Source organism: Parambassis ranga, chromosome 9, assembly GCF_900634625.1.
Source record: "Parambassis ranga chromosome 9, fParRan2.1, whole genome shotgun sequence".
NCBI lineage: Eukaryota > Metazoa > Chordata > Actinopteri > Ambassidae > Parambassis > Parambassis ranga.
This window is the reverse complement of record NC_041030.1, coordinates 21,683,340-21,827,518: the sequence shown is the minus strand read 5'-3', so window position 1 is coordinate 21,827,518 and position 144,179 is coordinate 21,683,340. Positions and strand designations below refer to the sequence as shown.

The 144,179-nt window shown below is 45.0% G+C and overlaps 4 protein-coding genes across 4 annotated transcripts in view; 1 reads left to right on the top strand and 3 right to left on the bottom strand.

The window, feature by feature from the left end:
• cfap299 (cilia and flagella associated protein 299) overlaps positions 1 to 35,016 on the bottom strand; it is a 51,079-nt gene extending 16,063 nt beyond the window's left edge. The window contains exons 1-3 of the mRNA XM_028414769.1: positions 34,903 to 35,016; positions 33,150 to 33,301; positions 22,868 to 22,958 (exon numbers count right to left, since the gene is read on the bottom strand). Coding sequence (XP_028270570.1) covers positions 22,868 to 22,958; positions 33,150 to 33,301; positions 34,903 to 35,010 — 351 coding nt within the window. The 5' untranslated portion in view covers positions 35,011 to 35,016. The remainder of the gene's footprint in view (positions 1 to 22,867; positions 22,959 to 33,149; positions 33,302 to 34,902) is intronic.
• Positions 35,017 to 39,448: 4,432 nt separating this feature from the next.
• fgf5 (fibroblast growth factor 5) lies at positions 39,449 to 46,097 on the bottom strand. Its single transcript, XM_028414966.1, has 3 exons — positions 45,887 to 46,097; positions 43,589 to 43,692; positions 39,449 to 39,820 (listed from the first exon to the last, which is right to left on the bottom strand). Exons 1-3 carry the CDS (start codon positions 46,095 to 46,097, stop codon positions 39,449 to 39,451), a joined length of 687 nt encoding a protein of 228 aa, XP_028270767.1.
• A 9,595-nt stretch (positions 46,098 to 55,692) lies between these two features.
• prdm8b (PR domain containing 8b) lies at positions 55,693 to 60,623 on the bottom strand. The gene is made up of 4 exons (XM_028414624.1): positions 60,299 to 60,623; positions 58,170 to 58,394; positions 57,608 to 57,839; positions 55,693 to 57,484 (listed from the first exon to the last, which is right to left on the bottom strand). The coding sequence occupies exons 2-4, from the start codon at positions 58,386 to 58,388 to the stop codon at positions 56,235 to 56,237; spliced, it is 1,701 nt and encodes a 566-aa protein (XP_028270425.1). The 5' UTR covers positions 58,389 to 58,394; positions 60,299 to 60,623; the 3' UTR covers positions 55,693 to 56,234.
• Positions 60,624 to 83,034: 22,411 nt separating this feature from the next.
• antxr2a (ANTXR cell adhesion molecule 2a) lies at positions 83,035 to 139,221 on the top strand. The gene is made up of 17 exons (XM_028414693.1): positions 83,035 to 83,513; positions 87,233 to 87,304; positions 89,798 to 89,869; positions 89,971 to 90,052; positions 90,141 to 90,245; positions 90,346 to 90,414; positions 91,257 to 91,337; positions 93,681 to 93,741; positions 93,991 to 94,086; positions 95,424 to 95,493; positions 101,392 to 101,470; positions 101,802 to 101,897; positions 106,285 to 106,335; positions 107,051 to 107,140; positions 108,807 to 108,977; positions 109,133 to 109,213; positions 136,892 to 139,221. The coding sequence occupies exons 1-17, from the start codon at positions 83,335 to 83,337 to the stop codon at positions 136,928 to 136,930; spliced, it is 1,494 nt and encodes a 497-aa protein (XP_028270494.1). The 5' UTR covers positions 83,035 to 83,334; the 3' UTR covers positions 136,931 to 139,221.
• Positions 139,222 to 144,179: the final 4,958 nt, after the last annotated feature.

The following is a 144,179-nucleotide window of genomic DNA, read 5'->3' as shown; positions in this document are numbered from 1 at the left end:
TGATGGTTTAGATAACAGACGATGACAATGCATGGGAAGAACTCCAAACACCGGACACACTCAGGTGTGAAGAGGTTGTTTTGTCTGCCTTCACAGAGATGAAAAGTCTGCTTTTCTTCTCAGGGTGGCTCTTTTTGTGTCTTGTTTACTGTCAGCGTGAATGAGTCGCACTTGTTGGCCTACAGTAACGCAGTAAGAGGATCCTCGCAGAATACCTCTGCTAGTGATATCACATTTGTATAACTGTCAGGACACGGGCCATCTGTGGATCCCTTTACTAAAAAGGCATGAGATAACTAGCACACCAGAGCGCAGAAGAAAAGAGGGCTCCTTTCTCTCCATCTCTGAAATGCTTAAAACAGATGCTATCAGGTTCACAGCTGGCTGAAGGCCTGAGCCATATACCCTATCTGCTGGCTCCTGTCCTCCTGCAGGCAGCGTGGAAAAGACATCATCAGGCGAAGCAGACCAGAGCCATTTGGGCAGTGCTGATAAAATACAGGTTAAATTGGCCTTTTGTGTATAAATCCAGAGGCAGTCAGTAGGACAAGAACATTCATTTAAACATATCTGGGCCTCTGAAATGTCATCATGCTTTTTTTTGTCTAACATAAAACACCTGACAGAAAACACTACATACAAACATTTTATTTTAGTAACTGGCCTTTGACGGGCGGGCCGGTTTCCATTTCACTCGCTGGGAGCAGAACAAACGAGTCAGACTTCTGTTATTTGCTGAAAACAAGAAACACGAGTTTCCAGCCCCCCCCCCCCCCCCCCCCCCCCCCCCCCCTCTGAGCTGGAGCTGGGGGACCTCCACCTTACACCTTCGAAAACAAGTGGAGGCCTTACGTCACCTGCCAGCAATTACAGAGAACAGGTGCTGTGACCTCACAGGGCAGCCAGTGAGAGGCCCCTCTTTATGGCAAACATCAGCCTGCTGAGTGCCTGAGAAACAGAGCGCTGCACAGGGAGAGATTCTCTCTGATACTGGCTGTTCTCCTTGCTTAAAATCTTTATTTAATGTGTAGACTTGAAATTTGGCCTCAGGATAAAGAGTTAAATAAATTGAAAAGAACAGTAGTATCCTTAAAATCTATAATCCAGGAAACACTACAAAGCATCTTAAATCCTAGTGGGCTAACCCACCCTTAAAAAAATTCAATATATGAACATGCTTATGCGTTTAGAGACAAACGGTGAAACTTGAACACTGTTGACAGTCGTAATTATTGAGGTCTGTGAAAACCGTGGAGGGATCCCCTGCCTCTTCACACACAGATGTGAATTACTCCACTAACCTTTGGCTAATCTTTCAAAGCCCCGCGGCTGAAAGAGAGGGATTTACAAATTCAGGTCAAACAGAAGCTGACAGCAGGCTGACACGTACTGTGCCCCTCCTTTGTGCTTTGACAATGTCCTACAGGTGGGGACACAATGGCCGCACCACCTGACATCCTGTGACATGAGGAGTGTGTGTGTGTGGATGTGGGTGTGTGTGCGACACAGTACCTTTATAGTTATATATTCTATAAATCACAATAGAACACAAAGTTAATTTATGCCCTTACTTTATGCATTGAGTAGTGCTTTGTTTTAGTTAATTCTGGTGGCCATCTTTTATCATAAATCACGACCCTGTGTACAACACTTGTCTGCTTGTCCTCTAATTGTCCCTGAAACCAGCGACCTGTCCGCTGGCCTCTGTGGCCTCCTCTTCCCCCATCCTCCAGCCCTCTCAGATCCTGGGAACAATCCCACAGTGTCAGGGAGCTGTGCAGGTGTCTTGTGGTGTCAGCTGCCATACTGTTTATTATTGGTGGGCTGCACTTTAGGAGGAATCCCAGGCCATCACTAACAACTGTGTAAATTTGTCGGGGCAAGGAAAACATGGCCGGTGCTACAGGAATGTTTTTTAGGTGGGAACTCTGTTTCTGGCAGGCTGTCTCATTCCTGGATATTCCTTGAGAAGTATGTGTGTATGTTTCAGAGGTTGCAGGGAGGGTGTTAGGAGTACGAGGGCGGGGGGGGGGGGGCTTCGCACAGCCAGCTTGTGTAATAGATGCAACGGTAGAAACCATATGTCCTGAGGTGTGTTATATCCATTGGCATCTACCTGCAGGACATGTGATCCAGAGCCAGAGTTCACTGACTGAAATCTCTAAATATCACACACACACACAGTTACTGTACTGTGGAGCGTGTTGGAGTGCGCCTCTCAGACACCAGAGCAGGGTTTGTGAGCTGCCTCCACAGTGAGTCACCATAATCTCTTCGAGCACCCTTTAACCTCTCATCACATCCCTCTGCAAACCCTCCTCCCAGAACTCTCTCCTCGCTGATGTCAATTTAAAGTCCAAAATGAAGTGTGATATATCTATATGTTTCAGAGATCAAGCAGAAGCAGCAGCAGTTTTCATTTCTGTCACTGACTGAGCCTCATGTCACCTTAACAACTTAAAAAAAACAACAACAAAAAAAAAATATTTTGAGTTTATTGCAGCTTCTTGTTGGTCTGATTGAGTGTGCATGCAATAAGGACGGAAATAATCAGAAGACATTTCTTTTCCTTTCGTTTATAATTACAGGGTGTGTCACAGACAGATGTCTTGGCATCGGGCACAAAAATGCACAAGTGAACTGTTTAAAAGGACTTCTAGCTCTGCTCTGTGGTTTCATGTTATATCTGTAGTCTGCATAAAGGAGGTTGGTCGGGCCACACAAAAAGGTGAAAGTTACTTCTTTTTAAATTCCCTGAAATGTACCGGATTGGAAGATTCATGGTTAAATTTCCTCCAATCCTTTAATGTTGTCCTCAGCTTTCTGGAAACACCACGTGCGTGCTTCTGCAGATATTACATAAAGCATGTATTAGTGGATTTAGATCTTTTTGTTTCTCATTAGGTAATAATACGGTATGTTTGTTACATGGGCAGGTAGAGATGTTAGAATATAAGGCTGGTGGGGGTCTCTCTGCATCCATAAACAGACTGCGAGGGTGTTTGTGCAAGAGTCGGAATAAATAAATCCAGAAGCAGGTGTCCTCCTATTGCGCTTTCTGAACACCCAACGGTGGACAGCTACGCCCAGTGAGGTTAGCCATGAGGGCAGAACAACTGCGGCCAAATACCAAAGGGGAAGCGGCTCAGTCAATCAGTAAGGGAGGCAAGGCAGCTAGCTCAACCCTTGGCTGCGTTGGCCTCTGTCTTTTTTGGAGAACCCGCCAGTAAAGCCATCACCACAAAATAAGTGGCTTGAACCCACACACTTTAAATTACAGGGCACTCGAAATCAGAAAATGCTATGCTGCTTTTCGCAATTGATGTTTTAGAAATTCTATTAAAACCTCCTTAGTTTGGCCCATGCTGCAGCGCAGCTTTACTGTGTTTTTTTTCTGTGACTGCATCAGTTCACACTGGCTGGACAAACTGGAGAATTTTCATTGTCCTCAGAAGCCATTCAACAACAAGCCAGCGTGCTGCAGGCTGACCGAAAAAAAGCAGCAGCACAGTTTCTGAGCTGGAGGTTGCGATTGTCTTTGGAAGACATGTTGGATGTGCCTCCTCAACTGTGGAGCTCACAGAGGTAGTCACACCATGCTTTTAGTGTAACGGTGCCAAAGCAACTTCCTGCTGCAGAGATAGGAGCATGAAAACATGACCTGCACCAGTCTTCTTAAAGCTACTCTGTCTTTTTACACCCAGTGTACAGCTGATTTTTGCACAAAAAAAGTCAAGTAATGCTTTACTTCCTCTCTTTTTCAATCAACTAATGTGTAATATAACTTACAAGTGAAATGCAGGCGACTGAAAAGCAGAAGGAAAAGTTGATGTGCATCAGTAGACCGTCTGCTGTGCAGCTGCATCATGATGAAGTTAAATATATTCTCTGTAAACCCACTTGATTCATAATTATTATAGTGTCGGAAATACAATGGTAAACTGTTGTTATTGTTATACACTATTGTAAACTACAAACGGTCTGATATACTTAGCAGGTGGCAGACAATTTCCTGGTCCCCACCACTGCAGCTGATAAAGGCCTTTTCCCCATATGGAGAATAAGCTGTCAGGCTGACAGGTGGCATCACTTACAGCGCTCGGTGCAGAGTCCTGTAACAGAAAAGGGGTAAAGTTTCTGCTCCCTCTAGGAGAAAAAAAAATCCTGCCCCTGCAGTAAATTAGTCGCATGCCTGAATTCAGGGAGGAATTACGGGTTGAGAATAGCAGGCGGGTCTGGCACATGTGGTCACAACACAAATCAGTCAAACGCCATCTCAGCTACGGATTTCAGACACCAAAGCGACCAAGCAAGGCATATCTTTTCCCTCCCCTCCACTCCTACAATCATTTCCCACATTCCACTGGCTTTTAAATTACCAGTGGGAAGAAGAATACAAGTTTAGCCTAAAATATATGTGAAAGCGGAGCAGCCGAGCTGCTTGTCCACTTGTAAGTTTGTGAAAGCTTGTCTAAAAAATAAAAAAACTGGATCATGTGTCATTAACTTTGTGGGCACTTCAATCCTCTTTTGCTGCATTTCCTGTCTTGTTTAGTCTTTTATTTTCATGTCTTGGGGCTAAACTTGGTTTGTGCGGCACATTGCTACAACGTGCAGGCCCCACAGATGTTTTAGGAACTGCACAATTTTGCTCGCATGACAAAGAAAACTAAAAAGAGACCAATATTTTGATGCCTTTTGAGTTTCTGTGGCACATGCAATTCTGATTAGGTTTCATAAAAGGACAACAAGTCAGTTCAAGCCTGGACTCCCTCACCACATGCCGTCTTAGGTGCAGAAAATCCTCCTGGATTGTACAAACCAAAAGCCGTTTTGCAAACTTGGGTCTTTTCTGTTTTCTGGGATTCTTTGGGAAAACAGTTTTATTTTGAGATCCCCCTCCCTGTTAAAACAAGACCTGTATCACCTGCACAAAAGACTGCAGGGCATAAACTGTGGTGTACCGCCACTAACACAGCACTTTCAAAGCTTATTGTGTGGAATAATTCTGCACTTAATGCATGATATGTTTTCCTTAAGCAATGTATCTGGCAGACAAATTTCTATATCAATGTTGATCACAGAATATATCCTTAATTATTAAGTACTGTCCCCTGCTCTCTGTAGGTGAACATATGATTGTATGATTGAAACGGTACCTTAAAGATGAACACACCAAAACAGTAAAGAGCTAACTCGGAGAGATCTGCTTGTGCAGGTGTGTGAAACTAGTAACAGCTTGCGATATTTGTAAAGCAAGCATTTATCAAGATCTGAGTCCTTGAGAATTTGTTCATGAACGCCTGGCATTAAAGCCCTGAGGTTTTCTCGTCTTTGTTTTTCAGTGGGGAGCCGCTCAGAACATAAGCTGCTGTGTTTTCTTGGGGGGGAACAAAGGCCAGACCTTCAGGTAACTGTAGCTGCGCCGAGGATTACACTTCTCATACATCTGCGTGAGGACAGGGCACGCAAACAGCCATGGCATCACGGTGGCACAAGTTTCTCTTGGTGGGTCACCTTAAAGACACTTCATTATAATGTGGTTTAAATTATTGTTACCCACAGGGAAGGTATGCAAAGATTGCACAGCGCCCATCTAAAGTGGGCACGAACACGGCTGCCACAAACAACTTTATTTTTGAGTGCACTCCCTTCCTGTTATTTGAGACGGATGTTTTAACAGATTTTTGAGTGCAGGCGAATACATGTTAGATTGGTCAGCAGTGCCCCAGCTCACAAAGTTACTACTTTAAGGCCACCGTGACCACATGACGATGTAGTAAACAAATACCAGTCTTCCACTCTTAACACAAGAGTCACCCGCACATTCTACACCGGTGACTGCTCTCTGATGATTTCCGTCTTCCACTGAAGTTTAACATAACATGCTTTGTGTTTCAGTCCATCCATGTGACCTGACCGAGCGCTGCACAGGTGCTACACCTGTCTAACATCCCTCTGCTGCTCCCATACTCCACTCCAGCTTCACAAATTAAAAGCAAAGACCTGACTAATGCAAAGCAAACAGGCCCGCTGCTTTGATGTGTGGCACTGATGTCCTGCCAGCTCTGCTCTGATCCAGTCAGTACGGGAGGTAATGTCCACAGTCTCAAACGCCATCTCAAGAGGTGTGTAAAAAAGGGCTGTTTGTATGAGGAACAGCTAATATGTAAGTATGAAGTCTATGAGACTCCGACGCTAACACAGGTGTAAATCTTCACCTGGTCGGCTCAGGTGTGGAAATCAGAAGGCAGCAGAACAAAAAAAATAATAATAAGAGGAGGGAGTTGTCCTCTGAACTACCTCTATGAAAACACACTCGCCAGAAAGCCCCTGAGACATAATTATTTTCCTTCCTTCTTTGTCTTGGACACCATTGGGTTGTGTTTTTGTCAGATGAAGTGAGACTAAGGGGTTTGCTGTCTTTATTCCCACGTTTTTTACTGACTACATGTCTTTGCTGCCCTCCAACTGTGGAGTAGACATCCACTCATAAAAAGTCTGTGCTCCATGAGTTAAAGTACATTTAAAGCACAGGCGGGATTATAGAAGAAGACATTTAAACATGACTTAGGGTTATTCTTTCTTTCTTTCTTAAACTTATACCAGATTATTACAGGTACATATTTATTATCGACAAACTGCTGAGTGTTTGTTTCTGTCGGACCTGAATGCTGCTGGTGCAGCTTAAGGCCACATAACTCAAAACCATGACCAACCACATAAAGCTGTAAAAATTACTGAATCTCAGAGTCATTTCCTCAACATCTTGCATCCTCTGATACAGGAAGCCACATAGTAACTGCTTAGAAAGGTTCATCTTGATACTGTTTACCACAGTTCACACAGCCAGCTGTAACTCTGATTCACATGTGAGGCTACAGTTCAGGTTCTGTCTGAAACAAGAAGGATTCAGTGCTTTTCTGTGTCATCTCCAGGTCAACAACAGGGGCTTTCAGGGCAATCATTGAACATGTTCATGTATTTGTAAAACATAAGGTATCATTTGAAACTGATGATGGTGGACAAAGCTCACAGTAGGGTGTTCTCACTCAGGCACAAGGTCAGTGTCTAAAAGCACATGGTATGAAGCAGGAGGCAACGATTTTCTGTCAGTTTCTGTGGCTGGTATAGACACCATGAGCCTGTGGCAGTCAGTCAGGCGCTTTTAGCCAGCAGGCTGTGCTGTAGAAAGAGCAGGAGTTGTAACATTGGTGACCGGGATGATGCCTTTTCTAAAACTACCCATGTAATTTAAACATGGAGTTCGCATTTTAAAACAGCAGAAAAAAAGCAAAAGTAAAGAGTGAGTAAAAATGAAACTTGTCGTGGAATTCGCTGCAGTCTATGAGTGACCCCTAGCAACAACCTTCAACGAATAAATGCCTGTGTGAGGAGACAGAGTGTGAGAATCTGTTGCTCACACACAGTGTAATGAGATTTGTGTCGACTAATATCTTTAAATGAAGCATAGGACTGGATGCGGGAAGTAAGAGGGGCGAGCAAAGCATTTAAATTAGTAGAAATGCGTACGTGCAATGTTTCACCCACTGCTAACTGACACCAACATACACAGTCTCCACTCCACTTACTTCTCATGGTGTAGCCTTAGCTGTCAATCCTTTTGAGAAAAAAAACAGACTTCAAAGGCGATGGGTGGGGCACAATTTCCTCCTAAAATGTTTGGAGATTAGTCTGATCTCCGCAAGTCTACCAAAACGTGATTTGCAAACATGAAACAATTACCTTCTTGATCAAAGCGAGTATGCCATGCATTATTACAGATTGTCTTCTGAGACGTTTCAGCGTTTTACGTCTCCTGAAATGTTAACATTTGTGGTGTGCGTCTGTCACAGCAGGCTTCTCTTTGAGGGTTTGAAGTGAACAAGCACTTTTCTAATTGTCAGCTCTTGCTCCCACTGCACATTAATCTGGGCAGTGCAGCCAGGGATTAGCTCCAAGCAGAGGGGAAGTCCCTGCCTGTTGATCTCACGTGAACCACACACACACACACACACACACACACACATCTGAATGTGCCTATGCTTGTGAGCATATGGTAAATGCATAATACAAACACACACACATTCACATACTGTACACACACACGCACTGATTCCAGTCCACAAGCTAATGAGAAACGGCTTGTCTAACCACTCATTGCATGTGACATGATGGAGTTCCACTGTATTAAGTCTGCTAACATTTAGGAATATAACTGAGTGAGGCCAGGAACCACCAGTGAGCTGAAGGCGGCAGGGTGGCCCTGTGGTTACAGCAACCACCTTGTAACTGAAAGGTCACAGGCATGATGTCTGCAATGGCCCATGTGTCCATCAAATTAAACTGAGTCCAGGGCCTTTTATTCACAGTAACAGGCCCTACCTCTCAGCTGAACGCCAAATGTGCAAATGATATGCTTCAGTCAGGATTTGCCTACAGCCTTTATGGTACGACCGAAGCTTAAAAATACATTGGTCAGCACTTCTGCTCTTCACATGAAATATACTTTAAACTATAGCGCTAGGTCTGCAACACATCACTGCCTGTACAAGGTGAGTTTGGTTTAGGTCGAGCCAACTACAGGCTGACCTGCTGTAGGCACAGCTTGAAGAACTGATGCATTCAGCATGTAGCTAAACGCTGTGTCCAGCTGCACACAGTAACCTTGTGCATTCTCTCCATAAAACAATCCCCCATGTTAGTTTGTTTTAATCCTACAAACCTAATTAGATCATTTTTCAGGTAAATGTAAATTTCCATCATTGTAGAATCGACTGGATGATTACACAGGTGCACTGAGACCAAAGAGTCTGCCCTTTGCTCTCTGCCCCTCTTTATACTTGATCACCATCATTTTATGTCTGTTTTAAAAGCCTTAGGATGACTTTTCACCACTGCTCTCATTAACATACAAAACATGAAATAAGAACTCTGTTTGAGCTTTTGCAGCTGTATAAAGAACTGCGTGCCTATGAACTGAAACTAACCGCGCTAATAGCCCTGCTCATGGCATAATGATGAGCTGTTCCATGATTATTGTTTACCCTGCTTAAAATAACTTATAAAACAGGTGCAGCATTATCAGCGTCTTATATTTGCGGACACATTCCCGGGCAGACAAAGCCGCAGGTGTAAGGCTTTGAAAGGGAAAGTGTACATAGCACAATCAGTTCTTAAGACAGACAAATGACTGCTGGGCCACTGGCTGGGCAGAGCTCAGGGAACATGTTTGCTCTAAATTCAATTACTATTGTTCCTGGATTTAGCACAAAAAGTGTTTGCTAAAGGTAGATTCCAAAAGAGCGTTATTACATTGATTATGAGAGCGTGGCAGCGTAACACTTCAGGGTCAGTTTTCCTGGGACTCTTGAGCACCAGCAGCTTTAAATGCTAACGTTTGCAGGCATGCCCTGTAATTACACCGAATTTCTTCTTAGACAAACTATTTGAAGAAGCAGAATGAGGTGAGTGTATGGCCAAACCTGCTGCAGAGGGTCAGAGCAGAAAACTGCTCAAACAGGTCTCCATCCATCTTCCCTTTAAAAATGTGGTGAGGTTTTATTGGTGGCTAAATGCAGATAATAATTTAGGTGGTCAAACACTAACAAATGAAAGACCTGCAGGAGATTGATTTCCAGTCTGGTAATTAAAGGTTTAGCTGACAGAAATAAACACTGCAAAGGAAGGTTATGATTAGGCCTTTGAATGTGTAGATAGGCTTCAGGACAGAAGAGACTATGTTTAGAAATCTGCATGTGGTAATATAAGAGATATGCCCATATGGTCCTGGAACATAGCATCACAATGGTAGGACCTCCAGAGGTCTCCTGCTGAGCTGTCATATAGTTTGAAGATGATCCGATTTAACATATTCAAATTTAACATATTGCTATTTTGCAAGACTCTTTCTACTTGGTAATGGTCCTTAAAACAGCATTAAGCTACAGAAAACCATCAACAGGCTAACAAGGCAAACATGTGTCCTGGTAGCAAAGACACAATATCCCAAAGCCTCAGTTTCAGCTAATCTCCAAGTATGCTGAGTGTCCTTTTGTGGGGAACAATGAGGGTGTGTGGTGGGAAGAGGAGGAAATCTTACACATACCAAGCAGGCCATGCAAAATTAACTGAAGTGTGTTTTTAAGAGTGGGAGGGTCCCAAAATAAATCTTGAAAGACCTGACTATCATGCTCCTTGTCTGACTCTTATCCAACTTTATCCGCGCACACAACTAGAGGTTAATTCTTTTGACCTGAGACAAAGTCTTTCCACATTATTAGGCATTTCTGCCGCTGACAGAAGCTTTCAAAGCCTGTTCGTTACAGACCAAACATGTCAGAGAAAGTACCAAGAATGCCAACCATCTCAATCAGGCAGCAGTCTCCTGTTTGGTGCTCAAGATGAGTGAACTGTGAACAGGGCTGTGAAAAGCAATCAGAGGTTCTGCAGAGTTATAACCACCAGACCACAGGAACAGAAAGACTATTATTCAATAACAGACAGTTTCCAGTGCGAGTACAGGAATGCATTTCCCACAGTTTCCTTGCTTTACAATAACAAACCGATATGTGTTGAGAAACTAACTGACAGTCCATCTATATGTTGGTATGACCAATACAATAGAACAGTAAGGTTCTGAGTATGAATAATAGAAGACGATATTTTTCGCTTGCTTATGATCAGTGTGGTCATTTTCTATTAGATAGTTTGTCTTCTGCTGCTGGAGTAGAGTCCCTTGGAACATCTGGGGGTTTGACGCCTTGCTCAAGGGCACCTTGGTGCTAATTAAAAGATGCCCTTGAGCACTGGCCATTCAAAACCCCATCATGCCGATCTTTTTCAGCCTTTTTAACTGCTGATCTGACGCTCAACAGTGAATGTTTCGGCTATGACTGTATAGTTATACCTCTGCACCTTTGAGTATGAGTGCGTGTGTGTGCGTGTGTGTGCACGTGCATGTGTTTGTGAGGAATTTGTGTTTATTTAGAGAAGCTCTGGGCGAAGGTTAAAACGTTACATGCCTGGATGAGCACACTCTTAACAGAGGCTTAAGTTTCAGCGAAAACATTTCCGCAGCATTGTCCGGCTCAGAACCAAAACCAATCAATGTTTGGAAATTGATATGGCTTGTTTATCTCATGAATAGTAAACGCGGACATGAAAGCAGTCAATGTAAACATGTAACGCAAACGTAACCCCACCGCTGAAGTTTCAGAAAAGAGCCAGAAAAAGAAAATGTGAACAGATGTGGATTACTGTTTAGTTCTGTGTGGTTTTATATCAGGGTAATATATCAAATTTTGTTATTGTACTTGGGACGGTGTGTTTTTTAAACAATACTATCATATTTACATAAATGTTTTAACATTATTAGGCAGTGATTTAGTCTTCATTTTGTCATTTTTCAGCGTGCACGGCCGTACATCATCCTGCCAGGTGAACCATGCCACATTAGAGGCCTGAGGAGGGCAAGGACACAGTACAGAGGTCTATCCTTCATGTGACACATGTGCTTTACCTTCTTTTTGTTCTGTTACATTCAAGCATTAAAACTACTTGGTCAGGTTTAAGGAAAGACGATGTCAGGGTTTTAGCCTGAGCCAGGGCTTTTATTTCGTAGTTTTGTTGTGTTTGCGTTTGTTCTAACTGATTCTGGTTTTATTTTGAAGTCACTGATCTCCCTCTCGTTTCAGGTGTCTTGTCTTCCCCTTCCTCGTGTGCTCCCTCCTCCCCCCGGTGATTACCTGTGTGATCGTGAGTGTTTTTTGGTACCTTGTACCATGCTGTGTTTTGTTTTTGGTGATTGCCTTGTGAACCATCCACTGTCCAAATAAAGCACCTTGTTTGACACACTACTGCCTGCTGGCCAGCCCTTGTGTCCGCCATTAAACAACACCTGACAGACGATGCTTTCATTTAACGCAGACCACCTTTACTAACTTCGCTAACATGTTAGAACAACAAGCGCTCTTATAATGCAATGTCAGATTGCTGGGAAGACATTATAGCATTATGTAGTATATAAGTATTCTTCCATTCTCATTATTGTATAACAAAAGCATCAACACCATTGTGTAGTAGCTGACTCTCAAGTTCTCCCAGATTTGAGAGACAAACTCGGCACTCAGCAGGCATCATGGTCCCTTCAGCTAGCATGGCTAAAGACAACAGGGTGATATGCGACAGAATTCTACCAAACAGCCTCCACCTGTGAACCCTATAAGACGGCTGCACTGCTACACTACATTGTGACACAAAACAGAGCCGCTGCACTCCTTGTAATTTGAAAGTTATTTTACAAACCATTATCGTAAATTTCTCTTTGCGAGCTCCCTCTTTAGTATCAGTTTATGATCCGTCAGTTGTTCCTGGAGGGGGGGAGTGGCAGCTCAATGTGTCATGGGAAAGAAAACATGCCCTCTGTGGCTGGCCTGTTTAAGGTTTCCTTCCAAAAGGTTACTGTCTTGCTTTAATACCAACATCACAGGCTGGTCTGACCCCGAGCTAGTCGCAAACAGGAAGTCTCTGCTAATCCTGGTCTTCCCTAATGACGCAGAGGAATTCTCAATATTCCCATTGTCTTCCTGGCGGCACTTCCTCTAAGTCTTCGACTGCATTGTTTGGCTTCACCTTTTTTCAAGAACTAGATCCTTGAAAGTCCATATTCAGTCTTACTGTGGTGGGAAGCTGACAGCGGTTATGATGCTGATTATTGCATTGCACCAAACACATGCTGCATTTAAAAAGATGGCATTGTGTTGCAGGTTGCCCACTGATAAAAATCCATCAGTCAGAGATTATTGATGGAGAATCAACCTGTTTGATAACAGTCTGTGCAGACAGAGAGCTGTGACACTGCCTGGTGTGCACTGAATGCTGATGCACAGATTACAGCCCGGTCTGTCATGGGTATGGTCCAGTCCAGCTCAGCTCCTATCAGCATTATTCCAAAGCACTCAGGCATGGCATCTGCCAAGAGGCCTGCTGCAGGGTTTGGCCTCATCACCAGGAACACATCCAAGTCAAATATTGTTGCCCTCGCACATTGTGGGGCAGCACCCTGTCACAGCTCCTCTTTAACCAGGAGGTGATGTTTATGACAGCGCTTGGAAAATTAATGGCACTGTTTCCATAAAGAGGAAGAAAAAAAAAACCCGTGGGAGGTACTCACTACATACCACACACACACACACTCACAAACCTAGGATATGAGAAGGGAAGGCGGGGTCAGGGCGTTTGGGTTCTTCTTTTTCTACATCTCAAGTTGACCAGCGAGTTATCAGAGATATGTCCGACACTGTGCGGCACGAAGGCGGGATCAAAGTAGATGACATTAGCCAGCACAGCCTTCAGAGGAAGAAGATAAATGTACAGAGCAAAGTCTTTATCAAAGGCTTGCCTGTTTTAGGATCCTGATTAAAGCTTGGAGAGCTCCCCCTCCCCCTATCCCAGTGGAAATAGGTGTTCAAACATGATTCTGTTTTAGTTGGCCTGCAGCTCTGCTGAGAAGCTCCCCCTTGGGCTTGCCATGAGACTGCTGCAATCGCCGGCTGTCACACTGCAGCACAAGGAATTCACAGTGTTTTTACTGTGTTTTTCAAAGCATGAAATGCACTTCAGTTCAGCCCCGCAAGAGGAAAAGAATAATAGAGACTGTGATTTCGTTTGATCTCTTCTTTCTGTGGCTCTGAAATAACTACAAAAAGGGAGCTTGTGGTTTAAGACAACACTAACATTGTCCAAAGCAATAAGAGTAAGGCTACATGTCTGGTAGTGCAAACATGTTTATCTTTTTTCACCCTCTTCCTGCTGGCTGACATCAGACTAGTTTCTGCTAAGAAGAGATGAGCAGATTTGTTTTTTTGTCATAGGGGATAAGATAAGAATGAGGGGATATCCAAATGACAACCAGGCCACCACTGGGATATCAGCTAGGCCAGATGGAGGCTGGAAATACAGTGCTGATAAATAAAGTCAGACTGGAAGTGCTGTAAGGGCACAGAGTGAGAGGACTGGGTGGGAAGTACAGAGCAGCCCTCAACTGGCTGCGGTTTGGAGGTTTATCTACCGTACCAGCCACTTTGGTAGGTAACTAAAGGAAATAGTCAAAGCAGCAGGTGAGTTCTGGCCAGCCACTGTGGAAACTGTGGTCAAATGTTAGTTTGGATTTGTGTGTGTGTGTGTGTGTGATGTCGAGTGGAGACACAAAAATGTGCTGCTCTAAGCTCCTGTAATAAACAGTATTATTTAGCAATTTGTTAGACTAGTGGTTTCTGTGCTGGACTAAGGGGAACAGTTAGTGATATATTCTTTGGCTTTGCTGATGATATGTGTTAGTTTCTTTAGGCAGATGTTCCTTTTTTCATTTGTTCACTCTCGTGCTAAAGTTCTTCCTGCATTTATTCCAACATGTGACTGCAGGAATTAGATGCATATGCTGGCATGTTATTGACACAGCTCACCAAGGTGACACAGGCCTGCTTTCCCTGAGAACCACACCTATACAGCCTGTGTGGGTCAGCACAGAGTTAAGAAACAAATATTGCCAAATCAGCAGAGAGTATTGCCAAACATGACCACAAACTTTAAAGCTGCGAGCCTTCATTTTTTAATTCCACTTATTACCGACCAATATGTACTAAAGTCTAAAAGCTACTTCATGGTTCTGCATTGACTGACACACATGATGGTTTATTATAGGCAACCATTACACTAGTCATCCAGGCACTTTCGATACAACTACTTCACTACTTTATACTTTTCAACACATGACAGGTCTCTCATCCATCCATCCCTTAACTGTCACACAGCTTAAAAATTAGCCCAGCGTCACCATTAAAACACCAGGTTCACAAAGCAACTCAAACAAGCAATGGGAAAATGATGCACCATTCACCACCAACCTGGTAATGTAGGCTTTGGTGAACATATATTAGTCCTGAGGTCTGCTGACATCAGCTTGACACCCAGGTGAGCCTTTCCATCCAGTGTAGCTGTAACCATGAGTCATTGTTGGGGCAGGTGATTATTCACTGAATGTGCCATTTATTTGTGAGGATGCACTGACTATATAAATACAGCCATAGCTGCACGTTGTATCTCACAGGAGCTTTGCATTGCTGCACATCAGCACCAATGGTCAGAGAGGTTTATCTTCCTCACTGCTTTCCTGTCTGTTGCTGCTGCTGCTGAAGTGAAAAAGCTATAACATGACCAGTTTCCCAGGTTTCATATGAAGTGTTTCATATAGTCTATCTAACGTCACAAACAGGTCTTTAGAGCTTGCTATCTGCTGCTAGATAAATAGGTTACATATTGCTTTTCTGACAAATATGGGCGTGGACATTTTTACTCTTGTTTGTCTTCCAGCAACGACCATTAAAGCAAATACTTTTATCAGTTTCAACACCTTCATGTGGAATATAGCAGCTTTAAGTGTCTGATAAATTAATTTACTTTTTTATTATCAGCATTCATTCTTTGTTACACAGTGTAATGACAGTGATGTTGTTTTCTTGCCTTTTTTTTGTTCACTCTTCAGCTGATGTTACTCTAAAGGTTTGAAATATTCAGGTAGCTCAATTGAAACTGATTTAAAAACCCTCATATTTGTTAACAGACTCAGACCATCTGTATTTCTTCCTGGCCAGAACCTCATACACGTGTTAATATGTATTACAATGACATGAAAATATGCAGAGAATTTGGCCTGTCTACATTTTAGAAGCTTGAAAGTTAAACCATGAGCTCAAATCTTTGGCATTTCAGTGGGCCTGTGTGTGGAGAACAGAGAGAAATGCTGACATTGACCTGATGAGAAACTGTCCGTCAACAGCAGCTGGTCTCTCAGGATACGAATCAAAAACAAAAACTCCTGGATTTGCTCTTGGATGGCAGGGCGGGTTGAGAATGTTACTGGGACAAAGACCAGAGGGAGAGAAGGTGCAGCGGCTAGCGCCTGCAGCGGACGCCTCTGGAAGACATGTGCACTGCACTAAGAAGGAGAGATGCTGTCCAGTATTTACTCAGGTGGAATAATACACAGCCAAAGCAGTCCAGTGTGTAGTGATAACACAAAGAAGACTCTGAAGAATGTGCTCCATATGTTGCTGAGAGCGGATAGGCATTAGCTTAATTCCCAGATTGGGTATCAATGTTTTGACCATACATGGATTCCTTCACCACTGGCAGGACCTCCTTATTAGTCAAATTGATTATCCAGAGACTCTTATTTAACACTTCAGGGAGCAGAATGATCAGCAGAGCTGCAGAATATGATTCAAGGGTCACTTTAGGTTTAGGTTAGATTTTGGGAGCCAGTCATGCATTCTTATGTGCTGGGAGCTCAGATTACAGAAGAGTGACAGCTGATGGGCACAGACACCATCTTCTTTAAAACACTCAGTTCAAAAGGGAGCAGATCCAGAGATTCTACGTCAGTTAAGTAAATACATTCTCGTTCTCTGGAAACAGTTAGTGACAAATTGTTTAAAGAATCAGGTCCACACAAACACACACACGCTGCACCTGTAGGTGCACAGGCTGAGAGTAACCCCTGGCTCCCCTCCCTGATAGGCTGACAGGAGGCCAGGAAGAACCTGGAATGGTCTATGGTCACTATTGTGGAGGAAAATCCAAAGGGAGGATGTAAAAATGATGGGAAGCAGAAGAAATGTAAACAATATCCTGCTGCACTGACTGCCATGTATCTTGGTGTTATTGTGTAAGTGTGTCTTTGAATGAATTAGCAGAGTGAGGGCAGAGTGAGGTGGTTCTGTGCATTTTATCTACTGCTGTTGATTTGAAGAGTGTAGCAGGTTTATTATAGGACTTACTACACAAAGTGTTGATGTTGAGCCTGAGGAGTCAGAGAAACACCGCCTGTACACGGCAGGTGCACATTCCTCCGCGGACAAGCCAGGGACCTTTAGGTAGTATTTAACACAGATGTTCTTCCCTCCTCAACATAAAACAAGCTCATGCACCCTGTGTCTTCCTAATGCACGGACAGGAGTCAGAGTAAAACCATGCCAAGGGTCATGAGCTGATGAATGTGCAAATTAAAGGAATGAAAAAGATAATAAGGCTGTAAATTATGATGGATCACAGCGATGACTCAATGCACAAGATAATAAAAGCTGTATACATCAGGAAGCCTGTGACACTGATGTTTTAAAGGAACATATTCAGGCCAAACTAAACACTGTTTCTGGGCCTCATGATGAGGCCTTCTGCCGCATCCAGACTTAGAGAAGCTAGATTTATAGGTCTATGTTGAATCTACACAGAGAGATTTATCTATCACTGTACTGAGATGTCAGAGTGATGGCAGCCATGATGCACACGTCCAGTCAGGATGTGCCTTTGTTGCTATCTTTTAGTCTGTTCTTCATTAATCAGCCTTCCAAATACATCTGTGTCACAAAGGAAAGCTGTTAGGGATGAACAGCAACTGTATTTTCTTCTGACACACAGATGGCCTCCTACAGGTTAGACTTCCTCTGTCACCAAGTAGACAGCTTAGATGATTTCCCATCTTGCTGGTGGAGCTGAAGGTCTGGGTGGTTGGGTTAATCCCCCTCCTCAGCTGGTTGGCTATGTGGCTAAGTGGACCTTTAAGTCTTGCAGTCTTCAGCCTCAGATGTCACCAGGTTGTGTCATGCGGTACTAACACACAGGTGTAGGTTTCATAAAGAGAAAAAAATCCTGAATTTCCCCTCTGGGATTAATAAAGTATCTATCAAATCAACCCGATGGAGGGTTTAATGATGATGGTCCATAACGCCTTAGTAAATCTACTAAATGCAAGACGTGTAAAAAAGAAGAAGAAGAAGAAGATCCTGAGCGATTAGATGAAGTGTATCCGTTTTCATTTGCTCTGAAAGTGGTCCAGGGGCCACATTTTTGGGGGTGATGTCTATGGACAATAGCAGCTGTTCACAGGAGGGAGGGGCTCAGAAGAAATCATTACAGGGGGGCTCATCCAGGCTTAAAACAGAGAGGCGAGCACTGGATGGATCTGGTACATTATGTGATGTGTTATTTGATGGGTAAACAAACCTTTCATCCACCCTGAAACTGCTTCCAAACGGCCCGCAGCATGTTCTCACTGGATTTGGCTTTTGTAACTTAACCGACTAATTATGCTTTCATTCAGGAAAATACTTCCTGTCAAAGCTCTGCTATTGATAGCGCCCACAAACCCTGTTAAAATCAGAGTGCCACTTATTTGAAGTTCAAATTGTACATGAAGGTGGATTAATCTTTTCTTCTCCTTTTCTCTCTATATCCCTCTGTGGCAGATTCGGAGAGACATTGAGAGACAGGGCACAGCTGCCATGTTGGCTCCACACACTAACATAACACATAGTGCTTTGGCTATCCATTTTCTTTTTATAGACTAAGACACAAGCCATGAAATCTATGTCTTGTAATCAGCCAAGAGTAATATACTGCACTTCACAGCTAAATGTTCCTAAAGACCTTCAACTGTGTGAAACAGCAGCACAAACATTACAGTCCAAAGCCCAGGAAAAAAGCAGACAAAAAAACAAGTATATGAAATAAACAACAATCATTTTTTTGCATCAACTCGTGGAGCTAAAAAAGAAAAAAGATGCTGATTCTTCTCCAGGCAAAAAGTCCTTTTTGTTCTTTTGATAGATGGCTGCAAACCGTTGAGGCCCGATCTCCACCTCTCCACAACTCTGTGACACCATTCAAGTCAAGGTCATATGATAGCCCTGCAGGACTGTCCTTTCTAAAGGCTGTCCACCTTGGTCCTGCTGCTTTGAAATCAAACTTGCCATTGTTATTTTTACTGCCCATGACAGGGACAAAGGGACCAGGCAGCCGGGACACACACACGGCTTGAAATGCAATAGGGCTGGGAATTCCTCTTTAATTTCAATGCTATACTTGATCTCTGGGCTGCATGACTGACCACCTTATTATCTATAGCGACAGGAGCTTATCAATACAGAACTCGCTGGGTCCACAGACCAAAGACAAACACTTCCTTTATGCAGGATGTCCCCTCTGGGCATGAGACACGCTGCACGGGCCAACCAGCTAAATTCCAAACTGAGAGGGTGGGAGCCTGAAAATCATTTGTTAAGTCAGATGAAGTGGGTTTTATTTGAGCTGGTTCGCTCCTTTTAGAGGGGAGTTTTACTCTCTCTTATGTATTTCATATTTTCTTTTAACAGCAATTTACTGAAACTCAGTCTTTTTTTTACATAATGTTAGAAACCAGGTCATGATTTCTGGAATGAAAGATGACTAGTTAGTTTTTAAACAATGTGTTTTTGTGTATTTAATGTTTTCTAATCTACATTATGTGTGTTTAGAACCCGGTGTCAAACAAATCACTGCTTCACTTAAACTGTGTCCTTATTAAGGAACGTTTATGTGATGTGTTGCAACTCGGTACTGACACCATCCAAGCCTCTCGACAAACAGCTGAAAACAAACAGGTGGGTGCAGGGTGGGTGGTGCACACCTCACCTTCTGTTTCAGATGTGAGCCTCCCAACAATGGACACCCTCAGGCATCCTGTGCAGGTGTGACCTGGATTTGATAAAAACCTTAACTTCTTACCCAGTGCAAATAAAGCCAACGCTGCCCAGGTGCAGCCTTTGTTTGTGTGTGACTTTTGGCAGCGAAGCAGCTTTCGCAACACGGCCCTGGGAAGTTAAAGCACAATAAAGGCAAGGCACTGAAAGCTTAACAAGTTCATCTGATCAGAGAGATAGCAGAGGGCTCGCTTTTACACCCAGTGTTCATGAGAAAGTAAAGGAGAAATTAAATAGTTGTAAATATCCAGAATGCAAAGCAGACAGCTGTCTTTCCCTGTCAAAAAATAAAAACAAGCAAAGAACGGGAGGTCTGCAGGGACGGCACACGATGGGAACGTAAGGTTCGTCCATCAGGATTCATGGCTGCGATCAGTGCTTAGTAACAGCATTGGGGCAGGGCAGAGGAGACAGAATAACCTGACAAGTGCATTAACTGACAGGTGTAATTTCAACCTGACTTGAAAGACTGGGGGGTGACATGAAAGGAGGACAAAGCAGGGACCCCTCTGATGAATGAGACGGAGGATGACAATGAATATGCCATCCATTCACAGGAAAAGCAATAACTCAGCTTTAAGTATTCTCTCGTCCTCCTTCATTGTGCAGTTAAAATAGATGATTTTCTGCATTCTTACAGCCCTTCACAACATCTTCAAGATTAATGAAGTAACTGTCTGCAAGGTTTATGACGATAATTCAACTCTAAAATCAGATCAACTTGTGTGTGACTGAATGATTTGTTAAAGATATTTATATTTGTGTTATTGTTACAATTTTTCCAAGAAAGAAGCCTGGCTGATGCATTTTGATGATATAATGAATTAAAAAAACTGCGATGTGCAAACATAAAGCAATAACAGAAAGCATGTGAAGGACACGGGCTGCTTTGCATTAAAGTGCAGTGAACATGTGCAGAGATGAGAACCTGGAATGTGTTAGCAGGGCTGGTCTGCAGGTCTGAGGAGCGTGGCAGATAGGAGCTTAAGTTGTTCAGAAAGCTCACACTGAACAGTGTGAGAGATACTTTACAATGCTGGGTGGTCTTACTATCGAACCTTATCGAAGGTAAACACGGGTAATGTGACACTTTCATGAGGAGGATTTTAAGAGAAACGGAGAAGAAATCCAAACTGTGTCCAGCTTCTTCATCCTGCTTTACTGTTGGGGACTTTTTGTAGCATTTTTTCCTTAAAAATTAACATCTGTGGCAATGCACACCAGCAAATAATTTAAAAGCTACTAAAATAAAACGTACAACATGAATATATAGTATGTATAGAAAACAGATGTTTCACTATGTGTCCACACATGTGCAAATGTTGTCTGGAATACATCTGTCTAATGTAAATATACCAATGAGGTCAAGCCTCGTCAAACTGTATTAAGATTACCTGTTACGTAAACAGTTTCAAAGAGAAGAAGTATTAAGCGCACAAATGTGGGTTCAATTTTAAACAGAACGGGGTTCAAAGGAAAATAAACATCTTCCCAATCCAATTTTTCAGCAGAGGAAGTTCTTAACGGATCAAAAGTAAGAAGAGGTGGGAAAATATCACGTCGGCAAAACAACGCTTGTGATGCACAATGTGATATTTTGCTTGTTTTTATTATGGATTTTCTTTTCTGAATACAGGATGAGAGATATTCGTTATTCGCCGGAAGCTCATCTGAAAGAAAAAGCAGCCGTAAATGGCTGAAAGAAAGAAGGGTCGGGCAGTGTTTACACAGTGAACATCCAGTGGGAACATTTTTGGTGTTACTACTTCTGCTTCCCTCTGTGCACTTCATGTGATCTCATAATTGCAAAGCCCACAGGGGAAGGTAGATGGAGGTCAAACAAAACTCCTTTTTGTACTCCAGCATCTTGAAAGTGAATCATTTGAAGTCCATCAACGCTAACACTCCCTGCAGGACAACACAGAGGAGCCCTCAAATGGCACACATTCCATTTAGCAGGCATTAAGACGGAGAATTGTGTTAAAAGAAATGTTTGCAGTGAAAACAGTCAGAGGTTAAAATCTTCCCCTCGTGCGTCCAGGTTTAATTAAGCATGCAGGTTTTGCCCTCAGTTTTAAATACATCCTTGAGCTCAATAAACAGCTGAGCTTGACTTCACACAGGACAGATGTGTGAGTATGCTGGATGTGTCCATGTGTCTCTTAAAGATAATTTAATTCCTGTAGTTGGGCAGCGGCCTCTGAAAAAAGAGGCATTTTCTGACAATTCTCTGGCAGAGTAGCTCAGACTTGGAAGTGTGGACTTTCATTCCAAACTGCTTCCCACTCTGCTGCAAGCTGCCCCAGAGTGTGCTGGAGGTCACGGTCTGGCGAAGCCAAACAGACACTCTCTACTCATCAGCTGCACCTGGAGATTCTGTCCATGAATACAATACAATCTGTGACGAGGCCGGTGAGAAGCCCATCTGCCCAGTCAAGGAGAGCACCAACACAGCTCTGAGTGGAGAGCGAGGACCAGACGTCTATGTTCTTCATGCATCTATAAACACCAGCTGTTTCAAACTGCATCCAACGATAATTCATGTTGTGTAAATGAACTACAGAACAGCCAGAGCACCACTGAACAGCCTTTGGTCGCCTTGCTGCCTGAGAGATGGAACACTCATACTTATCCATCACCTCCCACAACTCTGAGAGCTTCGTGTTGCTGTCTACACACATCTTATGATTCTTCCCTCACCTGAAAACATTAATGTCTGATTTTCAACACCTGATAATCACCTTTGTGGTGAGGCCACTGAGAAGTACCAACCCCAGCATGCTAAAGGATGAAGGCTTGGAAACAATCCCTAAGTGGTTTCACTTACTGCATGTGTTAGGTATTTGTTATTAGTTTGGGATACAAGAAACATCAACAGATGCTCATTAAATAGTTTGCTTTGGGAGACCCTGACAGCTCACCTGGTAGAGCTGGTGTGACATAAACCACACTCACTACTCATATGAAGGCATAAACAGCCAAAAAGTAGCTCTGCCTTTACTGTAGGTATTTATTCACACTCAAATTCAGACTGCCCTCAGTCTTTGAGGTAAAACTAGGAGAAGCTAGCTGGAGTTTTTCTGAACAGGCTTTTTGTGAATAGGAGAGGGGTAGGCTGCTGGATCTCCTGGTTATTGGGGGAGGGACTGTGGAGAGGTGGGGTGGGGTGGGGGGGCATTTCCACTGAACTTGACACAGTATGGATTTTGTTCCCATCCTAATGGAATTGCAGAAATATTTGAGGGGAATCCCATTACGTAGCAATTGGAGTGCTGTAATAATGTACTCACAGTCATTTTCCCACTGCGGTTGGCCTCCTCTCGCGCTGCCAGGGCTCTCAGGAAGCTATCTCCGAATTCTTTTCCTGCACTTGCCAGTGTCCTGGAAAAGACAACACTCAAACGGTTTGAAATGTTTCTCTTAACCTGAAAAAAGTCACATGGAGTCTTAAAGGCTCTTTATGGAGGCTTTTCACCCTGTAGCTACAAGGGTTCTGTAACATCTCTGCTCCAACATTTAATGCATTACACTTAAAAAAGTTTTCTCTAGTATGTCAGAACAGAGCAGCCGAGCTCAGATCACTCCCAAATACCGACAGAAATTCTCATAAATATTGCTGATAAGAGTTTTTCCTCTAAGATGAATCCACGAAGTACAAATATGTGTGAGCACATCACAGCTGCCCTTCTTTAATTTCAGCATCAATCACATCAGAGTTTTAATGACTTTTATATAATACTGTGGCAGCCTTTCACACTTAGGCCGGCCCGTTGCCATGGAAACGTTTTTTTTTTTTTTTTTTTTTTTTTTTTGGCGCACACTGAATGTATCCGCACCTGAAAAAACACTGGCACTAATATTTGAACAGTTAACGCCGCGGTACGAGCAACAGAACCCTGGCATGCGTCCAGAACCGAGTGTGCAAAACATTCATCAGGTCCGCAGCGAGTTAACATCCTGCAGGCAGTAAACAGGTCGTTGGTGACCTCTCAGATGTGGTGTAAGAATGCAGAAGAAGAAAGACTGTAAAAACATGTAGAAAGGCCATAAATTCAACAAAAACTGCAGCACAGGGGAACAAAGAGAGCGCAGTGTTTCAGCCGACGTCCTCCAATCTGCAGCAATAAGTTGACATGTTTCACATGCTTTCGGCTATTTTATGAATTTTATCTATAAAATATTTACAATTCTAAAAACCTTTTAGAAAGCTTGCTTGACAGTTTTTTTAAAACTCACTTCTGTGGACACACTTGCTTCATATCAAACACTGTATGAGCTTCATACTCAGACCATCGTAGTCACTGTGAGAGGAAGTAATGATCCTAAGCGTCCCTGCAAACACCTGTGAGTTTGTTACACATCTGTGTCTTTCATCTTGAATCCAGCTCTGTGTGCTTGGCTGTCCAAACAGCAGACAGGTTCACTCAGATTCTACAGTAACGGCTCCTTAAATCCACTTTCCATTCCCACAGCACTTTAAAAAGCCACAACAAGCAGACACAAACAGCCAGCCTCTGCTCTTAGCCGTCCCTAACATCACAGTGAAAGAGAACAGGATCTGAATGTTTAAATTTGCTAGAATTTGAAGGAGGATTGTAATTTATACGAGTCGTTTGGCCCGTGCCCCATAATGAAAGTCTTAGCGGAATCACACAGCGGTAAAAGTGCAGGCACAGCACATACTTGGAGGCTAGAACCTCACTTCATCTTCTGAGTGAGTGAAGGATTGCTGCTGGGTCATGGGGGCCGAGGCCCCAAAGTAAACACAGGTGTTGAGGAGGCAAGTGACTGGGGTTACCCCGTCCAGTAGCTGAAGCAACACACACAGTCATGGAGAGGGGATAATACATGGGCCGCTGCTGAAGTTTGAGTTTCCCGTCAATTAACAAATTTCTTATCAAGCCTCATTTAGGACGGATAACAAGAATTTCACCATTAAATGATGGTTATTAGTGGCTAATGACTCGGTATTAAGCTCCCTGTGAACAGCCCTGCAGTTTTAAAGTGTCTTGTTTTTGGACTGTGGTCAGACAGGTGGGCTATGGAATCAGTAGAAAAGACGTGAGGGGGGGAGTTGAGCAGTCCTCATCTGGCGTGTTACAAAAAAACATCTGTCTATGAGCACCTGTCCTGCAAATATGAAATACTGTACATGCTGATTCAAGAACACAAAATTACTTCTAATGAAACAGTTGATATAAAAAAGAAAAGGCAGAGCTCAGTGAAAACACTAAGACAAGAAAAAACAGAATTCCAAATAAGATAAGACATGATAAGCCAGGTCTGAAGGTGCTAACAGGACATTATCTGACAGAACAACATGAGTATTCGTTACCATGTGACTGCGTCTTTACCAGATGACATGAAGGTGTTCGTGTTGGTTTAAGGTATGACCCCGCACCGGCACAAATTGACTAACTGACTTTGATCAGACTTTGATCCACTGGATAGCGCAGTGGTTAGCGTCTTATACCCCGTTCACACTGGGGAAAAAAATGTGGCTTAAGCAGGATTCTGCCGCATCCAGATCAATCCAGATGTGTTTTTTTTCTGAGTGTGAACACCTCGAATCCGGCTGTATCCAGTTTGATTTCAATCTGGCTAGATCCACCCACGGTCTAGCCGGATTGGCTCAAATGTGGCTCAGGTGCGAATGCAAATGTGGCGAGCGAATCCGGCTAGCGACATGCTACTTCCGGTTTACGGGGCGCGACACGGGACAAAAAACCGCACGACGCATGCGCACACGCGGTCCTACCGCGGCGTGAACGGACTCTGTATATTACGAGGTGCCACCTAGTGGTTTGGAGGACCGCAAACATGCTGGATGAAGCCGGATTGAGTGCTAGCCAGATTTAAAAATAGGTCTGAACGCATCCAGCTTAAAGGCTGTCTGGGCTCAATCCTACTCTAGCTGGAATGACTTTCTCCAGTGTGAACGGGGCCTTAGTCTTGTCCCCTTGAATGTCCCCTTGGGGATCATTAAAGTATCTAAATGGCCTTCATCTGAGGACGAGGTTTGGTTGTTATAGTTTGAAATTTGGTGGGAAGAAACTGAATATTGATTTTTTGAGGGATGATAAATGTCAGTAAATTGTATCACAGGATGCACTCATAAGAAATCACTCTGAATACCTTGTTGCCAAACATATTGTACAAGTGCAACAACACCTGCCATCAACTCTTTCAGTCATGTGACAGGTTTTAAGTCTCACACAAACACAAATGGAAGTAAGATCATTTCATGTGTCCTTTGGGTCGTCAGGAAACGTACAAAGTAGAGTTTATGTAAGGCTTTGTCCTCCTCCCTTGGGGGTGAACAGCTGGTACTGCACAGCGACTCTCTTCCAACTGTGTTTACACATGTATAAACACACAGCTACAGTGCATACCAAAAACCAGAGGCCTCCATCATGGGCCACGGGCCTCCTGACCTCATCTTTTAAACTATATATCCTCAGTGATATCCACACTACGAACCACATCAGGCGTGATCTGTCTCCATTTTTTGATTTTTTTTGTCTTGCTTGTCCATGTACTGTTTTATATGTGCCAGCTGTTAATGTATCTAGTACTAACTGTATTAACATGTGTCTCCCTGGTAACTAAAATGTCACTCGGGAGCTCAGAGGAAGAAATGCGCCTACTACTGACGACTGTACAGAATTACACTCTGCTGTCGCCCGGACACCAAACTTTAGTGCAATTTCACCACACTTCCCGAAAAAATGTGATCAGTTTCTGGAGCGTCCTGGTTCCGTGTGTGTCTGCATTAGTAAGAAAAGCTGCGTGTGTAATTAATGAAATGTCATTAAAAACGCATTTTGGGAATTCCTTCTTAATCTGGAGTCTTCATTTTGCAAATAAATATTCAGGCAGCGGGGCGGACGTGGTGTTTTCTGATGGGCAGCAGATGGTGTGCTTAATAATTTTATTCTGAAGGCGGATTAACAGATTGAAGCTTTCATTAGCCTGCAGCTTTCGTCGGTGCTGCAGATGGGAACATTCAATAATACAGTGATTTCTTTAAGAAACAACACACACTGTAGCAGAATATTTTTCCTCAGAGTGCTTGGGAAAATGAATCTTATGGAAAATATTATTTTGGGCTGGTGGACGTCGAGGGAAATTCCACACAGCATGACAATTTACTTTATTTTGGGCTTTTTATAAAATCCTCTGTCACCTCTGATTACAATGAGCGGGATGTATCAGTTACACATGTGCTACATGTGATATTCTACCTGAGTTCTCTTTGTGTACCGTGGCCACATTGGCTTTGGGGGGGGGGTTGTATTTCTCCTGCCTAAGAAGTGCATGTTATCCAGCCTGGATCCGAGGAATCACTGTCAATTCTTTCAGACAGACAATGAGATGTATTCAATTTGGATTCATTCATTTTAATGGTAACTCTGACGTATTGATCTGTGCAGAGCTACAGAAATCTTTTTGGAAATGAAAATCTACTGTGATGTAGGTCGTATAATGACAGAAGCGATCTCATCCCTGAATCTGTCCTGCACATGTCAGCACTGTGTGGTTTCCTCCTCATCAGTTTATTAGCTTACATTGTAATCCAGAGTAACACATATGAAATCATTTAAAACGTATTTTTCAACCAATTTCAGCTGCTGATTAGTGAAGAATTTCCTCAGCAACAACATTCTTACTGTTTGAATTGAACTTTATTGTCCAAAGGGGGTGTAGCTCTGGGCAGCCTTAGAGGCCATTTAATTAAAACTACAAAGAAGAAGGAGATGACATTGATGCCTTACAGCCTGCCAGCCTGATCAGACGTTTAGACCACTTCCCCCTCACCATCAGGGGTGCTATGATATAAACCAATGGTTGTGGCAAAAGCAAGATTTTTGCTACAATGATCGAACATCAGAATGAGAGACACAAAGGTGAAAAATACCATCTTCTCGTATTTCAATGACTCTAAAGCTTAATTTGTATCTCTGCACAGATCATACATACATGAACAACTGAAGAAATGAATGCATGTAAATTCAAGCTGTGAAAACAGGACGTAATCAGTGTGCTATCACACCACACCTTCACAGAGTGAGGTGCAGTTGAAAGCTATCAGGACGACGGTGAGTGTGGATTGTTTTGTCAAAACAGTCACAATATTATTTTGGCATCTTGCATGAAGCCAGTGAGTGGAGACAGATGTTCCATTAATCAAGTCAGTAACATGAAATATGGAAAGACTTTTAAACTGTGGGATCACGAACACGTGAAATGACAGTTTTGTTATATATTATCTGTAGCATCAGCTGGTGCAAAGTGGCATAAATATATATATATATATATATATATATATATACTGTATATATATTCTGCTCTGCTGCACGGTGGGATGTGGTGGCAAGCTTAAGCCTGGCAGGATGTGTGTCTCTGGACAGCGCTCCAAATTTACACACCCGTCCAAAATCACAAAGTGCAAGGAAGGCAATTGGCTTGACAGCACATGTAATAGAGCCTGCAAAACCTCGTCGCCCAAGGGCCCTGGCCGGAGAAGCAGTCGTGGAGAGTGGCGGGGGTTTGGCTGGCTAAAAATGAGCCTGGGATCAGCTTTGTGAGGCTTCTCATGTCAGTCACATCCACAATCTTATTTTTGCTAAGCATCTGGAGGTTGGATCCGCAGTGAAATGTATTCACTGTGCGTGTTCGTGGCACTGGTTTTACTTGGCACCACAAGCGATAGCTCACTTTTAATATAGAGTAGAGAGTCAGAGAGCGAAGAATTCTTGAGGCGGACTGTAAAAAAAAAAAAAAAAAAATGCAGCAGCACAATGGACAATGAGCATGGCTGTGGTTTGGACTGTGGGGAGATCGCGGGGAGCCTGATGGAAACCTCGCAGGACCGCCATGAGCACGCGAGGTCAGGACATATGCTGACATGGACTTCTGGGCCGGAGCCAGAGCCAGAGGGAGGAAGCAGAGGCCTCACGTCTGCTCAGCACTGCACCCCTGCTCCTTTTGTTTGTCTCTGACTCTGTATCAAATGTTATTCTTGCCTCAGATAAGATGAAAGATCTTAAATATGGATGTGTCTTTGTTTGCATTGAACAGAACACAATTTCCAACATCTGGCAGGGTGAGAGGTTTTATTAGGAATATTTAGAAAATAAAAAAAATGTAAGTTATGTGTTCTTCTGGAAAGCTTAACAAATCCTGCTGTTTTACCAACGTGAACCTGGATCCAAAATTGAAACCAGCTATCAGAACCCAACACTTCTGAGATTATTTGTTGCTTCTGACTACTCATTCGGCCTCCCCCTAACCAAACAACCGCACAACTGACTAAGCATCCCATTCATCTGAGTTTCCTCTTTCAATCACGTATTGAATTTCACTTATGACTGATGAGAGCACCAGGTCTTTTGTTTGGTCTTTTTGTGATGTGCTGGCAGAGCCCCCCCCCCCCTTCTGCCCCCACCACTTTCACAGACAAGCTGTCAGGAGGTGCATGTTGTCCTTAAAAATGAGACAGGGCAACAACAGGGCAACATCTGATTAGCATTCACTGCACTATCTCCACTCCCTCGGTATTTTATTACCACAGGTGCAGGGGCATTCATTGATCAGATGCACGCTATACAGGCGAGGTTAGCCCTTAATTGAAAACAGCTCTATTTATACACCTGCAGGCACTAAAGGTCTCCAAGAGAGCACTGGGAGGCTGAAAAGAAGAGAGAGGCAGGAAAAAAACACAGAGCAGTGACAGAGCGGTGAAAAAAGACATGCCTTGGGAGAGATAGGTTAAAGCCTACAGAGAAGGCAAAGAGCATTCCCAGCACAGCATGGTGGCCCAGGGCCTTGGGAGGGGAAGTATACAGGTGCAAAACTCTTTAAGGAGGAGCTCAAGATTATAATTCAACAGAAAGAAGCGCAAATCAATGCAAATGTAAACGTGTGGCTGTTATTCACATCTGTTTTTTTTTTCTTTACGAGCTGAAGAGACGACTACATTTAGTTTGTTTACCATGTTGGAGCCATTTTCAGAACATCGTGCTGATTGTGTGCAGCCACATTGCAGGTGGTACTTTGCATCCTGGGGCCCATGTTTTCACAATGTGACCATAACAGTAGGTCAGGGGGTCAGTGTGGTGGAAGTCCAATCAGAAAACCACAGAGGAAAGAGAGACTTTGACAGTTAGACAGAGAGGGGCCCGAGCGCGCAGCTTTTCTGATGGGAACAGTCTGTAAATACTGCATGTCCAGTTTTTTTTTTGTTATGTCAGAGGGTTTTTTTTTCACAAGACGTGAAAAAATCCAAGTGTGGGAAAGCTGTTAATTACTTCAAAAAGCATATATCGCCTACAGGTTGTTGGCACTGAAGCATTAATTCAAACAGCAGGTGAAAATGTCCAGAAAAAGACTCAAAGATGGCCGATGTATCAGATGATTATTTAGGATTAAATTTAATACAAAAAAATTAACGTTCATGTGCTACGAGCTATCACTTACGTAGAGCAGGATCACATCCAATATAAAGTGTTTTCTTTTTGAAATAACATAATTACCTTGGAGAGGATTAAAAAAACACTGGCTGCCGCCCGGCCGGCTCAGAATAACATGCTGTAAAAGTGATGTCTTTCCCAGCAATGAACATTTATTAACAGAGCGTTTCTTCTGTCTAAGCTAAGAACTCTGAGTGACAATAAAGTGGAGTCCAGAGAGAATCATTTAGGGACTACTGTTTTCATCATTACAAAAAAAAAGAACCATTAAAATAATCAGGGCAGAAAAACATTATGATTATGTGGTTATCATAGCACCTGACAGACAGGGGGATATATTAGGCAGCAGCTTGTCAGTTTGTGTATTTTCTACAGACATGTGTAGCACCTCCTAACCCCTCCAAAGTCTGCTTGTGGTTCACCTTGCAGCTGACTACAGCTGGAGTGAAGCCACTTTTAAGAATCTCCCTCTGTCTGGATGTTGTCAGTGTGAGGTATCTGATTCTGTATTCCAAACACTGTTGGGACTTCACAAACAGGATCGCTGCCTTTGAAAAACATAGATGTAGATCTTGGAACCGGAACAGAATGATGTGTATATAACATCCCAACGATCCCGTACAACATTTCCCTGGATCCTGTTGGGACAAGATGAAAGGCTTTGTGGCCTAATATCACTGTAACTGCAGGTGTGGAGGCTCCCATTTCACCAGTGTCACTGATGTTCACAGACATTTTGAGGAGGAGTGTGTGTCTGTGTGTGTCTGTGTGTGTGTGTGTGTGTGTGTGTGTGTGTGTGTGTGTGTGTCAGGAGGGGGGAGCAACAGTGAGACATCTGCACGTTTGGATAAGCATCTGAGGGTTCAATCAAACTCAACACCTAGCAGGTAAATGTTTGGATACTCCGAAACCATGGGCATGTATAGTGTATTTTTGTGTGTGTGTCTGTGTGTGTGTGTGTTGGCGTGTCATCAAAGAAGATACCATAAGCCTGTTGGCTTGATCAAGATGAGAACAATATCTGTGTGATCACTTTGCACAGGAGGGGCAGTCTGAACAGGACTCAGGTTGTGTCATTTGCTGTTTACATTAAAACCCTTGAATTTAGACCAAGCGGCAACCTTCGGGGCTCAAAGTTGAAGCCCATGCGGAAGTGTCAAAACTTGTAATTCACGCTGCAACAGCTGGGGGCTGGCTCCAGAAGCGAGTAATTTCCCATAGACTCCCATGTTAAAATGGCCGACTTCACAGCAGAAAAAAACATGTTTACGGCCTGGTACAAAAAACCACTCTGGTCTCAGATGATAGGTTCTCTTCTAGTGTAGGAGGGGTGAATTTTTTTACAACTCACTCGTTTCAATGGTATTCGGACTTAAAATTACGCATAATTATGGGCGTTGCCGCTTGAGTGACAGACAGTTGACGTATCACAACGTGAGTTTCCTGCTCCCACGATCGCCCGCCCCCCTAAACCCCGCTCGTGCTCCCCCTTTTTGTCCATATTTGGAGTTTTGGCGGACGTGACGGCTCTTCAGAAACAAACGGGTGACGTCACAGAAGCTCTGTCCATAGTTTTTACTGTCAATGATTTAGACAGATGGACCTGATCATATTTATCTTTTCTTTTGTAAAATGCATCTGCAAAGGATAAAATAAGCTGCTCAAGCTGCTACTGTGCTGGACACACAACTATGAAACAATTCATTTGATGGCCTGTCATGAGTTGAGATTAGCAGAGATTATATTTTCCAGCAGATTGCTCACTCAGAAATCTGGGAAAGGAAGACTGATCTGAAATCATGCTATTAAACACAAAGCTGAGACAGAAAGTCTAGTGAAATGAGTGTTAAGGACCAGTTTTCAGACAGAACAACCTGACTATTTACCTGTTAGGGGATGAACGAGGGTGAAGGTAGTCTGATAGAGTTCAGCCGAAGTCACTTAGGGGCAGAAATCGATGCCAAAAGATGGTGCCAATTCTTTTCAGGCAGCAAATGATATAGTAGAATTGAGTTGTAACCATGGCAACTGAGACCCAACCTTGAGAACAAGACATTGCTATTTTTTTTATCTGATTATTATATAATTATCATAGCCAGGACAGTTCACAATAGCAATTGTGCAAGGAACTACCAAGTGACCCACTGTCGGCAACCTGAGTTAACATGTTCTGACAGAGCAAGAGTGAACAGACACTGGACCGGAGCTGACCTTATAGAGTGGGTTCTCATTCTCATCATACAGAACAGTTTCTGTAGAGGAACGGATTCTCACAGAGCTCCCAGAAGTCTGAGAGGTAACCCGAATAAATCTTTTCTTCACTATCACGGTTTATAATCCTCCGAGCACATTCAGACTGATTAAACTACCAGGAACAGCTCAATTTAATTTTCAAAAACCAACACGGTCATTTAGAACGTGACCGGCAGTTGGTGTACAGTTGGAGACAAAATCATTAGCCCCCTTCTCAAAATTGTAATTATTCAAATGTGCTGTTGAACAGAGCAAAGAAAACATTTTCACTTTAGTAGGCGACTTCCCATGAGAAGAACTGCTCAAAAGTAACAACACAACCTAAAGACTACCAGTCAGTATTATGACGCCCCCTAAGAACTGTCCTCTGTGTTTAGCCATAGTACAAATCACTGTTATCAATGATCCTATGTAGTCTTTGTTTTAACCCTGTGAGTGACCCTGTAAGCATTTGATTTGTACTTAGAGGTCACCAGAGGTCTCTTCTAACCACCTCCAGGAGAACAAAGTGAACGTTAGTGACTGGCCTGCACAAAGACCTGACCTAAATCTGACTGAAAGTCTGTGCAGTGGCCCAAAGACCAGGGTTCACATTAGGAGACCATCAGGTATGGAAAAGGTTCAACAAAGGAGCAACTCAAACATTTTCTATTATTATCAAGGAGGCTCACTTTGTTTTATTATTTTAAATTTTGGGGTAAAATAATGGAAGCTTTATAAATAGTATGTTTGGAAATAAAAACATGTCAGAATGTGGGATATATACTAGTTCAATAAATGTACATGTGTCTGTCCCCTTCAGTAATACAGGGAACACCTTGGATATCATGGTAAGACATTCACTCACCTCGCCGGGTTCCTCTTGTAGTCCAGACTTCTCTTTGCAGCCTCTGCAGCCTGTGCAGCGTCTGCAGCTGCTTTCTTCTCCTCAAATTCCTCCCTGCTCAGGACTGGGCCCTTCTGGCCATGCTCCACCAGCTTACGGGCAAAATCCCTCTTCTGCAAAAAAAAAAAAAGACACCAAAAGAAGGAACCAGCGGTGGTTGTGGAGGGGGCAGTCAGTGCCCGGAGAGTTTGGGAAGCAACAAAAACAGGTGAAATCTAAATTTTGATGAACTATATTTCACTGGCCTGCCCACAGTGTGGAACTGATGACCTGCTGAGTAACACCCCAAGCTTGACTTTTATGAGATATTCATGTTCAGCATGGTGAGTGAGCATGTGTGCCTGCAGGGATTACTAGCTACATTATTCCAATCCCTGTTTGCAGACCTGCCCTCATTAAAGCCAAGCCATAAAATCATCATCTACAAACCAAATCTTGCTGTCAAATCCTGTGGCTTGTCAGATCAAAGCTTCTGCCACATGTCCTCTTACCCAGAATCCCAGCAGTCGGGTCTGCGTGCGCACCCAAGAGGAAAAGTTATATTTTCCTTCATCTTTGATGTGGCTCACCAGAAATGAGTCTCAGACCTTCGCCAGTCCTAAAATTGGCCTGAAAATCATTGTCTTCATTTTTATAGCTCACTCACTAAGTCTATTTGAATTTGAGTTGACACACCAGGATGAAGACTAAACACACCAGAGTGGTCAGTCACCTGTGTTGTAACATAATGTGTGAAAAATGAGTGTATGATTAGCTCATTTATCAGAGCTCTGGCACTATCAGCATGACCTCACAGGTTAGATGACCGGGTCGACTGTGTCAGGTCAGATATGTGCGGTTCTCTCTCTCTCTCTCTGTGTGGACACAGGTGTTCAAACAAAGTGGCTGCAGCAGCAGCACACACACACAAATCATTAGCAAGAGTGCCATCTGCTGGACAAAGGCACGAACGTCACACATGTGTGCTCACATAATTTAAAGAAAATAGTCTGTGCTACAACTAATGGACATTTTAAATTCTGCTGGTGTCTGTGTGTTTTCTGGTCATGTGACACTTGCAGGATTGCGTGCAGGGAAAACCTGAAACGTGTTCTGTGCATACTGTGAAATAACCATCAGGGTACTTTTGTGACATATTATGTATTGGGATATACTTTATTTATTTTTCTGGCATGCAAAATGGCTTTAAACTGTGGACATGCAGTATGCAAAGCGGTACAAAATGTGCCAGGTCTGTCCCCTCAACAGCACTTTTGTTGTGCTATGGATTTTAAATAAATAAAGTATTTTCTATTTGTTGTGTTGTTTTAAGCTGGAATTTGTTGAGCTTCCCCACTTATTGTACTGATTTATGTCTTCTGTCAAATACAGGGTATTTAGCTGCTTGGTTAATCTCATGGTGTAAATCTGTGTTTGACCGCCACCTAGCGGGCGAGCACTGACACTACACAAACATAACGGTTCCTCACAGTAAAGGTTCAGACGGTTTTAATACAAGAAAAAAGTGCAACTAAAAGCAAGAGACCGCACAATTTAACCGACGCCATTTTAGAAAAACAGCCCGCTGACGATAGACGGACTCCATTAAATCAAAAGTCCGTGGATTTCAGGTGAAACATGTGATTGAACAGATGTTCAATACAGTTTAGTAAACAGTAAACAAAGTAAACAGAGTTTACAGAGTTTGTGAGGTGTTGGCGGCAGGCGGACTTACCTTCAGGTAAAACAAATCCACCGGAGTCAGTTTGGAGTCCAGATAATCCTCGTAGGATCCATAGTTTGATAAACAACTGTCAAAACCACCAGCCGCGAATCCCGCCATCGTCTCCCTGTGTTGTGCGTACGTGCTGCTATAGCAACCGCCTTTACTGAGGCCTTACCAAGGCGGTTGCTATAGCAGCACGTACGGCGGCCTTACCTGTGTTGCGACACGTGACAGGAAGCGGAAAGAAGTCATGCCTCTGGAATTTAAAAAAATTATGTTTCACAGGCCTCCGGCGTCCAGTGAGGATCCGCACGTCCCGTCTCTGCAGTCCGCAGCAGCAGCAGCAGCAGGTAGGCCTGTGCCCGTGTGCTGGTGTTCAGTGGAGGGTTTGTGAGCCTCCATCTTGTTGTTGTGTTGAATTTTTAACATGTTGTCAAAGTTTTTATTTGTTTGTTTGTCAGTGGAGAGGACTTCGAGGGGAGCTTCCTGCAGAAAAACCCAGCTTTCGGGTCATCTTTGGAGCAAACTGTTTGTGAAACATCTTGTCGGTTATGGCGGCTCCATGAGGCTTGGTAGCAGGTGCGTCCGTTTCTTCTGAATCATCTTTTTTTATCTCATTTTTTTAATTACCCAGTTGATATAATACCTGCAGTGTGCCCTGTTACACCGTATGTCTGCTGAATTTATTTAAGCTCTGCACTTTGGGACTAAACCTGGAATAATGTATGAGGCGACAGTTGTCCAGTCCCATGATGTCAGTCCCTACATCCTGGCAGATCCTCGCTCGCTGGCTTCCTGGCTGCCTGTAAAACACAGAATAAAACGTTCAGCTGGAATGTTTGCAGAAATAAACTGCGACTCTTGGCTGTCGTTATCACTTGTTATTATCATTTTGTTTAATTCTGTCGTCTGGCATGACTTTTAATAGCTGCGCAGTGATGTCTGTGGAAAGTGAGGTAATGATCAGACTGTGCTGGTCCTGTCGCTTAACGGCCAATGGGACAAAAGGAAGTGGGGGGCGGCGAGGCCGGTGGGCAGAGATGTTAGCTGGTTGAGGAGGGAACCTGCTGCTGCCTCAGATATAATTTAAATACAGACTGTCACGCAAGCTTCCTTCTTTCCTAGAAATAAAACCCCAATTAATAATTGAATAACTTTATGAATAAAACATATGTAACTTCTGATGTTCTTATTCTGTGTTAAACAGTTGTTTTCTCTGAATAGAAACATTTCTGAGCCACTGGGCTCTGACTTTGTGCTTCTGTTGCAGCTTAGATTCTTGTTTGGAACTGTAATGAGTCTTCAGTCATTGTAGCCCCCATGACAAAAAAACAGAAGACACAGTCGGCCCAAGTTTCTCTTCCTATGGCCTCTCCATGCCATCTCTGATACAAGCTGTATTTTGGATACTTTTAGTGATTTTCTTCAGGCAGTGTGGTTCTCAGGAAGTTCCTAACCTTCCTAACCATCTCAGGGTTCTTGCAGGGTCTTAAAAACTTTAAATTTAAGGCCTTAAAAAGTCTTAAAATGACCAGATTTTCCCACAAAGGTCTTAAATTTAATCTCGTCAAGTCTTAATTTTTAGTTTTTTGCTTTTGTTCATTCTTGAGAAGTGTTGGCCGCATCCAATCAGAGTAAAACGCCGCAATCAGAAGCTGCTTTTGCATTGTCTCTCTTCCGGTCCGTTGTTGGAATATGGCGCTACAAATCCAGCGATAACTGCTGGTCAGTTTGCCGCCATGTTTGAGACGTCTGCGTGTTCAGTCACTTCGCCTTCTTGTGGTAGAAAACGCAGGGAAGTGTGGCTTGGCTTGATGACAGCGATTTTCGCAGCTGGTTGCAAGCGGTTCCCAGCAAGCTCGCTGTAAACCTTGCAAGAGGACCATCCAGTTAGGGACCATGGGTGTGAAAGCGCTTGAGTCTCACTCTAAGGTGGACAAACACCAGCTTGCTGTAAGAAGCCTTCAGCGGGCTCAAGCTACCACCCAGTTTTGTATACCATAAAAAGTATAAAGTTTCCTTCACAATGGTCTTTAAAAGGTCTTAAATTTAACTTACTAAAACCTGCAAGAACCCTGATCTATAATGTGTAAGTGTCAGCATGGGTTCAAGGGCCTTCACGGTCATGTGTTGTTTTTTTTAAGAATATATATTTTTATAGAGAATGTAGGTCATACTTTTGTACTGCTGTGATGCAGTTTAAATGTAGTTTTTTGATATTGTACTGTCAGGAGTCACAGTGAGACACTGTTTTAGTGAAATTATTTATTTATATATGTAAATTATGCCCATCACTATTAGGCAAATAATTATGATTTCATTTGAATAAAATGTAATAGTAGTAATAATCATCATTTAAAAAATAATATGTTAGGGAACATGACAAAGGTTAAATAATAAAATAAAGTGTAGTTAATATCCTGACCTTTGACCTCCTTGTACCTCCTCTTTTGTGTGAAAATGTTTTATGAGGTCATCTGTTGACTCGTCGGTGGAGGAGTAATCAGCGCCCTTCCTGTTTTAGACCAAAGTAAAAACTGTCATGACCTCAGAGGACTTGGAGAACATCAGCCAACACAGACCTGTCAGCACACACACACACACACACACACACACACACACACACACACACACACACACACACACACACCTGTCTTTCATTAGTCGAACCACTGATCCTGGACCCTTTCTGGGACAGACCGGTGGCCTCTGTGGGATTTCATGGAGATAAATGATCCTCAAATATTTCAAAATGTCTCGATTTAATCTGGATGCAATGCAATTAATCATTCATTAAAAAGAAGTAGTCTATATGAACACTCGTATGTGCAACATAATACATATGAATATTTATTTTCCAATAACCTTTTTACATAAAAACTCTTCATACATATGTTTTATATAAAAAAAGAAATCTGGTACAAAAAATATTTCTTTGGGATGTGTATGAGGACTGATGACAACACAGATCATAGGAAGAGTTCGTCCTGTAAGGGCCTGTGTCAGCTGCAAACATGGAGATGGTGAAAGATGCTTCGTTCATTTGCTACATGCTTTTTTCCAAACACACACACACACACTTAAACCAACGTTTACCAGCAATTTTCAGCCAAATGGTTTGTTTGCGTCTTTTAAGACAAGCAGTGACTCCATCTGTTCAACCTGAGACCTGAAGCTCTGCTGTGCTCACCTACATGTTTAAAATGTTGCCTGTCATGTGTTAAACTCAGGCTTTAGCAGTGGAGTATGTCCACAGTAAGGTCCTACAGATTTCATTTGTAAGTCTCTCGGGCAGGTTGTCCGGTGCTCTCCTTCCCCCGAGACGTTCCACGGCTGTTTGTCATCCGATACACCTTCAGCTTCCCCAAAACAAGCCGCCGCCGCTCGCTCTCTCTCTGCGTCTTTATCCCCGTGGTGACGGCGGTGTGTGTGTGTGTGTGTGTGTGCTCCATCTGGGTGGAATGCCATGAGGTCGTGACTCTGGGTTTTTTTCAGGGAGACAGCCGGTGGCTAAAATGATACTTATGATGGGCAGTTTTTCTTGTTGAGCCCTCACAGCTGTCCAGGAGGTAGAAGAGGGGAGGGGGGCGTCCATGTTTTCTTGATTGATTATCACAACAGGGCAGTTGCTTCATGTGTATGTTTACACACGATGTTTTATAAAAACAGGCTCACATTGTGCATCAGGGAAGGAATTTGTTATAGAACCCTTTAGTGATTGTTTGAAGTCCATGAACACGTCGGTTTGTCTGTTAGAGGAGTGTGAGGTGCAGCACTGGAAAAGTCCTGCTTCCTTTCTCATTGTTACTGCCGTTAAAAATGTGTCATGTTAGACACAAGCTGTTGCAGACGACTTGAAGTGTAAAGATCTCGACAGTAAAAATATTATTGAAATCGAGGCTGCAGGATCAGAAAAAAAGACCTGAACCCTCCAGATGTCCTGTTTGACATCACGGTTGCTGGTTCATGAGTGAGGAAGCACTTCCATATCATCACACGTCAGACATAAATGTGATGTTAGCAGCTTAAATTATATAGAGGCAAAATTTGAAATATTAGAAATCATTTAGTTTGCCAGTTACCATGGTTACGACTTCCGCTCCTCCTTCAACATTGTTCGCGCTTGCTGCAGGCTCGTGGTTCTCTACGACAGCCGCTCCCACACTGACGCCAACATGCTACCTTGTTCTTCATTCCAGTGCCAATTTCAGGCCCTGTCCATGTATCATTATGGGATACAGTGGGACTGAGGCCGGCCTGGCCGAGCAGGCTGCATGGAGGGTGGGGAGACCAGGTTCATTCTAATCAAGCTGCTTTAACATCATCAAAGTTTCCATTGAAGTTATAGATTTCAGTTTTAATAGAGTCCAGTAGACAAATCATAACGCACAACAGGACAGAGCAGCGTTGGCTCCGGAGGAAAGAGGGCTCACAGCATGAAGAACTCTGTTGCTGTACCTGCAGCCCTCTGAGGTTTGTCTCACACTTCGTAGATACCCGGAATGCTCTGAATGAGATAAGTGACAGTGGGTAGGTCCGCTGAGCGTCTCTGAATCTATCCAAACCTGTATTTGGGCCAGTATTTGACTTGTGTGCGCCTGGGTGCTGTCCCTGCTGGGACGTGAGCCTTCGCTGGGGGAGATTTGAGGGGTGGCGGCGGCGGTGGTTTCCTCCTTTCTTTGCTCCTGTCTGCGATGGTGAAGCCTCGCTCGCCCCTGTCGAGCAGGCTGACCCTGGGCAGGAAGTGTGTGGAGACGTGCTGAGACTTGACCCGTGGACTGGAGCCCATTTTGGCTTTGCCTCTCTTGTTGAGGGCCACGAACCACTCCCGACCAGTCCTGTGGTTTCTGTGGATTACTGAGGCGTAGGTGTTGTAGCTGTTCTCCTGGAAACGTTCCCTGAACTTACAGTCGTCTGTGAACCATTCCTACAAAAGAAGGACACACAATTAACTGATGATTTAGGATGCACTGATGGATGACAAACCTGTAAATCAGTTTTTTTTATTTGTGATTTTTTTTATTCTCCGGGTACTCCGGCTTCCTCCCACCTTCTAAAGACGTGCTTGTTGGGTTAAAACCCTCCTAAAACGGAGCTGTCGCTGGCGACAGAAATTGACATGCGCTGTAAAACTACCGTAGCTCTGGTTGTGTTCGCACTATTGAAAAAATCTCAACCAATTCTGAAAGCTGAGAAACGGCTCTTTTGATCGCTACTACAATCATTATGGTAATGAGCTTTTGAAAGTGATATTGTGATAAGAAAACCAGGTCAAATTAATACAAAGAACATTTTCTGACAGAATCATTTAAAAAAAAAAGGCGAACTGTTATAATTATAGTAGTGAAAGGGTTCATTGGTTGGTCGTAGGTGTGAGTGTGAATGGTTCTTTATCTGTCTGTCGATGTTGCCCTGCGATGGACTGGCCACCTGTCCAGGGTCTGCCCTGCCGCTCACCCGTAGATAGCTGAGATAGGCCCTCTGTGACCCTGTACTACAGGACACAGCAGGTTCAGACAGATGGTTTGGGACTCATGGACAGGTGCTTTAAAAAGAATACTTGATGTTTGATAGATCTGTGAAGCAGCATTTGACAAATCTGTTTTAATTTGAGAAAAACAAATTCGGGAAATAAGCTGTTTCCCGATAAGCACTCTGAAACTGTAAAAAACTGTCGTCTGTCAGTCACCATTTATCATGGTCAACTTCCAATCAGATCAGCAAAGTCCCAAAAGTAGAAGCACAACAAACCGCTGAGGATCTTTAAGTTAGCAAGCAGCGGTTAGCATGTAGCTGTGGGAAAATATGTGGATTTTAAAGGTGCTGCCTGGACAATGTGGAAAGTGATCAGACAAACTCTGTGAGAGCTCAGGAACAGACATGCTCATATTCATCGAATGTTCCCGTCTTCTGCCTAAAAATACTTTGGGTGGGAAAGTCTGACATGTACCCAGGGATGCCTGCTTCCTGGCTGCATTATGACTTCCTTGTATAACCTCCTGCCATTCTGAAATAAAACAAACTGTTCTGCTTTGCTGAAGAGTGCAGCATAGCAGAAAATGATGCCATTACAGCATTCGGTAAACATGCCAGTCACAGGAGAGAGAGCGCCGTGGCCGCAGCAGAGTTTCACTTATTCAAAGTGACCGTCTGTTCCTTTTGGCTGTTGTTTTTAAAGATGATTAGAGGATTGTGCTGAACTCCAGAGTCAGTGCTACGGGTGGGTTAAAATGATTTCACATTTGAGCAACATACCAGCTCTGGTACCAGTCAGGGAATTAGACGTTTGGAAACAAATCCACTGGAGCATGTATGAATGTATTCTCTCTCTCTCTCTCTCTCTCAAACACACACACACACATATGTGCACACAAGCATGCATACCAGGAAGGAGCTTTGGCCCCTGCTGTGCTTCATAGGATTTAATAGCTGCAGTCAGATTCCAGAGATCTTATTGTTAAAATCATAATGCTTGTACAGCTGTTTAACCTGCTCTTGCCCTGCGACATTGGTCACACTCTTTTAAAGGGACCTTTCCCATGATCTCTGGGCCCTTCATGCCTTTATTATAACAAGCTCTTTTTTATTTCAGCATTAGCTACAATCGGCTGATGCTAAAGTTTAGTGACTGATTTCAGACAAAACTAAACTGTAAACGTGTATGTCTGCTGTAAAGTTGGACATTTTAACATGGCGGTCTTTTGGAGCCAGTTCCTAGGGGCCGCTGGGGGCTTGTGATGTTGACCTTATTTCTCTTCCCAGAGGGCTGCTGCTGGATTTATACCTAAAGCATTGTTTTTCCTACCAAACCTTCCTACATAGTTTTGATGATTGAAAACAAAATCAATGTGATATCATGAATGGTCACAAAGGCCACATGACAGCCCACCGTTCCCCCTCCACATTTGTCAGCTATATGTAAGGGGAGACTGGTTTGATGAGCTAGTATCTGCAGGAGTCCACATCAGTTAGACTCTCAGACACCGTTCTGCAAACACAGACGACCCTTTACTCTTTTAAAAAAAATGAACGTTAGCAATAGCTTGCAGAGCCTGTGAAAACATCTAAACAGTAAATATGACCGGTGACTCAACACAGCCAGGTTCTGGAGTCAGCTGGCACCCTGCTGTGAGGCCTGAGCCTGGCTGATGGTTTACCTCCAGCATCACGGCGGTTAAACCGCAGAGAGCAGCTGGAGACACAGATTGGAGTTTTAGTTGCACAAATATTTCTCTGAGGCAGAGCTGCTGAAAATGCTGCTGAGTGAGATAACAAACCTAAATGTGTTGAATGTTTGACCTGCGTTGTGTAGCAAATATACTCAGTGTATGAGATGACAGTGCTGGGTAATCGTCCGCCCTGGTCAGTATTTTCTCTGAGGGTTTCGTCTTTGTATGGTCTGAGCTGCTGCTGAGTCACTGGATGCTCTGATAGAGCATGTAGACTGTAGACTGGGGAAGGCATGATGGACCTTTGAGTCCTGCAGGAGGAGTGGATGTGGAATAATGGACTTTCATTTCTGACAGTGAGGATCAGATGGGTCAGATGAGATCAGACTGCAGACATTTTGGACAACAAATCCATCTGAGTCACACCAGGGCGATGAACAGAGAAGTTCCTGAACTGAAGGGCTCAGGTCTGTGGTCTGTGGTCTGAGGCGAGGCCCTGCAGTGAACTCTCACTCTTTGTCACTTTTCCCAGCCTGGTCTGTGTTGGTTTAAAATTCTTGTTTGGGATGCGCATTGACCTTAGAAGTTTGTCCTCTGCGGCTGTATTAGCTGAAATCAATCTTCTGGTGGACAGCACACTCACGGCTGTGGCTGAGAATTAAATATGAGGGAGAGCGCCATGGCTCCCCGCTGACATGGTTTCATGAAACAAAAGCGGGAGCTGAGGCGGCATAAATCGCCGGCGCTCAGCGTGATCAGTGACGGCAGCTCGCAGACTGTCCGGCTGTCTGATTGTTGTTTACCCAACATATTGATTTTCACTTCTCTGTATATTATCAGACGTCCCAGACTGGACTTAATCTGCTCTTCCCATTAACACATGCTAATAGGGAGCCGCTTCTGTCTGCACGCTTGCCAAGCCTCCTGTGGATGACTCGTCGGCTGCTGGATGCTGGCTGACCGCACGGCCCGCTGACAGCAGCCAGGCCAAGCTGCTGTGGGCAGATTTGGGCTTATTGTGTGTTTGGGGGGATTTGAAAGTCTTGGAAACTGTGGCTAAAGATTACAGCAGTGTGCCATGACACGCTGATGTCAGATTTAGGGGTTTTTGTCATGCAGCAGATGCAAAGCTGCACAAACTAATGAATAAAAACAAAAATAGCTGCACTGTGTAGGATTTCCATGCAGTAACACATGTAAGTGTTCTCATCAGCAGAGAATATGTTATATGTTCAGGAATCAGAGGCTGCAAGAAGTCCGTTTTTTGGAACTTTGTATGACACATACACACACCATACACTGTCACCACAACTAAGCATTTCACAGATAGTTGTTGTGAAAGTGTGTGGAGGCTAAACTGGAGCGTCGACTTTATAAGGAAGTAACATGTCAGAGTGTAGCTGATAGATTTTGGGGTTCTTCTTCATTTCCAGTGAGCTCAGAGCAGCTTTAGCTGCATGATTGGACAATATTCCAGCGGACAGTTTGGCAGTACGTATGTGCTGAGTGAGGTGCAGGATACTCACGGTGGCGTGCAGCCTTCCTCTTTTATTCATGGCCAGGAATCTGTTGCTGTAGACCCCTTTGATACCGATGACCCCCTGAGAAACCGCAAACAGCTCCAGGACACCTGGGAGGACAGAAACAGCAGGTTCTAATGATTGATGGCGGACACAATGTATTTTTACTCCTTTCCCATGTCCTGCCAGTCTTCTGCAGTCTGGATGATCTTTGCGGCCTCATCAGCTCGGTGCTTCACTTGCATATAGCATATCGAACTAAAAATCCATCCAGATGTGGCAGTGGTCCACTTTTTGCCAATAAAAACCAGACTTAAGTTGCATTAAGTGTAACTTTAACAGAAGTGCGCTCCCTCTTAGATGAGTCAGATGAGCTGCTTTGTAACGTCTGCTCTCCGGTTAAAGAATCTTCATATTACAAATGTAAGACGCCCAGTCTCCTGCTCGTCTGCTTCGCTGTCATGCAGGATTCAAAACCACATGGCTGCCGCACTGAAATCCCTGTAACCTGACAACTCCTCCAAAGGGGACCATGAAATGGAGGCACAAGTGCACTTTCATGGTGAGCTTTGGCTGATTGGACCTCGGATGAGCAATGGTGGCAATGAGGGATCAGAGAGTGTGGATTTAGTTTTTGGGGGATGAGAACTGACCTCGCATAAATGAGGGCAGAAACTTTTTAAATAAAATGCAGCAGCTGACTTTTTATCAGTGGTGGAGGACGGACTGAAGCTTGGTACTTAAGTAAAAGTACAAATAACCAGTAAAATATATACTCAAGTAAAAGTAGAAGTGCTGCATCAACAATCCTACTTAAGTAAAAGTCTTAAGTACTTTTAAATGTACTTAAAGTATTCAAAGTAAAAGTACTCACACACTGAATATATATGATTGATTTCCATTGCAAAGGATCTGAACAGGTTAAAATAATCAAAGAAATCATCTCAAAGTAAAATGGAGCATGTGTAGTTAATGTCCATGTTCAGTCCAGAAGCAGCTGTGGACAGGTCTGTGTGTCATGAGGCAGGCTGTGGGCATCAAGTGAACAGAGAGGCTGCTGATAACAAACAGGCATTCAGCATGTTTACTGTGTCAGTGTTCCTGCTGTAGATTCATGTTATGATTCATGTTCATCAGACATTCATGGATGGACCTGTGTTAGCAGACAGCAGCTAACTAGTTAGCTCACTGAGCCAGAGCACCGGCATCATGACTGAGGCTCATTATAGAAACACAGCTGGCAGCGTGACACCACCTCCATGCAGAGTCTGACCTCACATCAGTCCAGCTCAGCTGTATGAACACAACTGTATTCATAAATGTACTTGTAACTACAGACATTTTAACATTTGTAGTGGAGTAGAAAGTACAGGTAACCGCTGCAACATGTAATGGAGTAAAAGTATAAAGTATGCAGTGTTATTTTTACTTAAGTAAAGTATAAATACATACAAACTTACTTAAGTACAGTAACCAAGTACAAATACTTAGTTACATTCCACCACTGCTTTTTAATTATATGAATTATCTATTTGTAAAACATTCCTGGTGGCAGCTGAGTGCTAATATTCAGTTGTGGTTAAGAGAAAGCATGTGTCGTTTTCTTACTAACATCTTCTTACTTATTGTTAAATAAGTAAATATTAAACTTTTGATTATTGTGTACCACATATTGATGGCCTCTGAAGACTTGTATCTGTGGATCAATGTGGCTTCTGTCTGGTTTTAATTCCAGAATTCTTAAATCATGTTTCCACAGATCCGGTGTTTATGGGTTAAGGGTTAAAACCTATTCTTCCTGTTTTTCCCCCATTATTCAGCCTAAAGTCATCTCATTGATTCAAAGTGTTGAAAGCTAAGCCTGCACTCGTAATGTTTAAGCTGGATATTTTTTGCTGTGTATGGAGTAAGGAATTGTTGTGATGCCAGTCGTGCAGATTTGCAATCCAACACATCCTGGTGTGTCAGTGCTGCACCTGTTACTTCCACAAATAGTCTACCTGCCAACATCCTGGAGAGACACAAACAAGGCTCGTCAAGCAGATGCCTGCTCAGATATTTCACGGGGTCAGGCAGCCTAAGTTTAGGAGCGCGCTCCGCGGTAAATCAGCATTGTTGTAACTTTTAGCAGGGATGGCATTCAGAGCAGATATTGCTGTTAACAGAATTGAGATTAAGCGGAGCAAATGGAGGAATGAGGATCCAAGTGCGCATTCTCAGCGGGACGCACAGGATCCATCTGCGCGTCACACGTTTATAATTTAGCAGTGAGGCTGCACCGGGAGACCGGACTGAAGGACTTACTCAGCTGGTTGGGCTCATGGCTGCCGTTGACTCTGCCGTCGGGATGAATCTGGAGGTGGAAGCCGATGCCAACCCTACAGTAGAGCCTGCAAGTCCTGCGTCCCGAGCGGATCCCTTCCTCCAGAAGTTGACGCTCCAAAGAGACGTGCTCTGCTCCGGCGGCGGCGTAAATCAAGTGAGCGAAGGTCAGAAGGTAAAGAGGAACATTCATTCTTCCAAAGAGGAGACACTCGCTAGGACACTTCTAGCATTTTGTGTCGCTCCTTAGGTCTGGGCACCAGTAACTGTGCGCGCACACACATGCAGCGCTCCTGGGCATTAGCCCGGCTGCAGTAGCTGGAGCAGTTCTGCTGGCACGGGGATATTTATAACGCCAATGATCTCACTACTCGATGCATGCCTGAGCTCTAAAGGACGCTCTTTCATCCAGATTTTGTCGCCGAGATGCCACTCCTGCTGAGCACCGACCCACAGCAGCGGGGCGTGAGGGAAACGCGACTGACACCGCACATTTTCCAAGGAATGGTCCGCGCCAGGACGCACTGAGCGCGGCATTTTACGCACAGGGAGCCAACATGTTAACAGACCAAGGGCGCGATTATATTTTGTGTAAAAGGACCAGAACAACGTGTCGTATGACTCCGCTTGTCTCCATTCAAGAAGGAGTCAGCCCAAAGCTGTGAAGGCAGCAGAGAAGACGGAGGAGACGGAGATCCTCAGGTGGTGCCGCAGAGTTTGAGCAGTGGATCACAGGGAGGCTCAGACAGCAGTATTTATAGGCTTTGGTCCACCTTATCATCTGATGCGTCCACACGCCGGCAGGACAAGCGCCTGTCAAGCTGACTAATGAATTCAGAGAAGTGCGCCGTGGCACTGAGACACAGTGGATTACTGATTACTAATAAACACACAAACATAATTTAAACCCCAGTCTGCATTCAGATATTTACTGTCCAGAGAAACAGCCTGCTGCTGTCTGCTGGGTTAGCAGTTAACCCTTCAACAGCCACATACAGGAGCATTTGTGATGACGTCCCATCTGCAGTGATGTGACCACTGTACGCCCCACACAATCACTCCGTTAACCAGGTGTTAACCATCAGATCAGTCCTGACAGAGACACACTAAAATCTGAACTACACGTCATAGTCTTTAGTTATAGCCTTTTTTACAAAACATATTTTGGACAGGTCTCACACACACACACACACACACACCCACACACACACACACACACACACACCACCAACAACAACAACAACAACAACAACAACAACAACATGAATTCAGCCTGGTTTCAGGGCGCAGGGTTTTTGCACACTGTCCCTGTGACATCTGTGTTTTGCGTAAGGTCAGCTGAGATGCTGAAAATGGAACCAAACAAATGAAACTCTGATCCCTCCTCAAACAATCAGAACTCCAGAGACGTCACAATGGAATGATGTTGGCAAAGTTTGTGCTGTGACATTATTTTATACTTTTCGATAGTTTTGAAAGACAAGTTCTGATATTTCTAAGTCTAATATCCACACGCTGTATCCACAGGTGTGCGGGGTTTGCAGACTTTCCCTCACACTCTACCTTTTGCCCGACCATGAGTGCTGCAGTTGGTTTTAGGTGTATGCTTTGGCACATGTTCGGTGTTAAGCTTGTTAATTTTCCATCTTCACATGCAGCCATTGTAATCTCATCCCTCATTGTTTTCAGGGGCCCAGCTATGTCTGAATGTGATTAGCTCGCGCCCGGCTGTGGATTACAGCCTGTGTCGGGGCCTAATTGTCTCTGGCACACAGAGCTGAGGCTGGGCCCACATTACCTTTTATGTAAACAGCAGGACGGTGTTTAGTCCCACTGTTCTAATGGTCCGCCATTCCAGTAACAGTGAGGTAATCCTCCTGAGTCGTATAAACATGGATGATCCTGATTGATTCTCCCGCCCGATTGATCCCAGCTTTTAGCAGCTTTTTAGTCTAAGCAAACGGCAGACAGCAGGTTCTGCTGCAGCCTGAAGCGTCTGAGCCCACAGTGATCAATCTGAGGGTGGAGGGCACGCTGTGGAAGCATGCGAGCGACCAATGTCTCAGTCATCATGATGACGCCACAGTCTGTAGAAAACTTTTATTCTTTGATGGGAAAAACTACAATACAGCCATGTTAGTCGGTGTTTGTAAGGGAAGTTTGTGGGGAGTGTGTTTAGATGCATAGAGTCATTAAATCCATCCACTACCTCTTGTGACATGAGCTGGTCAGAGTTATGTAAAGTCATTCTTCTTTTAGCTGATTTAAATTTAAAGTTTGTTTCTTGAGGCATGTTTAGACACAGAGAAGACATCTCATTTTACCAGAAAACAAAAATCCACTGGATCCAAGAGTAGGGCTGGGCATCGCAGTCAATTTCCTAGATCGATTCGAAATTGATTGATCACGATTCCATTCGATTCAATTTGAATCAATTCCATCTGCTCTTAAATGATGAAAACATACAATACGTTGCAAAATACACGTCTTCGTAAATTTGAGTAAATTTCGTAACTGTAAACAAAACTCTTATCCTACTGTATTAAAAAAGTGCAAATCAAAGTGCAAATGTAAAAAGTGCTCATGAATGTTGCAGCAAAATTGCACTTTTTACATGAAAAAAATTAACAAAAGTATTAAATATTAACAAAACAAAGTAAACTTAAACTGTCTCACACAGATTCTTGTTGAGGAAAAGGAGCTCATTGACATTTGCCGTTTGCTGACTGCATTTTCATTCGTGTCACGTCTTTCACAGATGTATACATCATGGGGATCACAGTTTCATTCAGATGTTTACGTTGCACCATAACGTAGTGTGGTTCGAGCACCTGAATGAGCTGCTGGAATCCTTCATTTTCCACTGCCGAGTATGGGCGTAAATCTCTGCAAACAAAAGTTGCGATGGCCTTTATTGGATTTATTGGATCTTTATGGGCCGCGGACACTCTGATGGTAATGCTGGCAGGTCCTTCAGTTCCTTTTGTTTTGCTCCGGGCGGTGTGCTGTCGGAAGCTAAGTTTAGCGTAGTGTGGTATCTTGTCAGGTGGATTCTGAGGTTTGTAGTATTCCTACAATAACTGACCTCTGCTCTGCATATCTTGCAAACTATCTTGGTTTTATCAAGCTCTTCGTCCTTTTAAACTTGAAATGATTCCACACTTCAGATTTCCTTTGGGACGGCTTGCCGAGCGGTGTTTTCCCTGCCTTAGCCAGGCAGCTGCGTCATTACACACCAGACCGCTGAGGGAGGAAAATCACACAACACAAAAAAACTCGATCTCATGCCCTGTGAATCGATCGATCGATTAAATGGAATCGATCCAAAATCGATTCAATTGTTTTTTTTACCCAGCCCTGTCCAAGAGTGTGTGTGGTGAGCCAGGAGTTAGACGATGAGTACAGAATACTGCCATCTGCTGGTTTGGAGTGTAACTTCCTCTCACACAGCACTGAATGTGCGCTCTGGTTGTCTGTTGGCTGCATTGTTTGCGGTGCGTTTAGGTGCATCTCTCTCGCTCAGACACAAGCGGCACCAAAGCCCTTGTTGCTGATCATTTTGTTGTGATGGACCTATGCTATGATATGGCTGCAGTTACAGAACTTGAACACAGATATGTGGATGAATTGTGTGCTCCAATGTGGTGACAGTCAACCGATGCAGTGTTCAATGACCCCTCTGTGTATCGTGCGTCCTTCTGGCCAGAACTCGTTGCCCTGGTAGATATGAAGATGGCAGAGAAGCTTCTTGCATATGTCGGCTCATAAATTGTGTCTAATGTTGCGTGTTTCAACCTAACCATGCAGGTTTAATGCCTGGACTTCGCACAGATGTGAACAAATGAATTAAGTGGTTTCAGACTCTGAGGTAATGAGCTGTGCCTCAGATTGCTGCATGTTATTTTGTTCTTTCATGGGAGTTACATTCCTTGAGTGTGTTCAGTGTGTTGTGTGTGTGTGGTTGTGTAATTGTTTTTTTCTGTGGTGGCTTCTGTTATGCCCAGAGAGGTCAGCCAAGTTCCTCTCATATTCATATTCGGCATGTTCATGTATGATTTACAGTGTTTGTACTAATGCTCTGTACAGGACAGGCCCTGCAGTGTGAAGAGGCCACACACACACACACAAATCACTGCCGGCTGATTGTGTTGACTTTCAGGAGTGTTGCATCAAAAGTGTTGCTGAATCCACAAACACACCGTGATCCGCCCCCATCAGCGGCGTTCGTCGTTCGCCGCCGGCCATGTCGTTCACTCTGCTGACGACCTTGCTGAGTTTCAGCAGTTTTCTCCTGAAGTTGAGTGAAAGAAAGCTCTGAGAAATGAGAGGTTTGAAGAATTCAGAGTCACAGCGGGAAATAAGAGGCAAAGCCCGGGCTCCGTTTTAACTACACTTCAGACTATGATGATCAACGAAGTGCTGTGGCGGTAATTAGCAGGACGGGAATGCTGCTCCGTGTTTGTTGTTGGGTTTTTTTCAGCTCACTGTCTCTTGGCGGAGCCACAAAGCAACACCTGTTCACTTGTTACAGACATACCACCTGTCAGCATGGAGAGCCAGGGAGTGAGTGTGTGTTCAGAGGATATCATCATCAATCTCTGACCCTGAAAGAATCCTGCTTCATTCACTCACTCGGTGAGTTTATTTGGTGAAGATGCCGTTCAGACCTTATACTGAAGATGAGGATTCTTCTTCTTTCTTTCCAGTTTCTCTGTGTCGTAAACAAAGTAGTTTGAGAGTTAATTGTAGCTTGCATATGGAGACGTGGTGCAGTCTGTTTTCAAACGGGGAGCAGGTGCAGTAAAAACACCGGCAGCGTCCGTCCTGGCCGGCTCTCAGCCTCCTGCAGAGACTCGGGCTTCAGGTGATGAAATGTGTCCTGTGGAGACGTTATTGGAGGTCCTGGTCAAACAGCTGAGAGCAGCTGAGAGCAACCTGAGACCTGGATCAGGTCCAGTGGTGCTGTCTGTAGTTTGTCTGTGTGGTTCAGCTGCAGTGATTTAAATGTTGCAGGGAACATCCGGTCTGTTCCCTGCAGCACTGCCTCTGCCTCTGTGTTTGGACTGGGCCGATGAACGCGTCGTCCTCTCTGTTGCTTCGGTTCACTGAAGCTGCAGCAGCTCACATGTTGACTCCTTTTCAGAGTGAAACAAAGGTTTCCAAACCATGCTTTATACCTAACCGTTTATTTTGTGAGGAATTATTTTTCCAAACTGGAGCCAAGTGCAACAAAAGTTCTACCAGGACTGAAGGAAAAAAATGGGAGCTCTGCAGAAGCAGACATTCTGCTCATAGACCAAGCAGGAGTCTGGAGGAGTCACGATGGTGCGTCTATTTTTCCACTGAGAGGATTCCTTCATGTTTTCTTTTGAAGTGGTCCCTGGGTGGTCATGGGATGGAGGGCGGAAGATAAATCTGCTCTGTGTCTCCTCAGAGGAAGCAGCCGCACCGAGCAGCACTGATCTTCACTAATCCATTACCCACCTCTGCATCTGGCCCACCCCGGTGCCGCCATACATCTTCATTTGGACCTTTCACTGGGTCTGATCACACACTTGAACTCCCGGCATGTTTTAACACACACTCACACGAAACAAAAGCCCGGCAGTTTAGATAAGGCACTCTGTGTCCTTCTGCTGTCTTTCAGTTGTCTTATCTTGATGAATTTATGTATACAAGGTTTAAAACTAGAACTTATATTCATATGTTCTTGCTCATCTTAAACCTGAACAAGTTCAACACAGGTCGCTGACGCAAAGAGTGAGAGAGAGAGCGAGCAGTGGGGACAATGTGGTCAATAAATCTCTGCTGATATATGGCTCACTTTTGCCAACACAACATCCAAATCTGAGAACCGAGTGCTTCCCTGGTGAGGTGTTCCCAGCGTGTCCATCCAGGGGGAGGCCCAGGGCACGCTGGAAGGATTACCTCTCATGGCTGGCCTGGGAACGCCTCAGCATCCCACCGGATGAGCTGGTGGAGGTGGCTGGGAAGAGGGAGGTGTAGGTTTCCCTTTTTTTTTTTTTGTCGCCCCTGCAACCAAAGTCACTCACATCACCCTTAAAATCCATAATCTGTAAAGCTTCTACTGTCTTCTTGGCGACCACAGTGACAGTTCCTCTTCATTTCACCTGAAATAAATGTCCTCATGTTGTCTTTGTGGACTTTTGATTCACTTTTTTTGAGTGATGTTCCCGTCTCACCACTTCACCCCGTGTGTCTGCTGTACACTGTGCGGCTGGCTGTTGTAAATAAGACATCCTGAGCAGGTTTAGCTGCCGGTCTGGAAATACAGTACATGCCCACGACAGGCAAGCTCTCTGCTCGACAGCTATCCAGCACTGCGGTCATTACTGTGACGGATAAAGCTGGATTGACTTTCATGACATGAGGAGGGGGTGAAGAGGGGGCAGCATGCCGGCCAGCCTCCAAGAAAACTTTGTGCTATGGCTGTTATGGAGATGTACTTCAAAGGGGGGGGGGGGGGCTCCTCCAGCATGACGCTCAGCCACTACATCATAGATGTCAGGAGCACGAACGCTGTGTGTGATTGTGAAGGTTGATACTTGAGTGCACTCACAACAAAGATCAGCCTGTAGCCTGCAGTCAGAGGACTGATGAGGATCAATAGTCACACATATTAAATGTATTTCTGGCCTTTTAAATGAAACTGCAGCAGTTTGAGGTGCAGCTGTGTGTAAAGCAGAAAGAACCCTGGAGGCTGGGACACAGGTAGAGTCCCAGAGAGAGAGAGAGCATGGTGGACGCACAGGGATGATCTCAGAGCGGCCATGATGTGTAAATGCGTCCCTGTCAGCGGACCTGCAGATTGAGTGCATTGTGGGTCAGAAATAGTGCAAGTGCTCAAGAGATGGTGCAGTCTGTTTATATTTAGACCATTGAGAAATAATGATGTGACAGCGATATCCTAATGAGACGGCAGCAGGAGGAGCTGGCCTGGTGTAGACCCAGGATTATGTTTTTAAAACGTGTGTGTGTGTGTGAGAGAGAGAGAGAGCGAGCGGAGCTGCAGGCTCCTGCTGTGTGAAATTGATACTTTCAATCGGCCTTGTTATCTCTGCGTCTGAGCTCTTTGTGTTTGGAGCTCGCCGCTCTGAAGCTAATTCTTCGGGGACAAAGTCAGCGGCTCCTCTGTGACCTCTGTCCACGTTGTCTGTGCCAGCTGTACTTGGCACAAGTGTGCAAACCATGTTAGACTTTTAACAGCAGGTCCACTGACCGTAAAAGCAGGATCACACTGAATGCAAAGAGTTGCTGGCAGTGATACAGTCCATGTCTGTACTGTCAGCATCGGATTTCACCCACAGCATCCTGTGTGTGGATCACTACATCCAGGTGACATAGCCACTAAGTCAGAGAGTCACAGGCAGGCCTGCTTCATGAAGCCAGCTCAGAATGAAGCCTCCATTCCATTTCTGCAGGAGATCCTCCTCCATGTTGCACCGCCATGTTTCTACAGTAGCTCGGAGTGGACAAACCAAACACTGGCTCTGCAGAGGAGCTTTTACTCTTTATGGTAAAGCGGCGCCATCACAGGCGGAACGCTCAGTCAGCTGCAGTCAGGTGTGTTTAGAACACAGCAGAGTTGTGTAACCACTCTGAGCCTGCAGATAAACTGCTTGACTTCGGTGGCGGCCATGTTGGAGTCTGTGCGAGGCCTCTCTACCTGCTTGCTCATTTCCCGCTGGCTCCCTGCAGATGACAGCGTCAGCTAAATGCCTGAAATGTAAAAATGTAGTGTGACCGGGGCAGAGGGCCAAATGGAAGTGCCAGCTTAGCAGAGATATAAACTGTCCCACGCTGCTGCGTGCTGAGTGATGCAGTGACAAATGTGTCGGGGGGGGAGGAGGAAGAACTCGGGGCACAAAGGGGACGATGACACAAGCAGCAAAGCATGAGGACACAAAATATCACAGGAGCGTCTGTGAGGAGAGAGCGGCGACGGTCAGCCTTCCCCTCTCGCCCGTCTCATGCCTTCGTGGTGATTGACCTGTTTGGATTGCTGACATAGGAGGTGTGTGTTGATGTGAGATGAGATGTGAGCACCGGTGCTGTGATTTATCATCATGTGAGATGTTTTTCTGTCCGGGTACAGATCAGGTTGGAGGGATCAGGTCGCCCCGACTCCAAAACACATGGAGCTGTGTGTCATTTAAAGGATCATTCTGACTTTTTTCCACTAGTTCTGTGGCTCTATGACTGAGTCTAACACACAGAAACACAAACTGAAACAACACATGTATCCTTGACCTTTAACCTTTGACCTTTGATTTGTAATAATCCTTGATGAACCCTCCAGGACCTCACAGATTCACTTCATGACAGTCATCATTTCTTCTGGTCACATGACGATTCTGAGCTGACTTATTATTATTCCCCCCCCCCCCCCCCCCCAGATCAATAAAGCACTGATTATTCTGATTATTCTATTATTATTCTATTATTTTTGTCCTCTTTATTTAAATGTAGCACACAGCGGCCTCTTTGGGACCTCTCCTCATGCAGTTCACATGTTGACCACTTGATGGCGCCCTTGAATCATTTTCCTCCTTTACTCTCGGCTCTCTCTCTCTCTCTCTCTCTCTCTCTCGCTCGCTCTCTCTCTCTCTTCTGAAATGATCCCTACACGGTACTAAACGTATTATTAATATTTAATTAATCAGTCTTACCAGTGATCAGTGATTATTGATCCAGAGGTAAAACCCACTTTCATCATTGTTGACTTGTAATGATTTATTTTGAATCCACGTTCAGGTCACAGACACATTTATTTATATTTCTGTCTTTTTATTGTGTTTTTATTATTGTGTGTCTGCCGGATCACTTCCTCTGTTTCTGCAGTTTATAAAATGGAAATAAGCAGCACGTGATATCTGCGGGTGGATTTCTGCAGGACTGCACTGCAGCAGCCGTTTGTCTGCGTTTGCGTGACTGCTTTGCTTTTTTTTCTGCGAAGATAAAATGAATCCAGTATTTTGATTGAAATTAAAATTCCGCAGTTAGGCTTTTATTCTGAAAATACAGAGAAGCCGAGAGTCTCTTTGTGTGTTTTTATTCTGCAAAATGAAACTTTGAAGCTTATTCTAATTTTTAAATTGCTCTGCATTACAAAAAATGTAATTTTATTTTATTGTTTACAGCCCACAATACGGATTTTAATATATAATATATAAAATATATATTTTTCCAAATGATCAAACGAACCCACTAATCAGAGGAAATGTTTCAGCAGCGAATTAATTCGCCGTCTAGTTTCATATAATAATCATAATAATTATTGTGATTATTATAATAATAAGCATAATAATAATAATTATCATTATAATAATAATCATAATAATTATTATTATTATAATAATGTGTAATATGTATTCTCCTATAAATATGTTCTATCTAGACGTAATTGAGGTGTAGAAATAATTCTTATTTCCGAATTTTGGCAACATTTAAAACGTTATATGAAACATTCTTTTATTTTTATTATTAAAACAAAAATTAAAATGATATAAAATAATGCTGCTTTTTTGGCTGGCATGCATTATTAATAAAAAAAAATATAGAAACATTTATATAAATGCATAATATAGACCATGGTGAGTGTTAAAAAAAATGAAGAATGTTTTATGATTCAGTGAAAAGAAAAAACATCCAGGAAGGCCAGAGCTGAAAATAAAGCTATTTTATTGTCAATGCATTCAACATGATTAGATAAACTATCAAGTAGTAAATTTCCGCAAAAGGAAGAAACACTGAAACTATTCCCCACTGACACAAAATATGACACTTTGTATTTCAAATCAAACAAATTATCTACATCGTAATAGACTGCATCTTAAATCAATTAAATTATTTCATATTACATGCACTCTGAAATATAGTCTGACATAATATCCCCAATTCGTGTCCTCATACTCAACGTAGACATGAAAAAGCTCGCCGCGCTGTAAACCGTGACATGTGACTACATGTGTCATTCTTCTCTATATTTGCATTTATATGATATAAAATACAACTTACTGTACATTTACACATATTTAAATCTTCCCTTATTCTCAAACTTTTTAAGTGCGTCATAAATAGATTCATTTTGAAGTCAAAACTCATTTGCATACACCCAAAAACATGACATTTGTACAGGGGAGAGAACGTAAACAGACCGAAAAGGAGATCATAGTCCAAAGTGAGAACAAGTGCAAGGGTGGATTTAGTGTTTTTAAGTGGCCTAACTCCAGTCGGAGTGCTTAATCCAGGCAGGGTCCCAGTCCCTCCGTGTTCAGCAACAGTCCCTCCCTCAGTTAGTCTTTAGAAGTCAGTTATGAGAGGTCATGTGACGTGACAGGTGATGCCGCTCCCGGAAGGATTCGTTGCATATGGGGCACTTGAGTTTCTCCTCGCGCCGCCGCTTGACCAGAGGCTCCATGGCGTACTCCTTTTTGTGGTGGGATCGCATGTGGTAAACCAAGTCTGAGGTCATGCGGAAGGAAGCGTTGCACTTGGCGCACCAGTTCTGTGCCGGCAGACAAAGGGAGGTGAAGGAGGGAGGCAGGAGGGTGAGGGCCGAGGGCATCTGGAGCTGGATAGGTCCCGAGTTCTTGGGCCAGAAGGCAGTGGCGTAGACAAAGGGGTTCTGCTTGGCCATGCCTCCCGGCACGGGGCAGTTGGCGCCTAATTCTGCACCCTGCAGTTTGGCAGCGAGGTGGTCGGCCTGATAGAGTCTGTTGGAGGAGATGGTGTCGCCCACCGCTGGGTGGCAGTCCAGCAGCTTGGGCGGCATCACCAGTGGTGAGATCTGGGAGAAGGAGCGAGACGGCTGACTGAAGGCACTCTTCCTCTCTCCAGCACTGTCGCTGCCTTGCTGGCCGACGGAGGTGAAAGCGCTCCCGATGGGTGAGGTCTGGGGCGGCTGTGTCTCCGACAGCACCTGCCTGATGTTCAGGTGCTTCTCTGAAGGGTTGCTGCTTGGACGACCTCCATCTTTGTTTTCAGAGTTGGAGCTCTGGTTTTTGCTGTGGTGTTTGAGACTCTGGGGTGACTTCTTGACCTCGGTGAAGGCGCTGCGCTTGGGCTCACCGTGCTCCGTGGACCCAGGTGGAGAGAAGGACCTGCGGTTGTCCTCCAGGCCGTAAACTCCCCTGTAGTTCTGTGCAGAAGTTGCAAGCTCGTCTTTAGACTTGGACTGTGGATGGCTGGGTGCTCGGCACTCCCTGTCCCCTATGTCTGAGAACTTCCTCTTCCCTGAGCTCTCGCTGCAGATCTCGGCCTCCTTGTTGCTTGGCGGACTTGTCCGGTTCTTCTCTAGATCCCTGGCCAGGTTATGAAAGTCTGTGGAAGGTTTGGTGCTGTCCTGAGGACTGCTGAAGCCCTCGGAGCGGCCCAGCTTTGGGCTGGTCCTGGTAGGGGTTGTGTTTGGTCGCTCTGTGCTGCTCTCCTTGACGGGCTCTTCGTCAGCTCCAGTGATGCTCTGCAGTCTCTTGGTGCAACGGAACCGCAGATGAGCTAAGAACGGGAACTCAAACTGGAACCGCTGGCTGCAGTCTGGACAGGAATGATGGGACGAACCTGAGAAGAAGAAAAGACATGAAAATTAACAAGCTGGAACCCTGACACCATCACGGTGTGTCTGTCACGGATTATTAGCTACAAGGTCCTTTGAACAGGAAGTCCGGCGCTCAGTGGACTCACCTTTGCTCTTGGCAGGCGCTCTGCTGGAGCTGAGCAGCAGCAGGTCGATGAGGTCTTTGCCGTACCAAACCAGCAGCTCCTCGTCCTTCTCGATGCGGCGCAGCGAGCGGTAGAAGAGCTGGCCATTCTTCACGTAGGCCTCCAGGTTCTGTTCCTCTTTGTCCCGGGCAGACTGGACCAGCCGCAGCCACATCAGGCCCTCTGAGGTGCTGTTGGCCGCTGAGGTGTCCACCTGCAGGAGGCACACATTTATTACAAGGAGGTCCAGGCTAATGACACACATATGTATATTTGTCCAAATATAAAGGCAAAATTTAAAAATCTAAAATATCTCAAAGCACAAGCAGACTTTACATTTCATGAAAAAAATAAATAGGAATATATAAAATATATATATTTATATAGATTTGAAATCATTCCTGATGATTTTAGGAAATGTGTGATAATAAAGGAGCAGGCCTGTGCTGCAGAGCAGGACGGGAATGAATGGGTGATAAATGGTTAAATTTACATTTTAAATATCATTTTTTTTAGCTGAACTTGTGGAAGCAGGCCCACTCACCCTGAAGATGTACGGTGCTGTGCGCTTGTCGGTGGATTTCAGGGCGATGAAGGCGATGCTGTCGTACAGCGACGTGTGGCTCAGCACGCAGGGCCCGAAAATGGCGTTTTCTGGGATGTCACACGTCGTGTAGACGCTTGTGAAAATGTCCGTCAGACACTGCTGCACCGCTTTGGCGTCCCCATCCCACACCAACTTCTGCGAGCTGGACTCCTCCATTTCACACTGTGGGGGCACAAACAGGAGAGCTGTGCGTCAAGCGTGCGTCAGGACGGACACGGAAACACACAAACGGCTCAAAAGCTTCATTTAAAAAAAACATAAAATAATAATAATAATAATCGTAAATTAGAGGCTGTGAAAGTGGCAGTTTGGTGGATTTAGTCCCTGCTGATGGGAAATAAATCTCTTCCTAGACAGATTGTCCAAAGCAGCTGTCCAGGGCGCGTTCAGGGGCCGGGTCCCCCTTCAGCTTCTAATTTATTCAAACCCCATAATAAGTTCATGACGGCTTCAGCATATTGATGATGTGGATTCTCAATGTTGGCAATTATTGTATATAATTCTTTTAAATTATTATTATTATTATTATTATTATTTCTAAATACATTTTATTAAACCTTCCTGTCTGTAGTATTAGCATTATTAAAGGCATATTAATATTAGCATTAGGCCTCTGTCTAACAAATCCAACATTTTCCATAAAATTCTGGATTTTACTGTGACATATTCTATAAATATAAATATGATAATAGGAGTTTATTTGTCTAAAATCCCGCTGTTTATTCTTTCTATATATTTTTTAAGCCTCTCTGCTGATGTCCGTGCGTGTCCAGTGGGGACAGCGTGTCCAATGGGTTTCAAGTGGACTGTCAGAGTCGGTGATTTCATGTCAGCCAACCTTTCTCTCCTCTCTACAAGCGGCAGCGTATGTCGCCTCATTACCATAATCCAGCACTTTCCCTCTGAGACTGTAATTAAAGCAGCACGACCAGTTAATTATTTCTTTTCTCCCTTTCTAACCTCTGAATGTGTGTTTAGGCGGCCGCGGCTCCCCCTCTCCTCCCCTCTCCTCCCCTCCTCTCCTCTCGCGTTAAATACAGCAGAAAGTGCGCGGAGAGCTGCACCTGATGCTCGCTGCAGTTCAGAAAAATAATGATCGCATGAAAAGTAGTTGGAATTAAATTAAACACGAGGTCAGTCTTGAACCGTTGGCCTGTGTGTGTGTGGTGTGCAGAGTGCCCCTGGTTGCTGTCTGTATCATATTTTTAAAGTAGAATAAAACTTGACCCCTCACTGATGCGTTTAAGGCCCAACAGACGCGTCTCTGGACCACTGTGGCCACAGCGCATTTTTATTTTGACGCGTGGATCAGCTGATAAGATGTAATAAATCCTGATACACACGAAACTATTTATTATGGAAGTAAAATAAAATCCACAGTCGGACAGAAAGTGGGAGCCTGGCTCTTTACGCACCGAGTGAACCAGAGACGCCGTGAACGCGCTGATATTAACTGCACGGTGATGAACGGGCAGAGCGTCTGCTGAGCGGAGTTCTCCTCTGGTCTGGCTGCAGGTGCAGATTTTTATTTCTGATTTGTTAAATAAAAATATTGGATTCATATTCTGGGAAAGGTTCCTGTTGATGGTCTGGAGCCTTTTAGGTTTTTGGTTTTTGTTCCAGCAGCAGCAGCAGCGCTTTGCGCGCGGAGCACCGAGGAGCTTTCCCAAAGCGGCTCTCAGCGCTGCGCTGCCAGCCTATAGACAAATTGTTTCCGGTACCACACAGGACCCGGTTATGTTCAGTGGAACCGAAAAAAAGTGTCTCCATTCCGGATAAACATCCCGGGAACGATCCGTGTGAGGATCAGCTCAAAAACGGCTAAAGAGCCAAATGTTTCCATAAACAGGCAGAAAGCAGCCGCCCTCCCATCCAACCCGCTGCGGGTGGGGGTGTTTCACCCATCTGCTACAGCCGTGCCAGCCACCAACCTGTCCTAAATCAGCGCTGTGGCTGAACACTGCGGCGGCGCTGAAACATCTGCGTGCGGCGCAAAACAAACCCAGACACGGGTTCCTCCTCTCAAACTATCCAAACCACACACAGCTCTCAGCGCACAGACCTACCTTGCCGTCGGTGAGAAGGAACAATAATCCAGTAATGACTTGAGGGCGACGCTGTGAATCAAAACCCGTTTGCACCTCCGGGGAAAAAAGCACCGAAACCAAAGCAGGGGATGCGGCGAGGACGGCGGAGGGTGATGGAGGAGGTGCTGCGCTCCCGGTCTGCTCCGTAGTATCAGTACATTCCCCCCGGTGTGGTGAAAGTGACAGTGCCGCTGCCGCTGCCTCAGATACTCGCCGACACTGGCAGTGACCGGGGTGGAGAGAGCTGCACGGATAAAGAGTCAGAGAGAGAGAGAGAGGCGTGCAGATGGGGCCCGATGCTCTGGCTGACTGGCACTCCGACACACACTTTTTGTTTGCGGCACATAATCTACCCAATGAGGCGTGTCACTCTCCGTCTCCTCCCTTTAACTCCTCACTGGCCGACTGTCATTTGATGCGATTTATGGACGTGCAGGGGGATAAAGCCCCCCCCGTATTATTGTAATTCTAATCACTGGTGGTTGTTTTACAATAAAGTGACGTTCAAGTGATGTTAAAAAAGGAAAGAATTAAAGTAGAGTACAGCTTATTATTATTATTATTATTATTATTATTATTATTATTATTATTATTATTATTATTATTATTATGTGTTGATAATAAAAAGTTGTCTTTAGTCCTGATTTCTCCTCCCTTATAGGACCAAGCTGAGCCCTGGCTCTCAGCCCTCTGTCCGTATTTTCTATGTTGTAAATTCTTCTTCTGTGCTTCTCTGGTTGGATCTGGACGCGGCACCGTGGCACCGTGCGCTCCCAGCCGGCTCTGCATGCAGACATTGCGGCTGGTCGTCCCGGGTCTGTGCCGCCGCTGTCTGTACTGTATTCCGGCTCATTTAGGGGGCGCCAGTGTATAATTTGCATGATGAGGACAGGCTGCAGGTCAGGCGCGGCGCTGACGCTGGGACTTTTATTTCTGCACTGAAATGTAGCTGAAACTCAAATATAACAGAATTTCCTTTATTTAATTCTCATGTGATTTTAAGACAAATATTTAGACAAATCACCTGAAACAGAGGAAAATATGTTTTTTTTGTGGCACCTTCCTGCAGCTGTGCACGTTAACATCATATTTGCTCTGATCAGTTTTATCAGTGAACCTTAATTCATTTAACAACATTTAATGTGTGCTGATCTGTGATCCTCGTTCACCCTTTCATTGCTGTTAAAGGGTCCCCACCTCAGGATTAATAAAAGTTCAGTGTTGTCAGTCACTCAGGCAGCAGAGGGAGAGAAAGTGTGATGCTGAGAGGCCACAAATAACCAATCCTCTCCACAGCCATCCCCTCAAAGTGAATATGTGCTGACAGGGGAACTTCTTTTAGCTCAAAGGAGTTCAAATGTTTCAAAAATAAATTTCCATCAAGGTCCAAACAGTCTGGTTCTTCCAGATTAATTGCAGCAGCTGAAGCTTCCTGCCCTGGACTGAGTGGTCAAAGTGCAGCTTTTTATAGAGTAGAGAATAAATGCACACAGAGAGAGAGAGAGAGAGGATAAAACCCACGGTGTGCCGAGCTGCTTCTGGCCTCACGCTGTGTGTTTGTGAAAAATCGTACTCTGAACTTTTTCAGGATCGGGTTTGGTGAAGAATGTGTTTGTGCACAGAGCAAAGTCATCTCGGTCTAGGTGTTGTTTTTTTCCTTTTTTAAGGATTTCTATTGATTATTTAATCAGAATGTTGATGGCGAAGCCTCAGTGGAAAATACATGTTTAATTCAGAAGTTAACTACACTAAAATGTGATCAGACAAAGAAATGTAGTTAAAAATTGAATTTCATCACGCACCCAGAAATCTTGAGAAGGAAACAAGTTCCTAACTGTCTGAGGCAGAGCTGTGAGGAGGAAAGCTGTGTGTGTGTGATGCTGCTGTGTGTGTGTTTAAAGTGAGAAATTCACAGCTGAGGGAGCTGTTATCATCTGGGTAATTTGACAGCTGTATTGTTTCCTGAGCGCCGCTCCCTTCAGTCCACATTCACATTTTATCTGCATTATGTAGCCCGAACTCTCATATTAATATGTTGAGACGAAGACAAGAGGAAGGAGGAGAGAGAGAGAGAAACAAAAAGCAACAATATCCTGCACACACACACACACACACACACACACACGCTTCTTCTATTAGCACTGATACAAGAAGTGCGATATTCAGAGCAGATTCTGGGAAATACAGTAACAGTATGATTACTGGGTTTAGGCTACATGGCTACACAGGCTGGAATCTTTTTGTGACTTTAATGGACCGGTCTTTAAGGTTTGGTGTGACCCCTCTGCAGGGTCACAGTCTGCACTGTAGTTCCTTCGTGCTGCTGGACTTCGACTCGTCGTCTCCTTTTTGAAAACGCTGCTCAAACGTGTCCGTTTATCCAGAAGACGCTGAGATGCTGAGCACAGCAGCAGAACACATCCTCACCAATAAAAGGTGCAGCTGGTTGAGAGTCACCCACACCAGAAACAACACATCTGGGCCTGAGGTCAGGATCACAGGGCTGTTGTAGGCACAGAGGCCGGAGGGTCTGACCCCGCTGTGGAAGGTTTCAGTGGTTAAAACGGACACTTTCATGACATTAAACACGTCCAAAAACAGGCCCAAAAGGGCTGCAGATCCAGCTGTGGGGACAATCGCAAAGAAGCAGCCTGTTAGTTCCTGCAGTGGAAAAACGCCACATGAAAACAGGTGCACGTTTAATGATCAGGAATCAGGACAGCTGTGGGTGAGACGGACAAACAGTCAAATTACAGAAATAACTCCTCAGAGTGTCACATCTCGTCCGTCAGTGTGACAGAAACTAGGTTAACTGCACTTCACCGAGGAACTCGTCTTCAACTGAACATAACTGACTGTCAGGAACAATGGAGCCAAAAGAGCACCGAACCTTTTCCCAGCCGCGGCTTCCATTACCTGCAGAGTAAATAGTGTATGAGATACGCAGGTCCATGCCCACACCATCATTAATTCACTGTCATCCTCAAACATCTTGTGGGAGCGAGCGTGTGCTTATAAATGCCGGCTATCAATTATAGAAGGAGTTTCTGACAGGATCATATTTTTATCATGCATCAACAGGCGTTCTTAAATATTTCCTCACAACATTAAAACTTCAGAACCAAACTTTATCTTTAATCTTGTGCTTGTAATACAAAATTCTTTGGTGATGATAAGTTAACCCCCCCCCCCCCATCCAGAATGACAACAGAAGCTTTAACAAATGAGGTCTGAGCAGACAGAACCTGGCAGCGCTGCGTCCACCTTCCCCCCGTCCCCTGTCTGCGGCTCATCAAATATCAGACGTGTTTTTTTTGTTGTATTTTGTTGTTTTCTGTCTTTTGGCTCCAGAGGCCGATGCATTGATCTTAGAGGAGTAAACACATCACGGTGATCCACACAGACGGCAGAGTCCTCAGCACGTTGACAGTTATTGTTTGCAACAAAACAGTTTAATAAATCTCTGTCCACTTTCATACGTGGAGATGAATATGTTTCTTTAACACACACGTATAAATCAAATGAAGGGAAGAGAGGAGGCTTTATGGAAAAGCACGTATTTCATGTCTTACAGGGTTTATATGACATCATGGACCTGAAGGTCCCTCCAGCCTTTTAAATCAGCCTCCACATCTTTGAAGTACAGTTTAATATTAATAGTACAGGTTAATATTTCACTGTTTGACAGACAAACTCCAATATTGATGCATCTCTCTCATTTGTGGCGAAGCGGAAATGGAGGAATGGAAAAAGTGTGTAAGTGTTAATCTATTGTATTTAACCCACGCCTCTCTGCCTCAAGTTGTGGAAGGAAAATCCATCATGGTGTCCATTTAACATCTTTAAGTTGAGTTAGATTTCATGTTTGTCACATTATTTGACTGTGGATCTGTGGTTTATGGACCTCCACTTGAATAGTTTCCTGTAATGTACCCAGAGTGGCTGCTCCTTTACACGCTGGTACCTTACAGTGCAGTAACAGTGACTAAAGGGAAGACTTTGTCTTCCATTTTAAATATGTGTCACAAATATATGTGATCCGAACATGAGGCAAAGTCTGCATGTTATAAAGCAAAAGGCTGGGAGCCTGTGGATCCTCTAAATATCCATTAATGACATCATCACTGTTCAGATGAGTCAACGAGAGGACCCTGGCTCTGAGCGGAGCTGTTGTTAACGCGGTCCAGATGCACCGAGAAGATCCAAACACTGAAACACTGACAGGACGAGGCGAGTGTGGGAGTCAGCGTGGACCTTCCAGTCTCCTTCCAAAGGAGGGCAGAAGAGGAGAAGGAAGAGAGAGAGGCAGCGGCTCGCAGGACGAATCAGAGAGGATGTGTGTGTGTGTGAATCAGAGAAGGACACACACATATATGAGGAAAGAATTCCTGTGATGGTGGAGGAGGAATGTGACACAGACGAGGGACAAGTTAGTAAAAAAAAGGCATCTGTGTGTCCACGAGTTTATTGAAATAAATGTCAATCTGGTTCCACACGCTCAGTGATGTAACCAGACGGAACCTTCTGCTGGTTCAGGGGCTGAAGGGAGGGGAGGGCGGAGTTAAAAGAAACGAGCAGGAAGGTGTGTTTTAAAACAGAAACTACAAGAATAGGAGCAGCAAGTTCAGAAGATTCTCATCAGAATAAGGACCTGAAAGATCAGAAGTCAGATCTGGAACAGGAAGATCTGCAGACTGCACCCGACCGTGTGGCTGACAGCAGAATAACACAGAGCACCCAGCCAGGTCTGTAATGAAGGTGGCGCTGGCTCAGCCTGCAAGGTGCCCTCGCTGCACAGAGAGACACATACACAGGACATCAAACGGCTCAGGAGTTGTGTTCTCTGGTGCAGTAAACCAGTTCGGTTGTGAAAAGCATTTAAAAGCTAATTTGTGCTACAGTCAAGCAGAATAAAAACAAGATTAATGCATGAAGATGAACCTCCGCACCAGCAATAATCCCCACGTTCAGTTTTGAATTAACCAAACGCTTTAATCCCCACGCAGCACGTTAAATTAACTCGTCGTCCCGTCCTCACAGACGACGGACCTGGAAAAAAATGAAGGAAATGAGGAAAAAAAAAAGAGAGAAAGACACACAGGGGAACAAAAAGGGAAGAAGACAAACTGGGAAGGAATGAATTAATAATGAGCCACTTTTATACCGGATCCAGCGATTATACAAATGGGGGAAACGGCCAAAAAATATTCTGTATGGCATATGGCACTTCAGCTGCCATATGTGCCAGTTTTCACAAAAATTGGCAATGACGTTCATGATGGTCAGTAGTAACTGCCAAAAACACAGCAAGGCCTGAACAGAGGGAGAGAGAGAGGGAGAGAGTGGGGGAGGGACGAGGGGAGGAAGGGGGGAGTAATGCTTCAATAGCTTTGTTGGCCGGCTTGGACTCTTCTCTCCACAGCTTCTGGTGCTCTAACTACAAAGAGACAGAGACAGAGGAAGAGGAGAGACAAAGAGGAAGACAGGCTGAGATCAGATCCGCCAGCATGTTCGGCCTCCGCTCTGTTTGTTTGTGGGTCAACATGTCGCCAAAAGGTCCTTTAAATTCAGGCTTTAACTACAGAACCCATAAGGCACCTGCAAAGACGTGTCATCATGGACACTGTGAGCTCCTCACATTCACACTCTGCTGCAGGCCGGCTCAGGCCGCTGACTGTGATTTGGAATTAACCAGTTGTTGTGTTGTTGCCAGCTGATGATGATTGAGACGCTGCAGCTTGTCTGACGATCAGAGGTCAGACATGTTTCTACACTGCGTCAGTCGTACAGCCTCCACTAAACGCAGACTGTCATCACCAGGAAGAGGGAAGTGAGGTCATCATTAGTGTGTGTTTTTGAGGACGGGACTCGTCAACATGCAACCACCATCTTTTATGGTTTTACCACAGACACCGGCGTGTTCATGCAGCTCATTTTATTTATATTCTGACTTAAGTAATGACAGTTGTTGACTCAGATTGCAGGTTTCCTGCTTCCACCTCAGCTCCACTCTCGCTCCACATCCTTGCCTGTGTTTGGATTAAACCTAAGTTTAGTTGGACTCTTCAGAAGCCCATGTGTGACATCACAGAGGCCTCGTCCACATTTGGAAGTGCTCTTTGACCTCTGATATTTGCATTAGGTTAGACATGTACTTCCTCTTTGTGAATGTGTGGTTAGCTTAAAACAATCAAAAATGCAAATGAATCAAAGTCGGCTCTTCCAGGAGGACACGGTGCAGCTGTGATGGCTCCGAGGGCGTTTTCACACCTGTGCTGACTGAACCTGAGGCTGCTCAGGATTCAATGCATTTCTGTAAGTGCGAACGCTGCTGTCACACCTGGGTGCAGTCCGGGAGAGGAATCTTGGTTTCTTTTCTCTGCTGCTATGCGACCAACAGGACACAAAGTTCCATGTCTTTGTTTGGAGCCCCTCAGGATGCCATCCCGTTGCGGGTGAAAGGAGAACTTCAGCATCGTCCTCCTGTTGTAAATATGTGAGCTCTGTGTCACTGTGCTGGTGTGAGGTGGATAAAAGGCTTCACAGAAGCTTCAAAAAGTGACCATCAGAGGATCCTCTCTCCTGATCTCTGTTGATTCGCTTATTAAGCAGCTCTCTGATGGCGGAGCCTGTAAACACATCCCTGACTTGGCTCCCTTTTGAAGATTTTCTGTCATGTAAATCCTGTTTGTTTGCTGCTTTTCTGCTCAATTCACAAGAGCCAAGAACAACCTGTCATCCGGTCCGAAGGTGACACGCTTCCTGTCTGTGTGATAAGAGGCTGTCCGGCCCCTCGGCACAACCTGCACATTGTTTCTAGTTCTTGTTGCTCTCTGGTGTGGATGAGGACGGTCAGACAAAGGCCATGTTCCCGTCTGCGCTCTACGTGATTCCAAGAATAAAGTGACAAAACCGCTTCCACCGACTCGGACGCGGACAGAGCGGCGTGTCCCAGAGGAGCGAGCTGAGGGTGCTTTTCCAAACCTGTGCCACCCCCGCTGCCACCTCCACCCCCGGCAAGCTGCCAGAGCCGCTCAAGGCTCAGAGCTGCACTGAGCCGCCATGGCAAGGCTTAATGTTCCAGGTTCCTCTGGCCTCAGGGCATCTTCCCATACACAACCCAGCACACAAACACACAGTTTGGGGAGAGAGCGGCACGTCTGCCTCTGTCAGGGCAGGCCGGCGTCCTCCAAACTCTTCAAATGCTCCACTTGGCTTCGCTCTGCTCGTCTCGCATAACAGGGATAATTCAAACAGACTGAAAGCCCCCCATTTAAAAAGTTTGTTAATAACACACTCATCTGATGCTTTGCAGATGTGACTGGAGAGTAGATGTACAGAAATATCCTGAAATTATTACATAAACAATTATACTGTGAACGCACAGAGCATCATTAAAAAGAGATGATATATTAGATAATATATTCAATATAATATATTATTATTTAAATTGTAATGCTGAAAAATTGCACAAAATTTACAAAAGAATTAGTAAATAATCTGAAATGTTAATCTTAAACTATGAGAATTTTCATTTTTATTTATTTCCACTTTACAGTCAACAATACATTATTATATTAAAATATAAAATATGAATAATCTGATGTATTTAAGATCATAAACACTGTTTACTGTCGTAGTCTTCTTCTTCTTTAGGGTTGTAGATTATAGCTCCAAATGGGGAAAAAAATTCTAAATTCTAAAAATCTTTTTTCCTTCATATTTGTAAAATCAGAATTAAATGTACACACCACAGTCATCCTGCTGAGCCTCTGTGTGAGGAGTGGGGGCTCTTTCTGATGTAGCAGGGGGCAGAAAAGGAAAAACGTGTGGGATGAAAATGACAGATGATGTGGAATACCTCGAGGAGGGGTTGTCGGCACCACCAACCCTGCACACACCCGAACCCACGGTGGCTGCAGGACCGCCGCACAGAGCAGCGAATCAAAGGCAACAGCAGCAAACACACAGAGTGGTCCCAAAGGGCAGCGGCAGGCAGACGCCGCCAGAGAACAGAGCAGAGTGTGTGTGTTGAAAGGGAGGGCTTCCTTTAAAGCAACGGGACACAGCTGCTGAAGTGGAGGGCATCCGAAATGTGTGTAAGGGGTGTGTGGCCCCTCTCAGGCTCCCTGCTCGGGGAGAGCTCTGCGTTCCATAAGTGCATCAAAGTTTCTTTTTAGAGACAAAAACAGAGAGAATTCAGCGGGGGGGTGATGACTGACAGGCCAGAGAAACACCAAATAAATCCACCACAGTTTCCCAAGACAATCACGCAGGCCGGGAAGGTTTTTTTTGGAACCTGTCCAATGAGGAATATTCAAAGGCTGAGTTCAAAAAGTGGCTGTTTCTGAGAGCGGAGCCGTCGCTCTGACAGTGACATGAAAGACCTCGGTGAGGAGGACCTCCATCATCAGCAGCCAGCACTGATGCTCGCAGCCTCAGAGATGTGCAGCACAGATGCAGCTGCGGTGGGAACAACACATTTTTACCACATTGCAGCTTTTGGCTGGAGCAGGAGAGGAATTCATCTGATTTCTAGAAGCAATAAATAAAAAGCAGCAGCAGAGTTTCCCTTCAGCTGTTCAATCACAGTTTTTCTTTTTTAAAAGTTATTTTTCAGATGCAAACTGACTTTTTATGCTTCCAGTTGCGTCCTGCATCAGCCCTTCTTTATGAATTGATTGAGCACCGCGTGGTGTTTATGAATTGATTGAGCACCGCGTGGCCTGCAGGGTCTGAGTGGTGGCAGCAGTGAAAAGGAGAACTAATCCCCGTGGACTCAGTGGAGCCTCACCGGGAGCTGAAGGAGGGGCACCATCTCAGGACATGTCGGCAGTCACCAGGGATCCTTTAACTTCTGACCCTGGTCGACATGGATAACCATGTCTGACCATAATTGCTTTGAAGCCCCCTCTCCTTCAAGACATTTAAGCCGAGGGAAGGATTCAGACCTTAATGAGTGACCTCTGGGTTTAACGAAGCGCTGCCATTGCCCCCGGGACCTTATTCCCTGGTCTTACACAGGGGTCGTGATCCCGGGGTACATCGACCTCATTCTTATCACGTCAGGGCCGAGCAGACGGCGTTATCCTGCACACTTTCTACGTGGGGGAGATTTCACAGCAGATTTACCTCATAACCACCATCATCCTCCCCTTCTGCTCTCTGGGGGAATCCCCCTAATTCCCACTGTGATCTCCTTTGTCTCGGCTGTCGCACGTCTGAGCCTGGCACGCACCCCGAGACACCAGCCCCCTTTTGTCTTATGTGGTTTTGGGAAATGGGGCGGACAGCACGGAGCTTTCTGGAGCAAAGAATGTGCAACGTGTTACGAGGACGCCTGCCAGGAGAGAAGACGGTTGTAGGATCCTGCTCTGAGTTTTAATTGGTCTCATATTCTTGGCCTTCAACGTGCAAAGACTGAGGGAGTGTGTGTGTGTGTGAGGAAAAGGCATCAGAGCAGGGAAATGTGGCATGACTCTATTTAAACCTGGACTGCTTTATGTGGGAAATGTTTTGGCATAAAGAATTTAGCTTTAAACCCGACAGGATATCTGATGAAACAAACAAAGCAGGACCGGGAGAACGAGCTGAGTGTGGTTCCTGAGTTCAAGTGCAAATCAAGCAATCTTCTGTATTTGCAGCAGGAATGTTTGTTTCACTCCAGAGTTCAGAAGATGGAAGCAGCACTCAGGTGTAGCTGCTCCAACCGCCCGAGGAAGTTGGAGCAACTTTGCAAAGCAGCAAATGTGTTCCTGCAAAGCCGAGTCTGTGACCCATTCAAATGTTCAGCGTCTAATGGAGGACCTCACACAAACACACACACACACACCTCCCCACCCCCGTTTACTTGAGTGGCGTTCGGTGTTAAGCTAACATGACTTGAGGCTCAGGCACTGCAGCTCAATGTCCAGCTAAATATTGCTGAGATTGGCCTCAGTTTGCTGGTATTGCAAGTGCACCCATTTAATCCCTCAGCCCTGGACCACACATCCACAGCTCTCATTACTGTCACAGCCCTTTAATATTATATTAGTGACCCTTTGGAAATTAGAGGATGACCAGAGAAGGAGGCTGGATTGATTGCCAGGAGGGATGTGCAGGGTGTATTTGCCCACCATCCATCCAAACCTCTTATGTTCGCTTTGGGAAAACGGACGCCGTGGCCTGGACTCATGTCATCCTATGTGGCCGGTAATCGCATTAAAAGTTCACACAGTAGTCCGAGATGAAAGAACTGTGCTGTGCCGTGGCGGTCCTCGAAGGGAGCCCATGTGAAGCGTGATGATGCGGCTCTCTGGTGTACATTACAGGAACGTGGCTCCGGGCTGAGATGGAGCTTGTTAGCTGATGTTCGTATAGATGTGACGACACGGAGAGGACTTTAGCAGAAGATGCAGCTGCCTGCTGAACTGAAAGCCCTTCTGACGACATCACACGTTGTATCGCTGGCTTCCATTGCCTTTCAAATGGTTACTCTTCACCTTCAGTATTTAACAGATAATTCAAATGTTAGACTCTTAACCTCTTTTACCACCTGTATGAACTTTTTCTCATTTTTTCTACATATAAGGTCACTGGTTGCCTGAAAATGAGCTTTATACGTGAATCAAGTCAGCGTCTATTCCTTTTGCCATGCAGTGAACTGCTAGCTGCTAACAGTTTGTAATAGCTGACACTAAGGCCCCGTTCACACTGGAGAAAGCCAATCCAGGTAGAGTAGAATTGAATCCAGATAGCCTTTAAGCTGGATACGCTCAATCTGGCTTAACCCGGCTTGTTTGTTGTCCTCCAAACCACTAGGTGGCGCCTCATAATATACAGAGTCTGTTCAGGCCGCGGTAGAACCGCGGGGCAAAGCTGTCGTAGTTCCATGTCGTAGTTCGATGGTTGTTTACTTACGGCGTTTGTACGTGACCCGGACAGCGACCCGGAAGTATCACGTCGCTAGCGGGATTCGCTAGCCGCATTTGCGTTCAGAATTGAGCCACATTTGAGCCAATCCGGCTAGATCGAGATCTATCCAGATACGGCCTCAATCCCGCTCTAGCCGGATTTCCCCAGTGTGAACGGGGTCTACGTTTAGGACTAGTAACAGCAAACAATATAACATTTGAATATAATGCACATTAAGTCATGGTTTGGGGCCTTGGTTACCATGGTAACCCCCCCCCCCCTGTAATCATATAAAGCACGATGTCCTGCCTTACTGCAGATGAGGAGAAGCTGAATTCCTGAGGAACAAACAGCCACACACACAGGATGATTCCCGGCAGGCATCCTCTCACTGACTCTGGCTCAGGGCGCTGCTCTGTTTGTTTCTAGGTTACAGGAGTTTATGTTGGAGGATTTTTGTCTCCGCCAAACTCTAAACAGCTGCTTCACTCTCTTACAGGCCAGCCATGACTATTCATGGGATGCTTCTACAATAACCTAGCATGTGTTTTCTGTTACTTATACTCTGCTGAAGTTATTGATGACACTTCAGAGCACAGAGGTTCAGCGGGGAGGCTGCTGGTGGACAGTCAGGAGGAGGATGTTCTGTGCAGAGTCTTTACTGATCACTCTGACTGTCAGTGTTTACAGTGCAGCTGAAACAGAACACAGAGACAACTTTAAAGAATTTAGTGGACAGACATGTTTCTGTGGTTTCTGGTAAGATCAGCAGGATGAACGAGGAGATGGAGCCTGAAAAGGTTGGTGCTGTTCATGCTGGTTGGGATTTTCTGCAAACTAGCATGTCTGACACTGAGCTAACTTTTCAACAGATGTCTCCACCCCCTCCCAACTCAACTCCTTGCTTACATCCTCATTGTTCAGTGCAAGGTGCCAACAACCGGAGCCCCCACACCGACACAGTCAGCATTCAAATGCATTACTGCCTAAGTAAAGGATTGATGTCTGTTGAGGTCCAGCGTCATTATAAACCAAAATATCCCATTACAAATTACATGAAATCATAATAGTAATCCAAAGGACTGGCCATCGTTTTCAGTCTGTTGCAGTTCATCTCTGCTCTTTCATCCTGGTATGGGACAGAATTGTCAGCTCGTCTTTGTGTTCAGTCCACTCTGCTGAGCTCTGTGTTTGATTCAGAGGCCTGGATCCAGGCAAACTGTTTCTGTAACCTCTGCGCCGGCCGTCATGTCAGCATCTCTTCAGCATCAGGCGGAGCATCCTCTCCACTTCACCTCCAACTCTGCACTAAGTTCAAGTTTTTTCTAATTCCATGTTTCTGTCCTTCCTGTTCAGGTGGAGGCCTGCTGGACCTCCACCTTGGTGCTAATCTCTGGTGACACTGCGCCAACACCCTCCGCTGCCGCCAGTTTGTGCTCTGGAAACCTGCGCAGGAAAAGGCGCCAGGAAGGCAAAGCTGATGGGGACTTGGCGGCTGGCTGACGACGAGGACGAGGCGCGGTACTGAAAATGGCAGCTGTCAAGAGATGTGACACCGAGGGGAAGAAGGCGAGGTCCCCCCACCCCACCCCAACCCAGCGCTATGGTCTGTCTGAGGACTTTGTCACATGCGTTAGATCCTCCTGGTCGTCAGAGTAAATGCAGACCGGCAAGCTTGTCAAGTTGAGTGAGGAGGTATGTCCTCGTGTGGAGTCAACTGTGACTGCTTAGGTAAATCCATTAAAGTGCGGGGGGGGCTCTTCATTGATTCAACCAAAACTGAGGCAGCAGATGAGAGGACCCCCCCCATCACACTGCATCTCATCTAAAAAAGTCTGTAACAATAGAAACCTGCAAGACATGCAGACAGGCCTGGTCTGAGAGGGGCTGAGGCGTTTAAGATGCCACACCTTCATTCATAGGTTGATTCAGACGCTGCAAACATGGCGACAATCTGAACAACATGGCTCTGCATGACCCTCTCATAACATCATGGAAACTTTGTCCATATTTATTTACAGGCTGTGGTTATTTCTGACCAACGTGGGTGGATGCTGGGACTAACCCAACATCAGACATTGATGCAGGAGACTGGAGTCTGTGTTCAGTGTGCGATTGTTCCACTCATGTTAAAACAGATTGTTTCACAACATTAAACAAAAACTGTGAGGCAGCTGTCTACAACCAGCACCCCTCCATGACTGGCGACCACATTTTATTCTAAAACAAAAAGAGAGAAATCTTTCCGAAGATGTGCAAGGTCACTGGAAGTTTACATCCATCAGCCATGCATGAGATCCTTACTGTACATGTGTGGTTAAAGTTTAATGCAGCCATTTCCTACAGCATGTTCTGCTGTGATATGTTCATCTGAGCACCTGTCCCCCCTCCCTTGTAAGGTCACATGAGGTCAAAGCCTCTGTAAGCCACGACAAAACAACAATGTGCCAGCAAGTTTTTGTCCAACGCCGGGAAAAGTGCAAAGACTCCTGTGACAGGCTGGAAAAAACATCGGCAAGATGAACTGTGAACACAGCGATTGTTCTATCTAGCTCTGAGCGCCCCCGGCACTTTGAACTGGGACTGGTGGAACGAGCAGGGGGGAGGGGGGCATCGTACCAGAGGTGACGAGGTTGGACGGATTATTTGTTGGCAACTTAAGCGACAGCAAGGCTCGTGTGGACTTCCTGCTTCTTTAGAAAGTGTTTTCCCCCTGGAGGGACAGGGTGCTGTGGGACGGTCATTAAGCAGTGAAGGGATGGCCCTCACCAATCAGCCCCCGTCAGTGTTCAGCAGCGCCGCAGCCTGACATGTGAAGCAACAGCTACTCCAGAGCCTCGTCTCCTTTGGCTTCACATCAGCGGCTGCACTTTGTTCCGCTCACTGCCTCTTATGGAGTCATTCTGCTGGACACACTTTGATGTTTCTGCAAAGTAAGCCTGATTTTACATCACTACTTCTTCTTTTTTTATTACACCGTTCTACACGACACGGTTTTACACCATGATCTCACATGCTGTCATCGTGCAGGTTACAACACTGTCAGTTGGTTCTCACCATCATGTGAAGTGAAGTTCAGAAATATGATGCTCAGTCATCATCTGTGTCTGTTTCCAATACAAGAATAGAGGAACATCAAATTTGGGAACCACACATTCAACATTTCCATTTATATATATATGTATATTTCAGTCACCTGCTTGCCTCCTTCAGCTCTGTCTCTCTCTCTCTCTTTGTGTGTGTGTGTGTGTGTGCACAGATTTGTGTCATGATGAAGGCTGTTTCTGTACACATCCACAAAGACAGACAGTTTTAATCTGACACAAGGTCTTAAACTATTTGAATATAAACAAAAGGGAACGTGAATTAAATTAAATTAAATTAAAGCTGCGAGCAGCGATGACGGGCCCTCACACTCCTTGCAGTCCGCGGGACTCGCAGCCGTCTCCTCCCCTAATGCCTCGTGCCTTCTCTCCCCTGTCACGAGCTGTGGTCTGCAGGGCAGAGGAGTACAGCAAAAAATACACATATACAAAAGACAGGTCCTCCAGCCAGTAGGTGGCGCAGTGACTGTAGCATAGCAGCATATCAATGAGGGAGATACAGCCACGAAAACATCTATTTCCTGTGTGTTGGCGAAGGGTCAAAGTCGTGGCGGCGCCACAGCCAGACCGTATGATGAAGTGCTGCGTTTCTAATAACTTTTGGTCCCTAATGCCTTAAGAGTAACCAGACCAATTTGCAGCTGGATTGGACAAATTCCCTAGGAGGAGTTTGTAATAGTGTGAGGAGTGAAAAATGGCGCAGTTTTATCAAAATGGTGGACCTCCTGTGCGTAGTCTGTAGCTGTATGCGGTGAATATTTTCAACCTTTGGAGGGAGCTGCAGAGCCACTCATGGCGACAGTGTCAACTCGCAATTTCGGGTACAATTTGGTGACTTTTTCAAAAGAAAAGGCCATTCAAAGTCAGAGAGACGATAATAATTCTTTGCCCTAATTAGGATTTTTAAAATATTAACACAGAGGCTCGAGGCTGTAGATGTTGCACTTCATATCTGCATTTAAAAACTGAGGAGAATTAAGTTTGTAATTTTGGTTAAACGTCAGTAGAAAACATGATGGTTGTGTGTGTGTGTGTAATGAAAAGGTGTAAATAATCAGAAATGTTTCATATCTGTTAGCAGAAGGATGAAGGATCAGTCCCCAGCACGTCAGTCAGTCAGCGTTCAGGTATTTTGAAATGTCCTTGAGCAAGACTCTGAAATCCCAGTTTACACACACATGCAGAATCTCAGCACAATAACCCTCCAAGAATGTGGTAAACGCAACGCAGTGATGAAATCCAGTGACTTTCCCAGAGACGCCTCAGGACGCCTGGCCGGCCTGACGTGTGCACAGGCGGCCGTCAGCCTGCAGGTCGTTTCATCAGAGTGGAAAAATAACAAAGAGGTGGCGAGAGGAAAAAAAAAGAATCCTGCTGACACTCATCTGCAGCGCTCTGGACAGGAAGGTGAGCAAACAATCACCAGGAGCAGGCGGCTTCTGATGGACCAAGCTGCCCGAGTGAAGGCTGCCTGTCAGCCAAGTAAATAAAAGACGCAGAGCGAGGGACGGGTGGAGAGGGTGGAGGGGTTCGAGATGGATGTAAACTGATGCTTGTGTTTTTCTTACAGACCAGCGGCAGTAGTGGAAACGTGGAGCCACCGGCATGTCTGAGGATGGTTACTCCAGCGTGGAGTCAAAGTGTAAAGCCTCCAACACACTGTGCGATTTTGGGGAAGTCTGTGTTTAACACCAACTCACACACATGCTCACACTGTACGATGGTCGGCTGCATCGTCACTGCTCACACTGCACGCGACTTCAGGTGCTCAGGTGATCACATTGTTGTTGCTGTTTGAAGAAGTCAGAACTTGTGTTGCTGCCTCAGCTCGTCAAACATGGCCTCCATCAATTCTGTCCAACGCCGTGTGGGCGCCGCCATGTTTGTTATCATCAGAAACAATTTCGTGTAGGCGCAGACTCTCTTGTATTTCGGGGGGGGGGGGATTCAACCGATCATTCGATCGCCGTTCGTGCAACGTTAATTGCCTCTCGTGAGCCCCAGTACACTGTGCGATTTAAGACGCACGACACGAAAGCTGAAATCTTCTTACTTTAAATCACTCAGTCCTCAGTCCTCCTTTGTGTCTTCCTGAGGTCCGATCAATGCAGAAAAACTCTGCCATGAAGATCACAGACTCTCTCCCTCTGTTGGGTGCACTCTCTCTCCCCCTCACCAACATTTCTCCCTTGCCCCTTTCTCACCTGAGCCACTCCCAGGGGGCGGGCCACAAACAGGAAGCCGTTTTTTTCTAAACAGGAAGGAAGTGACCCATATATCCACAAATACACACACACGTTTCCGTACATTTACTTATGTGGTGATGCCACAACCTGAGCATGGATTCCACTTAACATTAAGATGTCTCTAAAGTGGCTTTGGAAGCACCTAACAATAATGAAGCAAAACCATTTGACCAAACAGACTGGACAGTGTGTGCATGCGCAGTGTTACACATGAAACTGTGCGTGTCATCATGTTCAGCCTTAGTGTTACTGAACAGGAACATTTAAAGGAAGCTTCCACTGCCCCGTCACCGCCGCTAACATCACGGATCTGCTCCGGCGTTGACATTAATCGCTTCAGCCTAATGTTTCCCCAAATTAATCCATACGCCCTCACACAGGCCTCCACTTCCTCCCATGATACTCCACGCCAAAGAAATCCTTGACGTCTCCACCGTGCAGTGTAAGAGAAGTTGATAAGGTAATTCTGAAACGACCTCATCACCTGTTTTTCTTCATCCAGCCCTCCCCGACGCGCCGCCTGAGAGTGTATTAATCCCGACTTCTCTCTAATCCAATTAAATATGGGAGCAGAGGTGCTGTCATTGCCAAACATGTTTCTGCGGGAGCCAGCTGAAAAAAAAAAGCCTCGAGACAGATTAAGGCAAAGAAGATCCTTAATTTGTTAATCACTGAACTCTGCTGTCACTGATAGGGGGAATGAGCACGTCTTCATACACGGGCCCTGATATGAGTGGGGAGCCAAGCGTGAAACACAAAGGGGGAATCAAGAACAATTACCGGGAGATGACGAGAGGATCAAACGTGGATTCATTTCATTATCTGGACGATGCCTCGCTGCCTGTCCTCCTCTAAACGCTAACGTCTGCCTCTGAGGAGCTGTGAGTCAGTGAAGATGACTGCTCCAGCCCAGCAACAGCAGAGCGGGGGGAACCCACAGGAAGTCAGTTTAATTAATCATGTAATTTGAAAGTTTGATCAGCTCTGATTGATTAGTTTGGGAATTTATCTGCATCCAGTCAGACAGACCTTTTGTGATGTCAGGCTAAAGGACATCTGACGACTACGTGTTCTCTTTCACAGCACCAACCTGCACTCAAAAAAGACCCCGTTCACTCTGGGGAAATCACTCCGGCTAGAGCGGGATTCGGGCCGTATCTGGATAAATCTGGATTGATTTTAATCCACCTCTTGGAGGTGGATCTAGCCAGATTGGCTTACATCTGGCTCAGGTCTGAACGCAAATGAGGCTAGCGACGGAATACTTCCGGTTCACAGGGGGCAGAGTCCGGGTCGCGTACAAAAGCCGTCAACCATCAAACTACGACAGCTTTGCTCCGAGTTTATTTTCCACAGGGCTACAAAGGAATAAACTGCTTTTTGAACCAGGAAAAAAAAACAAAAGAACGAGTGTCCTACCGCTGTCTGAACGGACTCTGTATATTACGAGGCGCCACCTAGCTTTTTTGGAGGACAACAAACAAGCCAGATTAAGCTGGATTGAGCGCAGAAAATAGGTCTGAACATATCCAGTTTAAAGCCTGGATCTGGATTCAGGACTGGCTCTCTCCAGTGTGAACAGGGCCTTATAACTGACGAAGGTGATGTGGAGCAGCCTGTTAGAATGAGGTGACAAATGGCTCAGGATGGTCACTGTGTGCATAATTATCACTCCCTCACACAGACACACACACTTGGTTTTTGTGTGTTCTGACTCTTGGCCTCAAGTCATGATTGATAGATGCTGTTTACTTCTGGGCAAGGCACTCAATTTCAACTTAAGATGCCATTAGTGACAAACAATGCTTTCTCAAAGGAGGAAAAACAAGCTAAAATAACAGTTATTAAGGTAATTATGAGTTATAGATGCTATTAGGGCTCAATGGCTCTTTGTTATTGTGACTAATACTTCTTTGGTGGGGTTTCTTGATATTCTGACGCCTCTCCAATCATCGATAACGATGGTTTTTTTTCTTCTGATGAAGAATCATAAACACAGAGCAGCTCTGAGCTACAAGGACCTTCAGAGGGTGAAGCTGACCTACACGAGACAGGGGAGCGCTAACGGCCTGCTCAAGATAACTGCTAATACAGTACGGATGTAAAACACTGACAAGTATAGCAACACGCATCTATGAACAGGACACGAAGCACTTACATCTGTACACACAGGCCATGAACCTTCTGATGCAAAGTGTTTCATGACTTCATTTCAGGCTTTTGTATGCGCCCAGGACACTGTTTTTCGTGAACCCGGAAGTATGACGTCGCTAGCGGCATTCGCTAGTCGCATTTGCGTTCAGACCTGAGCCAGATGTAAGCCAATCCGGCTAGATCCACTTCCAAGAGGTGGATTAAAATCAATCCGGATATATCCAGATACGGCCCGAATCCCACTCTAGTCGGATTGATTTCCCCAGTGTGAACGGGGCCTTAATGTAGTCGTTTCAGATGATTTAATGATCACAGGTTGTAGCGTGGCATGTTGGCTGGCAGACTGGCTGCAGGAGCACATGGAGTCTGAGATGAGTTCCTGGAGACAAAGAAACAAAACATGAGTCACTGAGTCGATTTCCATTCAGTTCTAGAGTTTGACCTGAAACTAGTCACCTGTTCTGAAGTGGAACAGCGGCGAGAGAGTTTTCAGTCTCAAGGAGACAATCCAGCGTCGAAAACTCGTCGTGCTCTGGCTTAAGAAGGCTGCCAGCAGGAAGCCAGGTGCAGGTGAGCCCCAACACAACTCCCAATACACAACACAACGTTTCCTACAATGGCTGAAAGAGCTCAGCACACACACACACAATCAGAAAACATCTTCATGTTGTTGTATTTGCAGTGTGTCATCATGGTCGGCCTCCTCTGAACACACCTTGGTATTTTTCTTCTAGACACTTTGGATCTAGGATGAGTTGTTTACTTTTGCGTGTTGCGTTTTTCTGAAGTCTGTTTTTATCACTAGAGCAGAATTATTGACCATTTTTCCTAAAAGATCTGCATGAGAGAGTCTTTATTAATGTAAGAAGGTCAAAGGTCAGACGACTGTGGACCCAGATTCATGTAACTGACTCAAACATCTCTGGAACTTTTGCACATGCTGATTTTGGTTGAATGGTGATTAAACGGATGATCTGATCTTTCTTTGTTGGTTGTTGTACTTTAGCTGTTTGTCATGGCTCCGCCTCCTGATCAGCTTCAACAGCTCGCTGCTCACACACTAAATTACTGCTGTTTGCTTTAACTGTCACTTTTGATTTCTCCTCCGGCTTAAAAGCGCTGTGACAAATCGACGCACTGCAACTATTTTCTCAATCCACTGGATCACACACACACAAACAATGTTAAATACATGCATTCTTTTCTTCTCTTTGTTCTGAAGAGCGCCGCCCAGGATACACCAAGTTAGCGAGCATATACTGAAACCAAACAGCGTGCAAAAGAATTAACATTCTAATTAAAATCTAATTAGACTTTGATTTGCCAGATAATTATACTCGTGTGTTGCTGTTCTCTGGACTATTCGGATTTGATGAGGTGTGTTATGGTAATTACCTCGCTGATACGGAGTTGTGTGACAGCGCGGCTTTCACAATGAGGCAAAACAAAAGAAAATAGATTTCGTTGGTTGGTGTAAGCCGTGTTTTAGGAGAAGCTGCGGTGTGAATAATTACTTCCTGTACTTAATGAGGTGAGAGAGACTCCCGGAGAGCAGAAGAAATGAATGTATTTATATGTTAAGGTTTCCATTAATGTCATTGTTTAGTAAGACTGTGCGTGTTAAGGCTTTTAGGATGTGATGAATACATTAGAGTGCATTTATCAGTGTTTTTCCTTGTGATTGACAGGTTGTGGATGTAAATAAATTGTGTGTTTATATCATTTCAAAGCTAATTCGCAGTTAAAATTGAGGATTTTAGGAATCTAATGACGGAACGTCCTGCGATATTGATCATGTTCAGTGGGACTGATCTGAGTTCTGACCCACGAACACTAGTTTGTATCTTTAAATTTATGTTTGTGCCCATTTGAATCTGTTCAATATCATATGAACAGTGACTTTGACCTTTGACCCTTGGTCCAATCCAAGCAGACATTTTTCCTTCAAGGCATCCTTCGGATATTGATAAGAAGAGGACACATAAGGTCAGAATGACTTTTTCTGTCCATTCGCTGATGATGAAAGTATGAAAATACACATTGATTTAGTCACAAATAGCCTTAGGAGAGATTTATCGAACATGGCGTCGGCACTGATGGCAGCTGTAGGGACATACCTTGAAATGTAAAATCAGAAAGTGCTATAAAGCCTTTAAATCTGCCTTTTATTGAGAACATTTGTTGCAGCAGATACAGGTAAAGCAGGTAGAGCTCTGCAACAGCTGCGGCTGTGTTTTTTTTTATGGCCCGGAGTGACGTTCGCAGCCAGCTACACCTTGTTCAAACAAGAGGCGCGGCTGATCAGATAAGACCAACCCTAGAGTTTCCTGAGTGTCCCAGAAAGCACCTGACGCCAGGTATCATTAGTGTTTAATGTAACCTGAGGGGAAGTTCGTCACACACACACAGGAGGTACAGAACGTAATTACTCATCTAGAGTCAACAGATACAACTGTGAAAACATTTGCATTATCCGTGTTGGTTTCTTTTGGAGCGCTGCTCCGTCACATGGTGCTGTGTGTAGCTCGGTGTGGGTGGAGCGTGGCTTCTGTTTGCTGCATACAGCTCCGCGGTGCTCTGCCAGATTCAGCTGTAGATGGATGGGTGGTGGAGTCGTCCAGGTTTGGGGATTTAAATCACACAATGAGCCAGCCACGCTGAGGAGGCAGGCACCTGTGGTTCTGTAATGAGCCTCCGATATAAAGACCAATTTAATTAAATGTTAAACAGAAGACTCCCACTGCTCTCTGGCGCTGCTACATGTGCATATTTGTGATGCTCAGTGCTTCCAAGCATGGAAAATATACATCAGTAAAACAAACGATCAGCTGTTTGGGGATCATATTGACAATATGCTACTATACTGTGCTGTCGGCTAGCTTTAAGTTGGACGATTTGTTTCTGTGAGGGTCTGTGAGCTATAAAAGAAAACACACAAAACTATATATAAACTAAAGTGAAAACTTCTTCCTGGTGTCACACATGGCAGACCTCACATCTGCAGCCTCTTCTCTTCCTGTCCTCGTCTCACCAGCAGACTCCTCTGTTTCCTTTGGAGTGACTGATCGCTCTGTGTTGGGAGAAGACGTTTGGAGGCCTGCTTTTGTTGCCACGTGTTCATACAGTTTGAAGTGAAGTGCTGAACTGACGCACTTATATCATGGGTGCTGCAGAACACTGTCAGTCTGGATGTCATAAGAATTTGGGGAAATTGTGACAGTATGAGAAAAGCAGAAGAAGGATGTTCTCAGGCCTGCTGTGGGCATCAAGTGAACAGGGAGGCTGCTGATAACAAACAGGCATTCAGCATGTTTACTGTGTCAGTGTTCCTGCTGTAGATTCATGTGATGATTCATGTTCATCAGACATTAATGGATGGACCTGTGTTAGCAGACAGCAGCTAACTAGTTAGCTCACTGAGCCAGAGCACCGGCATCATGACTGAGGCTCATTATAGAAACACAGCTGGCAGCGTGACACCAGCTCCATGCAGAGTCTGACCTCACATCAGTCCAGCACTGTGTTCATCACATGGAACAAGGAACTACAGACACTGGAGACATGTAGTGGAGGAGAAAGGACAGGTGACAGCTGCAGCATGGAGTCAGAGGAGAAAGTATCACTATTACTTTTACTTAAGTAAAGTAGAAATACATAAAAATGGACATAAGTACAAATACTTAGTTACTTTCCACCACTGTGAAACATCAGCAGGCTACATTACCCTCTTATGCAAACGCTGATAGCTGCAGATGTTCAGGGTGTGTGTCAGCAGCTGCTTTCAGCTCGTACATGCGCACTGAAGCGCCCTGGGCTGATGAGGCCTTCTGGTACCGTTGGAAAGATCGGAATCTGAAGTTGGACAAAAACGTTTCCGTGACAGTTTTCCTTGTGCTCCGGTGAGGCGTTTAAGGACATGTGTGAAGGACAGAGATGACTGATTCCAGCAGAGGCAGTTAGGTGAATGATGCGTTCACTGTTGAGCACCTTATTTTTTATTTTTTTTAGTCACGTCTGTTAGGTTTGCATTAGTTTATTAACCTGCGTGAGTCGTTTAATGGTCGCATGTTTATTCAATGATTGTAAAGGATGCAGATCTGCACCGGACTTCCTGGATAATCCTGGTGTTTTTATATTAAAATAAATGTTTATATATCAGTGCCCAGTCAGTGTCCTGTTACAGATGAACATCATTAGGAAAACATCAGCTCCACGCTTTAATAAAGCCTTAAATCCCTGTGTTAATAACTTTATCGCCTGTGGAGATCAGAAGTACGAGCCTGTGAGGAGGCCGTGAAGGCGCCCTAACTTTTCTCGGTACTTCAGGCTGAAGTTCGCGGCTCCTCTTCTTATCTCCGGCTGTGTTGTGGCCGGCGGAGCCTCCATTGTTCGGGTTATGGACGGTGTGAGCGAGCTGTGACTCAGGAAGATGTAGAAACCGCAGCTGCTGACGTCGCTGCGGTGCTTCCCTACATGTTGCAGTGACCTGTTGTTTTGGGAGGATTTTGACATGAAGCTGGTCACACTGCTGCGCGAACACGTCGTGTCCCACAGGCTCCGCACTCTGTGAAACTTTCTGTTTGAACTCTTTGCTTTTGTGCTTTCTGTGGTGAACATGTTGGAAAAGTTGTCACGTTGTTTCTCCGCCGCGGAGGAAAAACTTGTTGGCGGACAGAGGCGCTGGACTTCAGCGGCGGTGGCTGCGGTGGTCCTCTTCGGGCTGTTCGCTTCGTCCTGCCGGGCAGAAGAAGCCTCCTGTCACGGAGCCTACGACCTCTACTTTGTTTTAGACAAGTAAGTGTAAGAAAACATGGCGGTGAAGTGGCTGCTGGGTGGGAGAAGATGGAGCAACAAGCCTCCACAACAGACAATAACATGTAGAAGCTGTGTTGAGAGCCCGAGGGGGAGGAGAGGGCAGAGGTGGATGGAGGACAGATGTGGATGGAGGCTCAGAGGTGGATGGAGGCTCAGATGTGGATGGAGGCTCAGAGGTGGATGGAGGATAGAGGTGGATGGAGGATAGAGGTGGATGGAGGCACAGAGGTGGATGGAGGATAGAGGTGGATGGAGGCAAAGAGGTGGATGGAGGCTCAGATGTGGATGGAGGCTCAGAGGTGGATGGAGGCTCAGAGGTGGATGGAGGCTCAGATGTGGATGGAGGCTCAGATGTGGATGGAGGCTCAGAGGTGGATGGAGGAGAGAGGTGGATGGAGGAGAGATGTGGATGGAGGCTCAGAGGTGGATGGAGGTGCCGCTGCTTTGTGAGATGTTTAGGGCAGTCATGGTGTTTTCAGTTCAGTTCCATCATGGCAGCTTCCAGGGGTGCTGGATGGGAGTGAGTCCTTGCAGCTGCAGATCTGTCCTGATGGGACACATGACTGTATTCAAACTGTCCCAGTAGCTCAGTGCATCAAGGCAGGTAGTGGGGGTGATTGGCTGAAGCTCAAGCTGAGCGTCACAGTGCCGAATACAAATGACTTAAAGTGACTTTGTACCAGCCGAGCATGATTTAAAGGCTGAACCTTAGACCTTGCCTCAATCATGGAGGTGCAGCCAGCAACATGCTGTCATATGAATATGGAGCAACAGTTCACTTAGTCTATGACACCAAGAATGAAATCCACTCGATGCTTCAAGGTCCCGAGTCAGTGGGTAAATTCATAGAACATCGACAGAAACAGCGGGTGTTTGCTGACTTCAGACCAGTGTACAGCTGCAGCAACCTGTGCTAAACAATAACAGGATGTTGACCAGGATGCATGGCCAGCTGTAAGGTTATGCCTTCATGATTATAAAATTGATAGAAAGCTGCAAACACTGAATTGTTGGTAACATTTCATCAGTAACTCGGCTCTTGGATGTTGCGGCTCTGGCCGCTGATCGTATGACGTGATGTGATGCTCTTACATACAGGGAAGAGAACAGACGCTGTGATGAAGCCCCTGTATCCACACAAGTCTGAACTTTGTCAAAAAGTTTGATAAACCGCAGGGTAAGCACCCTGTTGCACTGATGCAAGCAGCCATCTTGTGTCAGTGGATTTGTCCAGAGATCACGCCCTTCCTCTGGCAGCACGGTGAGCTCATGTGTGGGTCTTTAAAACGCTCTCTGTGACCTGACATGATTAATTAACCACTGGAAATGTGTGTACGACCTTCTTTTTTTTTATCCTCACAGAGAAATAGTGCCCTGACATGTGTTTGAATGCTGCGTGTGACTCATGAGTTGTGTCACCATTTGGATCGTTGTTTGGCACGGCACCACTTCCTGTGTCTTTGTGCTGCTTCAGACAGACATACAGAAACTTCACAGCCAGATTCAGCCAGTTCAGCAAAACCCTGCCGTGCAGCAGTAGCGTCATGCAAAACAAAAAAAAGACCTCCAGAATATTGTGCAGAATTTACAGCCCTGACAGCAACTGTTTTCAATCCTGTCCTCCCCCAGCTTGGAAACATGCCACTGCTCAGGACTCTGGAGTCGAAACAGTGCTCTCCTGACCCATTTCTAAACTACCACACCCTCATCTAAACGGCCAAATTACAGGATGATGACCAAGATTACACACACACACACACCGAGCATATAAATCTTGGTCTGTTTTTGTCATTTAGTGTGCGTTTACAAGTTGTGTGTTCTGCTTTAAATGTGCAGGTTTATATATGTGTGGAGTGTAAAAGTCAAATCTGTGCTGTGTCAGATCTTGTTGTATGTTTACTGTGTGATCTGTGTCTGCAGATAAAATGCCTCCGCTACTGTTGGGTTTCCTGACTGCGCTGATAAGACTGTAATGAAGTCTTAATGTCAGCAGTTTGTGCTCAAAGATCAGCTGCAGTGGTCGTCTGATGGTTTATGTAACAACGATTTATTCTGCAGCTACGTTATAAACACTCTTGTCTGTGCCTCTAAGAGACCCGTTCACACTGTACTAAAAAACCCTATACGGCCAAAAGTATGTGGACAGCCCATTAAACATGTGTAAAGTGTGATGAGGTCAGGTGTTAGACATCTAAATCCTCATGATATGCTCTAATCCTGCAACAATGAGAGGAAGTTTGGGACTAAAAGTGTGGAAACAGGAACATTTTCTACTGGTTTGTCCATAAAGTATCATACAAACACTCCATAGACCTGAGCCTAGACCTTTAGAAGTTAATACAATGAGGGGATCACTATTGGTAAATCAGGAAAAGCAGAATAATCTGTGTTATGAGTAAAACGAGTGATTCACTCTGAGCCTTCACACGGAAGTCAGAGTGAATCTCCAACATATCGCATCAAACAAAGATCATGTCCACATTAAGATCCTGCACTTTAACTGTCAAACCAACCACAATTAACCGCTGCTAATTACACCCGACTCTCCAATATTGTCTCAGTGCTGTGGAACGTTCCTCCTCGCCTCCTCCCTCCGATGTGTGACCTTGTCTGTATGCAGCGGGGAGGAGGAAGAGGTGGCATGAAAGATGAGCTTCCTAATGGTCAAACTCTTCTGTTTTATGTTCTCCCTGCACATACATAGAATTGTAATTATTGGTTTAATTACCTCTGTCGTTACACCAAGGGCACATTTTACACACCGGGTGTTCATTGTGGTAAGACTGTGCTGACTTATCGATGTATGAGAGGGGCCAGGGGCTACAGGTCGACACCCAGCTAACCCTGGTTTGTCCTTGGGTACAGGGACACAGTGTATGCATTGTTTTTTAGTCTAAGGCCCCGTTTAACACTGGAGAAAATCAGCCCAGCTAGAGTAGGATTGAATCCAGATAGCCTTTAAGCTGGATACGTTCAGACCTATTTTCAAATCACACACGTGTCCGCGCTCAATCCAGCTTAACCCGGCTTCTTTGCTGTCCTCCAAACCACTAGGTGGCGCCTCGTAATATACAAAGTCCGTTCAGGCTGCAGTAGGACCACGTGTGCGCATGCGTTTTTTTCGTCCCGTGTTGCTCGTTCTTTCGCTTTTTTTGGTTCAAAAAGCAGTTTATTCCTTTGTAGCCTTGTCGAAAATAAACTCGGGGCAAAGCTGTCGTAGTTCAATGGTTGTTTACATACGACTGTCCCTGTGAACTGGAAGTATCACGTCCACCTCCGAGAGGTGGATCGAGATCTAGCCGGATATATCCAGATACGGCCCGAATCCCGCTCTAGCGTCTTAAGGGTCTTAATGAGCGTTAGTGGAAGACGCAGTGCGACCTGATGTCACTCTCATGTTTTGTTCTCTCTCTCTTTAGCTCCACTTCCTGAATCCTTTTTTTCAATCTGAAAGTAATGTGTGTGTCTTGATGTACATGAAGGCAAACATTATGTGAACATTAGAGGGTTCTCACAGCTGAGGCGACTGCCATAGTACACAGACTTAACGGTACAATTATCCAGCATGTGGCCGGTGTTAATGTCCAACTGTGGCTGCTGTACAAAGCACAGATACTGTACAGTGTTCTACTCCACAATCTGCTGCCTGTGACGAGCGGAGAGCTCACTGTTAATGTTGTTGTTGTTTCTCCTTTCAGGTCTGGAAGCGTCTCTGATAATTGGTTTGAGATTTACTCGTTTGTGAAGAACCTTACTGACCGATTTGTGAGGTGAGTTCTGATGAAATCACTGTGATACTATAATCTATTACTATCTCACGTTTAGCCGAGAACAATAAATCACTGAAACCTTCTAATCTGATGAGAGGAGGTGACAGACAGCAGGAAATGAAAACACAGGGTTATAAGTTGTGGAAACAGATGGACACATTTGTCTGAATGCCTTTGTTTTATATCTGTTTAACATCCCGGTGAAGCTTTTATGAGATCACCGAGCCCACATCCACGTTCGCTGCATCCTGCCGCACAGTTTTACAACACTTCCCTCCACTTTTACAAACTATCATTTTGCAAAAAAAAAAAAATCCCCCGACGTCCTTTTATTTTTGCTCATAATTCATTAAAAAGACAAAACCACAGAAACGGCTTGAAACATTCAGCTTGCATAACGTTTGAGTCAAACGGCGCCTGCCAGCACAGTACAGACGGTAGCGACCCAGCCAGAATGAAGTGGTTGGTTGAAGAAAATAGCAAAGGCACCAGGTGGGAGTGGGTGGCAGAGAGGAGCAGTCTTCTGGGCTGTGAGAATGGCCATTTGCACCGGGGGGGTCCGGCTCCACACTTATCCCCTGCTTCCACCACAGAACGGCTGACAGGCAGACAATGTACAGTAAAGCAAAAGAACACTGGAAGGCGACGAGGACAATCTGCTAAACAATGCTCGCTCACCAAGAGCACTTCTGTTCCGCCATGTGGAGCAAACTGGACTCCCTTATCACCCCCCCCCACCTCCTCCTCAAAGAAAAAAGAAATCCCACCACCACCCTCTGATTTGTCCTTGGCACCGGTGCCTCTTTATCCCAAGTCTTTCTTGGAAAAAAAAAAAAATAGAAAAGATCTCCATGCTGCACACATCATACCATCACACAAGCCCCTCTGAAAAACCTAAAGTTCGTCGTTAAGGCACCACCCACGATTTCTCATCCGTGACTTGAGCGTGGTGAGTTTTTAGTCCACATATGACTCTATGAAACTTGCAGACAGGATGTGGATGTATACGGCTGCTACCGCTCCCTTGCCAAATCTGGCCGTGTGGCTTAAAGATTGTGCTATGTTTGCGGGGGAGGATCGCGACTTGGCCATGTGTCATGTGGGTGAGAAATATCAGCACCTCTCCTTATGCTCTGAAAGGCTTCGGATCTCTGAAGGAAACACTTGTACGCTTAATTATCTGAAGTTTCACTCACTCCATGATGGGATGGCATCCGCGTGCATTGTGTCTGTAGCAGCAGCGGGAAATATATTTATCTTATTATTGCCTAATTAGGACCCTCTACACATACTGATGGTTACAGGTATGAGTGGTGTAGAAACCCTCAAATCAACATAATATGAACCTAGAAAGCCGGCTGCCCCTGAAAGAATTTAATCATTGATTATCGGCATCTCTGAAAAGCTACAAAAACCAATGCTGTCAGTCAGATTGATCTTGTTATCACTCCTTCAGCGCTGCCGAACAAATAACCAGGAGAGAGAACATACTTCATGTAAAAAGAACTAAGACTCCAAACTGCTGTGGAGAAATGTGCAGGGAAGATGGAGGAGAAGGTGGCGTTCCTGTCGGTCAGCATTTTCCTGCAGACTTGGGTGTCGTACTACCAACACTTTGTGTTTACAGAAAACTCCCACACTGGTGTGAGGGAACGTTTTTTCGGCTGTGGGTAGAGAGCGTCTGGCTCTCCTCTGTCATCTCCTCCAACATGAGTTTGTTCGGCGGTAGTCCTCACACAAAAAGAAATAAGGAACAAAAGGCGACTGGGCATGTTCGAAAAAAATCCAAATATCTATATATAGATTAAAATAATGTTTTGAATGAGAATAGCTTTAGTATTTGTTCCTGTAATAATTAGAAACTTCATGGGCATCGGCTGAATTTGCATTTATTTATTTATTTATTTATTTATTTATTTATTTAACAGAGAGAATAGTCTTGTCTAATCTCATAATATTTATAACTAGATTTATGGTAAATTCGTGGAGGTTATTTACTCAGAAACCTGCTGTGTTTGCCAAAGAAATCTGTTAATATTCATGAGCCGGTGAGTGAGAGTTCTTATTTAAGACATTGGATGAAAGACTGCGGTCAGAGACGCTGATCAGAGCGTCCAGTGTCCCCAACACCCTTAAAAAGTCACAGGTACAGGATACATACAGTGTTATTTATATGCAGCAGGAAGTGTGTGTGTGTGTGTTTACGTGTGACTCATCGTCACAACATGTTTCCTGTCTGATTAATCACATCCTCAGCCCCACAGAAGCTGCTTTAAGTCATACACTAATATTAGTTGACATTAAGAGAGCCCCTTCTGTTTGCTTCATTACTGATGCGTCTTTAATTCTCTTTAACGGAACTCATGTAAACGTTTGTATTTAAAGCTGTCGGTATTCTGCAGTTTTTATGACAGGCTGTGGTGAGGAAGAAAAGAAGTGATGATTTCATGGAGTAAGGAAAAAAAATAATAAGTTTGTTTTTTTGTCTTTTAGTCCGAGAATGAGAGTGTCTTTCATCGTCTTCTCGGGCCGAGCCGAAGTCCTGCTGCCTCTGACTGGAGAGAGGTACTCTAAGCTGCAGCCACACTCCTCTCTGAATCTGCTGACACTGATTGAGGGAACATGTTGGAACATGTGCACCAAAACCTTTAAATCTTTATTTTCAGGCACCAGGTTGAAGAGGGCCTGGAGCGTCTGCGGGACGTGTATCCAGCAGGTGAAACATACATGCATGAGGGAATGAAGGAGGTCAGTTTACCGCACCTCTCCTCTCATTTTACATGTGACTGTGTACAGTCCTCACATCCAGAGTTTGTCCTTCATTTGCACCTTGCAGGCCACAGCGCAGATACAGCAGCAGTCCATCAAGTCTTCCAGCATCATCCTGGCTTTGACAGACGGGAAACTCTCGGTTTATGTTCATGAACTCACCATAAAGGAGGTGAGCTTCATTCTGAGGTTCTCTTTGTTATTATTTCTACGTCCATTTCATGGTGTGTGTGTGTGTGTGTGTGTTTCTCTCTCTTTTTTTTGACCGGCAGGCCGATGAAGCCAGGAAATATGGCGCCCGTGTTTACTGCGTAGGCGTCAAAGACTTTGATGAGCAGCAGGTAAGAGAGAGCATCAGAGGAAGACAGGAAGTGCAAACACTGTCTGTGCTGCTAGCTTTGTGAAGAAGACATGTAAAGGGACATTACACCTAAAACTGTACACGTCTGCAGGCTGTATACACTGAAGCTCTTTGAGTTTTGCTTGTTTATTATGATACTTTTTGTGAGTGAGAAGGCATGCAGCACAGGCCCCTGTTTCAGTCCCAACAGGATGTTGCATGTGTTGCACTCGGAGAGTAAAAACAGAACGACGAGAACATGTTTGCATCAGTTGTTGAACAATAAATAACTTTTTAATGAGCCGCTGCTACACTGGACAGAAAGTCACTGACATCTGGCTTTTGTCTGCAGTGAGAACGGGTTCAATCAGCATCTTGTGTGAAATAAAATAGGCATTTATTGCACAATAAATATCAACATTATTATGAAAAACAATAAAAACAAAGGCAGAATATCAGCATGAGTAGAGCTGTAATGTCCTCGGCCCTCTGCTGCAGTCATACCTCACAGGTCTGAGCTGCACCGTGTCAGGGTTTGTCCTCCTCGTGTCACTGATGTCTGCACTCATTTTGTGGCTTGTGCCTTGTAACCATTGGTAACCATCCTCTTATTAAGTCAAAAAAAAAAACAACAAAGGCAATATTGCTCCCAGTTTGTGCTGCAGTGTTGTTTTTTTTTCATAGTTGAGCAAAGTGTTTGCCACAGTCATGCCATCTGCTACGTCTCCTCCTGCCCATGATATGAAGGGAAAAGACAGTGCTCAGTCATAAAGAGGAAAAGAAGAAAGCTGCGGTAAATCAGGGCTACTCCTTGTTTACTCCTCTCTTTCATGATACCAACAGCTTGCTGAAATTGCGGACACCAAGGACCATGTGTTTCCTGTCAAAGATGGCTTCCACGCTCTGAAAGGCATCGTCAATTCTGTAAGTTCGCCTCCTCTCTGTGTGTCTGTGTGTCCACGTCCTAACAAACAGCACAGCTTTGGATTTTAGTTTAAGGGTTTCATCATGGAGTAGATTGGAAGTAAACTCTTGACTTTATTGTCACAAATTAAAGCAAAACCTCCGTGAACTTCCTGCTGAGCTGCTTGGAAACTGTCTGTGGAAATAACTGCTCGTTGCGTCCTCAGTTAGAAATGTCCTCACGTCTCTGGAGCGGGAACAGCCAGTTCCATATGATGTCCCTCTTACAGTGTGTTTATTGTGTCGAGTGCAGCAGCGTTTCAGATGCAAACTTCAGAATAAATGCCTCCAAAACAACATCTCACTCTCACTGCAGTCAGTGAATAGCTGCACGAGTCCCGTTAGCGGTGTTTATACAGAGTTTCCCCCGCAGCCTCCTCGTCCTCTGCCAGCCAATTAGTGATATATTCCACTTGCTGCAGCTTTTAGCTTGAACGCTGTCGGCCAAGGCGGGCGGGGGGGTGTTTGTGTGGCAGAGCTTTTTTGAGCTGAGCTCGCACTCTGACCTGCAGAGCTGGACGTACATCTGTGTCAGAGCCGACGCAGGCCGGCAGTGTTTAGAGCTGTCGGACATGCAGCTGGAAGGAGGCACAGCCAAAGGGTGTTTTTGGACTTTGAACTGGGATTTAAATGTTTTGAAAGTGACTGTCATGTCAGAAGACACCACAGGAAGGAGGCCAGGTTGCACAAATTTATGACAAATACAGAAAATAGTCTAATATCTCTGGTGGCCTGGATCATTACAGTAGGAGGAATTACAAAAATACACCCCTGTATTTGAGTTTTGTTATTGCTTATCATGAAAATATGATTCATTTGATTGCAGACATTTAGAAGAAGAGATGATTTGTTTCTCCTACACAGAGGACAGAGCGCCAGGTTGCTCTTCTTCTTAAGGTGCATGCATTAATGCATTGTTGTATGTTCATGAATGCCCAGGGTGACACCACCACAAAAGCTGGTCCTCTGAGTGCAGCAGAGAAGAGGAGGAGCATTCCTGTCTGATTACTAATGCTGGATTCCTCGCTGCTTGGCCTCCTCACTTCTCTGTTGGATTGTGAGGATTTGAGATCATCTGTGCAGCCTTTTGCTGCAGGATCCACGCTGCCTCTCTGTGACCAGCATGACAAAACTCACAGAAAGAGTGTTTCTGCACACTGCTAGGCCGAGCTGCTGCACACACTGACCCTTCATGGAAAAAAACCTTTAAAGCCACATCATTAACGTCTTGGAGCTGCTGCTGCTGCACAGCTGAGTGCGGCTGCAGACCTGAAGATATTTGGATGTTTTCTGGTGACGCATTCCTCAGAGTTTATGCCCTCATGGACGTTTTCACAGCAGCTTCATCCTTTTCAGAAACTGCCTGGGATATTTGGATGGCTGCCTCTCTTCCCTCTTGCAGCCCCCCAAATAGTGTTTGTCACTAGATCCCAGAGAAATGAATAGCTGCTGTTTGAATTGAACCAAGAAGGGGCCTCTAATCTCAGCGTTCAGAGGTCCAAAACACTTCAGATTGTTTTATCAGAGAGCTAGTGCCACCTCTCCAAGCTCTGTCATATCTACACTTAATGTAAATATGAGGTGCTCCTGTCATTTGAAGCTCAGGCAGGCAAACAGTCAGTTTAGTTTTATTTTCCTTTTTTCTATTTTTTTCCCTGGGAATTGCCAAGGAAGTAATTAAAAAAAGGAAAATGGTGGCTCGGAGGAACAGCAGCAGCAGCAGCAGCAGCAGCAGATCTTTTTCTTCCCAGCTGTCATCTACAACCCTCTCCTCTGCTAACAGTCCCATATCAAACCGTCATATTTAATAAGGCCGCTGTAAACACGTCCATCTTCCACGGCTGATTGAAGCTTTTCCCAACATCAGATGAAAGGTTCAAGTGTCCTGTATTGGAGTTAATATGCTTCTTTTTACCGACTGTGTTCTGGGATTTGCATAGTTTGTCCTTTGTTGATTTATTGAATCATAGCGGATAGTGCAGCTCCATGACAGTGGGCTCACACAGGCCTCTTTATATGATAATGCAGGATCCCGGAGGTTTTTAATAGAACTGAGGAACAGTAATAGTCTTGCATAATTTTCCCATAAAGGCTGACACAGCTGCTGTTCTCCCTCCTGTTCTGATGTTCAGTCTCCTGCTTTAGCCAGCAGGGCCCAGACATTTCTCAGGTGTTGCACCCTAATCTGTTTTCTAAAGTTGACGGAGCTGATAACGGCCGGGACTTGATGTATTTATTTTTTAGCCCTCAAGCAATAATATACCCATTTCATTATTATTTTTTTTCTTTTCTCTCATCCTGCAGATATTAAAGCGATCGTGCACAGAGATCCTGAGTGTGGAGCCCTCCAGTGTCTGTGTCAATGGTGAGTGCAGAGACATTTGTCCTCTGCAGGAATCCCACTTTTTTTTAGTGTGCTGTCTCAGTTTCAAGCAATGGTGATTGTGCATAGAAACAAGGAGAAATTGTGCGACTAAAACTCTTCACTGCGCCTAAGAAAGCAGACATTTGTCCATGAATATCCTAAAAAAAACCACAGGAAGACACTGACTGACTCCACATACAGCAGGTTCGTCCTCAGACTCTTTATCTGCTGTTTGTTTACATTCCACAGAGACCTTCGACATCGTCCTCAGGGGGAACGGCTTCACCAGCGGACGCAACAATGACGGCGTCGTCTGCAGCTTCATAATTAACCAGCAAACCATCAGTGAGTGGAGGAAAGCCCCACTTCTGTTTCCACTGTTTTGTTCTGTCTGAACCAGACAACAAGTGTCCATTCACACTCATACAAGGACAGTCCATGAAGGCACGATGATGGAAGTCACCTCTCTATTTAGCAAAATTTAAACATTAAATAAGACTAACTAAGAATACTGACACTCATCTTCATGATGAACCTGACGGGGCTATATGATGTCCACAGAACTCAAAGGAGTTGTGTGATCATGAAGAGCCTCAGCTCTGACAGGACAGCGTCCAGCCTCCGCTGTGTTCTCTGAACGTGTCTTCGTTTAGGAGCTGTCTGTTTTTTCATTTTTTTATGTTTTATTTTGGAAAGGTTGCAGAGACAGACTCCTTATGTGAGGTAACTCACAAACATGAGAGGCCTGTCCAAGCGAAGCCCTGGCCGACGTGTCTGTCACCGCTCACAGCGGCGCCTTATCCTATATGAACAGAATTCAGCAGAAGAAAAGGAGCAGGGCTATGTAGGTCACTGTGCTTCCTTATTTCGAGCCTGCAGTCTGTTCTGTTAAGAAATCCTTTTTCAGGAAGCAAACGGGATTTGGCACCCAAAGCCAATCTTTTAAAGCTCTCATTTGGCCGTGGGATCTGTGGGACCGGCGTCTGCCAATGACAACACTCCCATGCTTGACAAGTTATTTTTGATTTTCAACATTTCTAACTGGACTAAAATACTTGAGCTTTTTTTTCTCTTTTAAATAAGAACTTCCTCCAAATTAGGAAATGGCCATTAGCAGATGTCTTCCTGTTAGTCCTTTCTCAGTTTAGGCTGTCTCACATTCGCCCACTTGGGGCTATTTATTCCCTTATTGGCTTTTGCATGTGTTCAGTCCAGACCTTTTTAACAGTGGGGCACCTTATAATTATGGACAAGCATCATGGCGACTATGGAACACACACCACATATGTGAAACAGATGCTACAGTCCTCTCCATCACCAAACCAGTTGGAGCAGACAAGCAGAAAGAAAAAATATTATCAATAATCTGAACGACCTCTGATGGAGGAAGATGGTTCAGGCCTTTTGTCAACCTGTGATGATGCACACACACACACACACACACTCAGATAATAATCAAATCATCTTTCTCTTTATTTTTCTCAGTGAGGAAATGATTTTAATGTATAAAAGAGAATAAAATTGAATATGAATTATTTAATTTCTCAGTTGAATCGTGGAGTTCTGTTCACTGTTACACTTTTTATTGACTTTGTGCTGTAATCTGATGAAAAACCTTCATGTTAAAGTTTTTATGTTTAAAAAAAAATGCACACCGCTCATTATAAATCTTTTGTTTTCAGATCACAAACCGAGCACTGTGCGCAACGATTACCTGCTGTGTCCTGCACCCAAGCTGTACGACGCCGGCCAGTAAGTGCTGATTATTATTATTATTATTATCATTATATTATTGATAATTGTAATTAAATATAGGTATAAATACGTGTCCTTTACCAATACCTTGCTGGAAAAAAAAACTTCTTTGAATTATCTACGAAAAACAATTTTTACATGGGCCAAAAAAAATAAAATAAATAAATCTTTGTAGATGTGTGTGACAGGCACGGCACACAATAAGGCCAGATTTAGCATGTTGTTCTATAAATTATGTTTCCATAAACTAGTGAAGGGAAGAAAAGAAGGATGACACACACACACAGAGGACAGAGACACACACACACATGGAGAGAGAGAGAGACACACACACACAGCACAGCACAGAGACACACACAGAGCACAGAGAGACACAAACACACACACATACACACAGACACACACACACAGCACAGCACAGAGACACACACAGAGCACAGAGAGACACAAACACACACACATACACACACACACACACAGCACAGATACACACACACACACACACACACACACAGACACACACACACACGTACAGACACACACACACACACAGACACACACACACACACACACACACACAGCACAGAGACACACACACACAGACACACACACACACATACAGACACACACACACACACAGACACACACACAGACACACACACACACAGACAGACACACACACAGACACAGACACACACACACACATACTTCCTCTTTCATTTTATTTCCCTTTTTTCTGGTGTTTTCCCGCTCCTCTGTGTTCAGTTGTGTTTCTGTGTTTTATTTAAATCAGCCGCGTCGCTCTTAGGTTTGCTGAAGATGCTTCATCCTTCTCGGTTTTACACAGTTTGTATTTTTCCTGCTTATTTCTTTCTTTCTTTCTTTCTTTTTTTGTGTCTTTTTTTTCGTTCAAATAAACAAACGCCTAAGTCTATAAATCAGCTGTATGTTGAAACTTCAGCATAAAGACGCAGTAAACAGCACAGACAGGAAAAACAGCCCATACATACAACCCCACGACGACTGAAGTGAAAACAGTGTAAACATGCGTTTTACTCCCGGCTGCGTCGCTATTGTTTGATTTTAACGGCATCTCTTATAATCCCGAACCATAACAGATGATCGCTAAGGCATTCTAGATGGAACAACAGATTTTAATGTCCTTGCTGACTGCAATCCAATCAAAAATGTATGATTATGAGTGCCGCTGGCTCCTGAATTTCCTCTCAGCTCTAAAAGAGATTATGTATCATATGATGACGGCGATGCTGTAACCGCTCACCTCACCTAATCCACTCCAAGTCCAAACTGTGAGGATAACCTGTGTTTTTATAGTTCATTTTCTTACATGTTATTCAATGCACACAACAATAAGGATGCACACACACACACACACAGTATATACACTTCTCTATTCAGCATGTACAGTACGAACACAGGCCAATAAAACTCCCACACAGGCTGCTCTGTTTGTTCGGCTCTTATTTGAAATACATTTTATTTATTTAGATTTTATTCCGGCGCCATCTTCATTGATTTAATTTATCTCTCTGGTCATAAAATCTTTCAGAAAAGTTTAAACAGCCTACAACAATTTGCATCTGATCGATAGATTGATCATTTATGGGCAAAAAAAACACATTTTCATGTTTCATATTTCATTTTCTCTGTTTGTCAGAGATTCAGTAATAAGATTATGTTGAGCGACTACATCTGTAAACCAGCGGCCCTCTGCGCCCTGATAGGACCTGAGCTGATGCTGATGCTACGTGCCCGCCATTTGCAAAAGGCCTGCTTAATTAACTCTTGGCTGCCGATGGTGACCCATTAAGTAGTTAGCTGGTACGGGTGGTGAGTAAACACATCTGCTGAAGGGGCTTTAAAAGGATGTGCGACAGATGCAGCCATTCCCTTTTCCACGCTCCCCCCATTTAAATAATTCACCATGCACTGACAGTCCCTGCACCCCACCACCTGCGTGGAACTCTGGAGCTTGGAAACTTCCGTCTCCATCCATCTGTCTGCTTCTGCTCCATCACCACTGCCGGCGCTCAGGGTGCTCCTCTTACACGGCTCTGCTCAGCCGAGGAAGAGTTGCCGTTTCACTGCACATTCCTTCTCCCCGTTTCCCCTTGTTTTGTTACACACGGGGGCCTGAGTCTGTCCTGACCGCACAGACGTGGATTGCTGGGGAACATATTTCTCATCCAGCACTCACTTGAGCCGTGGTGCTCAGCTGCAGCTTCTTGTCCCGCCGGGGACCCGGAGCACACGGCTCCACATCCTGCCTTCAGTGTCCAGGAATCAGGGTGTCCTCAGTTGGTCATCGAGCTGTGTAGGAGCACTCACGGCGGAGGCGTCATCTGTGCTGACAGCTGTGGCATCAGGCTTGAAACACTGGCATCTGCTGACACCCTTTCCTTCCTTCCCTCCCTTCCCCTCCCGCCTCCCCCACTCCCACCCTCTGTGTGTCCCCATTAGGAGACCCAGTGTACCCTGCTGAGGCCTCGATCGAGGGGTTAAGTGGCTGCGCTCTTGCAGCAGCATGTCCTCACCTGGTGTTTTCACAGTAACGGTGAAGGACAAAAAATAACTGAGGGGAGAGGCAGGTACGCTAATGCTAATGCTAATGCTTGTTAATAACTAAATAGGAGCTGCGTCGCTCCATCTGCTCCATATGAACATGTTTAAATGCATTTGCATGAAGTTCAGGGCTGACAGGGCCACACTAACCGACTGATCCTCACCTTATTGTTTTGATTGGATTATGCAGCCATTTTGTTTAAATATGTCTTATATTTTTGGACCCAGGAAGTTGCGTTCTTTAAAGAGGTATTGATTGTAGGTTATGTTTGATTATAGTAAGCAAAACCCTTGAGAAGCACAGCAGGTTTTTCAAACAGCTAGCACAAGGTTTTGGGTCTAAAACACCAGCAGTCCGTTTTTCTGAGATGTCTTACTTCTGGTCCCTCTCCCGCCTTCCTTCCTGCCCTCCCTCAGAACTTCTGCCACGCAAAAACTCGTGCAGAGTGATGACTCCTGGATGCCAAGTGACAGGCCTCACATATGCTCCGCCGTGAATTATTCAGCCTTCTCAATTTTCACATCTTTACGGGAAGTTTGAAAGCCATTAGCGTCACCATTGTCAGCCGCTCCAGCTGCATCGCATCACCGAAACTTAGTGTCACGGCGGGCGGACTTTCTGACAGATTATATTGGCGAGCCTAGGGATGAACTTATACTTAACGTGGAGCCGGAGAAAGAAGCCTTCTGCCATTCAACTGGTGTCCCTGGGTACCTCTGTCTCTTTCTATCCAAACGTTGACTGATCCCTCGGCCCTGTGACAATCCGCCCTCTCATCTCCCATTTATTGAAACATAACCACCGACCCACCGAGCAGCTGCAGCTCTCTCCTCGCTGTCACTCTCTGGCTTTTATTGCTGGAAAGTTAAATGACAGCCAGTGTTTTTTTTTTTTTTTAAATAATTCATCCAGCTTTTTTTTCCTTCCTTTGAGCCAGTTTTTCTCATAATCTGAACTTTTGCCTGTGTTTTGCAAAAAAAAGGTGAAATTAGTTTCATTTTATTCACATTTTTATCATCACACCAGCACTGTATTACTGCAGTGAAAAAATGGCCACTTTAATAGATGTTGCCACCCAATTACTAATCAATCTTTTGTTAATTTCCTTGGAAGGAAATAAGGGGGAAAAGAGAAGCGGATATATGACTTATGCCTCTGTGCCAGAGCAGATTCTGCCTACTCAACAGTAACCCTGTGAATTAGCAGTCAGCATCTCACTGAGGGGAGGAAAAGGAAAGAGGGTGCGCTCACTATGGTTGGGTTGTGGTGCGTTAAAGATGTCCGGCGATGTCAGGCGAAAGAGAGGGGGGGGGGGGGGGGGGCAGGATCGTGGAAAGTGTAACTCGCTTGGGAGCTTTCCTCTCTCACGTGGCGGGGTCCACACCTCCAGCTTGATTAACAACCTGCCCACCATTATCAGGGATTGAGGGTGTCAGCTAAATTAGCCTCTCCCCTCACCCATTCAGCACATGCACTTAGTTAACATGCACGGACCTGGAGCAGCTTCGGCGGGCTGCAGAGGCATGCAGGCACAAAGAGGTGTTTTCTGCAGGAGCACAGTTAAGATTAAAGTCAGATTAAAAGCAGATTTAAAAACAAGCTAATCAGTGTAAAACATAGAATATGAACTGATTTCTGCATCAGATTAAAATCTGTTAACGCCTTTACAAAGACGCCGAGTCCCAGTTTAACTGTTTTCAGAACTCAAGCTTCACACATCAAAAAATACAAATGCTTAAATGAATTAATAAAAACTGGTGGAGTGGAGCATCAACAGGTGAAGTGTCAAAGTTCATCCTGCTGAAGAATTGTCTTTTAAATATTTAGTGGTGTAAATAAGGTACGGTGCAAAGAAGTCAGCTAAGAATACTTCCAATACGCTGCATAGTAATGGACACACGGTCTGGTCGCTCATCTGTTCAGAACCACGGGAGGATCGGTGGCCCAAGGCGCTGCCTGAGGCGGCATCCAAAGCAAAGAGAGCGCTCTCCTTATTATTCCACAGCAGCGTTTTTAAAGCAGGCCTCCCCTGTACACACTCACAGCTGGCCCCCTCACACACACACACACACACTTCTTTTTCTTTTTTCCTCTCTGTGTTGCAGGATTTCAGGCATTTCACTCGTTCCATGTCCTGAATTCTCATTAAACCTGCCGTAATTGGATCGGGCATAATAGACATATGGAAATTGCGCTGCCGTTCATCATTAGGGTTTTAATTGCGCCCATTTTGGCCTCCGCATTTCCTCTCTAAATAAGTCAGAGTAGTTCACGAGCCTCGTTACTGCTACTCAGGTTACTTCATCCAAACGATAATGAGAGGATTTCCTCTCTTACTGAGCTTCTATTGTCTTTTTTTTATTAAGCAATGCACTTTTGTGATCACCTGACTTATTTTTTTAGTTTGATTGCTGCAAAGCAAACTCTTGTTCTTCTTTCTTTCTTTTTATTATTTCGTATCTTCAGCATACATTCACAGATTTCAGCCATTCAAATATCAAAATGTTTATTCCTAAATATTATAATATTCAAAATTAATTAATTAATTAATCATTTTCTGATTTTTTTTCTCATAGGAATACATGGAGGAGCCTTCAAAACCACCTTCAACTTTGACATGTAACTAGTTCCACATGCTTTCAGCTACAGAAACCGTTCAGACATCATTCTGTTCGGCTCTTCGAGGGCTATTAAACTTGTATTTGGATTTGTTCAAATATGTTTTGTTTTCAAAATATTAATAAAAATTCAAAAGCCATTTAACATTGAAGTCTATGACAGAGCCCTTCAACGAGGGTCATCTGCCAAATGTATCTCCTCCTACAAATTTCAAACTACAGACTCCAGTTTAGTCTTAAAACGCTCATTAGATGCTGCTCTATCAAACTTGTATTCAGAATTTTCTAATTCCGAATCGTTTGCGCACGCCAGGCTGTCAAAGTTGGAGTGGTTTTCGAGGTCTCCTCTGAGCCTTTGATACTAGTGTTGAAATAATTAGCTGATATCATAGCATGTTGTTGGATTTGTTCTTTTTATCTATAGACATTTTTGATAACAACTGCTCATTTTAAGCAATAATTGACCCAAAAACAGGCTGAACCTCTTCACTGTGTGTATGTAGGAAGGAATCTTTGTTTAAACATGTCCACTCATGTTCGATGCTGATAAAAACACAGACAAAATAAAGAATGTTTGTGCTTCTTGGAGATGGAGCAGATATAAAACCTCCACAGGCCTCATGTTTATGTTTGATATTTATCTTCAACAACAGATTCTGACAGGCTGAAAACTTTTTTCTTTTTTCTTTACAGGACCATGGACGTTCTCATCAGCCTGAATGACGGCAAGTCCTTCATCTCCAACGCCTACACCATCACTGCTTCCACATGTGTAAGTCACTGATTATTTTTTATTTTTTTTTGGTGTACACATGCTGTGCATTCACACATCTGACCACTCAGATGGAGCTGTAGATACGTGCATGTTACAGCATTTGGACAGTCAGATGAAGCCCCCTCAGGACGTGACTTTTGTGTTTTTCTTCTTTGTGGTTTGAGTACGTGACCGTCACAGTTTTTCCTGTGTTGTTAAAGCAGAAGTTGCTCATCTGCTCCTCACATGTGATAGTAATGATCAGACTTTATTTAGACTGACTGACAGACTGTATTTATCTTTATTTGTGGGATGTGAACAGAGACTGTTGATTCTTTTCCTCCTGCAGTCGGACAGTTTGGTGTTGGTCATATTCTTCCTGGTGCTCTTCCTCCTCGTGGCTCTGGCCTTCATGTGGTGGTTCTGGCCTCTCTGCTGCAAAGTGGTGAGTGTTCATAACGGTTACGTTAATCTTTGCTCAGCCAGAGCTGATAATCCCGGTTTGCATGGAGACAAAACAACAGAATACAAGTTAAAAGGTCACACATCACTCCTGTTCTCTGAATCAGATGATGAAAGCTGCGACTACACAACAGCTGCAAACACCCTGTGGTTGGATTGCAGGCAGTTTTTTTTCAGGCATAATTGAAGTGAGTGAAATTTGTAAAGTTTATTAAAACAGGGAAAGCACACCTCAGTGAGGGCTCAGTGTTGCTCACCAGCCCTGCTATAGAGCAGGGAAGTGAAGGAGACGAACATCAGTGCAACCTCGTCACCCCCCGTTTACCTCCAGCCTACAAACCGCTGTGGCTCTGCAACGCCACAGAGAAGTGACCTCAAACAGGAAGTGAAGCAGCCTTCACTTCTTGCAGAACTGTAGCTGCAAGTGTCGAATTCTGAGAAGCGACAAATTCGGTTTATGTCACAACAGAGAAACAGAAATGAGACTGGCAGGAGGACGACGACAGATTGCATCAAAATGACCAAAAATCTCTGTTTATACAAGACTAATATTAGGCCTACCTGGGGACTGGAGTGATGAATCATATTCACAGAGAATTCTCCTGGTTTAATCGCATCACAAAGCTCCTTCTGATCTGATAAATCACACTGATTTATATCAACTGCACTTTACTCTGTCTCTTCTTTTAATTCTTATTATTATATGACTTCAGATTATTTTCACAACTAAAACAAGATAGACATATAGCAGCATTTCAGTCCTTCCTTCTCCCCCAAAATGAATCTGAATCAGTTCCCATAGAGGAGCATGTAAAACAGGGGAGATGTTGAGAATGCAGCTAATAAACGCAGAAATAAATATCAGTCTGAACAGGTCTGAATCATAAGAAGACCTGAAAGTCTTGATACATGGCTCTGAGTCTCTGGAGGTTGAAGAGGATTTCATTAGTCAGTGGATGTGTGTGTTTGTCTGTATGTGCAGGGTGGAAGGTTATTCATTAGTTCCACAGATCGCCACATGTTTCTGCTCCCATGTGAACAGGGGTGTTTGTTAAGGAGGAACTTGAGGCTGCGTTTAATTAATGAGCGTCCAATCTGCAATTAAATTCTCCCCTCGCTGCTTTTATTGTTTCTCTTTTAACAGCTTGATTGTAGTTCACTCAGCCTGTTTGTGTTGAAAACTTTGGACTTGTTTGCATATTCATTGAAACCACTGTTTTAAAACCCCCCTCACCCTGCCCTGGAAAAACCCACTTTACAAAAATCTACAACAGATTATCGTTTGGGGCGACGAGAGAGGGGCTGCAGATGGTGCGCCCTGTTCTCTGTTCCTCTGCCTCTTTCTGTTGAGATCTGATGAAGGCAAATTTTTTACCCTCCGCCCCACCGATGCCCCCCGCACCACACCTCCGTTTCCCGCTCACCCACCGCCGCCCCTTAAATGATAGACATCACCTGGCTTTGTGGACCTGAAGGGATCCCATCCAGGATGAGATGGAAGCATATTTTGGAAAACCAACAAAGGCATTAAAATGTAAACCCCCTGCAGCATGTCTGGCCGCGGACGTGTTTGTCTTGGTGGAGAGAGCTGCTGTTGCCTTCCATCGAGGGACGCGGCAGAAGAGGAGGGCCATGTGTGGCTTGTTAATATTTAAACCCCCAGTCTGCCAGGTTTCAGCAGTCGGGATGAGGCCACGCACACACACACACACACACACACATGCCCAACCTCCTCTTTCCCACAATCCCTCTCTCCCTGTCTCTCTCCCACATGGATTGATGCCAGGAGAGAGGTCATACAAGCTGTGGAGTGGTAATTTCTTTGTTTATGATTTGTTTGGAAATTAAACTCAGAGTGGCGTAGCCTTTAGCTCAAATCAAAGGATTCAGGATTGGAGATGCGGTTCTGAATTACACTCCCAGTTTATCCAAATTACAAATGATCGCTGATTAATTGGATGCACTTTTGGACACATTTTCTACTCAGTTGGTGCTTAATATGTTAATAATCTCTGATTAGTTCATGTTATTTTACATTAGAATTTGTCAGCGTTGCGGCTGCACCAGCGCAGGGTGCGTATCTTCATTTATTTCTCCTTCCTTCAGCTTAAATTTGGTTCGTTTTCTGCAGGTTTTTACATCCTTATATTTAAAAATCATTTTTAAAAATATGCTGCCTGCCGCTCATCCGTCACAGTAAGCCTCTGGAAACAGCTTGACTCAACACGGTTTGAGCTTGAGGTTGAGAGCGGACAGATTATTGAGTCCAGTTACAGAGACAGCCATATGGGGGACGATGCCCCGAGAGCCTGTGATTGGTCCGACTCTCCTCCCGGTGTCGTGGCTGCAGCGGTGAGCCGCCGGGGCTGATGTCAGATGGCTAAGCATCCCGCGGTTTAGTTTTTTAATTATGGTGCCACGCTGCACGGTGCTGCTCTTCACATCTGTCCATCAGGTAGTAGCTGGGAAAAAAGAGCAGCGGCGAAGCGTCATTTGTATAATGCTTTATTTATCCCACAACATGTGCAGGAAAATCTGCTGCATAATTACTTAATAAAAAGAGATAATCCTGTCAACGTAAGGTGTGGCTGCAATGCTGTTAATCAGCGTATGGAGAGGCTACTCGTAGACCGTCAGCGGATTTGCTTACAGCCAGTTGCATGTCAAAGAGTCATTAATTAACCCTAATTGATTATTTTTCATTATTTTAATGACAACAGTATGCAGGGAGTGCGGCGGTGTCCCCTCAGCTTAAGAGTGAATGAAGCAGCTGTTAGAATCTATGATACGCCATAATTACACCGCTCCTCTTCCAAAAACCACTTTAGCAAATGCACAACCAGCTCTGACAGTGGAGGATCTGTCTTTCAGAACGCACTAAAGGTCTGCTTTCCACTTCATCAGGCTGAGGAACCTGCTCAGTGTTAATTATATGTACAGTATTTATAGCTAACAATGAGGCCTTGCAGTATCTCAGACCAGCATCATCATCAGAGGCGTTTGGGTGGAGAAGTGAACCACTTTTTAAATTGTATTTATTTTTTTGTAATAAATATACGAAGATAATAAATAGGTGTGTACCAATTCAAGGGCTGCATCCTTCATCCTTCGTCTGCAGAGGTGTGCTGGTCTCTGGATACGCTGCTCCTGTCACCTAGCAACCGAACATTTCAAAGTTTACTTTATTTTTCTTGTTGCTGTAACTGGAGCAGACTCTTGGATTCATCCATTGATTCTTTTACTACCAGAGATGATGAAGAAGGACGCCTTCTTCATCAGAAATGGGAGCGCCTCATCATGCTGCAGCAAGGATGCAGCCCCTGAATTGGTCCACAGTCTTGTGTGGATGATATGTGTTCATGTAAATGTTCTCAGGTGGTCAATAGATAAACTAAAAGACATTTAGTGTTGAAAATTGTTGCTCTAAACTACCCGGACACCATCCCAGAGATGTCTGAGAAGGCTGCTTTTATCAGATGTTAGCTTGGAAGAACCCACCCTCTCCCCTTCCTCCAGCATCCATCTCCTCACAGATGTCTTGCTGCTGAGTGAGTGGCAGTGGTGTCTTCAGCAGTCCTGCAGTAAAAAGTTGGACATCAGTATGTGGGGCGTCTGACTGGCACCTGACAAATGTCACTGTCAGGCTCCTTGTTTGCTTTGCGGTGCACATCTGAAAAACCCGGTCGTGGCATCTTGTCTTTGAGTGGAATCACATTGTGGACAACCTGCTCCTCAGGTGCCATGTCACCCGGTGTTGTCATGAACAATGCCGCCAGGCTGGTCACTGTGCAGTGGGAGAGGTGTGTCATGGTTCTCTCTGTGTGTGTGTGTGTGTGTGTTTTTTCGTTGAGTTTTTCTGTGTGTGTTTGCCGCCACTCATCTTCCCTGCAGACAGGGCTTGGAGCTGAGCCCAAGCTGCCTCCTCTGTATCTCATTGGAGCTAATTAACTCCTTAGGACTTTATGATTGGGGGGATTGCTTGGGAGCACTGAACCCCATCCAATTAATTAAGAGCTAAACGGGCAGCGGCGCTCACCCCAAAGACTCCCCTGTCAACAAGTTGATTTTCAGCTTTTCTTTATTTTGCACGGGGGGCCCCTGATGTTGGTTTACAAGCAGAAACCTTGTAATCAGTAGTCAGCAGGGCGATGGCTGCAAAACAGCCTGGCAGCAACGGGGGCTCCGCCATGAGACCGGCTCAGAGACGTCTCTGTTTGGCTCAGTCACCTGTCATGAATCACCTCCGTCAGCCTCGCTGGCGCTTGTCTTGACGGGGTTGGAGGGTGTGTGTGTGTGTGTGTGTGTGTGTGTGTGTGTGTGTGTGTCATGGTGACTCTGCTGATGCTCTTTTGCTTTTTCTGTTTATCCAGGTCATCAAAGACCCGCCGCCGCCTCCTCCACCTTCTCGTCCTCCACCACCTGTGAGTACATCTCCTTTGGTGTTGTCACAATAATCAGAATATGTCACAGAACTGCAGGCATTTATTAATAATATGCTACATACTACAGCCATAAAGGCGTCTTTATGCTAAGCTGGGCCGATCCTCCTGGGCTCCAGCTCTGTATTAAAGTCTTGTTCACATTTTTCTTAAAACGTTGTACTATTCCTTTAATAAAACATGCAGCTGATTTTACAAATAAGCCATCTGCCTTCACTGGAAGATGATTTAATCATATCCTAAATCTCATTCACAAAGATTCTTAGTGCTAAGTTTCCCTTAAGTGGTGAAATTCTAAGAAAATTCTTAGAATTATGACATTTTCTAAGAATTTCTCCGTATCATTAAGACTAAATCCTAGTAAAGATCTGTAGTCTGCTCCTTCCTCAGAGTCACTCTGAGAATGTTCTTAAATCACTTTAAGCTAGGAGTCCTTACTAAGATTTTTTTAGGCTAAGATAAGAGTGTATTCTAAGAGTCTTTGACTTATCTTATTTGCAGAAAGAAATATTATTTTAAGCACTTTATTTTGTTTATGTGATCATGATGTCCTGCATGTCCTTCCTGAAGACATGACGTCTTTCCTGCTAAAGAAGAAAAAGGCGTTCAATTGTTAAATGATAATAATAGCACGCGCTCTCCTGCGCTGTCGTCCTTTTGATAAATGTCATTTGTCTCTAATCTGTTTATGTTACAGGAGCCTGAGCAGCTTCCTAAAAAGAAGTGGCCGACTGTGGACGCCTCATATTATGGAGGCAGAGGAGCAGGAGGGATCAAACGCATGGAGGTCAGAACCGTTAACATGCAGCTTTCATTTTAAAACACAGCAACACTGATTTCCTGCAAAGCACAAACAACCCACACACAGCTGGAAGTGACTGGAGCGGTCCTGTAAACACGGAAAGCTGCTGACACCGTCTTTTCTGTGCGCTTACAAGTTTGTGGAGTTACACAGGCAGCAGGAGGAGGACCTGACTGTCTGAGCGGTCAGGCCGCCGTCCTCGTTAGTCCGCTGATGCCTCCGACATGACAGGCCCTGCCAGCTCGTCCTTGGCCGTCCAGGCCTGATTGGATCAAGTCATTTCCAGAATGAAAGATTGAGTGCTGCTGTCAGCTTGACGTATCCACCTCCACTCTCCACTCCCCCCTCCTCACCCCTCCTCGGCTCCCAAGCCTTGGCAGCCTTTTTGTCGTCTGCCCCTCCGATGGGAATCCAGGATTAAAGACGAGTTCCCCCTCCGCCACCTTCCCGTTGAGCCCCCTGCCGCTTCTCAACCCCGAGGATGGTTGGTGGTGTTGCAGGGATTTCCCATGGTCCTCTGGGAGCTCTCACCGCTTGACTTTTTCCCCACGAGTGTTAAGAGCTTTCCTGCCTCTGTCTTCTTCCTGCAGCAGGTTGATTCCCGCCGACAGGCCCGTTTCCACATCTGAAGCCCCCCCCCCCCCCCCCCCCCCCCCCCTCCTGTGCATAGAGAACGAGGTGCTTGTTAAGATCAACCTGTCCTCTCCTCTGCATCCACATTTAAGACGTCACGCTGAGAAAAACCACCTCCGCTGCTTTGCCGCTGCCAATATTTCAAACGATCATGGAGCAGGACGAGGTGACAGCGTATCTTTTATTCATGGCAGCCCTCTCTTTTCTTGATGATGCGGCAGGCCGTGGATGTATCCCAGAGATGATTCTGAAAAGCTGTTCTATATTGTCACGGCTTAACCTACAGCTTGAACACTGTGTCGCTAATTAATCACCTCTCCCCGTTCATGTGACAGTGGAATTTTTTTTATCTCCTCCTTGCAACAGATGTGATGAATTCAATTAAAAAGCAGGACAGCTTAACTAACACACAGGCCTGCATTCACACCCTCACACACATTCACACAATAACACACGCACTGGTTACTTCTCCTCTGGCTGCAGGATGTTTGGTGATTTATAGACGTTACAGCTTCAAGCTGTTCTTGTCTAATACCGCATAGTTTGCCCTTTGACCTGTGGAGGCCTGGACTCCTCCAGACCTCTGAAAGTGTGGGAGATTTGGAGGCCAAGTCATCACCTTGAAAAGCTGAAAGAGGCCATCATGTGTATGAAAGGATGGACATGGTCTACAGCAGTGCTAAGCTAGGACCTGGGACAGGGGGGAAAGGGGTCAGCATGGACACCCAAGCCTTCAGATTGGAGGAAGCTGAAGGTGTTTCTTCAGATTGCTGTTATGTAGCAGGGTTTGACAGTGAGGTACCAAAGACTCTTGGTGCTTCCACAGATGAGGAAGAAGCTGAAGCTTGAGTGGAGCTGAGGCATGCACGCAGCCATGACAGCACTCACCTGTCACCCCGAACTGCCAATGCCATAAGTTTGAAGCGTAAATACAGCTTTAGTGATTGCAGCAGACACACAAACTAAATCACTCCACAGTAAAACTAATGAGAACTGTTACTGATGTAAACCTGTTCAGGTGCGCTGGGGAGAGAAAGGCTCGACTGAGGAAGGCGCCCGACTGGAGAAGGCCAAGAACGCCATAGTGTCCATGCCGGAGGACGTGGAGGAGCCAATGATCAAACGTCCTCACCGGAAGCCCGCCGCCTCCAACAGTCAGTCTGAGAACAAATGGTACACTCCCATCAAGGTGAGTTCTGCCACTGAGCATGTTCAAAGGGCTCCGAGGTGTCATAACAAGTTGTCAAAAAATAAGGAAGAAGAGATCCTAACCCCAAAGGCTCCTCTTAAGAGACACAAGTGCTTCATGTTATTGAACATAAAACAGTGCTTTTCTTTCATCAGGGTCGTCTGGATGCTGTGTGGGCTTTGTTGCGGCGGCAGTATGACAGAGTCTCCCTCATGCGTCCCACCTCAGCAGACGAGGTAGGTCTAAAACACACCTCTAAAGCCGTCTTTGACTTTCCAGTCATCGCTGAAACAAACGCACAGTTCTCACTGACACTGTTCCCAATGCAAAGCACATGCATGATGGATGAGACATGCAGAGAGCGCAGGTGTCTGCCTGCCTGCTTTAGAGCTGGCTGCAGGAGTCCCATCAGTGGTCACTGGTGCAGTTTACTGTTCTCAGGGACAGAAAGAGAACATATTCTGCATCAGTCAGCAGTGAGGTGAATTGAATGTCCCTGTAATGACGCCTCCTCTGTGATAATATGTCCGTGTTTCATTCGTTTAAATCTTCACAGTAAGCACAGTTACTTCCTCAGCAGAGGAAGCTGCTGGCAGGAGTTGTGCTTTGTGTTGTTGTTACTAACCCAGCTCGCTGTGAGCTGCAGCTGTGGACACTCTTAGCAGGAAGCGTGACAGAGATGACCTAATATGGTCAAAACTTTTCAACATATCACAAACCCCACAAACCGACACAGTGAAACTGGAAGCCCTGCAGGCGGTTAGAGGAGCACTCGGCTCTCAAACCACCACGAGCCAGGGTTAACCAGATGTTTTCATGTGTACGTAGCTTTCTAACACTGCAAATAATCCCACAAACCACACCATCTGCTGTGGACACAGAGCTGAAGACCTAATCTCAAAATTAATTGTTTAGATTGGAAACAGTTCGCAGACAAGTGAAAAAGTGGAGGGCGTTAATATTTTATTCCTAGACCAGAAAACCTGATGATTTATGGTGTCTCACACAGCAGTGGTAGCTGTAGCAACCCTGCTGTCCCACATTACTGTGGCATACTTCTCTGTGTTTCAAAATAAAAGCATGAGAGCATGTATAAAAAAAAAAAAAAAAAGTTCAACATGAAACCTAAAAGAGCAGACACTCCAAAACAACACTGCACAAGCTGTTCAGGTGAAAGGAAACGTTGGCTCATCCTCTGGAAGTGGAGTGATGTTTGCAGTTCTAAAAAAATGAACTAGTGGGCCAGCTGTGAGCCTGCCAGTCTCTACTCAGGGTGTCACAGGGTTTTTTTTTTTTTTTTTTAGTGTTAACAGGGTGGAGAGAACGGACATTTCCCCTGATCCCCCGATGGAGTCGTTTAAAGAAAAGAATAAATTCTGAGATGAATAAAAATATCTTGGTGAGGCAGATTTGACCTTTGCTCCCAGATGTTGTGTCCACAGTTCGATGCTGCTGCTGCTGTTTGTGTTATGAGGCTTCCCGGTGAGATTTACACATAATTAAGAATTAAGAATACCTTTATTAGTCCCAAATTGCAGTCAGTCAGTTTTGTCAGGACCCTCCTGTCACCAGAGAGCCGCCCAGGACAGAGCTGGACTTCCAGAAAGTCCACCACCGTCTCCTTGGTTTTCCCTTCATTGATCAGGAGGTGGTTTCTCTGACACCAGTCCACAGAGTTCTGCATCAGTCTCTGTACTCCGCGTTGTGTGCTGAAACAACATGGCTGCTCTGGTTGTGTAAAAAGCTGATGGACACTTCCACACAACACAGGTCACCTCGGTCACCCTGTTTGTTTGGAAGTAGAGACTGAAGCCCACCGGCAGCTGAACAAGTTGTGTCAAAGCACACACAGGCTAGAAGAGAAGAGAAAAGAAAAGGCTCCCTGTGCCACGGCCGGCTCTCCTCATTCTCATGCCGATCAGTGCGTCCAGCTCGGCTTTAAAGTCTGTGATCAAAACCGTACACAGGAGAGAATCAAACGGAGGGCTGCGGAGACTGTGCAGGTTTGAAGTGACATCTTACCTGCTCAGTGCAGCGGACAGCGATTCCAGCAGAATTTATCTTTAAATGATTTTTAAATCCCTGCTGGTTTACAGACTGACACCTCCATGATTCCCACAGATTTAATCCCAGTTTATTTCAACTTTGATTCCTAATTGATTTGATTCACTGTTAAAAAAGTGCAGTGAATTTTAAACAGCTGAACGATTTATTCAAGTTTTTATTTTTCATTTTACTTTATTAAGACATGTAAGACTGGCACTTCTCAGCACATCTCTGCTTTGAGCACCGGCGTGCTGCGGTGTCTTTGTTCTGGTGACGTCAGGTATCTGATGTTAGACTTCCGGTGGTTGTTGACTCAGTAGCTGCTGCTGCTGGAGCCTCCCACTGTGACTGAACGGATCAGTCTGAGCTGGGCCAGGTTAGGTGTAGATGGCAGCGATGACGTGGAGGGAGGGGAGCAGCAGAGGGAGAGGAGACAGCAGGGAAGGGGAGCGGGCTTTGAAGGCGGACAGGAAACCTCCAGGGTCATGAATTTTTCAGCGAGTTGCGTCCGCAGGGTTACACGGACTCGTACAGGTGTAAGGAAGCAGGTTGTCACAGACATCTGTTCAGCACGGGGACCAGGGTATCCATGCCGCTCCTCACCCTCCCTCCCACAGCAGTCTCCTTTCCTGACCCCACCCCCCTCCCCGCTCCCTCCCTCCCTCAGTGCTGCCGCCCGGAGCCAGACCGCTGGATTGTCAGCAGATGCAGAAGAGAGACAGAAATGAGAGTGAAACAGTTTTTTTTCCTGGTCTCACATTTAGCGCCTGAGGGCCTTCAACACCAAAGGTAGAGCGGGGGTGGACACAGCTGCAGTGCCGAACTTGCCCCAGGCACAAATAAAGAGATCTAATGTGGTTTGACTGTGTTGTCGGTGAGACCAGGGAGCCGGGGAGGCACTTCAGAGCCAACTTAGCACAGCAACATCTGCCGCCAAGTTTTGCCGGGGATCGACTGGGGACAGCAGGTAGAGGAAGGTGGCAGGGAGGCAGGGAGGGAGGGAGGGAGGGAGGTTGGCCTTATTCTGGTGCTCACTCATTCTCTTTTGGAAGAGGCGGCGGTGTGCTTTTTTTTTTTCATTTGCCGCCTACCCAGCTTCACATTCTAGGTATTGTTTTCTAAAAGCAGCTGTCCACATAATGTCCCAACAAGATGCCTGCAAGGATCCAGGCACTGGCAGACATTAACCCCTCTGTGTCCTCCTCCAGTCGAAGACAGAGGACAGAGACACTGAACAGGCGTTTGAGGTCCTGTGAGTCCGTGTGGATTTCCAGTTGGTTTTCCATTTGTTCCTCTCGCTCTCATCTGTTTCTCACCAGGGGGACGTGTGGGCTGAGTGTGCTGCTGTGTGTGTGTGTGTGGAGGTTAATAGCATTATCTGATGGACCCTCTACACTGGTGCTTAAGCATATTTGCTGTCAGGTTTATATAATACATGTGTGTGTGTGTGTGTGGAGGTCTTAAAATTAGAGCTTAAATCTTTTAATGAGGTGACAGCCACTGGTTTCAGGGGTGAAGGAGGATGCAGAGGAAACACAGAAGCTGTGTCTCCGTCGTTTTAGCAGAACCTCTCCAAACATTCGGCCCGTTTGTAAAGATAATCCCTCTCTCTCTGTGGCTCTGATTCAGTCCAGGGTCACATCGTACTGCTAGCTCCATGAAACGAGGACTAAAATGTTAAAAATGATTCATAAAGGAGACAAAAAGCAGTGAGTGCATCAGCAGAAAGATACAGACTTTATCCTGGAGGTCCCACTCTGGTTCTCAGGATATGAAATATTTTCAATTTAATTGTGTAAATTATTGCATTGATCTTTAAGTCTTCTTTCTGCATCTCTCTTCTGTATTTGGTGCCAGATTGGCAGTTGTTCCTGACTTTGATACTGTGAGGGGTCGTAAATGTTTGTGATGGATCCATAAACCTGCAGACCGCTGGACCTCTCCAGATACACGTCACTTTTGTTTAGTGCATAGTGTTGAAAGAAATCACTGATTTATTGATACGTTAACAAGTGGAAAATTCAGATTTATGACTGAAGACAGACTGCAGCTTCTGAAATGTGAAAAATGTGGAAAATTCCTGCTTTTTTTTTTTTTTTTTTTTTAACGTGGCTGTAAATTCCTTTGAGTTCTGGACCGTTGCTCAGGAAATGAAAGTAAATTTGAAGACGACACTTTCAACAAAGAAAATAATCCGGCGCACAGAAGTAGTCCTGTGATCACAACATTATTTAGGTCAGGAGGGCGTCTGCTGTCAGACATTTGTAAAAATGCTGCTTCACATAAAAAACACACGGCCGGTCGTGCTGCGGCTGTGGCGGTGCAGCACGTCGTTGGCGTTTTTTGTTGTTGTTTTTTTTGATGGTGTTGTGGGAGCATTCAGTGATTGTGAGCAGAGGGGCTCCACAGATCTGGAGTCGCCACACATGGAGGGAGCAGAGAGACAGAAATAGATGGATGATAAAGGGAGGTGTTAAAAAAAAAAGGATGAGCCTGGCATAAGCCGAGGGCCACTGAGGGCAGAGGTGACAGTCTGCTTGTCTGGCATGGCATGGCACGGCACGGCACGGCATGGCAGAGCTGTCCGTGGAGGTCACAACACTGCATGCCGGGGTTTATTCGCTCCATCCATCCATCCTGTGCAGCTCAGTAAAGCACCGCCCGGCTTCTCAGGGCCCAGTTAAGACGCTGCGAGGTGACTGTTTGCATGGAAACGGAGCCGAGCGACACCCGAGACATTTGTTTTTCAGTCTCAGTGTCTGACTGGCATGAAGCATTGTAGCATTCGAACATCAGTAAGTCATCAGTAATGACTGCATTAATTTTCAGACATGAGTGTAATTACTGTAAATAAACAAGCCCATGGCTGCGAGCATTGGCAGCCTCTCGCTGGCCTCTACACTCCATTTTTACATTGTGAGCCACGGGGTCACGTTTTGTGGGAAATGTTCTTTCAGTGCAAATGGAGCTCAAGTTTCTCTCAGAGTTTGTCTGAATGGCAGATGGTGGAAGGAGTGAAGGACTGATGGCAAAAAAAAAAACATTTCCAATATGTTTACCATCTTCAGAGGAGCTTCGATCGTCTTTGTATCAGGGACCAGGCGGGAAATGTGTTTTTATTCAAATCATTTGATCCATGATTTGCTCTTTAATTTTTGTTTACGTTAAATTGTCACATCGCTTAGAAAAAAGGAAGCCCAGGAGGGACTTCCTGGATGTTGGTCAACATTTGAATATGTTTAGATACAGTGGTGGAAAGTAACTAAGTATTTGTACTTCCTTACTGTACTTAAGTAATTTTTTATGTATTTATACTTAAGTAAGCATACTTTATACTCCATTACATGTTGCAGCTGTTACCTGTACTTTCTCCTTCACTACATGTCTCCAGTGTCTGTAGTTCCTTGTTCCATGTGATGAACACAGTGCTGGACTGATGTGAGGTCAGACTCTGCATGGAGCTGGTGTCACGCTGCCAGCTGTGTTTCTATAATGAGCCTCAGTCATGATGCCGGTGCTCTGGCTCAGTGAGCTAACTAGTTAGCTGCTGTCTGCTAACACAGGTCCATCCATGAATGTGTGATGAACATGAATCATCACATGAATCTACAGCAGGAACACTGACACAGTAAACATGCTGAATGCCTGTTTGTTATCAGCAGCCTCTCTGTTCACTTGATGCCCACAGCCTGCCTCATGACACACAGACCTGTCCATAGCTGCTTCTGGACTGAACATGGACATTAACTACACATGCTCCATTTTACTTTGATTATTTTAACCTGTTCAGATCCTTTGCAATGGAAATCAATCATATATATTCAGTGTGTGAGTACGTTTACTTTGAATACTTTAAGTACATTTAAAAGTACTTAAGACTTTTACTTAAGTAGGATTGTTGATGTAGCACTTCTACTTTTACTTGAGTATATGTTTTGCTGGGTATTTGTACTTTTACTTAAGTACCAGGCTTCAGTACTTCCTCCACCACTGTTTAGATAAGCCTCAAACTAACCACTGAATCAGACTAAATGCTGGACTGGAGCCACACCAGTCAACCGGCTGCACTGCTGTATCACTATGAACTGGGCAAGCTGGTCACATGGAAATGATCCAAGAGCTGAAAATGGCTGCCCAAAGAGATCATAATAATACATCAGAAACATCCTTTAACAGACTGTTTATGCAGTTTTTTTATGTATAGGATGTTCAGCAGCTTCTCCTCACTTGATCTCAGTATGTAAAGCAGAGAAAAAACATCAACAGATGCACACGTCCTCGTCCTTTCACGCGCCTTTATTTTGCTGCATTACAATGCCACGTCGAATATGGTGAGAACATCTTTCATGAAACTAATAAAAGCCGTCAAAGTGTATTGTTCGGTGTTAAAATAAAAAGCCCGATAGGAGCCAAAACATGACACATCGCTGCTGACGGCCGCGCCGCTCGCCACAGCCGCTGAAAGGAATAATTTGTTACCTAAATGTCTGATAAGACAATATGCTAATGTGCTACTAATGTATGCTTAAAGACGGAGTTGACAGCAGCAGCTCTAATGCAGAACAAGGGCTGCCGCTGCAAGGAGGACATGTTGCATGTTGACATCAGTCAGGATGTTTACCATCAAATGTAACACTTAATTTCACAATAAAAGGCTTTAATCGAAAGTAAACAACCTGGCAAATGACATTAAGTTGAAACAAACCCCCAGATCAGAGAGCATGAGATTCTCTAATTAACAGGAGTAATTGGAATTAAACCAGAGCGTCACAAATAATGAAGCGTTTGGAGAAGAGATGAGGCTGGCTGCAAAACAAAGCTGCATGGAAAGAGTCAGACGCTGCTCGTGCTTCACATTTAACCCCCCCCCCCCCCCCCCGGCACACACACACACACACACACACACACACACACACCAGTGCATTTAAAAAGGCTGTGTGTGCTGTGTGTTGCTGACCAACACCGGAACCGGACTGAAGTTCATCTGGGACATATCTTCACAAATGTTGTTATTTCTGATGAGGACAAGTCGCACTGCAAGCGTGCAAATGTTTTTCTTTCTTTCTATATTCAAAAAAATATAAAAATTAAAATAATAAAATACAGAGGATATAAAAATCTTACAGCAGAACATTAAAGTGACGTAAAAAAAAAAGTGACGTAAAAAAAATGTCAAAGCTTTTTGATTTTTCTGCAGGATTTTTTAAAACTCACGTGCATTTTAAAAAAAAATAAAAAGACAGAGGTTTTAGTGCATTTAATAAAAATAAATAAATGTTTTCCTTCTTTTGTGTTTAATTACCCAGACTAATCTTGGTGCACCTTCTCCACACCAGACTGCAGACGCTGCAGCAGCAGCAGTGTGTGGCGGCGGCGGCGGGGCCGTGCAGGGTAGCGGCGAGCCCTGGGCCTCATTAGTCCTATCAGTGGACGGCCTTGTTAGCCCTAACAAGTAGCCAGCTGACAGCTCCATTCAGCCGCCGCTCCCCCCACAAGAGAAGTGACAGCTTTAACTATGGCGAGAGAGAGAGAGAGAGGGAGAGGGAGCTGGCGTTTTACGAGCCGCGCCCGTGCTCTCTTAACCAGATTAGTTCTTTTTTTTTTTTTTTACATTAACCGAGGAAAAGTAGGGCAGATGTCTGTATGACTGGTTGTAAATTTGATAATGACCGCCATGTTAATCCCCCTCCCTTCCTCATCCCCCCTCCCAATCCACGTCCACATTCACGACCTGGCTGGTAACAGGATTACTAACGAGGGGGCCCTCCCCGAGTGTGTGTGTGTGTGTTGGTGGTGGCTGGTTGGAGGGGTAAAGTGAAAAGTGGCCCTAATGTGAGGAATAAAGGACAAATCATGAGACAATGAGGAGTGAGATGCACACGGCTAATTTCATTTGAGTTTTTCAGTAATCTGTCAGAATGTACATTTTTAAAAACATATATAAAACATGAACATGCTCAGATTTCCGTAACTTTTCTATTTATTTGTACATGTTGTGTCCGTTTGTTTAAAAATGTTAGAGAGCGGCTTGACTTGGACCGACAGCCCGCTAACACATGTACAGCATGTTATTCTCACTTTTACATGTGTGTGTATACATTAAACACACACACATGTTTCTGCAGCCGACGTTTAGCATGTTTATGAAGTTGTTTTTATTATTGTCACGTCAGAGATGGAGTTCCAGTAACAACAACAAAACAACAAAACTGCTTCTTTTTTTTAAAAGCAGCGTGAGAATGAAAGAAAACGGCCAGAAGAAAACAAACAAGCTGTTTGCTGGTTATTATTCGATTATCCGTCCAGATTTAATGTCATTTATTATTATCAGCACGTGAAGGACTGGGAGTCTGATCTGCTCCTCGCTGCCTCCTGGATTATAGCTCTTGTTTTTCTCTTTGAGTTTAAATCTCGTTCTGCAGTGAAATCCACTCTGAAGGCAGATTTACAGAAGTATGTTGTGTTGTTGTTGTTTTTTTTTGGATGGGGGGGGTTGCTGGTCCAGCAGCCCTGCCTTCTTTTTATATTTTTGGGTGGGGGGTTTCCTGTTTTCCTCTCCATTAGCTGATCGGTGTTGTTGTGTTTGGGTGGCCGGGGCTGGTACCTGCACCCACTGCCGCCCCCCCCCCGTCCCCTCCCCTCTCGTCCCTCCTCTGCCTGGTGATAGAATCTGAACTGATGTCCTGCCGGTGCCTTTTTTCCCAGCACCCCTCAGACTGGTTGGAGCGGTGGCGGTGGCGCCGTTTTCTTCATCACCTATTAAAATCACTGCCCCCGTGGTTTGGCGAGGACCGCTGGGATCTGGGCTTTAATTAAATTACATTATTGTTAACGTCAGCTTGGCCGAGGCCGGCTCTGTCGCGTGCACTTTGCCCTCCACCTCCTCCTCCTCCTCCTCCTCCTCCTCCTCCTCCTCCACCTCCTCCACCTCCTCCTCCTCCTCTGCTCACCTCCTGACAGACATATAGAGGAAAGGGGGGAGGTAGGAGGGAGGGGGTGGGGGTGATCAGGCATACATGCAGTAATGTATTCTAATGCTCCCCTCTTCTCCTCCCATCCATTTGAATTTTTAAAAAGATGGAAGCGGGGACTCATGTTATGCAGGGAATATGTTCACAGTGAATATTCAATTAGCCGCGTCGTATTTTGTATACATGAATGTAACCGTGCTGACAGGAGCGGCTAATACGTAGTGAAGGGCCCTCGCATGTAGCTGCATGTAATATGATCCGCTAACACATGCACTCGGTGAATAAACATGTAAACATGTGCCTCACAGGTTTGAAGTTTTAGGTTCTCGTTGATAAGATCTGCTAATAATTCTTATTTGTATTATCTGATCTGTTAGGAGAGCAGACTGAGCGGCCTCCTCACCCTCCTCCTCCTCACCCTCCTCCTCCTCCTCTGTGAATAGAGCAGTGAAGTGTCACTAATGCAGCTCTATTCATTGGTTTGTCTTCATGACCGTACACATCCCGACAACCTCCTCCTCCTCCTCCTCCTCTTCCTCTTCCTCTTCCTCTTCCTCTTCCTCTTCCTCTTCCTCTTCCTCTTCCTCTTCCTCTCTTGTCCTGTTGCTCCACTGAAGCCGGGTGGATGATACAGCTCATACAGGTCACCCACTTCTTATAGATGACAGTGTCAGCGCCGAGGAAGAGGAGCCGTCCCTTTAAATCACACGTTCTCTCACATTTTTCATCACAATAAAAAAATCTGATGATAAAAAAAAAAAATCAGAGAATCAGCTCCTAAGAAACAGTAGAGTAGGTGAATTTTGGTGTGAGACTTTTCTGTTGATGGTGTACTGTCACCAACATGGCGGCACGTTTCACCTCACAGGGATAAATCTCATGCTGAGAGCTGCAGCTCCAGCTAGCAGGCTCATTTCCCATGTTTCACCGTCATTAACAAAGAAAATTGACAAAAATCATGGTGATTGGAGAATTATGTTCCCTTTATATTTTTTATTTCTGTTTATTTTTTATTATTTTTGCTTATTTATAGATTTAATGTGGCGGGAACAAAATAATTTAATTGTGTTTAAGTGACTTTTTCCTTTTTGGATGCTTTCAGTAAAATCAAATCTCGATGAATCTTTAAAATGTGAAGTGAAATCTGCTCGACACACACACACACACACACACACACACACACACACACACACACACCTTCCTCGGCTCTAACTGTGTCTCTCTGGATCTAAACTTTTGGCTGCCAGTGACCATTTAAGTGAATTAGCTGCGTCCCTGTCAGCCGCTGTGAAGGGGTCACTTCTCTTCCAATTACTGGCTCCACCTCGTTAACTCCTTCAGCGCCAGGCTTCTGACATTTTTTTAAATAGGAGCTTAATTATGCTAATGAGCTCTTTGATTGTACAGTGTGGGCACAGCAGCTATTTAAGGACATGTTTGACCCTTTAATTAATATTTAGAAGTGAGAAGGTGCTCGATATTTCCTTATATAAATCTGTGCAGGTATTTTCATGCCTACCGTTAAAAAGCGTCTTTTTAACAGCAGGAATTTAAGCAGATGTCTTCTCTTACTTATTTATTTATTTTTTTGTTTCCTGTCAAATCCGGGGGTTGAATTCTTCATACGTTCATTCTCACAAGTGGAGCCTGAATATCCCATGAATAAATCACAGTATTTCATAATTGATTGAGAGAAAAGATGCAGATGTGACAATAGTTGGCAAAACAGCTCAGCCGCTAATTGAACACACTGTTGAAGGGCTTCCAGATGTAGATGTCACCATGTCGTCGTCTTTTTTGTCTTAGAGTAAAAGCAGATGAAAGATTCATCTCTTGGTCTCCATCTTTGAGAAGGATGACAGCCATGTTATCACATATTTTATCAATATGTCATTTATCATTATAAACGATGTATCTGATGTTAATGGTGATAGTTTATAAAACAGCTTATTAACCTTAATGACAGTGTGATCTTTTACAATTGATAGGTTGTCTCACCTTCAATTATACTGAGTAATGATGATACAGATCTAATTAATGCTTAAGTGCTCTAATGGCTTTTTTCACGGCCGCTCGGCGGTGCAGCTCGCCGGACTGTTTGTTGTTTGTTTATTGCACGGTTTACTCAGAGAGTGTGTTACGGCTGACATCATGTACAGATGAAGCACAAATTAAACCAGAACATATTGCGATGAAGAACATTCATCAGATAAAAATCTTTAATTCATCTTAACGCAGGGTTTGTTGATGAGCTCCCAGAAAGAGATAAAGCCGCCATACAAGTGAAGAAAACAACAAAAAGAATCTGTGTTCCTGCGCCGTCCCTCCGCTTCTCTGTGGTCCGTCTGTCTATGTATCTGTGTCTCAGAGCGAATGCCTCCAAAGCGCCGTTCAATCCCACTGTTGGGGAGCACAGATGCACATTCAGTCCTGTGTTCTCTGCAGTCTTAATAGTGTTAACCCGTCAGCTGTCCCCAAACTGAGGACACAAGCGTCTCCAGTGTTTTCGCTGCTAAGCCGGATTTTCACTCTTTCTCGCCGTGCAAGTAGCCAACACAAGTTCCACTCTCACAGAAAATCATCCTCCGTCTTCTTTTCTCTCTCTCTGAGCTCCTCCTGATCGCCGTTTACACAAAAACAGTCTTTCTTTTCTGATTTCTATTGTATTTATTTGGATGCTGGTGTCAGATGTCAGCTGGTCGGAATCGGCAGTTTTTTTTTTCAGGTTCTGGCCTTTTTGTGGTTTTTTGGTTTCTTTTCAGTCCATTTGCAGGATTCTGCATATTTAGGTCAAGTTTTATCAGTGCTGTGTTTGCGGGCCTTTAAAGATGGCCGTGCACACTGTAGAATGAGCAGCGAACTTTACTTCACCAAACTTCTCCCTTTTTTTTCCCCCTCCTTCCACACTGTACATCTCCTGCGCCTTTGTCTGCTGCCGTGGTGTCTGACTTTGTCCTCCTCTACGTCTTTCACACTCCCTTTTCTGTCCCTTCACATCGGGGACGAGGGGCGCCGGGTGCCCGTGACAGTGCTCCTAATTAAGACATAAAACTGTGGGCAGCAGGTTTCTGAAGGTTACACTGTCTATACCGCAGGAAGTGATAAAGAATGGAGTCACTGATGACATGTGACGTTTTCACTGGGGATGATGCAAACCGCTGCTAATGAAGCCAGAGCTACCGAGGAGACAACGGAGGGGACGGGGGGCCTCTGTGTGTGTGTGTCTGTGTGTGTGTGTGTGTGAGGCCACTGGGATTTCAGGGGCAGAATATTTGAGTCAATTAGACAGGTCAAGTACGCAACTTGCTGCCCTGCTCTGAGACTCGCACACAGTGCCTGATAGTCCTGCTGTCCACTGCTCATACGATGAACCGTCTCCCCTGTGGCTGCCCGATCATTAATATCATCATTTACCCACTTCCTGTGATCAGATCGTAAAGATTCTTCATCGTATTCCCTAATTCTTTCATCATATTCTTGTTTGTTGTCGTTTTTAAATCTGAATAGTCAAAAGTATTTTAACCCTTTTTACCCCAAACCTATTTTTTAAAGCCTCAGCTTGAACATGACATTCCCTAAAATGAGCAATACCTCAGCAACTACAAATTGTATTTGAATACTTTTGGTGTCATACTAAAGGGAACACCTGGGAGATTTGCTCAGATGTGTAAGTATTAGTTTGTATGCCTCTGGCTCTTTGTAAATTAAGATGGCACACAGCAAAAATTAACACTTTTTTTCTCGTCGGTTGAAAATTTACATGTACAACAACATACATGTAAATATAATGAAGTAGTTGAAGCACCCAAGTTATTTCAATCTGTAGCCAAGATTGTGGACATTATCTCTGCCAAGTTTCATTTCATTCTAATTAAGGGAAACATAATTACAGAGGGTTTGGTCAATTCTATCTAGTCCATCCGCACAGGGCGGCCATCTTGGAATTTTTTAAAGGACTTGGAATTTGAATGTTTTGATGAACCAAACTATATATTTGACTTTTATGTCACTTACTTGTATACATTCATTATTATACGTCTATAGATTATAACAGATAGCAGATATACCACGCCCAGATATTGCAGCTAATACTTCGGCTCATAACTTCGCAATGGGCGGGTTGATTAGGATGATTGACACCTGTATCGAAAAGTCACAACCAATAGATTTGATAGGCAGTCTTCTTCTTATTATTATACTTGTGTTCAAATCACCCTTTCGCAGTATTAACAGCTAAGAGGTCAGGTTCGGAGGATGCTAGTGTAGCAACATAAAGTCATTAAACACACCGTTTGATGATCTACATGTGGCAGCTTTGTGTTGCTGAGTGCTTTGAAGGTGAAGTCATTGATAAAGTGTTGTTGTGCTCAGGCCTCAGATTGGCAGCCTGCTGCTGTCATTCTGTCCACTCAGCGCCGCTCGTTTGAGGACACGTCCCCGCATGTTGTCTGGAGAAATGTATTGACTGAGGAATGGCGATGTCCTCCTGTATTAAACAGACACAAATAAACAAAATAACATGTTGTCTAATAGATAAAGATTAAACTGGGCTTTATCCAAACACTCTCCCATCCAGATGCTGCATCAGTGTCAGACCTCATCACTGTATGGAGTCTGCTGGCAAACAATCAAGGCTGCAGCATCTGCAGCGAAGGTACGAGACCTGCACGCCGTAAAAAAAGATATCAAATCAAATCTGAAGCCGGAGTCGAGCAGCATCTTCCGACAGTCACATGAAAGTGAAAGTGAGCTGAATGCATAAAACCTGACAGCTGGCGTTTCCTTCAAAAGAAAGAACCTCCACACTCTGTGTTGAGACGCGCATATTAAAAGACCGCAGGACGAGGCGTCGCTGATTAGCATGCCCGCGCCATAACAGTACAGCTTGACTACCCCCCCCCCCCCCCCCCAAAAAAAAAACAACAACAAACTTGGAAACTTGAACAAAAATGCTGTCGGCCAGTCAGTGTAGCATCATATGTGGGTCCTCCTGCTGAAATCTCCTCTTGCAGCAGTGTGCACATAAAGCACGGCCACCAACCTCGCCGCCAGGAAAGCAGCAGTGATGTTAGCCTTTTTAATGGCGTGCGGTGCAGAATGGAGCCGCTCCACACTGCTGAATAATGACTCCTAATACTAAGACGAAGCTTCAGGCCACTGTGAATGTCTGCGGCCTCCAACATATGCAAATAAATTAGCCTTAATGCAGAGCGCGCTCAGATCTGTGCTCACGGCAGCAGCAGCAGTGGTTGAGACCCGAAACCTGCTCCATTAACCAGCAGTGATCCCACAGTTAAATCACCAAAAGAGCAGAGACGCTTTAACAAGATTACACCAGCACTAACAATCAATGTTCCTCCATTAATTATTATTTATTCATTTATTTTCCATAGCTCACACCGTCAGCTTCAGATCAGTTGTCTGCCTGTCCACAGAAGCCAGATCTTTGTGGGTCTGTGTCTGCAGCATCATTTCCATCTTCTCTGGGAGTTTGTAGAAAAGAGAAAACACTTTAAAAGAGAGCTGGTTACCCGTACACACTCAGCAGAATCATGTTTGTCTGCTAATTCCACATCTTAAAGAGAGAAAAAAGAAAGTCTGCACACTGAAAACAGCCTCATTAAGTCAAGGTGAGAAAGGCTCCATCACCTGAGAAATCACGTTTGTTTGTTGATGCTGGCACTGGATCCCAGCTCGATGAGTGACAGACAGGAAGTCATCCAGGATCGCCGTGATTGGTGCATCAGCGTGTGACCCTTCTGAAGCTTTACACGGGGGAAACAAAGCTTTTGTTCTCCTCACAGGGTAGGTGCTAAGATTTGAAGACGTCGCCTCCTACATTTCCTCCTCTCCAGTTCTATAGAAATTCAGCTTCCTAAAGTGAAGGCAGCGCTCGGGCTGAGGCACAGTAACAGTGCAGTTATCCACCCGCCGCTTCTAAGCTGGGAAATCTCCACACGACTGCGGCGCTGCAGCTCGACAGTCTTCGCAACTTCATTGGTGTGAGCATCTGAGCCCAATGTGAACTCTAGCCCAAATGTGACACACTGGCTCTGGCCATATGCAAGCTTTTCACCCCTCCTCTGCCCGCTCATACTGGTGTTGTGAGTACACGAGTCATGACTGTTGGCTGTGGCAACACTCTGACTCACATCTAACCCCTCACAAAGGATCGGGCCAAGCTCCTTCAGCCCAGGCCAAAGCCAGGCCGTCTCTGCATAAGACTCTAATTGATTTGATGGACTTGTGTGCCGTTCACACCCCTTCCCCAAACAAACAGTCCGCCCAAGATCCGTCTCCATTGAGACAAAGAGGCGGCGCCCACCCTCTCCTCTCGCGCCTGAGAAGCACTGCCGGCCTGCCAAACTTGCTAATTTCACCGCGGGGCCTCAGGGAAGGTTTGAGCGTGCTGTGCGACGATTCATCGCACTGCACATCAACAGCAACCCCCCACCCCCCCATTGTTGAACCGACTCCCAGGTCAACCAGAGTTGACTCAAGTTCCTTTTCTTCATGATCTTGGCCAAACGTGTTGAATGGGGACAGACCTGAGAGCCCGTTTAAAGAGCAGACCGTTCATCTGGATGTATCACATTCCAACAGCTCAGAATGGGGCATGCTGTGGATTTTTTTAAACGCTCTCCTGACTTTGCACAACACTGCGGTGGAAACAGAGGAGCCCAAAAAAACATGGACCAGTGAATGAACGTTCAGCTTCAGTGTGGATGAAAGGCCTTCATGCTGAGAGCCACAGACCCGCGTTCAGTCTGTGATTCTTTGAAGCCGATCGTTCGAAATCAGGGCAGGGCAACAGAAAACATGTTGTTAGTTCCTTCTTGGTTTGTTTTGGTCTGTGGATCCCCCCCACTCAGACGCCTAAAACTAGGAGGTCTGGATCCGAATCATCTGCCGAAGAGCAGCTGGAGGATGTGTTGGTTAACCTCTCTGTGACACCGTCTCTCAGGTCGACAGCAGCACCTCTGACCACGAGGCGGAGAGGACGGCCGGTTGTTAGAGGCAGCGCGCTGTAAAGACGCTGTTTGTAGCTTCACTGTTAAAATATCTGCAAATTACTAAACCTCAGTATTTAAAACATAGTTCACATTTTTATTCGCCTTTGATTTTCATAACTTCTTTGTGTGTGTGTGTGTTGTTGTTGCTCTTCGGTTGTCTTCTGTGCTCAGGTCACATTAACCCAGTTCTCACAGTTGTTGAGAAAAAACCTCCCCAACACCTCCCTGCAGTCAGCGTGGCTCCGGGCTCCTTCACGCTGTTATATTTCCAGCATCACTGGCCGATGATCACATTATTTACTGCCTGTATTAACATGCGGCTTGATAAGCATATTTTCCTCAGTAGAGCTAACAAGATGCTTTATCGCCGAGCCATTCCACCCGCTGCAGCAGGCCACCGCCGCCGCTGTCGCCGCCGCTCGCTCAGTGCTTCCACCCTGTTAGTTTACAGCCTCGTAAATAACAACTTTTTCTCCAGCTGAGATTTAAAGCTGGAGTTTTTTGCTGTAAAATCAGATTTCACTTTGAACGTGAAGACAGATTTTTGTTGTGAATTACGCACCCAGAACCTTTAGTGTAAATCACCGTGCAGCTCTGCCACATAAGCAGAACACAGAGGTGAGAGCGGGACAGAATTTAGGCAGAGATGAAAACGTGTTTTTGTCTTTAAACGGTGTCGTCTGGCTTCAGAAGAAAAACCGAAACAGTTTAGCTGTGAATACTAGACGAGAAAATGATGATCCATAAATACACACACTGATTAAAATGAGTGTGTAACTTTCTAATAACGCAGCTACAGATGTTCATGCACCGTCAAAGACGAAGAAATGAAAGAAACTAATAATACGTGATCACAATCAGCTCCTCTGTGTCTGTGATTACACCAGTTCCCGTTCATGGTTCTTTTCCTTTTACCTTTGTTGTAATTGTAGTGAATCATGTCAACTGTAGCTCAGTGTGGCTGCGTGTATCTGGCAGCTCACGTCGGCTCATCATTAGCTGCAAATCTGCATCTTTAATTTGTTGATTAACTCTTAAAAGACAAACGAGGCTGTGATCTCTCTGCCGCTAATTACGTCTGAAGGATCAATGATTCAGCAACGATACAAATATGAGGCGCTGCTTTTTTTTAAAGATTATTGCTACGAATATGAATATTCATTGCAAATTAAATCCAGATGAACGATTAAAGACTTAAAATATCAATTTTAAACAAAATAGTTTTTTTTTTTCCTTCGTCGCTGCTTGACCCCGGGCGGCCATCTTTTTCACCTCTCAAACGGGCACCAAGCCAAAACCATTTCTGCCTGCATTAGTCTCATCAGGGACTTTAGTATGTGGCACCCTGTAGGAGGGGAGCCGCCCTGGCACGTGCACAACACACACACACACACACACACACACACACACACACACACCGCCTTGTCTTGACAGCTCACTCCCAATTACTGGCCCTCCCTGTCGCATGGCCTGCGTCTCCGCTCAGAGCAGATCGCATGTGACCCCGTCCAGCATGCCGCTGGTGGAGGGGGAAGAGGGGGAACCATGCAGAGAACACACACACACACACACACACACACACACACACTCTGAGGGGACAGGTTCCAAAAAACAGGGGCCAATCAGAGAGTTCCAGTCCATAAATGCAAATATACTCCAGAGCAGAGTCAGCATCTGTTTCTGCTGACGAGTCATCTTCAGACCTTTGTTTACAGAAAGGTTTGAACTGACTGTGTTTTTAAATTATGATGATCAAGAATTATATTTAGCATAGTTACTGTTGTGTGTGGTTTTTTTTAACACTTAAACCTACAGCAGTAGTGCAGACAGAAGGAGCTCATGTTAAACGTCATATTAAATCGCACATTTTTCTGGGAAGAGTTCAAAGAAATGTACGAAATTTGTTGGAATATTTTGTTCTGTGGCAACAAAAAGTTAGAAATTAAAATCTGTCACGTCACTGAGATCTGCTGAGTTTTTCTCTCGCTCTAATTCTCTGATTCTGATATTTTTGTTTCACAGAATAATCTATAGTAATTAAGTAAATGATTTTCACACTACAGACAAAAGTCCGCTGATGGAGGGGGAGGAATGTGTGACTGCAGCTGAGTCGTGCAGGTTGTTGTACACTTTGTTTTAAACATCAAGCACATATTATCTCAGGTTGTATTTTGTATTTTTGCATTCTTTAATGATCCATGTTTTAGTCATGAGCATCTTCGTTCCCTGACGTTGAAACAGCAGCGAGCTTCATCGCTTTCAGCATAAAAAAACCCAGGCCGCAGCATTAACATGCAAATATTCCTCAGACTGTATTTAAGCAGGGAAGGCTGCCTGCTGATGGGGCCGCGGCCTGCAGACCTGATGTGAGCTTATGTTTCTGCTGCACTTCTGAGTGTTTGTGGCGTCTCTGCCGGCCTCTCTGGGAGCACATTTAACGGCCATGACACGTAATGTAGAAGTACAGATGAGCCCACTGGCTCTCTGTGGATGCTGATGCACTGTGGCACCACCGAAGAAGAAATTAACAAATGGTGTTTTTGGTCTGCGTTGGTTTGGAGTCCTCACTCAGAAGTGTTGCACATGCTGTGGTTCTGCAGATCTAAAGCTTTTGGGACACTGAGCAGCTGTGTGTGTGTCCACTGCCTCCTTTTTTGTGTGTGTTTGCTTTGGGAGCTGCTGCTGCTGCATGCACACTCTGATATGAAGTCACCGTCTTCCAATTTTTTATTTTTTATTTTTTTAAATGTTGCAGGTTGTGTATATTTTGTTTCCAACTCACACCTGAGGAGAAACTTTTCTGTGTATAGTGCTGTTTTGGCAGTTTTTAAATGCCACACGATCATTTCCATGTTCCAATCTGCCCACCTATCTGCAGGTTTGAATGCTGCTTGCATTTTTAGAAACCACACAGAAGGCTGAAACATAAAGTACCATGACCGTTTGGAAGTATTTAAACTTTTTACCAGAAGAACACGCAGCTCCAAACGGGTCTTCAGTGGCCTCTTTAGCACCACCGAAAGCTGTGACTAGTTCTTCCTACAAGCATCTGTTTAGCACTACTAGCTAAAAAAGAGACACAGAGTGTTTTTGTGAATGCATTACACAACAAATGTTCAAATCTGCAGCATGTGGGCATCACGTGGAAACGGAGTGAACGAGTCTGTCGCCTCGCAGGTCGTAAAAAGCGGCCTATCAGCTGGCTCGCACGCCGTACAAAAGTACCATTGTAGCAGGTCTGTAAACTGGCGCTGCCTTGACAGACAGAGTGTTTCAGTCTGTCCATTAGCTGCAGACCCAGTTGTCTGACTGGAGTGGGTTGACTTGGACGAGGCCTGTCTAAATCACTTCAGCACGTATCAAACCAAGAACAATCTCTCCTCTGTCTGATCCTCCTGGCACCGCTCCACGCCGATCCTCCCACGGTCTCTCTCTCTCTCTCTCTTATGATTATTTTATCATTTTAAATTCTTTATGCCGCATTGCCGTGGCACTGGCCCCGCCAGAGCAGAGCGGCGCGTTGGCCATACAGTACATTCACACTACAGTTATTTGGACGGCGCTCCGGTGTGGCTCTGTCCCGGTCCCTCGGTTGGATTCTGCTCGTCCATTAGTGCCATCTGTGCCTTCATGCGCCGTCTGTGAGGGCCCCGCTGACGCCAAAACGATTGGCATTTCTCTGGAACAACCAGAGGGACGGTGCCCAGAGCTTTTAGCTGCCAATGATGTGCACTTAGTCTGACAAAACCAGAGAGGGTGGAGGAGGAGGAGGAGGAGGAGGAGGAAGAGGAGGAAGAGGAGGAAGAGGAGGGGGTGGAGGCAAGCAGGAGGCCCCGGCAGGAAACAGCTGCACCTACAGTACAGAACTGCAGCTTCAGGGGAAAAAAAACACACTTATCCCTGCAACCACCGACACATGATGCCCAGTCAGAGGCTGAGCTTAGACACGTTGTTGTGCACTGCACACCTGCAGCATCATCATCATCATCATCATCACCTGATAAAACTCTGGAGGTTTCGAAGAAGACGTGGTCTGCAGATCAACACCAGGAGTCCATCACATTTAACCCCTGCAGCATCATAAAAACGGGGGAAACAGAATGTCCTTCACATGCAGGAGGTGACCACAGTTCAGCCTGCAGATGCTGCAGAGCAACACAACACAGCCTGGAACCTTTAACAGTCCATGTTCAGGAGGAACTTCTGTCGGTGCTAATAGAAGCGTCAGCTTAAACTCACTCAGTTATTATTTTGTGCAGTTTATCCTGAAACTTCCCACCACAGAGCGCTGACGACTGATGAAGGCTGGTTCCACACGGTAGCAGAAATTCTCCTGCCGTGACCTTCTTCTGTGCCTTCAGCTCCTCTCCTCTGCTGAAATGTTCTCCTGTCTGCAGGAAGCGGCAGCCAGCGACGCTCCGACAGTCTGCACACCATATGCTGCTGCCTGCTAGCGTAACTTTTTACTGCAAGCTGTCGCTCACTCCCTCTCTGCTCCCGGGGTCACTCAAGTAGCCATCGGAGACGGTTACCCAGCATCCTCTGCTTTATTCACTGTCGGGCTCTGCATTGGAGGAAGTGTTGCTGTTTGAAAGGGCCCCGTGTGTAAACATGATATCAGAGGCTGGACTTTTTGTAGCAGAAATTTTGATAACAGCTGTTTCTGAGTGAGTCCTAACAGACAACAGTGCTCACTCTGTCTGGGAACAGCAGCACGGAGCGCCATCAAGGTGTTTAGAGAGATAAGATAAGGTACGATAAGACTTTATTGATCCTCTCGATATCAAGGCCCTGGATGTTCGCTGGTGGAGTCTGAAGTCACTCCCCATCTCCTTCGTCTTGGTGGCAAAGATGTGAAGGTGACTGAGTTCACAGCAGTCAACGACGTCCTCGACCACCTTCCTGTATTCCAGATCATTCCCTTCAGTTACACGGAAAACCTTCGGATGTGGAAGCTGTTTGAGTCATAGTGGAAATCTGATGTGTGGAGAGTGGAGAGGGGAGAGACACACAGTCTTGGAGCCTCACATACTGAGGTCTGTTGGTGAGGTAGTCAATGGTCCATGCAGGCAGCTGGCTGTTAGCTCCCGCTCCTTCCAGCTTTCCCCTGAACAGTGATGGTTGAATGGTGTTAAGAGCACTGGAGAAGTCAAAGAACATGACTCTCACAGCACTTCCAGGCTCCTCAGGGTGCAGCAGGGATCTGTGCAGTACGCCAGTTAGCATGCTAGCACAGAGTCCTTTTTTCCACAGTCACGCATGTTGCTGTTAAAACACAAAGCCTGTGATTGGTCAGCACCTGTGGCCATTCTGCATCACTTCCTTTGTTGTTTTTGGGAAGAGCTGAACCTGCCTGCTGGCTTGTAGCGCCTGCGTGCAGCATCACAGGAGCCCTGGCCCGTCATCATGTGTGGACGTTTTTTCAGCAGATGCTCGCTGAACTTAAATAAAACGGTTCAATTATAGATCGTTCCCCACGTGTGTTCACTGACTGCACAGAGGCCTGCGTGCAGCCTTTGGGATGACTGTGAGGAGCAGAGACTGTGACTGTGACAGGAACACATGAGTACCTGTGCTGGTAGCAGAAGTTTTCGTGTATGTAAGAATACAAGTGTAAAACTGTGTGTGAAGGTTTTATCTTCCTGGAAATGATCCTGGAAGCTTTTCCAGCACCTTCCAAGATATCTGCTAAACTTCACAGTTGTGGAAGGAGTAACGTTTTTTTTCCCTCTCATGGTACCTTATGTGCTTCTATAATCTTTATTCATCTTACAATCAGTCGAAATGCCCGAGTTGTCAGCGAGCATCATGTATTTGGCCGAATCTCAGGTGGCTCTGATTTCCCAGCAGGCCAGATGGCAGCGCTGTGTGGGCAGTGTGTGTGTGCGCGTGTGTGTGTGTGTGTGTGCGTGTGTGTGTGTGAAGAGGGCCAGCAGCCTCGTGGAGGGAGGATTGCTCACACTCTGGCTCTCTCCTCTGTCCCCGTGCAGCTGTGCTTCTCCCTCCAACTTGAACTTTTAATTTGTTCAATATGTGGCAGAGGACACTGAGTAAAACAGAACACATGTCCGGTGGCTGAGGCTCCACAGGAAGGGGAGAACGACACTGTGGAGTTAACGTGTTGAAGTCTGCTGCTGCCACCGGACTGGAAGACTGTGGAAAATTGTGGAAAAGTTCACACTTTTTTCTCTGTCAGGCTGCAGATCTCTTGTGCTGATGATCAGCTGTGATTTACAAAGCTAGGTTTGAGTGATGCTGTCTGAGTGCAGGGTCATATCATTTTTGGACCAGTTTAATGTTTAATATATAACTTTATTATATTATACTGGATTTTGAAAGTGTGTGAGACTGCAGGTATCCTTAGGGGGTCAGGATCCATGCGTGTGTGTGTGAGGATGTGTTGGTTTTCCATGGTGGTCTACTGTAGTAGAGCAGTTCAATCATGAAAGATTCAGCGAACTGAATGAGAAAGATTTATTAATTACAAAGTTTGAATGTGCATTGGCGTCCTAGACCCCATCATGAAGACCACATCCGGAAAGGGGGGAAAACGCAAGAGGAGAGGCCGCTGGATCAGAAGATCCCCCCGGGGTCTAGACCTGGTGGTGGTGGAGAGCTGGAGGGCAGGAGATAGGGGGCCTTACTGGTGTGGGTCTGGTGGTGCTTGGGGTGGAGGAGGGTTGCCGGGTTCGATCAGAAGACAGCTGGAGAAGAGACGAAGACTTTTAAATTTCGTGCTAAGCTGTGATTGGTCAGGAGAGGGATGGAAAGCGACAGCTGATTGGTGAGGGAGGTGCTTTCTATTAAGCACCTGACTAAGAGAGCGGAAGAGAGGGGGAGCAGAGGAGTGAGGGATAGAGGGAGAAAGATTAGGAAGCGGATAGGGATAAATGGTGAATGATGGGAAACAGAGTCTTCCTGATTGAACTTACGCTAAGAGCTACATTAATGTAAGCAGTGTTTAGTCATGATTCCTTTCGGATCTTCTGACAGTAAGTGAAGTGAGAGAAGGACAGAAAATCATGGGAAGAGACGCACACAGACAAAACAAAACATTTAAATCCCAAAACTTGAATATCTACCCCTCGCTTATTATTTTATCTTCATGCATTAATACCTGACGCTCCCTTGCACTCAGCACATACATTCTTATGTATCATTCACCTTCATACACGCAGTGCATTGCGAAGTTATGAGCCTGCCTATTTGTCGAGGTATTAGCTGCAATATCTGGCCGTGGAATATCTGCTTTATACATCTGTTATAACCTATAGATGTGCAATAATGTATGTATACAAGAAAAGGTGATGTAAATTGAAGTGATGAACACCTAAAAGTCAAATATATAGTTTGGTTCATCAAAAGATTCAAATTCCAAGACCTTTAAAAATGTCCCAAGATGGCCGCCCTGTGCGACTAATCCCTCTGTAATTTTGTTTCCCTTAATTAGAATGAAATGAAACTTGGCAGAGATAATGTGAAAGTGCCACTAAGAACACATGTGTGTCAGAGTCATGTTTAAAATACAAGGCGGTGTGTTCAGCAGCATTCAGACTGAGAGCTCAGGTGGAGCGCTGCACGTGGACGGCTGTGTGTGAGGACTCTTAGCTCGGCTCATTAAGATTTCTGTCAGAACAAGTGTTGGAGTGGCGGCTGAGGAGCGCTGCAGTCGTCCTGTTGCTGGTGGATTAAGTAAGCCGTAGATTAACTAAGCTACTGTATAGGCTGCAAAGCTCTAATGTGGGGAGAAAAAAGTCTCTGTTCTGGTAATAAAATCTTTCAAAGCCGTCAGCTTATCACTGCAAAATAAGCATCTTGCAACTGGATTACAACTCTCATGCTTGCAAGTGTTTTCACACTACAGTCCAGATGGGAGCTTGGTTCTGTAACCTAAACGGATTCTTCCTTCCTTCATGCGTCTTTTTTTTTTGTCTTTGATATTGTAAATGTGACAAACTTTACAATCAATTAATTAATACACAGAGCCAGTACAAACATTTGGAAAGGAGCTGTAATTCTCCATCAGCTGTGTTTATTTCCTGCTATTTGTCTCCCAGAAACACGGCGCTGGAGATCTCAGGCTGTTCTGAGCCCACAGACACGAGCTGCACTCTTTATTTTTTTACCTTTCACAGCGTCAGTCTGCAGTGTGACAGCTGACATGTTGATCCACAGGTGAGCCAGCAGTTCAGCCCTCTGCCCGGGGTCGCTGGGTGCAGGAGGTGTCCGGTGGTGGTGCCGCAGACAGACGGTCTTGTTGTGCACCTGGATGATGGCGGGCGCTGAACAAACATCATGGAAGCTGTGTGAGCTCCAGCCTCGAGTCTGTTGACACGAGTCATCCTTTCCCTGCTCCAGTTCTGAAGGCAGGAAATGGAAAAGCCGACCTAAACACCTTCAGCACCTCCGTCAGTGTAGGTCTGCACACATGAGGCGGTTTAATTATAGCTGTTGTGTGTATGCAAAGCGCACAACGGTGCTTCAGACGGTCAGAGGGGAGGCTGTGGCTCTTCATGTTCTGTCACCGTCCTCTGACTTCCTGTCACTGGTTGGTTTTTATGGCCCCGTTCACACTGGAGAAAGTCATTCCAGCTAGAGTAGGATTGAGCCCAGACAGCCTTTAAGCTGGATGCGTTCAGACCTATTTTCAAATCTGGCTAGCACACACTTGTGTCCACACTCAATCCGGCTTCATCCAGCATGTTTGCTGACCTCCAAACCACTAGGTGGCGCCTCGTAATATACAGAGTTTGTTCACGCCGCGGTAGGACCGCGTGTGCTCATGCGTCAGGCGGGTTTTTTGTCCCGTGTCGAGCCCCGTAAACCGGAAGTAGCATGTCACTTACCGGAAGTAGCATGTCGCTAACTGGAAGTAGCATGTCGCTAGCCGGATTCGCTCGCCACATTTGCGTTCACACCTGAGCCACATTTGAGCCAATCCGGCTAGATCCACCTCTTGTGGGTGGATCTAGCCGGATTGAAATCAAACTGGATACAGCCGGATTCGAGGTGTTCACACTCGAAAAAAAACACATCTGGATTGATCTGGATGCGGCCGAATCCTGCTTAAGCCACATTTTTTTCCCCAGTGTGAACGGGGCCTATGAGACAGAGCCGCTCGGTTGGAGCCTCTGTTGTGTTTTAATGTTAACGTCTGTGGAATGTGTCACAGATTTCGGTGTGAGTCGCACAGCTGATATCTTCAGTGGTTTGTAGCTCTGGGGAGTCTGAAGCTGCTCAGGGTGTGAACACACACACACACACACACACACAGCACCAGTCCACGTCTGGAGCTCTGCCTCAAGTTACAAGCCAACAGTCCAAGTGACAAACATGTTGTCTGAGGACTGGGCAAATGGACCTCTGCAGCTCCTGTCAACATGCTGACAGGGTCCGCTAACTCCTCCACCACCACCACCACGTCTCAGGCTCAGAAGTGAGAATAAACGGCAGCGTATAAAAAGCGGAGTTCTGCTCTCCTGTCTGATCTGAAGTGTTCATAACCGATCGTTTGATGTGAAGTCGTAACGGACGTGACTTCGTTTTCTTTTCTGCTAATTGAAAAAGTCAGAGATGGAGGTCAGGGATAGTAATAATAACCTGGAGCAGTTATTTCATGCTTTGCTGTCTTTGGGCGCCATGTTGGACTCTGGGTTATATTAAGAATGGGTGCTAATAAATTTAATTGGATATTATGATTTAATATATGTCCATTTATTTCAATAGAAAGGCAGTCAAGTGTCTGTAATGAACCTTATTAATCACAGGCTTCATTTGGAAGTGGATGCCTCCCTCTGACCCCCCCCTTACCAACCCCGCCGACCCTCCTGTCTCTTCACCTCTCTGTCTCTCCACCTGACTCATCCACCCGTCTATCTGCAGTCACGCTCCCGTCCGTCTGATGAGATTTCACTGACATTCCATGCTGACATATTCAGACTATTGTTCTGCCGCTCCGGGTGGCACAGGTGGGCCTCCGTCTCTCCAGCATGGCCCAGTTACAAGGCGGCGCTCGCTGCCAAGTCGGGCCCCGTTCATCCGGGAACAGGGGAGCTGGAATGGGTTTGACCGTATTGTGCTGCACCTGCTCCGCCCTCGCAGCAGATCCCCCTGCTTCGCCTGCCATTCTGCCACTGCAGAGCCCCCCCCCACGCCGTAAAACCCTTAAAATCCACTGAACTTAGCCGCTCTGATGGCCGCGGCCAAAACAGCATCTGATGTGCCTTATTTGTTGACTGTGTGAGATTAGTTGCAGAGGGTACACGTCGAGGGGCTTACCATGCAGAGATGGAGCGAAGCCCCCACCCCTCCACCAAACACCCACCAGCCCTGCCAAATAATGAGGAATGGAAGATTCTCCAGCTTGTCTAAAGCCCTTGTCACAGTGGGTCCGTGCACACTTCTGCTCCCGAGCCAGACTGTAGAGCAGATACTGTAAGAGGGCCTGAGCCGCGCGTTCAGCAGGCAGCTGCCCGGTCAGTCTCTGTCCATGATCTCTCAGCGGGACGCCCCCACCTGGACGGTGTGAGGCCTGCTTTTGTTTGCACAGAATCAGATGTGCAGCTCAAAGATGTGCACATGTCACCACAAAGTCTGCAAACACATCCGGGCCTTTTAAATCAAACGCTGCATTTATTTGACTGAATTTAACTTTTCACGCACGGCGTCCCGTCACTTCCTGTTTCTGTCCGCCGTGTGCAGCGGTGAGCAGCTAAAGACACCTTCAGTCAGACTTCGCTCCACCTCGAGCGTTGCCATGTTGGGGTCTGCTCTCATTACTTCAGCCTGCATCTTTTTGCTGCTGATGAGGACACAGTTAAGGGGCCAACTTATTCAGACGTCCCTCTGTAGGTGGAGATGTTTCCTCTCACCCGGCTGCACACAGGCCTCAGGTCCAGTGCGCTCAGGGACTCTGTCCTCCGGCTTTCGTGTGTGTGTTTGTTAATTTCCATGGCAAATTAAAGGCTTAGTTCATACACATTGGTACGTCCCAGCTGTGTGGACAGTAATGATCAGATAATATAAAGGGTTGTCTGGTAATTTTGGGTGAACTCGTCCTTTACAAACTCTCCCCTCTGTTCCTGTGCAGGCTGCTCCTAAAACAGGAAGCAGACACACTCTGCAACAAGCATTAATAAATAATGTATTATAATGATGCTGGAGTGAGAGCAGAGTCCACACACACACACACACACACACACACACAGATGAGGAGATTCAGGCTGAGTGTGTGTGTGAGTGTGGAGGCCGGCTGGCTGCTGGGATTCGCTGTGCGAGAGCTCCCTCTTGGTGCCAGTCAGCCTACTGTTAGTGAGCAGACTGCTGCAAGGAGAGGCTCACACACACACACACACACACACACACACACACACACACACACCGTTATGTTCGGCCATTGACAGTGAAGAATAAAGTGTGATGTCTGATATATTTGTAGGGTTTAAGGAACAGAAGCTGCTGCAGGTTGATTTTTTTTTTTTTTTTTTTTTTTTTTTTTAAATCTGGAAATATTTCAGTGTTTGTCCAAAATGTATTAAACTAACATTTGTCTTTTTAATGTTATTATTGTTTTCCTTTGTATTTTTTCTGCATTTAAGGAATATTATCTTCAGTTCACTTTATTTTCTTGGTCTGTATTTTTAAAAAATATTCTTAGATTTTTTTTATTTAAAATTTTATTTTATTAAATTCAAATATTTGTAATTTAATTTAAAAAATCGTACATTTTTAAGTTAATTAAAATGTGAATGAATTTACAGAGAATTAATTTGTTTAGAAATAATAATATTTAAAAAAATTAGATTTTGGAAGAAAAAAATATGAAGAGGAACTTTATTTACAAAACTTTTAACCGTGTGTGTGTGTGTGTGTGTGTGTGTTTCAGGGCCGGTGCGTGAACTTCAGCCGTGTGCAGCACCAGTAGAGGAGCCGAGCTGCTGCGTGAAGCGGCCGCCGCGGACCAGAGAAGAATTTCAGGTTTTTTAGGACGTGCAGCCTGCAGCTGAAACCACTATCTGTCCACTCTGCACAGTTTCCTCTTCTGCTTCTTCTTCAGGCCTCTGAAGCGCACACGGTCACATGTTTATATTCATATTCATTAAGTTATTTTCCACCTTTGATTTATACCAAATGTTTTTTTGTTTTTGATTAGAAGTCGTCAGAACAGCAGCACTGGCGCCGCGGAGCTCAGCGCTCAGACTCGGTTAGCTTTTCATGCGCACCAAAGGCTTAACATATTCTGACCATATTGTGCCTTCTGTGAAAAACCTCATTTCATGGACACAGACGGAAGCTATCTAAAAAAAAAAAAAAAAAACATGGAGGAAGAGGCTGTTTGCCGTTGGCGTGGAAGTCGGAATAATCCCAGCGGGCCTCACGAGTGCAGAAGTCCGTCGCCTTTTGGCAATGTCTCATCACGACTCCTCTCCTACTTCAGCAGAGCTGCGTGCCCGGCGGCCGCCCTGGCTGATCCTGTCATTTTAACACTGAGAAGTGCACACGCATGACAAATTGTAGACAGGACGCCCCAAGGTATTGGAAGGCACCAAGACTTTGCCCTTTAGTTTGTTTTTTTTGAAGACACCTTCCTTTCATTATGCACTCGGGACAAGGAAATTAATAGAGCGTTATTCGACCGCAGGACAGCCTCCTGACCAGGAGGATCTCCAGCTAGGTTTGAGGGATTGATGCCTTCAAGACCTTGACATGGCGCTTGGTGTTTTTTGCCCCTGTTTTCAGCGCGGTCTGCTCTCTGCTCAGTAAGGCGTAGCACATCACAGCCCATAAACAAGCCCATCAGTTAGGACTTTTAAGAAACAGATACAGCTGCCTCCGTCCTCCTTGGACGCTCCGATCTCAATCCTCCGAGGGTTCCCGGGCCCCGCGTCACAACTCGCCGGTTCCCTCGGCACCAGAATATCAAAGTTTAATTAAAATAATTAAAGGCAACAGCAAGCAGCAGCCTGTGAAGACTTGCCTGTCTCTTTTTTATGCCTTTTGACATTGAATGACCTATTACTGCCTTACACTCAGGAAAAAAAGGAGGACACGGCGCCGTGGTGACGGTGCGCCGTGTCCAAAACGCAAACCCAAAGCAGCGGATGCGATGGACGGATAAGTATTGTTCATTTCCAGAAATTATGTCTCTCCCCCCCCTCTCCCTCTCTCCACCCTGACTCCCTCTGCCCAAAAATCAGGGAATATACACTTCTATATATTGTGGATTTCTCAAGCGCGCTGTCATGACGCCAATCCCAAATGATGTTAGTGTGAGCGGAAACACTGTGGGGGAGGAAAGGGGGCAGCAGCTGAAGAAAAAGGCTCGAATGATCCAGTCACTTCGGATACCGTACTTCAGATGCAAAATGGATATTCGAGTCGAAACCTGACAAAGCGTGCCGGCTTTGACGGGAAGCGGTATAGACAATGACCAGTGGCTGGGTCAGTGGGATGTCTCTGTGCAAGCAGGGAAGCTTATCAAATGACACTAAAAATAAGTTCAACAACCATCAAGTTTGAGGGGGGAATGGATGAGCGCCTCGCGTTCGGCGGGCGGCGAGCTACACGCCGCTCTAATTATTATTCCTTTGTTTCCTCTTCGTCCCGATTGGAGGGACGTAAATAATTCCAAATCCGATCCTCGGGCGGCGCCGGTATTTATGTTCCACTTAAACACTTTTAGCCTCTTGCATAATTTTTTGCAAGCTGACATTTAATCGGCTCATCAGACTCTTTTTCTGGACGAGGACATTTTTAGATTTCGTCTTCTTCATCATGTTCCGACCACGAGCGTGGGAGCATTGTTAAGCCAAACTAATGAGACATTTACACAGCGCAGCTCGTGCTGCTGCTCAGTCGTTAGCATACATTATTCCACATTATAGCATTCACTGTTAGCGCCTGTTGTTGGACATTTAAACACAAAATGATTGTTTTTGTAAAAGATCTTTTTTAAAAAAAAAAACATATTTTTGTATTTCTGCACTTTTTAAGTTTTTTGTGTTGTTGACATTTCGACAGTATTTTTTATTGTAGCTGAATTTTACATCAGTTTATAAAAAGTTTTTGATATGCAGCATTTTTTTGCAGATTGTAGCTTTAATTTGATTTGCATGCACTTCTGCTATCAGCTCATTGAGTGTGCATTAATTTGATCATTTCATTTTTTTATGATTGTATCCGATCACACAAAAAAAACAAAAAAACATCTTCTGTGGCTGTTTTCTGGGTTTTACACTGTTTTTTTTTTATTCTCTTATTGCATTCCATTGTGTTAAATATATATTCAACAAAAAGCGAGCAGTGTGTGTGTGTGTGTCTTTTTTCTGGGTCTTATTTTAACATGTGTGTGTGCTGGTAGGGGTGGACATGCTAAAGGCGAAGTTTAATTGGGCCCTTACAGATTTATAGGGCCCGACAGGGAACGTGATTATACAGAGTGTGTGTGGACAGAGGAGTGGACAGTATGCAGCCTCTCCCCCTGTGAAGTCAGTCACCGGAGGCATCACACACACACACACACACACACACAGAAAATCCCTTCGAGGTCTTCGACGCCCCAAAAATGAGGTCTTGCATTTAGTAAAAATATGCACTCGTACACCTTCTGCTTTATCCACATTTGCATGCTGTGACAAGATGCCAGCTGAGGTGTGTGTGTGTGTGTGTGTGTGTGGGTCACTGTGTGTCCACACACTCCGCACTATGTTAGACGTCAATAAGAATGTGTTCTTCTTATTCTAAACTCTTCACTTGTGAAGCAAAATCAGGTTTTGAGGTCAATTCTGGAGCTCAAAGGGTCAAAAAGTGATTTTGTGTAGTTCAGATTTTTGATAATACACAAACTGTTGGTTAATAACAAATGTTATATCAGTGAACATAAACAAACAAAACTGACCACAGGAGGTACATTGTTTTTGCTATTATGTTTATGCCCAAAAAAACCTGAACAAAACTTAAAAGATAAGCAGATTAGTCATTAAAGTAAATAATGTAAGTAGATTAAATATTTAGCAGAGAGATGTACAGCGGTCCCTCGTTTATCGCGGGGGTTACGTTCCAAAAATAACCCGCAATAGGCGAAATCCACAAAGTAGTCAGCTTTATTTTTTACAGTTATTATCATCAATGTTTTAAGAACCTTTGCAGAAAAATAAGTCCAGTGTTATAGAATGAAACCAAAGATCAAAACCTGTCTTCAGTGCGCATTCTGCACTGTAGGAGACACTGCACGCAGGAGATTGGCTGTAGACCATTGTCAATCAATCGGGATGCAGAACACAAGGCGCTAAAACTAATCTGTGAAACAGTGAGGCCGCTAAAGATGAACCACGTTATAGCGTTCAAATCTGTTTCAGTCCAAATATCCACGTCATTGACAGTGTATTAAAGGTTCTGCTGAGCGTCCATCAGCGATAAGAAGCTGCCAGAATTCAGTTTTTCTGACTGAACATGTGTCTGAAGCTGCTCAGCTTCTCTCCAGACACTGAGTCAGTAAATATGTGTGTGTATCATTCTGCACTCTGTAACTATACCTCACCACTTTAAGCAGATTACTGCTGTCAGACTTTAGGAATCATATTTTCATTAAGCGTCATTGGAATATCAGCTTATCTGCTGTGTTTACTGTTGAGCTCGCCGCGCGGCTTTAAGCGCAGCAGGCAGCTGCTGAGCCGGGTTTAGTATTCAGCCGGCAGAAGTTGACTTTTCTGCACTGAAGTCTGGCGTGTGTGACGGCCACACACTCCCCAGGTCTGCTTTGTGTCGGCCTCCAGGATCCAGAAGAGAGGAAATGAAAGATAATTGACTTCTCTGCAGGCTGATCTTTTGTCTTAAGAATCCCCAAAAAACAACAGAAGACACGACTCACAGCAGAAACCTTCAGTTTATCTCCACAAAACTCTTCACACATCTTTAAGTTTTTTGTCTCTTCAGCCTGCAGCCTGCTCATATACCACGCTGCCATTCAAGCTTATACATGATGTGATGTGTAAATGCTTTCAGTACAGAGAAATACGCTGCTATAGCAGAGCAAACACAATAGTTTGGAGATGAAAAGACATCTGAGAGGAGACGGAAGCAGCCGTCATGTGTGTGAGGAAGCTTTGATGCTGCAAATATTCTTTATTTCTGCAGAAAGCGTTGTGATGCGGCAGAGACACGCGACGATGTGCAGAGGAGAAATGAACTCCGAAGATCGGTTTCTGACTTTTTGTTTGACGCGTTCGTCGTCACTGCTGTGTATCTACGGAGGGAAATCAGCCTGTATTGTATCTGGGATCATGCTGCTTGGAGTAAAAGTGGCACATGAGGACAGCAGCATCCGAAGGTCTTTGCATTCTTCTATTTTTATATTAACGCTCACAGCCAAGAAAACGCAGAGCAAACTCCTAAATCCATCCTGAGCTGTGCCACAAGGTTCTGTTTTTGCAATTTGATGGAGGAGGCTTAGCTGCCATAAAATTTCAGCCTCCACTTCCCCTGATAAAGTTTCTCTGGCAGGCAGGCGGCGAGCGGACTTAAGCAGCTGTTGCCCCTGAAAGCCTGTCTGGCTTCCCAGGTTATCCCCATTTGCACAGTTGTCCCTGAAATTTTGGTAACTGTGGGATCAAATGGTGCGGCGCTGCGGAGCCGCTAACCTTTTCAAAGCCCGAGCCCCAGACCCCATCGGATCCAGAGGGCAGCCCGTCCGCCCTAAGAACAGCTTGTTAGAGTTGACACTTGCATTGTATTTCTGAGAGCATTACAACTAAATCCCCCTCTCAGGCGATGCGGAGGGCTGCTGTTCGCTGTCGGCTGTGGAGCGTGCAGGTGGGGGGATTAGGAGAGCTTGGCGGTTCGGGATTTCAGAGCTTTATCTTGATGCTCCTTTTCTGTGAGCTTGCTGCGAATTTTAAAGCCCAATATAGTATAAATGCTGATAAAGACTTAGGACGCCTGTAAGATGATTAGACTGTGTGTCAGTGAAGGGGAAGAGTTGTTTCAAAAGAAACCCACAAATCTATATGTAATACAAGTCCAGCCATAAAACCGGATCAGACTGAAACAGGAAACAATAAAGGGCGATATAATGCGACGCTTTAGAGACAACAACACATAAAATACGATGCCTTATTGTCCAGCAGACAGACCGACACACAGGGCTGTGGGTGATTCTGTCCCAACGATTTGAGTTTCTGTGCTGTACTGCAGACATACAGCAAAATGCATATGGACTTTATAGGTCAGATGAAGGGTCAGAGGAGGCAGGTTCCTCCACAGCAAACTGTGGAGCATAAGATTTCCACCTTTACAGCTAAAAACAGGCCAGCTAGCAGGACGCTAACACTTTGAGCATCTGTTGCTTTAGCATGCTAGTAAGCTAACATCTGCGTCATTGTGTAAAGCCACTAGTTGGACCAATGAGTCAATGGCAGACCTGGTCTGCTTTCAGTCCAACAAAAAAAGAAGAAGAGGAAGAAGACGTGCTGTCACATGTGTCCTCATGTGAGAACCATGTGGGGACCGGTCCCCACATGTGTCCTCATGTGAGAACCATGTGGGGACCGGTCCCCACATGTGTCCTCATGTCTTCAGTGAAGCCTGATGCTGCAGGCTGGAGGTCGATCCTAGAACAAACACCAGCCAGAGAACTGCACCTCTGAGTGGCTCCGCGCTGGTGTTCAGGAAGCCTCCATTCATGTGGAGGAGCAGCTGCTTTGGTTGTGTGCTGTGAGCTTCAGGTCGGTGGTGGCTGCAGTAAAAGTAAAAGTATCCATGAAAGTAGCTTCTGTATTTCCTCTGGAAAAAGGTAGCACACAAACAAAAGCGTCTTTTGTTAGATGTAAAATAAATGAATCTGAAATGTGTGATCCAGAGTTCAGTGAATGTGGCGAGGCCGAAGTATTTTGTCTGTTGTTTCTCTTCATTTGTCTGAAACATGTTCTGATGGTCAACACAAAGCTTCTTTTTTTGCAGGTTGTTGTTCTGACTCTCTTCACAGCACCTGCTTTTGCACCTAATCTGGGCTCTGCTCGGTGATGCTCCTGCTAGGTATGAAATAATGATGCCACAATATGTGTGCTGGAGCTCCACGGGGGCATATGTTGAGTCAGACGGCCGAGTGAACTCACCTGTCCGGCCGGAGGGGTCGGCAGGCCGTCTGGAGCCTGCTAATGATAAAGCTCCAACATACTGGCTGTCAGCTCATGGCAGGCCTCCTCTGAGCCGCAGATCCGCGCAGGCAGCCGCGGTCACTTCTGCTCGCCGTCTGAACCCGCGCTGACCCGGTACCCGGGCTGACGGGCGGCCCTCTGAGCCAATGGCGCGGGGCTGTGCACGCCTGGGCGGACCCGGTGGGGGTGGAGCCGTGGCAGAGGGTCGAGTCACCTTGCCAGCAGCGCTCTGCGATGCACTTTAATGAAGGCAGGGGGGAACATTGGCTGGAGGTGTTTGTATGTAATCATGTCACATTTCCAAAGCAGGCTGAGCAGAGGAGGCAGCAGATCGCCTCTGACTTCTCCAGCAGATGTTTGGAAATGGTGCTAATGTAGTGGATTATGTCTGTGGGTGAACACACACAGAGACTCTGACACTAATGAGACCTGAGCTAACGCTGGTCAAATACAGAAATACATCAAAATATGTTTAACAGGAGGTGTTGGGCCAAAACAAACCAATGTAATCACAATAAGAAGGAAACATTCAGCAGCTTTCAGTGTGGAGGAGCGGGAGGAGCCAAAGGTTTGTTTTGCTTTAAATTAACTTGACTCTTCTTCACCACAGACTGAACGAGGTTCTGAGGATCTGTTTGAGATCCAGACCGTCACCATGACGGCAGCTTTTGACCCCAACTCCTGGTTAATCCAACTACAGGCGGAGCTGAGGGAATGAATGCCGTGCTGTCGGCTTCGCTCACTTTTGCAGGCGGCCTCTAGTGGCCATCAGAGGAACTGCAGTTTCTGTGTTGACCCAGTGAGCCTCATCACATCCAGCCCCTGAACCTCCAGGGGCCGGAGCCACGCTGCCATTGGAGCAGTGTTGTGTTAATGATGTCTTCCTCCTCCTGCCCCTTCATCGCTACTCTTCCTCCTCGCTGCTCTGTAATCCGGTCCGGACTGCAGGAGGGGTGGGGGGGGCAGATCTGTAGAGGCGCTGTTTACAACCTCAGCTGCTGCGCTCGCTGGGCCGAACAA

Coding starts and splice junctions, on each gene's coding strand:
- fgf5 (XM_028414966.1), bottom strand. CDS start 46,097: ATGAATGTTCCTCTTTACCTTCTGACCTTCGCTCACTTGATTTACGCC. Junction 43,693..45,886: donor CCATGAGCCCAACCAGCTGA/GTAAGTCCTTCA, acceptor CTGTCCTCCCAG/GTGTCCTGGAGCTGTTTGCG. Junction 39,821..43,588: donor GAGGAAGGCTGCACGCCACC/GTGAGTATCCTG, acceptor CTTCTTTTGTAG/GAATGGTTCACAGACGACTG.
- prdm8b (XM_028414624.1), bottom strand. CDS start 58,388: ATGGAGGAGTCCAGCTCGCAGAAGTTGGTGTGGGATGGGGACGCCAAA. Junction 57,840..58,169: donor CAGCACCGTACATCTTCAGG/GTGAGTGGGCCT, acceptor TGCCTCCTGCAG/GTGGACACCTCAGCGGCCAA. Junction 57,485..57,607: donor AGCGCCTGCCAAGAGCAAAG/GTGAGTCCACTG, acceptor TCTTCTTCTCAG/GTTCGTCCCATCATTCCTGT.
- antxr2a (XM_028414693.1), top strand. CDS start 83,335: ATGTTGGAAAAGTTGTCACGTTGTTTCTCCGCCGCGGAGGAAAAACTT. Junction 91,338..93,680: donor TGAAAGGCATCGTCAATTCT/GTAAGTTCGCCT, acceptor CTCATCCTGCAG/ATATTAAAGCGATCGTGCAC. Junction 101,471..101,801: donor CCATCACTGCTTCCACATGT/GTAAGTCACTGA, acceptor TTCCTCCTGCAG/TCGGACAGTTTGGTGTTGGT.